At 49.4% G+C, this 144,179-nt stretch overlaps 1 protein-coding gene across 1 annotated transcript; it reads right to left on the bottom strand.

The window, feature by feature from the left end:
- Positions 1–39,824: 39,824 nt before the first annotated feature.
- Positions 39,825–141,633, bottom strand: MYRFL (myelin regulatory factor like). The gene is made up of 23 exons (XM_072741590.1): positions 141,417–141,633; positions 133,656–133,746; positions 114,891–115,268; positions 113,406–113,569; positions 106,786–106,936; positions 103,280–103,475; positions 101,213–101,289; positions 98,932–99,042; positions 97,979–98,069; positions 87,245–87,445; positions 78,968–79,076; positions 78,105–78,214; positions 60,574–60,737; positions 59,818–59,881; positions 55,197–55,282; positions 53,054–53,128; positions 52,918–52,970; positions 52,618–52,797; positions 45,848–45,935; positions 43,661–43,735; positions 40,541–40,661; positions 40,158–40,232; positions 39,825–40,028 (listed from the first exon to the last, which is right to left on the bottom strand). Exons 1-23 carry the CDS (start codon positions 141,631–141,633, stop codon positions 39,942–39,944), a joined length of 2,964 nt encoding a protein of 987 aa, XP_072597691.1. The 3' UTR covers positions 39,825–39,941.
- Positions 141,634–144,179: the final 2,546 nt, after the last annotated feature.

Below are 144,179 nucleotides of genomic sequence, written 5' to 3'. Positions count from 1 at the left end.
GTCCCCCTCCGCCACAGCGCTGCAGCCATTTCCATACTGTCAGAAAGGGCCAACAGGTCATCCAACCTCAACTTTGTTCAAATTGATTTCCTAGGGCAGCCCGGGTGGCTCAGCAGTTTAGTGTCTACTTGTGGCCCAGGGTGTGATCCTGGGGTCCTGGGATCGAGTCCCACATTGGGCTCCCTGCATGGAGCCTGCTTCTCCCTCTGCCTGTGTCTCTGCCTCTCTCTCTGGGTCTCTCATGAATAAATAAATAAAATAAAATAAAATGACCGACCAGCATTTTTCTTTGCATGTCCTTGGCCTAGGCTCTGCAGGAACTTGCACTGCTTATTATAAATATGTTTTTCTATACCCTGGGCTTGAAAACAAAAATGCGGCAGGGATGGTTTTTGAGCTTCCAGCCATCCCTTCCCTGCCGCTCCTCCACTCATTATTACTTTCCTATTTCTTTTTTCTTATTTCCATCATGATTACTCTTTAATCCCCATCACCTGTTCCCCTCATCCCTCTGCCCACCTCTCCTCTGGGGACCATCGGTTTGTTCTTTATAGTGAAGAGTCTGTTTCTTGGTTTCTCTCTCTCTCTCTCTCTCTCTCTCTCTCTCTCTCTCGGAAAAAGGCTTTAAAAGAATCAGAGGGGATTAATGTGCATGTGCTTCTGAGGAAGTGTGTAAGTGCGTGCATGGCTGTGTGTGTGGCTTGGGCGGGAATCCTTTGGTGCTCGGTACTCCAGGGCATCTGGACAGAGCCTGGAATGCAACCGCAGGCAGATGCTTGTCTTTTCTCAACAGTGATGAGGGAAGGAGGAGGAGGAGGCACATTCATGAGGAGTCGGATGGTAAAACATGGGGTGCACTCACCAGGTTTCGTAGGCCAAAGACTATATTTCGGGATGAAATAGATTGTTAGGCTGTCCAGATGTATGTGTTGTATGTATGAAGAGAAATGAAAACAGAAAACCCTCAAAGTGATTCGAAAGCCATCCCCTGTGACTTGGTATCCACAGCCACGTTGTGTAAGATTACGCAGCATCTCAAGATCTTAGGCAATCCTCTCTAGATGATGCCATATTCATGATCACCTCTTGCCTTTATTTATGTTGTTCTCTCTTCTTGCCATCTCTAAATCCTGCTTGGGACTCTCAGGCCGTTCCGGGGCCTCACGTTTTGCTGCTCATTGAGGATGGGCAACCGATTTAGAGGGAACCAATCTAAATAACTATGCTGCCCGAGGAGGTGCTGTCAGTGGAGACATCTATTGACCACAAGGCTGGCGAATTCTGGTCATTGGCTAATGGAGTAAGAGGAGAGGGTACCTGGTAGGAAATGTCCCAACCGCTGTGGGCCACAGAGCCCAGGAAAGAGCCACAATAAACGTCTACAGAAAACAGAATCACAGCTCTCAGCTCGGCAACAACTGACATTTGCATTCGGGATAATGAAAACAGAACATAAATTGTCACAAAATTTTGGTAGAAACATATTGCAGATTGAAGTGGAAGGTAGTTGAGATCAATCTCCATCTACCGTAATGTAGATGAATGGTAGCAGCATGAGCGTGTTCTTTAGAAACATGAGCCTCATTCAAGAACAAAGAGCTTCAAAGGGCAGGAATTCTTTGCTGCTGGAGAGTGAAGTGGGTGTGTATGAGAGAACCCTACCCTCAACCATGGGCTCACTATTCCCATTCAACTCCCGAAATCACACGCATGTATTACTCTGATAGAATAACATTGAAAAAACCTGAATTTTGTCCATTTCCATAACTCAGTGCATTGGGAATTCGGTAGCATGAATTCCTTTTTTTTTTTTTTTTTTTTTTTTTTTTTTGGTAGCATGAATTCCTATTCCATGTTTACAGACAAAAGATCACAGCTTCTCCCATCTTGCACGTTCCTCACTTTTAAAAAAATTATTTATTATTATTATTATTATTATTATTATTTTCCATTTCTCACCTTGGAGCCCTTTATCCCATGCCATCCAAACTCCCTGTCACTGGGGCAGTGTGAAGTCCCCGGGGCTAGACTGTCTATGAAGGTCCATTTTCCACCTTTCTGGGTTTTCTACACACACAGTCTTCACATACAGGAGCTCTGGCCGAAGGAAGAATTATTTGATGACATTGAAATAATTTGCAATGAGACAGACATTTGCAATCATTGTGAAGGGAGCATACCCCTTAAATTGCCACGGGTGAGCATCAATTTGCGTTCTGAACAAAGAGGAAAACCAGGTAGTGAAATGCGAGGCAAGTTTTGGTTTGTGAGGACAGGGGCTTAGCCCCCTGGGAGTTTACACGGTTCCCCTCTCGAAGTCATTTGTGCTTCTCTATTCTTTACGGGCACATACCTGGCTTCACACAGGTCATCAAAGATTTGTGTTTCTTCGGCTTATCCCTTAGTCATCCGCCAGATGCCTGACCTGAAACCTGAAGACTGGGGCGAGGCTGCTCCGAACAAAAGTACCAAAGCTCAGAGCCAGAGAGTTCTCTGGACACAAAGCCTTTGCAAAGAGAACCATACAATGTGGCAGGAGGCTCAGCTGCAAACCGACGCCCCTGACCCTGGCCAGAGCTGACCAGCTTCCTTACTGTCCCTGAGGACAGAGATGCTGGTAGCACTCACTTGGGCCACATAGATGACGCGATTCTAAACCCCAGGGTCTCAGGGCTCCAGGTGGGGTTGGACACACGTGCCTGGGGCAAGCCCTCCCGAGCCCAGGACAGTGAGAGCACGGCTGACCTGCATGCCAGGCACCCCCTCGCCGGGTCTGCCCCCACCCTGCCATCCAGCCCCCACCCCAGGGCCCCCCAGGCCAAGAGGACAAATAGAGAAGGAAGAAAGCTTGGTGATAACCGCCACCCAGGCCATCCCTGGAACTGTTCAGAATATCAAAAACCCGTTAAACACCCAGAACCGCAGGGAGTGTGGGGAACGTTTGCTCACACTCATCAGGATAGGATAGAAATCAGCAGGTCTGTGTTCAGTCATCAGCGCTGTGACTTCCCATTTTATAACGAGAGTGTAGCCGTCAGCTAGTAAATGTCTGCTGCATAACAAAAGCATCATCGTGGTTTGTTAATGAAGGTTGAAACCACTTGAGCTTTGTGGGCCTCTGTGGCTCTGGATTAAAAATGAGGTTAGTATGACGCGTAATAATGATGCTGACTAACCTTTATCGAGCACTTACTATGTGCCGGGCATAGTTGTGAATTAAATATTTGTCACAAAACCCAGATTCTCTCTCTCTCTCTCTCTCTCTCTCTTTTTAAGATTTTATTTATTTTTTCATGAGAGACGCAGAGAGAGGCAGAGACACAGGCAGAGGGAGAAGCAGGCTCCATGCAGGGAGCTCAATGTGGGACTCGATCCCAGGACTGTGGGATCACGCCCTGAGCCAAAGGCAGATGCTCGACCACTAAGCCCCCTGGGTGCCCCATATTCTGTCCTTTAAAGATACAGGGAAATCAAAGCACAGAGGTTACGTAACTTACTCATTTGGTAAGAGGCAGAACTTGGATTCAGAAGCCCGAGCCCCTGTGTTTGGCCATGATGTGTCTGCCATCTTCTCATATATACTGTTCTTCTCATTCTGCTGTTATTACCAATAGGAGGATGTTTCACCTTGTATTCCAGTGCATCTATCTTACTCCTCACAGATCGGTCCCTGTGTGTACCCATTAACACCTGAGCCTCCGAACATCACCCAAAAGCCCATATGTATAATTCCGATGTGAGAAAGCAGGAATCCTCTACCTATCGGTGGGTCACATATGTTGAGGGACAGCATGTCGGACGACAGAATCACCAACCAACACGTGCTAACAAGCAACGTGAGGAGCAGATTTGACACGATTCAAGGACCAGGAACACAGCCATGTCCTGTAGGACCGACTCTCTGGATGAGAGAAGCGCTGGTAGGTAATTTCAGGAGGAACAGCACGGGTGCGGGGCTGGTGTGTGCAGAGGAGCCTAAGCCACGGGGGAGGAAACACAGAGCACCGAGCGTCGGTCCTACCGGCTGCACACCCTCGGTGGGCCTGTTTTCCTCACTGAACCTGTCTCCACATCTGTAAAATGCAGATGCGCCAGTCAAGTACACCCCAGGCCCATCCAAAGAATTGAACGGGATGACGCAGGAAAGACCTGCCATCTGGAGAGGGTCCCCAGGCCACCAGCATCCACATCACACAGGGGTTCATGGACAGGCAAGTTCTCGGGCCCCTCCCCAGGCCTCCTGAATCAGAACCCGCATTGTGGTGGGATCCAGACCCCAAGGTCAGCGGTAGACACCCTAAGGTGCCAGGAGTCCTGCTCCAGGGCACTAAACAGGCACAGCCTGTTGGGCAAGCTCTGTTTACCTTTCATGTACCCCAGGGAAGCACAGCGTGGCATAATGTGGAGGACTGGGCCTTCTTAGGGTCCTGCCCGCCTGCCGCCCTGGTCCTGCGGAACTGAGCAGGTGTCACGGAGCACGTTAGTCCTGCCAGCAGTTCCTTGGCTCAGGAAAGGACCATTTGAGGGAGGCACCCACCTGACATAATCCTGGGCTATTTGTGAGGCAGGAGAACCTATAACATGCAAACCCACATGCACAAAAGTGTCTCAGCCCCGGGAAAGTTGATTACATATGAGACTGAATGTAAGCAGCGGCCAAAGTGGAGTTGAAGTGGATTTTGACCTTTCCTGTTCAGAGTCCTTGAGAGCAACAGCAGAAAGAAGCAGCTCAGAGGAGGAGGGAGTCTTCCACGGCGTTTGTCTTTTACAAGATCCCCGTTGTGTGTAAAAGACACTTAATAGGTACTTCACGAATACCTGGGAAACTGGGCTGGATGCTCTCTTGGCTTCCTGTAAAAGATTGTAAATACAATCGCGAGCCTGTTGGGACACCGGGGTTCGATAGAAGGACCATAAGGACCCCTCGATGTTTGGGCTAGTGATGGGCTTCAGGACACGCTACCCCCAAATATGGCATCTTGAATATTTTATTTTTTCCTTTTTTTCTTTTTTAACTGAAGTATCATATTTTTTTTAAATTTAAAACATTTTATTTATTAGAGAGCATGAGAGGGGGTGGGGGCAGAGGCAGAGGGAGAAGCAGACTCTCTGCTGAGCTGAGCAGGGAACCCGACACGGGCTCCATCCCAGGACCCTGAGATCATGACCTGAGCCGAAGGCAGATGCTTAACCGACTGAGCCACCCCAGTGCCCCTTTACTGAGGTATAATTGGCGTGCAACGTTGTATTAATATCGGGTGTACAACATGGTGACACAATACTCACATATATTGAGATACAATCATCACAAGAAATCTACAGAATTCTTTTCCCAGGATGAGAACTTGGCAACGTCCAAATATGTGATACACTATGGTTGACTACAGTTACGCGCTGTGCGTACATCTCTACGACTTATGTCGTTACTGGGAGTTTGTGCCTTTTGACTCTTCACCTGTTTCACCGGACCCCCTGACTCCTGCCATCTCCACTTCTATGCCTTAGAGGGAACAGGCACCGCTCATGGTCGCCGAAGTGTGGCCTCCCACAGGGCGTAAGCCTTATGGCCCAGCGCTGGCCTATCAGCTGTCTCTCAAGCCTTTGTGGTTGTCCAGGCAGCGACTTGCATTTTTAACGGCTCTCAGGCATGGAGGGCACGCCAGGACCAGGCAGGGGGGCAAAGCTCCACCGGCACCTAGCTTCAGGCTGATTGGAAGTCAGCCCCTTCGGGCTTCGAAAGACGCAGGTATCCACGTGCTGCAAGCATCAGCCGGGCCAGCCCCCGAGCCAGGTGTCCCCTTGGCAGCAGCCACCAAAACCGGAGCTCCAGGCAAGGCTACGAGCTCTTTCCTGAGCTGTCGGTGGGCCGGCGCCTGCACAGGGGGAGCACAACGACTGCATCCCTCTGCCTGCACCCCTGAGAACACCTGCGGGTGTCGGTGCGTGGGATCTGAAGCCGCCCCCAGAGCTGCAGCTCCAGGTCCCCCCACAGACCGGCTGGGTTTTTGTTTCCATCTGCTGCCCGTGTCGTGCCCAGGGGGTGGTAGCCTGTCAAGAGGGGTCTCTCCCGCCCTTACCTGTCCCCTGGGACCCAAGAACGCTAAGACCCCCCTCCCTGGCCAGCAGAGCCGGATGACCAAGGGGCATCTGCTGGCTGGCAGCCACAAAAACCAGGCCTCCAGACCTGAGCCCCAGGGCGCTGGACGCCCGCAAGAGCCCGTCCAGGAGATGCAGCTGCTCCGGGGCCCAGCATGCGGGGAGCCAGACGTAGCGCCCCCCTCCAGGGCCTCAGAACAGACGTCCTGGGCCTGCGACCAGTCAGGCAGCCCATAGGCCTCTGCCCCAAAGACTGGGCCCCTAAGTCTGTCGTCCCTTGCCGTGCCCTGTGCGCAGTGGCTGATTAACAACTCTTGGGGACGGTCCTGTGCCACCAGCAGGCATAAGCCCCCCTGGCCACCAGAGAGGCCACCAGAGAGGTGGGTGGCCCCTGGCCGCAGCCACAGAAATCGGGGCACGTGAGAAAGGCCTCCGCTCTCCTGCAAGATGCAGGGGGGCCGGGGCGAGACAGGGTGGGGCACAGCCGCTCCAGTCACCAGCCCGCGGTCCCCAAGAGCCCCGTCTGGGAGAGCCCTCGCTGGGGCAGCCTGCCAAGGGCCGTCCATCCTGCTAGGGCTGGGGAGCTCCCGGGAACCCAAGCCCCCGCCTCCGGGTCCTGGCAATCAAGGAGCATCTCCTAAGTAGCGGCCACCAAAGCCAGGTCACCAGAGGTGTGTAGATGCTCCCCTCTGTGACTCAGTGGCACCCGAGTGTGGCCGGAGGAGAACCTAAAGCCGGCGCCTATTGGCTGCAGTGGGGCACAGAGGAAGGACAAAGAGAGGACTCACGGAAAAGAAGTTTTTTTGTTTTTTTTTTTTTAAGGGGGCACGGGGGAGAAGAAAAAGTAGAAAGGGGAATTAAAAAAAAAAAGGATTGTGATTGCCAGTGTCAGTAAGGAAATGGGGGAGCAGGGAAGACACCCCACCCTGAGGAGGGGATAGTGACGGTACCCAGGGGAGAGGAGGAAAGAGGTGGCGCCTGTTGGCCTACGCAAGTTGGGGGGAAGCAGGAACACGGCATCGACCCGTTTCTGTCCCTGGGGGGTATCCCTGCAGGCCCCTGCCACCTTAGACCGACTTTTTAAAATAAGGGAACGAACTTCTTTCACATCCAGCATGGGGACCCTTCAGAGGGCTGCTTTGCCCGGCCCTGGACCGGGGAGCTCGACACGCAGCCCCTTGAAGGGGCTCAGTTTGCCGCAGTCGCACAGGTCTGTGGGGTGGGCCCCCTGCTGGTCCTCAAAGGTCAGTATTTGGGGGGCTCTTCTCTCCGGTGCTAATCTTAAAAGCTACATGATGTAGGGCATGAACCCTCCGCCCCTTGGGGAGAAGCAGCGGGCTCTGAGTTCCCACCCGGTCGTGGCTGGCGGAACCCCGCACTGAGTAGGTTTGGGCGAGGAGGGTGGCAGGGCAGCAAGGTGGGTCCTCTCCCCTAGGGCTCCTCTTCTGAAACAGGTCATAAGACCCCCGCTTGAGACGTCCCCCCTGCACTCGGAGGAGCGTTCTTATCAAGAAACATCTGAACAAACAGGCCTGGCTCAGTTTTCCCCCAGTTCACACACTTGCTCACACTCCCTGACCTACCCCATTTTTACAAGACGGTCCGCTTTCCAGCAAGCGTGAGTGGAAACACCCCGGTTCCTCTGCCCCATCAGGCCTTCGTCCTCACGCAGTCTGCAGGGTCGCGCCACAGTCATGCTAAATAAATGTGTGTGCTTCTCTCCTGTGAATCTGCTTTGTCACTTCAATGTTGAGACCCAGCCAGGAACCCCAAGCGGGTCCAGGAAAACCTTTTACTGCCTTACTCTAGCTTGACTCCCAGTTTCGGTGCATGGACACATGTCACCTTACCCCTCGTCCCACTGTCTCCATCTTCCACGCCCCGGTCACAAAGTAATCACGTCAATACCCAATTTTAATAACCTGTCCAAACAGAAATGGAACGATGCCATTTGTAAATCTATTTACCCCCCAAAAAAATTTGCATTTCATAAATGATTTAAATAGATGTCCTAAATCTGCTATATTTAAAAAACAGTCTGTTCCAGAAAGTGTGTGACTAAGACTTGAATAAGAAAAATCCCTAAAGCACATCAGAGGGGTAGTAGCCTGAGACGTAAATAGCTGTGCGTTGTCCCAAGACTTCGAGGGTCAGAGATCTTTGGATCGGGGCGGGATGTTTGTCAACTGGAGAGAGACCAGTTGGGTCTCTGTGCTGCGGGGGCACAGGGCTAGTCTCCCTTGGGGGCTCGGCTTCACTCTTGCGGCAAAGAGGGGAGCGGAAGGCAGCCTCCTGGCCGGGCGGGGTCGCAGGGGGTCAGCTGCAGGGGAACGGGGCCCACGGGGGGCAGCAGCCAGGCGGCGGGGGTGGTCAGCAGCAAGTTGTACTGGACTTGCAGGAGTTAGCTGCTGGGGTGCAGGGTGGGGTCAGCTGCCAGGGAGCGGGGATCTAAAGCACGGGGCCAGGGACGGTGGGGGGTCAGCAGCAGGAGGCCCGGGGGGTCAGCAGCATGGGGCCTGGGGGGTTAGGCAGCACAGGGCCTGGGAGGAGGTCAGCAGCATGGGGCACGAAGCCCGCGGAGGGTCAGCAGCACTGGCCTGGGGGATCAGCAGCACAGGGCCTAGGGGGGTCAGCAGAACGGGGCCTGGGGGCGGGGAGCAGCACGGGGCCTGGAGGTGGTCAGCAGCACTGGACCTGGGGGAGCGGTCAGCAGCAGGGGCATGGAGCCTGCAGGGGGTCAGCAACACAGGGCCTGGGGGATCAGCAGCACGGGGTCTGGGGGGGACAAAAGCACGGGACCCGGGGGGATCAGCAGCACGGGGCACGGAGCCCGCGGGGGGTCAGCAGCACAGGGCCTGGTTGGGGTCAGCAGCACGGGCCCTGGGGGGGGCACTAGCTCAGGGCCTGGGGTGTCAGCAGCACGGGCCCTGGGGGGGGGTCAGCAGCATGGGGTCTGGGGAGGGTCAGCAGCACGGGCCCGGGGGGGTCAGCAGCACGGGCCCGGGGGGGTCAGCAGCACAGGGCCTAGGGGGTTCAGCAGCACGGGGTCTGGGGGCGGGGTCAGCAGTACATGGATATGGGGTCAGCAGCAAGAGCTCGAGGGGGTCAGCAGCATGGGGCCTGTGGTGGGGGAGCAGCCTGGAACCTGGGGGCGGTCACCAGCACTGGGCCCGGGGTGGTCAGCAGCACGGGGCACGGATCCCGGGGGGGTCAGGTACTCGGGGCTGGTGGGGGTCAGCAGCACGGGGCGAGGTGGGGTCATCAGCACGGAGCCCGGGGGTGACAGCAGCACGAGGCACAGAGCCCAGGGCGGGGCAGCAGCATGGGGCCTGGGGGGGTGAGTTGTACAGGGATAGGGGTCAGCAGCACGGAGCCTGAGGGAGTCAGGAGCTCGGGGTCTGGGGGGGTCAGCAGCACAGGGCCTAGGGGGGTCAGCAGCACAGGGCCTAGGGGTTTCAGTAGCACGGGACCTGGGGGGGGGTCAGCAGCATGGGGCATGGAGCCCGCAGGGGGTCAACACAAAGGGCCTAAGGGTTCAGCAGAGGGGCCCAGGGGGGTGAGCAGCACAGGGCATTGGGGGGTCAGCAGGACGGGATCTGGGGGGTCTGCAGCACGGATCCTGTGGGGGATGAGCAGCACGGGGCCCGGGGGGGGACAACAGTACGGGACCCGGGGGGGTCAGCAGCATGGGGCACGGAGCCCGCGGGGGGTCAGTAGCATAGGGCCTGAGGGGGTCTGCAGCACGGGGCCTGGGGGGTCAGCAGCACAAGGCCTGGGGGGTCAGCAGCACGGGACCTGGGGGGGTCAGCAGCACGGGGCCCGGGGGGGCAATAGCCGGTATCCGGTGGGCTCAGCAGCACGGGGACCTGGGCGGTCAGCAGCACGGGACATGGGTGGGTTTAGCAGCACAGGTCCTGGAGGGGTCAGCAGCTCGGGGCCTGTGGGCGTCAGCAGTAAAGGGATAGGGTGTCAGCAGCACGGAGCCCGTGGCGGTCTTGAGCACGGGGCCTGGGGGGTCAGTAGCACAGGGTTTGCGGGGGTCAGCAGCACGGGGCCCGGGGTTCAGCAGCAAAGGGCCTGGGGGGATTCAACAGCACAGGGCCTGGGGGGATCAGCAGCACCGGGCCTGCGGGGGTGTGCAGCAGAGGGCCTAGGGGGGTCAGCAGCATGGGGCCCGGAGGTGTCAGCAGCATAGGGCCTTGGGGTCAGCAGCACGGGGCCTGGGGGATCAGCAGCACAGGGCCTAGGGGGGGTCAGCAGCACAGGCCTAGGGGTTTCAGCAGCACGGGACCTGGGGGGGTGAGCAGCATGGGGCATGGAGCCCGCAGGGGGTCAACACAAAGGGCCTAAGGTTCAGCAGCAGGGGCCCAGGGGGGTGAGCAGCACAGGGCATTGGGGGGTCAGCAGGACGGGATCTGGGGGGTCAGCAGCACGGGACCCGGGGGGGGTCAGCAGCATGGGGCACGGAGCCCATGGGGGGTCAGCAGCACAGGGCCTAAGGGGGTCAACAGCACGGGGCCCGGGGGGGTCAGCAGCATGGGACCCGGGGGGGTCAGCAGCATGGGGCATGGAGCCCGTGGGGGGTCAGCAGCACAGGGCCTGAGGGGGTCAACAGCACGGGGCCCGGGGGGGTCAGCAGCACGGGGCCCGGGGGGGTCAGCAGCACGGGGCCTACGGGGGGTCAGCAGCACGGATCCTGCGGGGGGTGAGCAGCACGGGGCCCGGGGGGGGGACAACAGTACGGGACCCAGCGGGGTCAGCAGCATGGGGCACGGAGCCCATGGGGGGTCAGTAGCATAGGGCCTGAGGGGGTCTGCAGCACGGGTCCTGGGGGGTTAGCAGCAAAGGGCCTCAGGGGGTCAGTAGCACGGGCCGTGGGGGTGGTAAGCAGCACAGGGCCTGGGGGGGGCGGTCAGCAGCACGGGCCCCGGGGGGGGTAAGTAGCACGGGGCCCCGGGGGGTCAGTAGCACGGGGCCTGGGGCGTCAGCAGCTCAGGACCTGGTGGGGGTCAGCAGCTCAGGGCCGGGGGGGCGGGGGGGACAACAGCACGGGGCCCGGGGCTGTCAGCAGCAGGGGGCGTGGGTGAGTTTAGCAGCACAGGGGGTCGGGGGTCAGCGGCACGGGGCCCGGGGGGTCAGCAGCAAAGGGCCTCAGGGGGTCAGTAGCACGGGCCGTGGGGGTGGTAAGCAGCACAGGGCCTGGGGGGGGCGGTCAGCAGCACGGGCCCCGGGGGGGGTAAGTAGCACGGGGCCCCGGGGGGTCAGTAGCACGGGGCCTGGGGCGTCAGCAGCATGGGGCACGGAGCCGCGGGGGTCAGCAGCACAAGGCCTGGGGGATCAGCAGCTCAGGACCTGGTGGGGGTCAGCAGCTCAGGGCCGGGGGGGCGGGGGGGGACAACAGCACGGGGCCCGGGGCTGTCAGCAGCAGGGGGCGTGGGTGAGTTTAGCAGCACAGGGGGTCGGGGGTCAGCGGCACGGGGCCTGGGGGGTCAGCAGCACGGGGCCCGGACCTTGCGGGGGGGTCAGCAGCAAAGGGCCTGGGGGGATCAGCAGCACCGGGCCTGCGGGGGGGTCAACAGCTCAGGGCCTGGGGGGGTGTGCAGCAGAGGGCCTAGGGGGGTCAGCAGCATAGGGCCTTGGGGTCAGCAGCACAGGGCCTAGGGGGGTCAGCAGCACAGGACCTGGGGGGAATCAGCAGCATGGGGCATGGAGCCCGCAGGGGGTCAACACAAAGGGCCTAAGGGTTCAGCAGCAGGGGCCCAGGGGGGTGAGCAGCACAGGGCATTGGGGGGTCAGCAGGACGGGATCTGGGGGGTCTGCAGCACGGATCCTGTGGGGGATGAGCAGCACGGGGCCCGGGGGGGGACAACAGTACGGGACCCGGGGGGGTCAGCAGCATGGGGCACGGAGCCCGCGGGGGGTCAGTAGCATAGGGCCTGAGGGGGTCTGCAGCACGGGGCCTGGGGGGTTAGCAGCAAAGGGCCTCAGGGGGTCAGCAGCACAGGGCCTGGGGTGGGGGTCAGCAGCACGGGCCCTGGGGGGTAAGTAGCACGGGGCCTGGGGCGTCAGCAGCATGGGGCACGGAGCCGTGGGGGTCAGCAGCACAAGGCCTGGGGGGTCAGCAGCACAGGACCTGGGGGGGTCAGCAGCACGGGGCCCGGGGGGGACAACAGCACGGGGCCCGGGGCTGTCAGCAGCAGGGGGCGTGGGTGAGTTTAGCAGCACAGGGGCAGGGGGGTCAGCGGCACGGGGCCTGGGGGGTCAGCAGCACGGGACCTAGGGGGGTCAGCAGCACGGGACCCGGGGGGGTCAGCAGCATGGGGCATGGAGCCCGCAGGGGGTCAACACACAGGGCCTGATGGGTTCAGCAGCAGCGGGCCCCGGGGGGTGAGCAGCACAGGTCATTGGGGGGTCAGCAGCACGGGATCTGGGGGGTCAGCAGCACGGGACCCGGGGTGGTCAGCAGCATGGGGCACGGAGCCCGCGGGGGGTCAGCAGCACAGGGCCTGAGGGGGTCAACAGGAGGGGGCCCGGGGGGAGGGCAGCAGCACCGGGCCTGGGGGTGTCAGCAGCACGGGTTCTGGGGGGGGTTCAGCAGCATGGGGCCTGGGGGTGGTCAGCAGCATGGGGCATGGAGCCCGCAGGGGGTCAACACACAGGGCCTAAGGGTTCAGCAGCAGCGGCCCCGGGGGGTGAGCAGCACAGGTCATTGGGGGGTCAGCAGCACGGGATCTGGGGGGTCAGTAGCACGGGACCCGGGGGGGGGCAGCAGCACCGGGCCTGGGCGTGTCAGCAGCACGGGTTCTGGGGGGGTTCAGGAGCATGGGGCCTGGGGGGGTTAGCATCATGGGACATGGGGCCTGCGGGGAGTCAGCAGCACAGGGCCTAGGGGGGTCAGAAGCACGGCTCCTGGGGGGGTCAGCAGATGGGGCCACGCAGGTGTCAGCACCACGGGACCCGGGGGTGTCAGCAGTACGGGGCCTGGGGAGGTCAGCAGCACGGGCCCGGGGGGGTCAGCAGCATGGGCCCGGGGGGGTCAGCAGCACAGGGCCTGGGGGGTTCAGCAGCACGGGGCCTGCGGGGGGTCAGCAGCACTGGGCCTGGGGGGGTCAACACCATGGGTCCTGGGAGGGTCAGCAGCACGGGCCCGGGGGTTCAGCAGCACGGGCCTGGGGGGTTCAGCATCACAGGGCTTATGGGGCGTCAGCAGCACGGGGCCCGGGGGGTCAGCAGCACGGGGCCCGGACCTTGCGGGGGGTCAGCAGCACAGGGCCCGGGGAGTCAGCAGCACGGAGCCCGTGGCGGTCTTGAGCACGGGGCCTGGGTGGTCAGTAGCACAGGGTTTGCGGGGGTCAGCAGCGCAGGGCCTGGGGTTCAGCAGCAAAGGCCCTGGGGGGATTCAACAGCACAGGGCCTGGGGGGATCAGCAGCACCAGGCCTGCGAGGGGGTCAACAGCTCAGGGCCTGGGGGGGTGTGCAGCAGAGGGCCTAGGGGGATCAGCAGCATGGGGCATGGAGCCCGCAGGGGGTCAACACAAAGGGCCTAAGGGTTCAGCAGCAGGGGCCCAGGGGGGTGAGCAGCACAGGGCATTGGGGGGTCAGCAGGACGGGATCTGGGGGTCAGCAGCACGGGACCCGGGGGGGTCAGCAGCATGGGGCACGGAGCCCGTGGGGGGTCAGCAGCACAGGGCCTGAGGGGGTCAACAGCACGGGGCCCGGGGGGGTCAGCAGCATGGGACCCGGGGGGGTCAGCAGCATGGGGCATGGAACCCGTGGGGGGTCAGCAGTACAGGGCCTGGGGGGGTCAGCAGCACGGGGCCCGGGGGGGTCAGCAGCACGGGGCCTACGGGGGGTCAGCAGCACGGATCCTGTGGGGGGTCAGCAGCACGGGGCCCAGGGGGGGACAACAGTACGGGACCCGGGGCGTCAGCAGCATGGGGCACGGAGCCCGCGGGGGGTCAGTAGCATAGGGCCTGAGGGGGTCTGCAGCACGGGGCCTGGGGGGTTAGCAGCAAAGGGCCTCAGGGGGTCAGTAGCACGGGCCGTGGGGGGGGTAAGCAGCACAGGGCCTGGGGGGGGTCAGCAGCACGGGGCCCGGGGGGGTAAGTAGCACGGGGCCCCGGGGGGTCAGTAGCACGGGGCCTAGGGCGTCAGCAGCATGGGGCACGGAGCCGCGGGGGTCAGCAGCACAAGGCCTGGGGGGTCAGCAGCACAGGACCTGGGGGGGTCAGCAGCACAGGGCCCGGGGGGGGACAACAGCACGGGGCTCGGGGCTGTCAGCAGCAGGGGGCGTGGGTGAGTTTAGCAGCACAGGGGCAGGGGGGTCAGCGGCACGGGGCCTGGGGGGTCAGCAGCACGGGACCTAGGGGGGTCAGCAGCACGGGAACTGGGGGTGGTCAGCAGCATGGGGCATGGAGCCCACAGGGGGTCAACACACAGGGCCTAAGGGTTCAGCAGCAGCGGGCCCCGGGGGGTGAGCAGCACAGGTCATTGGGGGGTCAGCAGCACGGGATCTGGGGCGGTTCAGCAGCACGGGACCCGGGGGGGGGCAGCAGCACCGGGCCTGGGGGTGTCAGCAGCACGGGTTCTGGGGGGGTTCAGCAGCATGGGGCCTGGCGGGGTTAGCATCATGGGACATGGGGCCTGCGGGGAGTCAGCAGCACAGGGCCTAGGGGGGTCAGAAGCACGGCTCCTGGGGGGGTCAGCAGCTGGGGCCACGCAGGTGTCAGCACCACGGGGCCTGGGAGTGTCAGCAGCACGGGCCCGGGGGGACCAGCAGCATGGGCCCGGGGGGGTCAGCAGCACAGGGCCTGGGGGGTTCAGCAGCACGGGGCCTGCGGGGGGTCAGCAGCACTGGGCCTGGGGGGGTCAACACCATGGGTCCTGGGAGGGTCAGCAGCACGGGACCCGGGGGTGTCAGCAGTACGGGGCCTGGGGGGGTCAGCAGCACGGGCCCGGGGGTTCAGCAGCACGGGCCTGGGGGGTTCAGCATCACAGGGCTTGTGGGGCGTCAGCAGCACGGGGCTCGGGGGGTCAGCAGCACGGGGCCCGGACCTTGCGGGGGGTCAGCAGCACAGGGCCCGGGGAGTCAGCAGCACGGAGCCCGTGGCGGTCTTGAGCACGGGGCCTGGGGGGTCAGTAGCACAGGGTTTGCGGGGGTCAGCAGCACGGGGCCTGGGGTTCAGCAGCAAAGGGCCTGGGGGGATTCAACAGCACAGGGCCTGGGGGGATCAGCAGCACAGGGCCTAGGGGGGTCAGCAGCACAGGGCCTAGGGGTTTCAGTAGCACGGGACCTGGGGGGGGGTCAGCAGCATGGGGCATGGAGCCCGCAGGGGGTCAACATAAAGGGCCTAAGGGTTCAGCAGAGGGGCCCAGGGGGGTGAGCAGCACAGGGCATTGGGGGGTCAGCAGGACGGGATCTGGGGGGTCAGCAGCACGGGACCCGGGGGGGTCAGCAGCATGGGGCATGGAGCCCATGGGGGGTCAGCAGCACAGGGCCTGAGGGGGTCAACAGCACGGGGCCCGGGGGGGTCAGCAGCATGGGACCCGGGGGGGTCAGCAGCATGGGGCATGGAGCCCGTGGGGGGTCAGCAGCACAGGGCCTGACGGGGTCAACAGCACGGGGCCCGGGGGGGAGTAAGCTGCACAGGGCCTGGGGGGGGGTCAGCAGCACGGGGCCCGGGGGGGTAAGTAGCACGGGCCTGGGGCGTCAGCAGCATGGGGCACGGAGCCGCGGGGGTCAGCAGCACAAGGCCTGGGGGGTCAGCAGCACAAGGCCTGGGGGGTCAGCAGCACAGGACCTGGGGGGGTCAGCAGCACGGGGCCCGGGGGGGACAACAGCACGGGGCCCGGGGCTGTCAGCAGCAGGGGGCGTGGGTGAGTTTAGCAGCACAGGGGCAGGGGGGTCAGCGGCATGGGGCCTGGGGGGTCAGCAGCACGGGACCTAGGGGGGTCAGCAGCACAGGACCCGGGGGGGTCAGCAGCATGGGGCATGGAGCCCGCAGGGGGTCAACACACAGGGCCTGTTGGGTTCAGCAGCAGTGGGCCCCGGGGGGTGAGCAGCACAGGTCATTGGGGGGTCAGCAGCACGGGATCTGGGGGGTCAGCAGCACGGGACCCGGGGTGGTCAGCAGCATGGGGCACGGAGCCCGCGGGGGGTCAGCAGCACAGGGCCTGAGGGGGTCAACAGCAGGGGGCCAAGGGCGGTGAGCAGCACACGACATTGGGGGGTCAGCAGTACAGGATCTGGGGGATCAGCAGCAGGGGACCCGGGGGGGTCTGCAGCATAGGGCACGGAGCCCGCGGGGGGTCAGCAACACAGGGCGGAGGGGGTCAGCAGCACGGATCCTGCGGGGGTGTCAGCAGCACGGGGCCCGGGGGGGACAACAGTACGGAACCGGGGGGTCAGCAGCATGGGGCACGGAGCCCGCATGGGGTCAGCAGCACAGGGCCTGAGAGGGGCAGCAGCACGGGACCTGGGGGGTTAGCAGCAAAGGGCCTCAGGGGGTCAGCAGCATGGGCCGTGGGGGGTGGTAAGCAGCTCAGGGCCTGGAGAGGTCAGCAGCACGGGGCCCGGGGTGGTCAGTAGCACGGGGCCCCGGGGGGTCAGTAGCACGGGGACTGGGGCGTCGGCAGCATGGGGCATGGAGCCTGTGGGGAGTCAGCAGCACAGGTCCTGAGAGGGTCAAAACCATAAGGCCTGCGGGGGGTCAGCAGCACAGGTCCTGGAGGGGTCAGCAGCACGGGGCCTGGGGGGGGCAGCAGCACAGGGCCTGGGGGTGTCAGCAGGACAGGGCCTGGGAGGGGTCAGCAGCATGGGGCCTGTGGTGGGGAGCAGCCTGGGACCTGAGGGCAGTCACCAGCACTGGGCCCGGGGTGGTCAGCAGTTGGGGCACGGATCCCGGGGGGGTCAGGTACTCGGGGCCGGCGGGGGTCAGCAGCACGTGGCCAGGTGGGGTCATCAGCATGGAACCCGGGGGTGACAGCAGCACGAGGCACAGAGCCCAAGGGGGGCAGCAGCATGGGGCCTGGGGGCGTGAGTAGTACAGGGATAGGGGTCAGCAGCACGGAGCCCGAGGGGGTCAGGAGCTAGGGGCCTGGGGGGGTCAGCAGGACAGGGCTCGGGGGGGTCAGCAGTACGGGGCCTATGGGGGAGGAGCAGCACGGGGCGTGGGAGGGTTTAGCAGCACAGGGGCTGGGGGGTCAGCGGCACGTAGCCTGGGTGGTGATCAGCACGGGGCCCGGAGGGTCAGCAGCCTGGGGCTTGGGGGTGGTCAGCAGCACGGGGCCTGGGTGGGGTCAGCAGCACGGGCCTGGGGGGTCAGCGGAACAGGGCCTGGGGAGTTCAGCAGCACGGGGTCTGGGGGGGTTCAGCAGTACATGGATATTGGGTTAGCAGCACGGAACTCGAGGGGGTCAGGAGCATGGAGCCTGGGAGGGGGGGACAAAAGCACCGGGACTGGGGGTCAGCAGCATGGGGCGTGGGTGGGTTTAGCAGCACAGGGCCTGGGGGTGGTCAGTAGCACGGGGCTGGGGGGTGTCAGCAGCATGGGGCACGGAGCCTGCGGGGAGTCAGCAACATAGGATCTGGGGGGGGTCAGCAGCACGGAGCCTGGGGGGTCAGCAGCTCGGGGCGTTGGTGGGTTTAGCAGCACAGTACCTCGGGGGGTTAGTAACACGGGGCTGGGGGGGTCAGCAGCATGGGGCATGGAGCCTGTGGGGAGTCAGCAGCACAGGGCCTGAGAGGGTCAAAACCATGAGGCCTGCGGGGGGTCAGCAGCACAGGTCCTGGAGGGGTCAGCAGCTCGGGGCCTGTGGGCGTCAGCAGTACAGGGATAGGGTGTCAGCAGCACGGAGCCCGTGGCGGTCTTGAGCACGGGGCCTGGGGGGTCAGTAGCACAGGGTTTGCGGGGGTCAGCAGCACGGGGCCCGGGGTTCAGCAACATAGGGCCTGGGGGGATTCAAAAGCACAGGGCCTGGGGGGATCAGCAGCACCGGGCCTGCGGGGGGTCAACAGCTCAGGGCCTGGGGGGGGTGTGCAGCAAAGGGCCTAGGGGGGTCAGCAGCATAGGGCCTTGGGGTCAGTAGCACGGGGCCTGGGGGGTCAGCAGCACGGACCCCGGGGGGGTCAGCAGCACGGGGCCCGTGGGGGTCAGTAGCACGGAGTCTACGGTGGGTCAGCAGCACGGATCCTGCGGGGGGTCAGCAGCACGGGGCCTGGGGGGACAACAGTACGGGACCCGGGGGTTCAGCAGCACAGCGGCTGAGGGGGTCAGCAGCACGGGGCCTGGGGGTTTAGCAGCAAAGGGCCTCAGGGGGTCAGCAGCATGGGCCGTTGGGGGGGGTGGTAAGCAGCACAGGGCCTGGGGGGGGTCAGCAGCACGGGGCCCAGGGGGGTCAGTAGCACGGGGCCCGGAACCGCGGGAGTCAGCAGCACAAGGCCTGGGGGGTCAACAGCACGGGACCTGGGAGGGTCAGCAGCACGGGGCCCGGGGGAGACAACAGCACGATATCCTGGGGGGTCAGCAGCACGGGGAGTGGGTGGGTTTAGCAGCACAGGGGCTGGGGGGGTCAGAGGCACGGGGCCTGGGTGGGGGTCAGCAGCTCGGGGCGTTGGTGGGTTTAGCAGCACAGGGCCTCGGGGGGTCAGTAACACGGGGCTGGGGGGGTCAGCAGCATGGGGCATGGAGCCTGTGTGGAGTCACCAGCACAGGTCCTGGGGGGGTCAGCAGCACGGGTGTGGGTGGGTTTAGCAGCATAGGGCCTCAGGGATCAGTAGCACGGGGCTGGGGGTGGTTAGCGGCATGGGGCACGGAGCCCGCGGGGGGTCAGCAGCACAGGTCCTGGAGGGGTCAGCAGCACGGGGTCTGTGGCAGTCTTGAGCACGGGGCCTGGGGGGTCAGTAGCACAGGGTTTGCGGGGGTCAGCAGCACGGGGCCCGGGGTTCAGCAGCATAGGGCCTGGGGGATTCAACAGCACAGGGCCTGGGGGGATCAACAGCACCGGGCCTGCGGGGGGTCAACAGCTCAGGGCCTAGGGGAGTCAGCAGCATGGGGCCGGAGGTGTCAGCAGCATAGGGCCTTGGGGTCAGCAGCACGGGGCCTGGGGTGGGTGAGCAGGACGGGGCCTGTGGGGGTCAGCAACACGGGGCCTGGGGCGGGGTCAGCAGCACGGAGCCTGGGGGTTCAGCAGTACAGGGCCTCGGGGGGGTCAACAGCACGGGGCCTGGGGGGTCAGCAGCACGGGACCTAGGGGGGTCAGCAGCACGGGACCTGGGGGTGGTCAGCAGTATGGGGTTGGAGCCCCCAGGGGGTCAACACACAGGGCCTGAGGGGTTCAGCAGCAGGGGGCCCAGGGGGGTGAGCAGCACAGGGCATAGGAGGGTCAGCGGCACGGGATCTGGGGGGTCAGCAGCATGGGACCCGTGGGGGTCAGCAGCATGGGGCACGGAGCCCACAGGGGGTCAGCAGCACAGGGCCTGAGGGGTCAACAGCATGGGGCCTGGGGGGGTCAGCAGCATGGGGCCCGGGGGATCAGCAGCACGCGGCCTACGGGGGGTCAGCAGCACGGATCCTGCAGGGGGTCAGCAGCACGGGGCCTGGGGGGTTAGCAGCAAAGGGCCTCAGGGGGTCAGCAGCACGGGCCATGGGGGGGAGTAAGCAGCACAGGGCCTGGGGGGGGTCAGCAGCACGGGGCCCCGGGGGTCAGTAGCACGAGGCCTGGGGCGTCAGCAGCATTGGGCACGAAGCCGCGGGGGGTCAGCAGCACAAGGCCTGGGGGTCAGCAGCATGGGACTTGGGGGGTCAGCAGTACGGGCCCAGGGGGGCAACAGCACGGTACCCGGGGGGGGTCAGCAGCACGGGGACCGCGGCAGTCAGCAGCACGGGGCGTGGGTGGGTTTAGCAGCACAGGGCCTCGGGGGGTCAGTAACACGGGGCTGGGGGGGTCAGCAGCATGGGGCATGGAGCCTGTGGGGAGTCAGCAGCACAGGGCCTGGGGGGGGTCAGCAACACAGGTCCTGGCGGGGTCGGCAGCACGGGGCGTGGGTGGGTTTAGCAGTACAAGGGTCGGGGATCAGTAGCACAGGGGTTGGGGGGGGTCAGCGGCATGGGGCACGGAGCCCGCGGGAGGTCAGCAGCACAGGTCCTGGAGGGGTCAGCAGCACGGGGTCTGTGGCAGTCTTGAGCACGGGGCCTGGGGGGTCAGTAGCACAGGGTTTGCGGGGGTCAGCAGCACGGGGCCCGGGGTTCAGCAGCATAGAGCCTGGGGGGATTCAACAGCACAGGGCCTAGGGGGGTCAGCAGCAGGTGGCCCCGAGGAGTTAGCAGCATAGGACCTTAGGGTCAGCAGCACGGGGCCTGGGGGGGGTCAGCAGCACAGGGCCTGGTGGGGGTCAGCAGCACGGGGCCTGGGGGGGGTCAGCAGCACGGGACCTGGGGATCAGCAGCACAGGGCCTAGGGGGGTCAACAGCACGGGGTCTGGGGAGGGGTAAGATGCACTGGACCTAGGGGGGTCAGCAGCATGGGACCTGGGGGGGGGTCAGCAGCATAGGGCATGGAGCCCGCAGGGGGTCAACACACAGGGCCTGAGGGGTTCAGCAGCAGGGGGCCCAGGTGTGTGAGCAGTACAGGGCATTGGGGGGTCAGAAGCACGTGATCTGAGGGGTCAGCAGCCCGGGACCCGGTGGGGGGTCAGCAGCATGGGGCACGGAGCCCGCGGGGGGTCAGCAGCACAGGGCCTGAGGGGGTCAAAGCACGGGGCCCGGGGGGGTCAGCAGCACAGATCCTGCAGGGGGTTAGCAGCACGGGGCCCGGGGGGGACAACAGTACGGGACCCGGGGGGGTCAGCAGCATGCAGCACGGAGCCCGCGGGGGGTCAGCAGCACAGGGCCTGAGGGGGTCAGCAGCATGGCGCCTGGGGGGTTAGCAGCAAAGGGCCTCAGGGGGTCAGCAGCAGGGGCCGTGAGCGGGAGTAAGCAGCACAGGGCCTAGGGGGTGGTCAGCAACAGGAGGCCCGGGGGGTCAGTAGCACGGGGCCTGGGCATCAGCAGCATGGGGCACCGAGCCGCGGGGGGTCAGCAGCACAAGGCCTGGGGGGTCAGCAGCACGGGACCTGGGGGGGTCAGCAGCACGGGGCCCGGGGGGGCAATAGCCGGTATCCGGTGGGGTCAGCAGCACGGGGACCTGGGCGGTCAGCAGCACGGGACATGGGTGGGTTTAGCAGCACAGGTCCTGGAGGGGTCAGCAGCTCGGGGCCTGTGGGCGTCAGCAGTAAAGGGATAGGGTGTCAGCAGCACGGAGCCCGTGGCGGTCTTGAGCACGGGGCCTGGGGGGTCAGTAGCACAGGGTTTGCGGGGGTCAGCAGCACGGGGCCCGGGGTTCAGCAGCAAAGGGCCTGGGGGGATTCAACAGCACAGGGCCTGGGGGGATCAACAGCACCGGGCCTGCGGGGGGTCAACAGCTCAGGGCCTGGGGGGGTGTGCAGCAGAGGGCCTAGGGGGGTCAGCAGCATGGGGCCCGGAGGTGTCAGCAGCATAGGGCCTTGGGGTCAGCAGCACGGGGCCTGGGGCATCAGCAGCACAGGGCCTAGGGGGGTCAGCAGCACAGGCCTAGGGGTTTCAGCAGCACGGGACCTGGGGGGGGCGGGTGAGCAGCATGGGGCATGGAGCCCGCAGGGGGTCAACACATAGGGCCTGAAGGGTTCAGCAGCAGGGGCCCAGGTGGGTGAGCAGTACAGGGCATTGGGGGGGGCAGCAGCACGTGATCTGAGGGGTCAGCAGCACGGGACCCGGGGGGGGTCAGCAGCATGGGGCACGGAGCCCGCGGGGGGTCAGCAGCACGGGGCCTGGGGGGTTCAGCGGCACGAGGCCTACGGGGGGTCAGCAGCACGGATCCTGCGGGGAGTCAGCAGCAGGGGGCCTGGGGGGGGGCAGCAGCACAGGGCCTGGGGGTGTCAGCAGCACAGGGCCTGGGGGGGTCAGCAGGACAGGGCCTGGGGGGGCCAGCGGCATGGGGCCCGGAGGTGTCAGAAGCATAAGGCCTTGGGGTCAGCAGCACGGGGCCTGGGCAGGGGTTAGCAGCACGGGGCCTGGGGGATCAGCAGCACACGGCCTAGGGGGGGTCAACAGCACGGGGCCTGGGGGGGTCAGCAGCACGGGACCTAGGGGGGTCAGCAGCACGGGACCTGGTGGGGTCAGCAGCATGGGGCACGGAGCCCGCGGGGGGTCAGCAGCACAGGGCCTGAGGGGGTCAACAGCACGGGGCCCGGGGGTGTCAGCAGCACATGGCCTACGGGGGGTGAGCAGCACGGATCCTGCGGGGGGTCAGCAGCACGGGGCCCGGGGGGGACAACACTACGGGACCCGGGGGGGTCAGCAGCATGCGGCACGGAGCCCGCGGGGGGGTCAGCAGCACAGGGCCTGAGGGGGGCAGGCAGCACGGGGCCTTGGGGGTTAGCAGCAAAGGTCCTCAGGGGGTCAGCAGCACGGGTCGTGGCGGGGAGTAAGCTGCACAGGGCCTGAGGGGGAGCAGCAGCACGGGGCCCCAGGGGTCAGTAACACGGGGCCTGGGGCATCAGCAGCATTGGGCACGGAGCCGTGGGGGGTCAGCAGCACAAGGCCTCGGAGGTCAGCAGCACGGGACATGGGGGGGTCAGCAGCATGGGGCACGGGGGGGCAACAGCACGGTACCCAGGGGGGGTCAGCAGCATGAGGACCGGGGCGGTCAGCAACACGGGGCATGGGTGGGTTTAGCAGCACAGGGGCTGGGGGGTCAGCGGCACGAGGCCTTGGGAGTCAGCAGCACGGAGCCCGTGGCGGTCTTGAGCACGGGGCCTGGGGGGTCAGTAGCACAGGGTTTGCAGGGGTCAGCAGCACGGGGCCCGGGGTTCAGCAGCAAAGGGCCTGGGGGGATTCAATAGCACAGGGCTTGGGGGGATCAGCAGCATCGGGCCTGAGGGGGGTTAACAGCTCAGGGCCTGGGGGGGTGTGCAGCAGAGGGCCTAGGGGGGTCAGCAGCATGGGGCCCGGAGGTGTCAGCAGCATAGGGCCTTGGGGTCAGCAGCACGGGGCCTGGGGGATCAGCAGCACAGGGCCTAGGGGGGGTCAGCAGCACAGGCCTAGGGGTTTCAGCAGCACGGGACCTGGGGGGGTGAGCAGCATGGGGCGTGGAGCCCGCAGGGGGTCAACACAAAGGGCCTAAGGTTCAGCAGCAGGGGCCCAGGGGGGTGAGCAGCACAGGGCATTGGGGGGTCAGCAGGACGGGATCTGGGGGGTCAGCAGCACGGGACCCGGGGGGGGTCAGCAGCATGGGGCACGGAGCCCATGGGGGGTCAGCAGCACAGGGCCTGAGGGGGTCAACAGCACGGGGCCCGGGGGGGTCAGCAGCATGGGACCCGGGGGGGTCAGCAGCATGGGGCATGGAGCCCGTGGGGGGTCAGCAGCACAGGGCCTGACGGGGTCAACAGCACGGGGCCCGGGGGGGTCAGCAGCACGGGGCCCGGGGGGGTCAGCAGCACGGGGCCTACGGGGGGTCAGCAGCACGGATCCTGCGGGGGGTGAGCAGCACGGGGCCCGGGGGGGGGACAACAGTACGGGACCCGGCGGGGTCAGCAGCATGGGGCACGGAGCCCGTGGGGGGTCAGTAGCATAGGGCCTGAGGGGGTCTGCAGCACGGGTCCTGGGGGGTTAGCAGCAAAGGGCCTCAGGGGGTCAGTAGCACGGGCCGTGGGGGTGGTAAGCAGCACAGGGCCTGGGGGGGGCGGTCAGCAGCACGGGCCCCGGGGGGGGTAAGTAGCACGGGGCCCCGGGGGGTCAGTAGCACGGGGCCTGGGGCGTCAGCAGCATGGGGCACGGAGCCGCGGGGGTCAGCAGCACAAGGCCTGGGGGATCAGCAGCTCAGGACCTGGGGGGGTCAGCAGCTCAGGGCCGGGGGGGGGGGGGACAATAGCACGGGGCCCGGGCTGTCAGCAGCAGGGGGCGTGGGTGAGTTTAGCAGCACAGGGGGTGGGGGGTCAGCGGCACGGGGCCTGGGGGGTCAGCAGCACGGGGCCCGGACCTTGCGGGGGGGTCAGCAGCAAAGGGCCTGGGGGGATCAGCAGCACCGGGCCTGCGGGGGGGTCAACAGCTCAGGGCCTGGGGGGGTGTGCAGCAGAGGGCCTAGGGGGGTCAGCAGCATAGGGCCTTGGGGTCAGCAGCACAGGGCCTAGGGGGGTCAGCAGCACAGGACCTGGGGGGAATCAGCAGCATGGGGCATGGAGCCCGCAGGGGGTCAACACAAAGGGCCTAAGGGTTCAGCAGCAGGGGCCCAGGGGGGTGAGCAGCACAGGGCATTGGGGGGTCAGCAGGACGGGATCTGGGGGGTCTGCAGCACGGATCCTGTGGGGGATGAGCAGCACGGGGCCCGGGGGGGGACAACAGTACGGGACCCGGGGGGGTCAGCAGCATGGGGCACGGAGCCCGCGGGGGGTCAGTAGCATAGGGCCTGAGGGGGTCTGCAGCACGGGGCCTGGGGGGTTAGCAGCAAAGGGCCTCAGGGGGTCAGCAGCACAGGGCCTGGGGTGGGGGTCAGCAGCACGGGCCCTGGGGGGTAAGTAGCACGGGGCCTGGGGCGTCAGCAGCATGGGGCACGGAGCCGTGGGGGTCAGCAGCACAAGGCCTGGGGGGTCAGCAGCACAGGACCTGGGGGGGTCAGCAGCACGGGGCCCGGGGGGGACAACAGCACGGGGCCCGGGGCTGTCAGCAGCAGGGGGCGTGGGTGAGTTTAGCAGCACAGGGGCAGGGGGGTCAGCGGCACGGGGCCTGGGGGGTCAGCAGCACGGGACCTAGGGGGGTCAGCAGCACGGGACCCGGGGGGGTCAGCAGCATGGGGCACGGAGCCCGCGGGGGGTCAGCAGCACAGGGCCTGAGGGGGTCAACAGCAGGGGGCCCGGGGGGAGGGCAGCAGCACCGGGCCTGGGGGTGTCAGCAGCACGGGTTCTGGGGGGGTTCAGCAGCTTGGGGCCTGGGGGTGGTCAGCAGCATGGGGCATGGAGCCCGCAGGGGGTCAACACACAGGGCCTAAGGGTTCAGCAGCAGCGGCCCCGGGGGGTGAGCAGCACAGGTCATTGGGGGGTCAGCAGCACGGGATCTGGGGGGTCAGTAGCACGGGACCCGGGGTGGTCAGCAGCATGGGGCACGGAGCCCGCGGGGGGTCAGCAGCACAGGGCCTGAGGGGGTCAACAGCAGGGGGCCCGGGGGGAGGGCAGCAGCACCGGGCCTGGGGGTGTCAGCAGCACGGGTTCTGGGGGGGTTCAGCAGCTTGGGGCCTGGGGGTGGTCAGCAGCATGGGGCATGGAGCCCGCAGGGGGTCAACACACAGGGCCTAAGGGTTCAGCAGCAGCGGCCCCGGGGGGTGAGCAGCACAGGTCATTGGGGGGTCAGCAGCACGGGATCTGGGGGGTCAGTAGCACGGGACCCGGGGGCGGGCAGCAGCACCGGGCCTGGGCGTGTCAGCAGCACGGGTTCTGGGGGGGTTCAGGAGCATGGGGCCTGGGGGGGTTAGCATCATGGGACATGGGGCCTGCGGGGAGTCAGCAGCACAGGGCCTAGGGGGGTCAGAAGCACGGCTCCTGGGGGGGTCAGCAGATGGGGCCACGCAGGTGTCAGCACCACGGGACCCGGGGGTGTCAGCAGTACGGGGCCTGGGGAGGTCAGCAGCACGGGCCTGGGGGGTTCAGCAGCACGGGGCCTGCGGGGGGTCAGCAGCACTGGGCCTGGGGGGGTCAACACCATGGGTCCTGGGAGGGTCAGCAGCACGGGACCCGGGGGTGTCAGCAGTACGGGGCCTGGAGGGGTCAGCAGCACGGGCCCGGGGGTTCAGCAGCACGGGCCTGGGGGGTTCAGCATCACAGGGCTTGTGGGGCGTCAGCAGCACGGGGCCCGGGGGGTCAGCAGCACGGGGCCCGGACCTTGCGGGGGGTCAGCAGCACAGGGCCCGGGGAGTCAGCAGCACGGAGCCCGTGGCGGTCTTGAGCACGGGGCCTGGGGGTCAGTAGCACAGGGTTTGCGGGGGTCAGCAGCACGGGGCCTGGGGTTCAGCAGCAAAGGCCCTGGGGGGATTCAACAGCACAGGGCCTGGGGGGATCAGCAGCACCAGGCCTGCGAGGGGGTCAACAGCTCAGGGCCTGGAGGGGTATGCAGCAGAGGGCCTTGGGGGATCAGCAGCATGGGGCATGGAGCCCGCAGGGGGTCAACACAAAGGGCCTAAGGGTTCAGCAGCAGGGGCCCAAGGGGGTGAGCAGCACAGGGCATTGGGGGGTCAGCAGGACGGGATCTGGGGGGTCAGCAGCACGGGACCCGGGGGGGTCAGCAGCATGGGGCACGGAGCCCGTGGGGGGTCAGCAGCACAGGGCCTGAGGGGGTCAACAGCACGGGGCCCGGGGGGGTCAGCAGCATGGGACCCGGGGGGGTCAGCAGCATGGGGCATGGAACCCGTGGGGGGTCAGCAGTACAGGGCCTGGGGTGGGTCAGCAGCACGGGGCCCGGGGGGGTCAGCAGCACGGGGCCTACGGGGGGTCAGCAGCACGGATCCTGCGGGGGGTCAGCAGCACAGGGCCCAGGGGGGGACAACAGTACGGGACCCGGGGCGTCAGCAGCATGGGGCACGGAGCCCGCGGGGGGTCAATAGCATAGGGCCTGAGGGGGTCTGCAGCACGGGGCCTGGGGGGTTAGCAGCAAAGGGCCTCAGGGGGTCAGTAGCACGGGCCGTGGGGGGGGTAAGCAGCACAGGGCCTGGGGGGGGTCAGCAGCACGGGGCCCGGGGGGGTAAGTAGCACGGGGCCCCGGGGGGTCAGTAGCACGGGGCCTAGGGCGTCAGCAGCATGGGGCACGGAGCCGCGGGGGTCAGCAGCACAAGGCCTGGGGGGTCAGCAGCACAGGACCTGGGGGGGTCAGCAGCACAGGGCCCGGGGGGGGACAACAGCACGGGGCTCGGGGCTGTCAGCAGCAGGGGGCGTGGGTGAGTTTAGCAGCACAGGGGCAGGGGGGTCAGCGGCACGGGGCCTGGGGGGTCAGCAGCACGGGACCTAGGGGGGTCAGCAGCACGGGAACTGGGGGTGGTCAGCAGCATGGGGCATGGAGCCCGCAGGGGGTCAACACACAGGGCCTAAGGGTTCAGCAGCAGCGGGCCCCGGGGGGTGAGCAGCACAGGTCATTGGGGGGTCAGCAGCACGGGATCTGGGGCGGTTCAGCAGCACGGGACCCGGGGGGGGGGCAGCAGCACCGGGCCTGGGGGTGTCAGCAGCACGGGTTCTGGGGGGGTTCAGCAGCATGGGGCCTGGCGGGGTTAGCATCATGGGACATGGGGCCTGCGGGGAGTCAGCAGCACAGGGCCTAGGGGGGTCAGAAGCACGGCTCCTGGGGGGGTCAGCAGCTGGGGCCACGCAGGTGTCAGCACCACGGGGCCTGGGAGTGTCAGCAGCACGGGCCCGGGGGGACCAGCAGCATGGGCCCGGGGGGGTCAGCAGCACAGGGCCTGGGGGGTTCAGCAGCACGGGGCCTGCGGGGGGTCAGCAGTACGGGGCCTGGGGGGGTCAGCAGCACGGGCCCGGGGGTTCAGCAGCACGGGCCTGGGGGGTTCAGCATCACAGGGCTTGTGGGGCGTCAGCAGCACGGGGCTCGGGGGGTCAGCAGCACGGGGCCCGGACCTTGCGGGGGGTCAGCAGCACAGGGCCCGGGGAGTCAGCAGCACGGAGCCCGTGGCGGTCTTGAGCACGGGGCCTGGGGGGTCAGTAGCACAGGGTTTGCGGGGGTCAGCAGCACGGGGCCTGGGGTTCAGCAGCAAAGGGCCTGGGGGGATTCAACAGCACAGGGCCTGGGGGGATCAGCAGCACAGGGCCTAGGGGGGTCAGCAGCACAGGGCCTAGGGGTTTCAGTAGCACGGGACCTGGGGGGGGGTCAGCAGCATGGGGCATGGAGCCCGCAGGGGGTCAACATAAAGGGCCTAAGGGTTCAGCAGAGGGGCCCAGGGGGGTGAGCAGCACAGGGCATTGGGGGGTCAGCAGGACGGGATCTGGGGGGTCAGCAGCACGGGACCCGGGGGGGTCAGCAGCATGGGGCATGGAGCCCATGGGGGGTCAGCAGCACAGGGCCTGACGGGGTCAACAGCACGGGGCCCAGGGTGGTCAGCAGCACGGGGCCCGGGGGGGTCAGCAGCACGGGGCCTACGGGGGGTCAGCAGCACGGATCCTGCCGGGGGTCAGCAGCACGGGGCCCGTGGGGGGACAACAGTACGGGACCCGGAGGGGTCAGCAGCATGGGGCACGGAGCCCGCGGGGGGTCAGTAGCATAGGGCCTGAGGGGGTCTGCAGCACGGGGCCTGGGGGGTTAGCAGCAAAGGGCCTCAGGGCGTCAGTAGCACGGGCCATGGGGGGGGTAAGTAGCACAGGGCCTGGGGGGGGGTCAGCAGCACGGGGCCCGGGGGGGTAAGTAGCACGGGGCCCCGGGGTGTCAGTAGCACGGGCCTGGGGCGTCAGCAGCATGGGGCACGGAGCCGCGGGGGTCAGCAGCACAAGGCCCGGGGGGTCAGCAGTACGGGGCCTGGGGAGGTCAGGAGCACGGGCCCGGGGGGGTCAGCATCATGGGCCCGGGGGGCTGAGCAGCACAGGGCCTGGGGGGTTCAGCAGCACGGGGCCTGCGGGGGGTCAGCAGCACTGGGCCTGGGGGGTCAACACCATGGGTCCTGGGAGGGTCAGCAGCACGGGACCCGGGGGTGTCAGCAGTACGGGGCCTGGGGGGGTCAGCAGCACGGGCCCGGGGGTTCAGCAGCACGGGCCTGGGGGTTTCAGCATCACAGGGCTTGTGGGGCGTCAGCAGCACCGGGCCTGGGGGCGTCAGCCGACGGGGCCCGGTGGGGTTCAACAGCACGCGGCCCGGGGGAGTCAGCAGTATTGGGCCTGGGGGGGTCAGCTGCAAGGGGCCCGGGTAGGGTCAGCAGCACAGGTCCTGGGGGGTCAGAAGCACGGGACCTGGGGGGCTCAGCAGCTCGGGCCACGAGGGGGTCAGCAGCACGGGGCCTGCGGGGAGTTAGCAGCACTGGGCCTCAGGGGGTCAGCTGCATGGGGCCCGGGGGGGGTGGTCACCAGCTCAGGCCACGAGGGGGTCAGCAGCACAGGGCCTGGGGGGGTCAGCTGCATGGGGCCCAGGGGGAGGTCAGCAGCATAGGGCCTGGGGGGGGTCAGAAGCCTGGGGCCTATGGGGCGTCAGTAGCACAAGGCCTCAGGGGCAGCTGCATTCGGTCCGGGGGGTCAGCAGTACAGGGACTGGGGAATTAGAAGCATGGCTCCTGGGGCCTCGCAGGTGTCAGCAGCACGGGGCCTGGGAGGGTCAGCAGCACGGGCCCGGGGGGGCCAGCAGTACGGGCCCGGGGGGGCCAGCAGCACAGGGCCTGGGGGGTCAACAGCTTGGGGCCTGGGGGGTCAGCAGCACAGGGCCTGGGGGGGGGGTCAGCAGCACAGGGCCTGGCAAGGTTAGCAGCTTGGGCCACTGGGGTGTCAGCAGCAGGGGGCCTGGGGGTTCAGCAGCACAGGCCTGGGGGGGGGTCAGTATCACAGGGCCTGGGGAGTCAGCAGCTCGGGGCCTGGGGGGTCAGTAGCACAGGGCCTGGGGGGGTCAGCTGCATGGGGCCCGGGGGGGGTCAGCAGCACAGGGCTTGGGAGGGGTCAGAGCTCGGGGCCTGTGGGGTCAGCTGCACAGGGCTCTGGCGGGGTCAGCTGCACAGTGCCTGCCGGGGGTCAGCAGCTCGGGGCCTGGGGGGGTCAGCTGCCTGGGGCCCGGGGGGTCAGCAGCCCGGGGTCCGGGGGGTTCAGCAGCACGGGGCCTGGGGAGTCAGCAGGTCTGGCCACGGGGGGTCAGTAGCAGTGGGCCCGGGAGGGTCAGCAGCACAGGACCCGGTGGGGTTCTGCAGCCTGGGGCCCTTGGGGGTTCAGCAGCACGGGGCCTGGGGGGGTCAGCTGCATGGGGCCTGGGGGGGTCAGCAGCTTGGGCCACGGGGGTGTCAGCAGCACAGGGCCTGGGGGGTTAGTAGCACAGGGCCTGGGTAGGATCAGCAGCACGGGGCCTGGGGGGGTCATCTGCATTGGGCCTGGGGGGTCTGCAGCACAGGGCCTGGGGGGTCAGCTGCATAGGGCCTGGGGTGGGTCAGCAGCTCGGGCCACGGGGGTGTCAGCTGCACAGGGCCCAGTAGGGTCAGCAGAACGGGGCCTGGGTCAGCAGCTCTGGCCACGGGGGTCAGTAGCAGGGGGCCCAGGAGGGTCAGCAGCCCAGGGCCTGGGGGGGTCAGCAGCATGGGGTCCAGGGGGGTCAGCGGCACAGGGCCTCGGGGGGTCAGCTGCATGGGGCCCGGGGGGTCAGCAGCACAGGGCCTGGGTGGGTCAGCAGCCTGGGGCCTGTGGCAGGTCAGTAGCACAGGGCCTGGGGGGGTCAGCTGCATGGGGCCCGGGGTGGTCAGCAGCACAGGGCCCAGGGGGGTCAGCAGCTGGGGCCACGGGGGTGTCAGCAGCACGGGGCCTGCGGGGATAAGCAACATAGGGCCTGGGGGGGTCAGAAGCACGGCTCCTGGAGGGGTCAGCAGCTGGGGCCACGGGGGTGTCAGCAGCACAGGGCCTGTGGGGGTTCAGCAACACAGGGCCTGGGGTGTTCAGCAGCACGGGGCCTGCGCGGGGTCAGTAGCATGGGGCCTCGGGGGGTCAACTGCACAGGGCACGGGGGGGTCAGCTGCATGGGGCCCGGGGGGGTCAGCAGCTGGGGCCACGGGGTTGTCAGCAGCATGGGGCCACGGGGTTGTCAGCAGCATGGGGCCTGGGGGAGGTCCGCTTCATGGGTCCCGGTGGGGTCAGCAGCACAGGGCCTGGGGGGGTCAGCAGCCTGGGGCCTGTGGGGGGTCAGCAGCACAGGGCCTGGGGGGTGTCAACTGCACGGGGCATGGGGGGGGTCAGCAGCACAGGGCCTGGGGGGTGTCAACTGCACGGGGCATGGGGGGTGGTCAGCAGCACAGGGCCTGGGGGGTCAGCAACCTGGGGCCTGTGGGGGGTCAGCAGCACAGGGCCTGGGGAGGTCAGCAACCTGGGGCCTGTGGGGGTTCAGCAGCGCAGGGCCTGGGGGGGTCAGCTGCACGGGGCCCTGGAGGGTCAGTAGTACAGGGCCCAGGAGGGTCAGCAGTACAGGGCCTTGGGGGGTCAGCAGCACCGGGCCTGGAGGGGGTAAGCACCTCGGGCCAGGGGGGTGGGGGGGCAGCAGCCTAGTGCCCGCAGGGGGTCAGCAGCCTGGGTGGGGCCCCTGTCCACACCTTCCCGCCGTGGGCTGTGGCTTCGGGTCTCCTCTCCGCCTTCCCGGGGGCGCAGCGATCTGTCGGGTAACAGCCGCCCACCGGCCCGCGTGCCGGGTTTTCGCGCATCGCTTAGTTTTCCTTCCAGAACCTCATTCACTGGGGCCGCGGGCGCACGTGGCCGCGGGCGCACCTGGCCGCGGGCGCATCTGGCGCCGCGGGGACAGGCCGTATCCCGGGGCGCAAGGAGAGGCCCGCCTGCGACCTTTAGGCTCCGCGACAGAACCCAGCCTCCTGGGACGTGCTCCCCACGAAGTGCAACTGTCAGCGCCCCCACCCCCATCCCAGCGGCATGACCCGGATCCAGGCGGACTGCTGGGAAGAGGAGGCAGAGCTGCCTTAGCGCAGGGTGGGAAGGGGCGCGGCTACTCCTGGGGGGGCGGGGGCGCCCGTCCTTCCGCGGCTGTCGGGGGGCGGCAAGCCAGCGGTGCCAGCGGCTCAGAGGCAGCCCCCCCGCCCCCCCGGGCCGCAGTGGGAGCACGATGGCACCTGTCACGCCGCAGGGACGACCCCGCTGTGCACGGCAGGACGCCCCGGGCCCGGCCCCGGGGACAGGCGACCTTTTATGCGGTTGTGCCGTGACTCCCGCAGCCCCAAGGCCGTGGCTCCGTGATGCGCGTGGTGGCCCCGGGGCCCGACGGTGATGCGCCCGGGAACGCGATGCCCGAGGCTGGGAGGCCGTGCCCTGGTGACACTGTGAGCTGCCCACCGAGCTGGATGCGCAGGGCTCGTGTGTCGCCTGGGGGGCGCTGCCTCAGGCTTTCCTGTGCCCCCTGTGACCTGGGAGCTATCACTCCTGTGGCCCAACCAGGGTCCCTAGAGGGGCTGTCCCTGAGATGCTCGGAGCTCCTGCGCTGCACCCCGACCCCAGGCCGCAGCCCCTCCCGCGGGTGCACCCCCACCTCCACCACCACAAGCTGTCCTCCTCCTGGGCCCAGCCCTGCCAGCGGGTCCCGGTGGCCCCCACTGAGCACCTGTTTGCTCAGACCCAGGCCAGCCACCCCAAGGGTCCCGGTGACCCTGATTCGGGGCAGAGAGCAACCCCGAAACCCCTTGCTCTTGCCAAATGCAAACTAATGAATAAAGCACATCTTGTCTCCTTCCGTGGGGCCTGCGTCACCACTGTTCTTCTCCGGGGGACCTGGGTCTGAGGCTCCCCGGGGGACCCGGGTCTGAGGCTCCCCGGATTCACAGAGGTTGCGCGGTCTCTCTCCGCAGCTGCCCAAGGTTCTTGGTCACACCGCGTGGGAAGAAGGAAGAGCTGGAGCCAAGTGGCGGGCAGCGAGCGAGGTGTACTGAGCTGTCGCCGGGTGATGGCACAGAACGCTGAGGACGGGGGACCCCGGGAGGCTGCCACCCGGATTCCTAAGTCAGGAGGTTTGTACAGGCTCCTTGGCGGGCTGTTAGTCTGCTTACCCCTCCCTGTGCCTGTCACCCAGTCGGGTCACCTATGCATCACGTGGGAAAGGGTGCAGGGCTCCCTGTGAGGCTGGTTTCCTCTTAGGGTGGGGGGCCCCTTGCCCCTTCTTGACCTGCCTTCCAGCTGTCCTCGCCGGTATTGACTGACCGCTGGGCCCAGGTAGTCGGCCAAGCGAAAACCGGGGGTGCTGTTGCCAAAGAAGGGGCAAGCCGTCCTGGGAAGACTCCCCACCGGCTCCCCACGCTCCCCGCCACGAGCACCTGTGGAAGTGTCCTGCAGAAGGACAAGCTCTGGGCGGCGGGCAGGGTGACCAGCAGCCCTGGGCAGACACTGCACGGGTGTCTCCAGCCACCAGGGCGGGCACCACCCCTGGCAATGACTCAGTCGCAGTCCTGAGGCCCGGCCTCCCCGCCCATTGAGTCCCCGCCAGTCCTGAGTCACTCCCTGCCCCACCCAGTGGGGTTAGCTGTTCCCACGGTTCCCCCGAGTCTCCGGGACGGAAAGGCTGGGTCCAGGGCTGAGCACAAGAAGGGGTGTCTCCTAGGGGCAGGGGCGCGCCTGCCGGGCAGAGTCCACAGGAGGCCTGGGTCAGGCGGGGCGCGGCATCCTGCCCTGGGCACCTCCCGGGCATGGCAGGCCACAGACTTTCTCATCAGGGCCCGATCCGCAGGCAGCCCCTACCTTTTTTTAATTTTATTTTTTGTTTTATTTCTCTGTTTACAACAGGAACAGCTCCCAACACCAAGCCACGCGCACCGTCCCTGCAGGAGCCCCATGGCTGGCGCGTGCCTTCCCGCTTGAAGCCTGTGCCTCTTCCCTTCCAGCCTCTTCCCCACGTGCCCGCGAAGCCCCCTCCCCACGCCTTCCCTGCACACCCCCCCCTTCCCGGCGAGGCCAGCTACTGCGCTCCTTGTCGTGGCAGTTGGTGGCTAGGTGGCCGTGTGGCGGGTGCACCGGTGCAGGAGGCCCCGGGAGGCGCGGATCAGTGGCCTGCTCCTCGTGTCCCCCGAGCCTGGCACGTGGAAGGTCCCCCCAAATGTCTCGGCGGAAGAGCGAACGGCGCTCGGGGCTGAGCATGGAAGGTCAGAGGCCGCAGAGAGGTGACGGCTCCCTCCCGAAGTGGTGGCCCTCTGGCATCTTGGCATAATCTGGAATCGCTTCCCCACTGCAGATAATTCCAAAAACTGCTCCTGAGAGCCCAGGAACGTCCACACCAACAAGGAAATGAGTCTTGGTCATTGCAGGGGAGGATAGGCCTCACTTCAGTGGAAAACCACAGCAGCCGAGTTCCTGTCCTAATGCTCCACGTTCGCACCTAATAGGAAACATTCACTAAGTGCTTTACAATTAATCTGCAATTAATGCAGATTCTCACGCGGTTGTGCTTTCTAGAAAAAAAAAAAAAAAAAACTCGAGCAGTGTAAATATAAACATGGGCAACAGGTGGCAGCTCTCGGGTCTGAAATCCTGGAGGACGCAACAGGCCGGGCGATTTTCTAGTTTCTGTCGGAAGTCCTTTCGAGGTGGTTGTGTTTGGAGGAGGGTAATAACATCCGATTATTCCAAATAATAGCGATTAAGACACACACGGTGCACAACAATCCAAATCTGCATTACGGTGCGACCTGGCCCGACCGCCGTTGGAGCTCCTTCAAGGAAGGAGGATTTCCAGCATCTTCTTTCCTCACTCCAGGCACGCCGATGGGGGCTGTGGCTCGCGGCCACCACCCGCGGCCCAGGGGGGTCACAGCCACCTGTCGCGGGCAACCCTCGGCTGTCACGCCAGCAGGACACCTGTGGGCCCGATGCTGCGCCCGGGTGACATGGGGCCGGTGCTGGAGCCAGGCCCCCGACTGTCCTGCTGGGGCTCCAGCTCTCTCTCCGGGTCCCCTGAGGCCGGACAGGCGGTGGGACAGCGGCAGCGGGTGGGCCCCGGACCCCAGGGCCAGGCACCTGGAGGCACCGGCTCGGGTCGGGGTGCCCTCCGGGGAGTGGGGCTGCCGTCGGGGCTCCCGGCGATGCCACAGGTGCCACCGACCACGCTTGTCCTCCTTGGTCAGACGCGAGACTCCGTGGCCGTGTCCTTGAAGGACAGGCCGAGTGGCCCCTGCCCTGAGCAGGGAGGCGGGTGGCACCGAGGGCCCGGGACCCAGGTCTCGGGCCCTCCGCGGGGAGCCAAGTAGCCCCCAATAATCCCACACGTTTCCAGGGCAGGTGAGTGTAGACCCCACTCCCAGGCCAGGCCCAGCCAACGCCTGTTGGGGCATCAGCACCTGAGCAGGGGTGTCCTGCCAAGGCCGAGGAGCGGGGAGGGAGAGGGAGAGGACAGTGGCCCCTCGGGGTAAGTGAGCCCGGGGCTCCCGCATGAAGCCCGAGGCCTGAGCCCACAGACACAGGGACGGGGCCTTGGGAGGTAATGAGGGGCCAGAACAGGGGAGCCTCACAGTGGCATTAGTGGCCTCTGAAAATGAGGCACTGGAGCGCTTGTCCCTGCCTCCCCCGCACCCTCTCTCCACCTGTGCGCACCCATCCAAGACCACGGTGGGGAGGGCACGGCAGCACAGAGGTGGGGCTCTGGGCTGGAGACCCCAGCACCGTGACACCGAGGCCATGGCCACCCATCTGAGGTCTGAGTGAGGTGTCCCTCGGGGGGAAGGGGTCACATGGAGGCCCAGAAGACTGCCCCCTCTCGTCCTTGCTTGGCCCCTCTGTGCCTCGTTTTCCTTATGTGAGGGGGGAGCAGAGCGGCCCCCGCCAGCCCCCAGGCCACGGTGAGAGGCCAGCCAGGGAGGCCGCCCAAGGCCTCGGTCAACCGCTGACAAAATGGCTTTTGGGCACTTCCGTGGGACATCCTCAAAGACGTGTAGCCGGGAACCTGCCTCGGAAGTGGGAATCCAGAAATCGTTTAGGCAAAGGAAGTAAAAATAAAAATGGGAAGAGAGGTAGGTTAGGGGCTCTACATTTTATTTTTCTTCCAAACACCGCAGGGTTGAGCTCATGCCTGCAGATTTTTAAGTGAATTTTTATGATTTGGTTGTCCCAAAATCTTGATGGGTTTCTTTATTAGATCTCATAAAATCATTGCAATTCTACTTGTTTAGGTTACATGATTGCCTTATGTTTTATATAGTGTTTTCTGTGACAGTTGGGGGCAGCTAATTAAATTGACATGCAAAATCCGGCGAATAATTGGCAAAGCAATTACTGTGTTTCATATACTGTGACTAAGAGCTAAATGACCCGACGTTAAACTGTATTTCTTTTTCAGGACCAAGCCGACCCTGTGGTATTCCAAGTGGCACCTGGTGCCAGCAGCTGATACTTAATAGCCCCGCTCTTACAGACTTCTTTTCTGACTTTTAAAAAATACCTAATTTTTTAAATTTTGGAGCAGGTTTAGATTTATAGAAAACCTGTGAAGCTAGTACACAGGGTTCTCATAAACTCCCCACCCTGCCCCCCCTATTGTTAACCTCCGTCACAATAAATGAACCGACGTTGATTCATTTTAATTAACTGAAAATCTGTCCTTTTTTTCAGTTTTTGTGTGTTCCCCGTGTTGGCTGCAGGCTCCCATTTGGGTACCACGGCGCCGTTAGCCGCCCCGCGTCCCTGAGCTCCTCCTGGCTTTGACGGGTTGCCAGACGTTACCTGCTGTTGATAACCCTGGGGATTTTAAGGAGTCTTGCTCAGGCATTTATTTTGTAGAATGTCACTCTGTTTGGGTTTGTCTGATGTCTTGCTCATGATTAGACTGAGCTTATAACCTTGGGGAGACAGATGTGTGGACATTCCTTAAATCTGGACATCCTCCTGCCGCGAGTCTAGACGATTCTCTGGCATAAAGTCTTCTGGCCTGAAGCTGCGGGGTCCCCAGTGGACACCTCACCGCTGGAGAAGGGCTTCAAATCCAAAGAGCATCTTCCAGCAGTTTCTTCTCCCAGTGGCCTTAGCTGATCCCAGGACACCACGGATCACTACCGGTCTGTTTGCTGTGTTGAACCCCATCTTTCTGAAGACTTCCGACATGGTCTCTGGGAACACCTCCTGGTGTTGTGTTGTGGTAGGAAAAAGACTTTCCGTTTCCTAATAGGATGTGATCTGAAAACAGCACTTAGTTGAGAGAAAGCCTCTTTGGTGATGTTACTGAACCCAATTTGGTCCCTGAACCCCCGTGTGATGCTGAGGACAAGCGCACGGATGCAAGCATGGGGTCTGTGCACCTGCGGCCCACAAGCACGCCGCTCCTGGTGGGAGAGTCACAGAGTGTGTCCCACACCAAGCACGTGGGACGCTATTACAGCATGAAATGGGAAATGAAGTCTCGAGACGCAGGTCATGCCTGGACAAGCTGATACTACCCCTGAGGCCAAGCAAGGCTGAATTTGAATCCAGGAAGTGGCAGGAATCCTGAAATACTCCCAAGAATTAACTACCTCACTTCATTTTCTTTTTATCTTTTTTTAAAAGATTTTGTTTTATTTATTTATGGGAGACATGGAGACAGAGAGAGAGAGAGAGAGAGAGAGAGAGAGGCAGAGACCCAGGCAGAGGGAGAAGCAGGCCCCATGCAGGGAGCCCAACGTGGGACTCGATCCCAGGACCGTGGGGTCACGCCCTGGGCTGAAGGCAGATGCTAAACTGGTGAGCCCCCCAGGGATCCCCCCTTATTTCATTTTCTACAAAGGCTTTGCTCTTCATAAAAGGGAGAACGATTTTCCAAATACAGAAAAAATATAAACATTGTGTAACACACACACAGATGCTCTATCCACAGCTTGGTTTTTATAGTTCACAAACATGCCTTGGTGTAAGTGTGAGTGTTCAGTGACTCAATCCCTTTATAATCCCATTGTAAGCTTTATATTGATTCTGTTACTTGCATATAACAATAATAGCTTATACTTATTTACAGCCTATCTGTGCTTTACATATTTTATCTCATTTAATTCTATCTGTCTAGACACTCACTATCCTCTCCCTTAAAAGAGGAAACTAAAGGGATCCCTGGATGGCTCAGCGGTTGAGCATCTGCCTTTGGCTCAGGTCGTGACTCCGGGGTCCCAGGATCGAGTCCCACGTCGGGCTCCCTGCGTGGAGCCTGCTTCTCCCTCTGCCTGTGTCTCTGCCTCTCTCTGTGTCTCTCATGAATAAATAAATAAAATCTTAAAAAAAAAAAAAAGAGGAAATTAAAACTTTGAGAAGTATCCTGCCTGGGGTTACACAGATAAAGTCAGGATTTGAACTCAAGACACAGGCTGTTTGGACCTAAAGTCCACTCCCACGTATTATTACTACTGATTATCACTGTCAGGGTAAAAAACCCAAATACTCTCATCTCCTCATTGACTCACAGGCCAACAGTAAGATGAGAGAAGGCCAGCCAGTCCTCAGCCTTGTCACCTGGAGCTAGAGCTGGAATGGCTCAAATCTCCAGGTCCTAAATACAGTGTATTAATAGAAAATTTGAGGTATATGAATGGCCAAGGATTGCCACTGTAAAGATAGTTTGTTACAGTTCCCAAGAGAAAGGGATATGCCACATGTTGGGGGGCACCAGGGTCAGTTGGGAAGCAGAGGAAGAGGAACGAGCTCGGGCAAGAGCCTTCACTTTTTTTTTCTTTTAAGAATTTTATTCACTTGACAGAGAGAAAGAGCCCAAGCAGGGGAAGTGGCAGTCAGAGGGAGAAGCTGACTCCCCACCAAGCAGGAAGCTGAATGCAGGGCTCCATCCCAGGACCCTGGGATCATGACCTGAGCCAAAGGCAGACGCTGAGCCAACTGAGCCACCCAGGCACCCTTTAATGTGGTTTCTATCAGAAGAAACAGGTGAGGCAGGGTGAACAGGCTTGGGATTGGCTCATTTGAATAATTCCAGCAGGCTCTGGGATATAGGAGCCATGCCCAGTTGTCTGGTACCTGGCCCTGATGTGGGTAGGGCGGGCGGGGTGTGAGAGCCTGATAAAGGAGGCGGGTTGCAGTGTGGACTCTGAATTGGTTAGTTTGTATGTGAAAAGCACTCATGGGCAAGTCGTTTGCTATCTCTAGGAATTGGCTGACCCTAGGAGGTAGAGTCCCACTAGGGTCCGCATGACCCCAAAATGTCAAAACATCAGAATACAGAAGAGAAAAGGCATGGTTGATAGCCTCCAGCTGGAGGATATCTGGCTGCTCTAAGTTGGGGAAGGCATACAAATGTACCCACAAGCCAGACAGAAGTATCCAAAAGCTAATTCAGCTGTAAGCCACGGAGATGGGTACTAATGCTCTATGAGAGAAGCCCTGCATATATAGAGGAAAAACAAAACAAAAAACAAAAACGATGGCAACGCAAGATTAAATGCAACTATCCGGGCCTAGAATATTTGGTTATCTTAAAAGACTTGTCACAAGTTAGTGCTTCACTAAGAAAACTTAGTGCCCATCAAGCCTTACAGGATATACTTGCAACTATTTCTCCTAAATCCAATTCATTAGCAAGCTATGCTCTGTACTCCAGTGTATATTGTTTTCCCTCCCTCCCTCCCTCCCTCCCTCTCTTCCACTCCTTGTCTCCCACAAACACATAGCAATAGTTTGTGTCAATGTGAGCTCAGCTATCAGACACCGCTCATCCGTCCCCCTTAACACAGCCCGTATCACACGCTCGAGAGTCTGTGTTGAGTGGATCCAAGCTGACGTGGCTGAGGTGGACCTTTTTATTTTTTCTCAAAAGCTACAGTGAGAAACACATAAGACAGATAAAGTATGACCTGCCTCTTTGACCTCATAGATTCCTTAATACCAGAAGCAGTATTTTTAAGCCCAACGGTGCTGTCGACTCCAAGAAATGTTTTTCTCCTAGTCACGGTAAAATCAAAGACCACATTATCTCAAGTTGCAGCAAACACTTTATTCTCCTCATTAATGGCTCAAAACTGCTGGGAGCCGAAGCCTGAAAAAGTCCTATGGCAAGAAACGTGAATATTTTACAAAGAGAAGAAAGAAATTGCAAGAGGTCATGCCTCTTTTGCCTGTATTTCCGAGTATTTTCCTTTGGTGAAGTCCTCAACCAAACTTGAATAAATTAGACACAGTGCCGGTAGAAGTAAAAGAAGTAATCTGTAAAGAATATCCCAGCAAAATAAGGATCCGTGGAACAGTCAGCTAAATCCTGTGAGAACAGAAGAAAAAAAGAATGATTAATATAAGAATTAGCCAAAGTAATTGATCGATTGATTGAACGTCTATTTCTTTCTCCCTGGAAAGAAAAAGGCAAAAAAAAAAAAAAAAGCAAGCTTACCGGTGCAGCTACACGGAAATGGTACATGCTATCAAAGAATGGGGCTACGGGGAGGCTCCAAATGTGCTGATAGCCCTAAATAATGAATGACAGAGAGATCCATTTCATAACCACATTTTATACTCCATTGGAAAGAACATAGCCTGAGAAAGCATCTCCTTGACTCCCCCAGGAAAGGTATCTGGGGCAACAGCTTCTGAGCAGAGTTGCTAAAACAGTCTGCGGCCTCAGAAGGACACGCAGGAGACAGCGAGCCAAGCCCCGTAATGAGGATCAGCCAGCAAGGGGAGAGCACGTGCCTCATGGCATCCCTCTGTAGGCAACAGAGGCTGAGCCACAACTCTAGACACACTTCTTCGGGACCAGGGGTTGGAAAACATTACCTGTGTCATCTCCTGGGAGACCTCTTGGAGGCTCTGTGTCCCTCTGGCTCCCCTCTGACCATGGAAACATAGATTTCCAAGGGTGAACTTGCACTGGAAGACTATCAGTGGCTCTGTTGTGCTTCAAGAGACAAAGGGCAGAAAGGGCAAAGGGAAAGCAGTTACCAGCACCACTGGGCTACACTTTGCTAAAAAGAGGTACGAATGGGACGGTAACTTGGAAACCCACTCAATTTCACGTAGGCGTCTTATGCCACAAGGCTCATGGATGCCAGCATCCCCGTTCCCACCTCCTTGTTCCAGCAAGGAACTCAGTCTCAGGAGGTTACTGTTACAGACTCAGTGTTCGTGATCCCCTCCTCTGAAGTCATATGCTAAAATCCCAACCTCCAACGTGATGTGTTGGGAGCTAGGGCCTATGGGCAGTGCTTGACGCGGAGCTCTCTTGAGTGGGATAACCACTCTTCTACCAAGGACCTCAGTGCTCTCTCGTTCCTGTGCCAGGTATCCACAGTGAGAAGATGGCCTTCTGTGACACGGGAAGCAGGCCCTCACCAGACACCAAATCTGCCAGTACCCCCGTGTGGGACTTCCCAACATCCAGAACGTTGGAAAGTAAACGTCTGTGGAGGCGCTCAGTCTATGGTGTTTCTGTTACAGAGCCTGAACCGATCAAAACAACCTCAGGTAGCATATGACGGTCTCTAAGACAATCTCATGACTGAAATCATCCCGGCAGTGGAAGTTCCTATCACCGTAGATCTTAAAATCTTTTTGGGGGCACCTGGGTGACTCAATCAGTTGAGTGTCCAACTCTTGGTTTGAGCTCAGGTTTGTGAGATCAAGCCCCGCATCATCGGGCTCCTTGCTTAGCAAGCAGTCCGCTTGAGATTCTCTCTCTCCCTCTCCCTCTGCCCCTCCTCCTGCTTATGCTCTCTCTCTAAATAAATAGATCATACCTATTTTATAAATAAATATATAAAATCATTTTTGGAGATATCCCTCTTCTTTTCATGGGCAACTGAACTTGCATCTACCTGAAGTTTCCAGGATTTCAGATCCTACAAACCCCTGATCTGAGTACATCCTGTTTGAAGCAGCAAGGTAAACAAACGGGAAGGGATTTGGGGGTGAGCCCCGTTAGAATTTACCTACCATCACGGCTCTCAGAGTGGAAGGCCTGCCCGAAAGAATGATTCTCCTCTGGAGGGCAGCCCATTAATTATCATCAAGAGGATGAGATCCATCTGTCTTTGGAAATGATCCTTTTGCACAAGTGGGACAACTTACAATCTCAGCTGAGTATGTGTGTTATTTTTAAATCACCCATATTAGAAAAATGGTTCTTAAGCTAAAAAGCCTGATGTAGTGGCTCCTAATGGTCTTTTGCCATTTCAGGGGATACCCCCATTTCAGCTTATTTCCCTCACCAAAGCTAGGAATGAATGAGGAAATGCTACTCCAGGCTACTCAGGGATGCTAGAAGATAGTCCATTTGGCTCTTGCTCTGCATGAAGCGTGATGAGTTCCGAGTCATGAAATACTCGCTGCTTGAAACAAACCTTTCCAAGGCAAGCAGTTGGGTTGAGTATCATTAACTCATCGTAGAAGCAAAGTCGATGAGAGGAGGAGTATGAAGCCTGAGTGAAACAAAGGAAGGGACAGAGCAGCAGAAATGGATGGGGGAGGAATGCCAGAGCAGGGAAGCAGAGGGGCGAGCGGAGGACAGAGGAAAAGGAGGGAGAGCGAGAAGCAAACCGGGAGAAGAGAGGAAAAGTGCAGGGGGAGAAAAAGAGAGACTATAATCAAGAGACACAAAATAAAACCCATCTATCACCCCAGTGAGTAGCTCACTGCATAATTTGAGTGAAGAGGGTCCAAGTCTTTTTTTAAAAAAATATTTTATTTATTTATTCATGATAGACAGAAAGAGAGAGAGAGAGAGAGAGAGAGAGGCAGAGACCCAGGCAGAGGGAGAAGCAGGCTCCATGCCGGGAACCCAATGTGGGACTCGATCCCTGGACTCCAGGATTGCGCCCTGGGCCAAAAGCAGGCGCCAAACCGCTGAGCCACCCAGGGATCCCCCCACCTTTTTAAAAAATATTTTATGGGTCCAAGTCTTAAAGTACTGTAATCATTTTAAATATTTGGTAAGAATAGATTAAATTAGAGCTTTGCGATCTTGAGGGAAAGGTAGTCATAATAAAAGCTGCCATTTATGAAGCGCCTACTATGTGTCAGGAAGGGGCAATGTCCTTACATCTCTCATTTCATCGGGAAGACCGGAGAGTGACAGTTTAAAGGATGGGCCGAGCTTGAAACCCAGCTCTACGGCTTGCTAGCTGTGAGTTTTGGGACAAGTGTATTGGACCTCTCCAAGTGTTCCCATCTGAAAAATATAAACTAGAAAAGAAAAACCAAACTCGGGGGGTTATTGTGAGGATTATACGATCCGCTATTAAAGTGGAGAGTGTCTGGCATATGCTCTGTGCGCAGCAAATGGTAGTTATGGGTTTCACTATTAGCAAGTGATTTCCCACAGCAGCTCTACTTCTTATGTTATTAGTTCAAACTCATTTTATAGATTAAAAAGAGCTCAGAGAGGAGAAGTGGTTTCTCCAAAAGGTTATAAGATTAGTAAGTGGCAGAGACAAAATTTGAACCTTGGTCTGCCCAACTCCAAACTCTGACTCCGTGAACTCCCCTGGGGAGGGGTTGGTGGTATCTGCATTAGCACTGCTTCCAGGAGCTCAGGAAAATGGGCAAGTTTCCCCCCTGCCCTAGGGGGTATGCTATTCCTCTTGCTCCCACCCCAATTCAAAGGGACACATTCAGGGGTATCCTGGAGCTGGTGAGTGTCAAACCCAAGGTCACCCCCATCTCACAGGTGAATGTGAAGCCTAGAAGAAGCCTTTCCATTCCACGGAGGGAGGCTGGAGGACTTGCACCATCCTTGAAGACTCTTCCCTCAAGCTGGCCCACCTCCCACCCCAGCCAGCATCAGCCGATGGGGACTGCTAACTTCCCACCCTCTTAGTGACCAAACTGTGAGGTAAGGTCAGAGCCTTGCTATTCAAATAATGACAGAAGCAGAATTGTTCTCTGCAGTTAGGCACTTACTTGATTTCCAGAGAGAATTTGACATTGGTAGGTGTGTGCTTATTAACAGGAATATTGTAACTGTAATTCCCAGGGCTAATTATGGAAAAAAAATAAAACCACAAATCAAAATACATAGGAAAGGCTTCAAAAGGCTTTTGTTACTCATTACACACAAGCTGTGAAATATTCTATAACAAACACAGGAAAACAAATTTAGCACGTAGAGTTCTGTGCTTTTCAGAGACATACCTGTCAAATTTCAAAGGGATCTCTTGTAGGTGTTAATATATAAACTGTACCACAAATATTTATGGTTTATCAGAACACACAGGTGAAATGAGGGAAAGCCAAATCCCAGGCCAAATGCATACCACTGAGTGCACAGAAAACGACTCTGGTCCCCGTTAAGGAGACATGGATTTCAGGAGAAAATGAGGCAAAGGCCTCAAACCAGCATTTTCCCTCTGGAAAGGAAAACTGAAGATAATAAATACCAGCTCCTGTACCCTGAATCGCTCCCTCATAGGCAACATTAGCAGGAAATATCATGCACTTTCAGAACTTGAATCAACTAACATTTTGATAGTCCTAATTACCATTTTGTATTGGAGAGAACTGTAGCAGGGAAGTGCTTCTGCAGGCACTCCGCCCCCCACATCCCCCCAAAAAGGGAGCTACTGGGGCAAAGGGGGACTTCCTGGGATTCATACTGTAATGAAAACTCCACCAGAAAAGCATATTGAATCTAACACAGATTCTTCGGACCTGGCCACACCTCGAATTCCATGGAGAAACAGCTTAAAACCAGATACACTGAGAGAAAAGTTAATCATTTTAGATTCTCTTGAAAAAATCCTAAAATGGGGACTCCTTGGTGGCTCAGTGGCTAAGCCTCTACCTTGGGCTCAGGTTGTGATCCTACGGAGAGCCTGCTTCTCCCTATGCCTATGTCTCTGCCTCTCTGTATCTCTCATGAATAAATATATAAAATTAAAAAAGAAAAAAGAAAAAATTCCTAAAATGAGTTGTTAAAAATGAGAAAGCAGAAGTAAAATAAATGGATCTGAATTGGGATCAGGAGAGCCTTGTTCTACTGGAAAAAGCTGAGATAAATGGAATTCACTTCCTACCAGTGCCCCCCCCCCCCCCCCCCCCCCCCCCCCCCCGCCAGCATCTGCATGCTTCACGGCAACGCAACTCAGTAGCCTCACCCCACAGGTGAGACATGGACACTCAGGGGGAATTAACACCTTGTCGAAGTTCTGGAATTGGAAACCAAATCATCCCACCCTTCTTCATCATGTCACCCTAGCACAGTAATTAACATCGGTCTCCCACTTGGTTAAACTCGCTGAAGGTCAGGTTCCTTCATGGCAGGATGGGATCAACAATCCCAACCTCACAGGGATTTGGGGAGAATCCAATGAGATAATGAATGTCAAAGCCCTAAACAAATCATAAAGTACCACACAGTTAAAGCTCAGGGCCATCAGGTTGAAAAAAGAAATAAGGCTGAGAATCCCAAGGATTTGGGATACCAGTCCACGGTACAGAACTTTCACCTTGCCTTTCACCTAGCAGTCACCCAGTAAATATTCATCGATGAAAGAAAAATAGGTCCCCACTCTTACTGCCTTCAACTTGCGTTTTGGGCCAGCTAGCTGAGGCTACTTGTAGGCTATGCTTCTAAATGCACCATGACCGGATGGCTCACCATGGACATGGCGGTTGCTGATAACTTTTGCAATATCTGGATGTTTTTTCTCCTGCCTGGAAAAGCCACGATAAGCTTTATTACTTAGCAATTAAGATAATAATATTCCCCGTTATTAAAATGTATAAACGTCAGTTCATTCATTACGTGGAGCCATCAGTAACAACGTGTTTCTTGTCTATAAAATTAACCGACAGCCCCTGTGCTCATGGAATGTGTCCTTGGAGAGTCCCCCTAAGCTTTTTGCTTTGGACGTCCCCATTAAAAACGAGAGACTGGCATCACTGGAGCCATGGTTTATTGACATTCGCTAATACCAACCATTTTATGATTCCCTCGTCTACCATGTAACAAATGTGTTTTCACTTACGGAGCAGTGTATGCACGCATTGACTTTTACCATGTAGTTTTGGCTTTCATTTCAGTCTCAGAAACCCAGAGCCCTGAGTAAATCCAGAAACAATCAGGGTAGAATGGGGAGGCTTACCCACCTGCACTGGAGGCCTCCACCACAATACCGATGATCTATTACTTGCTGGATCTCCACAATCTGAATAGAACTAATGGTTGTATCAATCTCTGAATTGAGAAGAAATAGAGAAAAGAAAGTAAACCCTTCTGCAGAGGAAAAGGGTATCGTGCTCCAGCAAAACTCCAAATTACTGAATGTGAAATGAGAGTTTCCTAGATTAATGGGCTCCATTTGCATTCAAATGGAAAAAAGAAGGGGAAGGGAGGGAAGAAGGCTTTTGTTGTTGTAGTAAATTTTAAGAAAACTAAAAATCCAGTTTCTGATAATAGATAACATCTGATAACAAACAAAAGAATTTCTTTTGGAAGTCCTACTAGATTGACATTTATTGAAAAGGGAGGGTGCAATGTGAAATGCTATCTGGCCAAGAAAGAAAGCTTTTAAAAAAACCTCAGAAAACAGAAAATAAACTAAAAGTACCACCAGAATAGGAGAAGAAGGCAGGAAATTCAAATAAATCCATGGGGATCAACCTCCACTTGTCTGGTGGTGAGCGGCCACCTCTCACGCCTGACATTGGCTAGAGAGCGTCCCTGGGGAAAGCTGACACAGCTGGTTGCTACTCTGCCTGGCTCTACGAAGCCAAAGGAGGGTCACTTAAATGTGAATTTACAGTCACTCCCCCAGTCAAGGCTGGTTAGCGCATCTCCTGCCAGGAAGGACAAGCTTCTGTCTTCTGAAGAGGGAAAACGTCTGTCAATCTTAAAGGCTTGGTGGGTCAGGATGAGAAGATACCCAGTAGACGCCCCTTTGTCTCTTCAGTTCGATGTTTCCCCACCCTTTCTCTCTCCCACCTTTCACCCATCCAATCCCTACCCCACTCCTTGCAGATCTAGTATGTTCTCACCCTCTTCCAAGAAGCCAGCTGTTTGGGGCTACCTTGTGTTCTTCAAACTCGTTGAAGCTCCAACCCCTCAGAATTTGGAAATAGGGCCTTTCAAGAGGCAATTAGGTTAAAGTGAAGCTGTTACACTGGGCCCTAATCCAATCTGACTGATGTCCCTGCCTGGAAGAAGAGGCTCCCGGGGGAAGATCTTGGAAGGACGCAGCACCGAGGCGGCCATCTGTGAGTCCAGGAGGGAGGCCTCAGAAGGAACCAGGCCTGCCAACACCCTGATTGTGGACTTCTGGCCTCCAAAACTGTGAGAAGATAAATGTTGTTGCTTGAGTTGCCCCGTCTGTGGTACCTTGTTACGGCGGCCAGGTCGGATCCGTGCGGCCCACAGCCCACTCCTTCCTGATGCCACAGCTTTACCCCTGGGCCATTTGCGGGGTGATCAGCTAGTGACCTATCTGTCGTCCCATCAAAAGCATGTCATCTCTGTTTTGTCACTTAACTTGTGTGCATTTTTGTCCTTTCTTGACAGCTCCAGAATAGGGAGCCTCTATTAAAATTCTCTGATTCCTGAGTAACTCCTGGTATAATGTGATCTGCACAGGAAAAAAGAGCTCAAAGCTCAAGGTAGGGACCCCGCTGCAGCTGAGAAGAGTCAGGTCACTGGTTAGGGGCCAGAGCTGGCTTGTGGGGAGGGAAGTCCGGGAGTGGTTTTGCCCCTGTCATAGCCAAAAAGGCATTTTAAAAAAGCAGTTTTGGAAAAAAAAAAAAAAAAGCAGTTTTGGAAGGGTAACTATTCAGATGATTGTTGATAAGGCTTTGGGGGTGGGGGGGACCATATTCTTAGAGTAAATGGCGAACGCAATTATTTAGTGGGCTACTAAACAAGTCTTTAAAAAGAATTTTAATGGTTTTGCAGTCACTTTTTTTAATTTGTCGATTTTTTCCCCAAGTACGCCTACTGTTTATCATATTCCTCCATTTGCATTACATAATATGTTTATATTTCTCAACATAGTTTGGAGCAAAACATAAAGCCAGGAACCTCAGTTAACAAGAGACATAAGTTAACACAGTGTGTGCTCCTTTCATAGGAAGAAAAGGAAGGCAAGATCAGAAACAAGTTCCTACTCAAGCTTCTATGTGCAATTTCCGGATAGAAAGCACACACAAGGGTGCACGCTACTTTGGCACCATCACTCCTAAGTAGATCTGCCCTGGTTAGTACTTCTCACACGAGGCATACAGGCTTGTTTACCTGTGCACAAAACTGACTGTGAGCTTCTAGAAGCCCGCGTGCACATTTGGGCACGGCCATGGCCCCAGACAAGGCAATGCTGGGCTCTCTGCAAGTGCTCAGCAAATATTTGGGGGAGGATGGAAGGAAGAGAGGCCAATCATATACCCTCTAGAAAACTGTTTCCTCTTGCACGCTCGAAGGGGAAATTGTCAGGGGATGGGTGCCGAGGGATGCTGGGGGGGTACACATGGAAACCGGAGCTCCTTCACCCTCGAGGCAAAGGGGAGTGAGGCAGGCTTTGAAGGAGAGGCAGGTTTCCTGAGCATCTTGATCCTTTTCATTAAAAAGAAATGGGTCTTGACCCATGAGGATTTTCTAGAAGATTGAATATATATTTCCCTTTAGATAGAAATATATGTGCTGTCTAAAAGGCCTCGAGATTTCCTGGATGCCAGCTATTCCAATAAGCACCTGTCAAGCACAGGTCCCCTGCTAGGAGTGTCGCTTATGACTGCTTCGACAGAAGGCTGTGAATTATGAGGCACAAAAAGAAGCGGAAACCAGAACTTCTCCATCCTATCTGTTTCCATCCCTTATCTTTTTTGCTACTTTCCCACTGAATTCGCAGGCACAGGGTTCATTATCAATTTTAGCAACAGAACTACAGAGTTGCCTCACTTCCACGGAAGCATGTTTTCGGGTTCCTGGAGACACAGAATCCTACGATAGGATTTAGTATCTGATGGGATAACGGTATTTTAAAAAACAGTAATAAGGTAAAGTTGAGGAGACATAATCCTGAGGATTAGAGTTATGAAAGTGGCTTTTCAAAAGCAGGATTGGAAATACATTTTAAGTCTCCTATAAAAACATCTCCAATTTGTCCCTTCTCTGAGGCAAGACTAGGCAACGCTGAAAGGCTGGTTATTGGAAAACCATAAATTCTCCTGTAGTCAAGCAGGGGTGGCTCTCATTTTACAAATGCCTTTCAGTAATATTCACTGTAAACTTAATATACACCCTCAGCGGTTTTTACTGTGATGCTGGAGATAAATTTTGCAATCAGTGGAAAAGATCTCCCAATAAACTAAATTAGAAACTTCTGGAGAGGAGAGATTTAAAATGGTGTCCAACCAAAGCATATCCTGTTGTGGTAGACTGTGTATATGGCCTTACTCATAAAATTGGGCGGTGTGGCTGAGTTCCAAGCATCTTGGATACCTTTTTCTTTCCCGATTGAACCAGACTCATGCCAAGAAAAAGTCAATGAGCCCAACCAATTGATGACTGTGTCCTTGTACATGGGGAGCCAGTTTCCTTCGGCCATTTGCTCTTCTCAGAGTTCTGATCTTCCAGACAAAATAAGCACAAATTTCCACGCCCTTTAGTTTCCTGAGATTTTAAAAAAATCTTTACCAAAATTCTTAACATCTGTAGAATTCCTTAGATTTTTCCCCCTCATAAGCTCTCCACTTCTTATATCTAACTCTGTCTGTTTACATCTTTATTGGTTCCATAGATTAAAATCTAATCCATCACACTCAGTTGGCTCCTCAGAACAGAAGCTCAATATTCCAAAACACCCACTCTCCACCTCTTACCCAAACCTTTGTGAGGAGAGGGGATAAACCTTCTGAAAGGCGTTTTACACAATCAGCTTGGGCCCAAAAGAAGAATGATGGCTTGCACTCAGCATAGCATAAAAATACTCATTTCCCTTCCCTATTTTACTCGTGGTCTTTCTCCTTAGGGAAGGAGCCAATAAGTGTGTTCTGGGGCTTGGTAAAGTGCTAGATAGCACTCTTCATCCTAGAGAGTTCTTTCAACTTGGTTTCTTTCTTAACTCTTGAATTTCTTTTTGTATTTATTATTCTTTAATTTTTAATTAGTCGTCGCTGCCTCAGAATGTCTGGTTGAAACAACTTGCCTGGCTTTCTCCACTTTCAGATTTAGGAATCCCAGTGTCCTATAGGACAAAAGGAAGGAGGGACTAGCAGCAGAAGAGAAGAGGCTTTCTTTACACCCCAGAAATACCCCACATCAGGGATAGCTCAATGGCTCTAAGGCAAACTTGGGGTAGGGAGAGGCGAAGGGGCTTTCTAGAACCATAGTGTGAATACCTTCTGCTTCCTCTAGAGCATGTACACACCATGTCCAAATAAATGGCGGCATGATGGTAGATGGGTAGGAACCCAGGACAGGAAGACAGGGGACTCAGCTTCCAGTTCCAACCTCTCTAGTAACTTACTGCAGAACCTTAAGCAGAGTCCCGGGCCTCCACTTTATCAGCTGGAAAATAGAGGTTTTCCTGACCTGGGGATACCTTGGAACCCCAAGTGATTGCACAAAGTGTTCAGTGGTATCCGTGGACTTGTAACAACTCTCCCACAGGTTTGTACTGTTCTTCAAATGTTGCTGTAGGATTAACAAAAATAACTTGACTAAAAGCTTACCTGAGTTTAGAGTAACATTCTCCCTCTAGGTATTTTCTCAGTCAAATAATTGTAAAAGAATAACAAATTAATAGTAGCTTCCAGGGGTCAATAAGTTAGGGTGCCACTGGTATGCTGCTCTCTGACATTCTATGAGACTCTAAATCCCCCAAAGTTTGCAAGTTTCCAGAAGATGAGAGTGAAGAGAACATTTAAATCCTTTCCATCTTTCTTCATCTAAAAGAGGGAAGAGGAACAACTTTCCCCGGATCTTGGGGAGCCTGGTAAGGCTGGATTTAAATTTCCCCATTAGCCAGAGAAGCTGATAATTGCATCTAGGAGGACACAGCCAGGTGCTATGGAGAAGCCCTTCCTTCTCTAGAAGTCTCTTCAGTGCCTCCCATACTGAGAGGCTGGCACCCCACGTCCCAGAGAAGACAACAATAAACCTTCCCTCGATGTAAAGAGCTGGGTGCTATAGGAATGAGTTCGCTCAAGGGTCAAGAACATTTTTGGAAATGAAGATTGGATCAGTCCATGACCTCTTCCTGTATAGGATCCATTGTTACACATCCTCATAGGTGAGACGGTCTCTTCTGAGGATTGCTCTCCGAAAAGGCCACCAAGTACACCCAAGGTGGACTCCCAAGGCAAGAAAAAGGTTTACTAGCCACAGGGATCCATGTGCTTTCATACGAGACGAAGGACTGGGGGGATTTCTGTAACAGTGCTGGACGTTTCCATATTTGAGACTACTGAGAATTTGATGGCTGAAACAGATTCCTTTCTTCACATTGAAGCTTTATCTCTGTCCTGTGCTGATGCACCTGTTCCCAAGTTCAATCAAAAGTTGCTTTCATGAGAAAAACAGTGCAAGCGTCGCCTCCTACAGGGGCAGGGAACAATTCTCTATGCCTCACCCCCTCGTTAGAAAGAATGGAGATGCCTTTTAGGTTTGTGAGGCTTAAATGGTTTATTCACGGAGTTCACGTAGGTCACTTACGGCAGTGCCTCTGTATGAGGTAATGGCTCCTTACGTGATGATGACAACGGTGATGATGACGATTTGTAAAAGTTATTTATTCACCTCTAGGGTATGGAACAATATCAAAAGGAAAAGGAAATCACATTGCTGCCCCCCAAACTTCAACCACTGACCGTATTTTCCATGTCTGTCACTTGGACTGCTCAAAATATTCTGGTTCTTCTTCTAGGCACATGTTAGGTCTGCACTTTATCAACTCGTTCTAAGTCAGATGTGACCAATGTCACCTGCTTTGGCCGATAAAGTGTAAGCAGAAGGACATGTGGTACGCCTCAGTGGCAGCTTTGAGAGCCGTGTTCTTATCACTGTTACAGAAATTGTAGAAATACATGTTGAGATGGAGTCTCCATTAGTTGGGTTCTAAATGACACCATGAGCGAGAGCCCTCTTTTGATCCACATTTGACATACAGAGTCAGAAATAAATTTTGGCCACAGTGAGCCACTGTAATTGGGGAGCTGTTGTTGCCATGGCATCTGAATACATAAGCCACCCTAACCTGTGTGTATTGCTATTATTGTCATCATTAGTCTATACGCTTGTGTGTGTGCAGAGGTTCCCCCCAAACAAAGAGTTAGGATACATTTGGATGTGTTATATATGTTTTTACAGAGATAACTATACTTTTAGCCCTTGATCAAGTCTCCATAATTTTTTTTAACATGAGAAATCTGTTACTTAAAAAATTCCGTGTGTGTGTGTGTGTGTGTGTGTGTGTGTTTCTCCCCAGGAGGAAGAAGCAGATATTCTGAAAGTGGTTGTGATTTTCACTGACTCGCAGCTTACCCTGAACTCATTAGAGTTCTAAAGCCTTTTGCATTTTGCCCTACTTGGTTTGGGCAGGAAGCCCAGATACGACATCATTTTATAAGTTCTAACTGAGCCAGAAAATCTACGCAACCCACCCAGGATTACTTGACATGTTCTACTATGACTGTCTTTGTTGGCCATGGACAAATGAGCCCTTTCCCCTTGCATCAACCACAATTTCATCCCCGGGCAGGGAACTCACGATTACAGAGACGGCAAGCTTGCACACTTGTGTTGGGGAGGATCTTGCCACCCCAAGTAGAACCACTGTCTGGAACCATGAACAGATTATGCAAGTAAATATTTGCAAAGAAAAACACCTCAGGGGCAGAGTCCCCACAGTCGCTTCTCTTTGAACATCCTTTACCTGCCCACGGCCCCGGATGGGCATCCTCCTCCCGGGACCGCCTCCGCACGCGACTTGAGGAGACTCTTCTCTTTCCCCAGATGGGGCAGCAGTAAGTCTCCCGACAGGGCAGGACCTCACAGAAAGTGATTTCTGGGACTTGAAGGGAGGCCTGTGTGGTCGCCAGGGCTGGAGGAGGTGCTGCAGAGAGTGGGGCGGAGGGGGAGGGAGACGACAAGGTTAACCTGAAAGGCTGGTTCTTCTGTTGACAATTCCCCTGAACCAGGCTGGGTTTGGGGGTGAGGAATGTGAAAGTCCTACCTGAGGGGGAGGCTGTGGGCGGCGGGGCCGGCTCCTGAGAGCTGGTGAGGTTGCTGAGGGAAGAGAGCAAACCGATTAACGAAGGAGGCCTTCAAGAGTCCTTCTCCCCCAAGGAAAAGCAGCCCAACACTCTCACCTCAGAGGGAGGTTTGGGGCACGTCGGTTTTGATCTTTTAAGCTAAGTATGTAAAGGGAGACTATCGTCAGGGCGCTGTTTAAAAAAGGAAACAGAAAACAACATGAGAAGGAAGGCTTAGGTGACAGATTTGAGCTCACATGCGTTCCCCCCCTACAGCTGGCGGCCACAGGTCCCCCCTGACGGGCCACAGGGCCACTGGGGCACCACGGAGCCGCCGGCCTGGGGCGAGCAAGCCCTCGGTGTCCCTGGGCCCAGAGGCCCTGGCTCCTCGGCGCTGGTGGACGTTTCCAGAGAGCAGCCCCCTGGGCCTGGGCTGCTGCCTCAGGAAGGCTAGGGGAGGAGGCCTGGGCCCCTGGGGGGGCCTCCCCTGAGCCCCTCTGACCTGGCCGGCCGCCTGCCTTTTCAGGCTGCAACAGCAGGCCGGGGAGAGGAGGCCACCGTGACTGCAAGGGGGGGCTGCGCCCTTTCCCTCGACCAGCAGGTCGCAGACACACAAGCAGCAGGTTTGCCCAAAGGCTCTGGGCTTTGGGAGGCCGCACTCCACAGCGCTGCGCCCCCAGACGTTCCCTGGAGCAAGGGCGCCCTGACAGTGGGCCACAGGACCGGCCAGCCTGGCCTCACACCTGCCTCCCCAGATGTGGCTCCCCACCCCATCGTGCCCTCCAAGGGCCTGGGGTGACTACTATCAAATAGACGCCAGCGAACGTGCGGCACTTCTGAATTCTACCCACAAAGAAGAAAGTCTGCAGAGTTCTCGGCTGGTTGCAGTGCTCCCCGTCCAGGCGCAGTGCTGCTGAGCCCCAGAGATGCCGTCACATGGACCCCACCTGCCACCTGCTGCCACCGGGGCTCCCGGGCCTCCCACCCTGCCCCCCGTTCCCTCAGGTGCTCGCTCTAAGTCATCTCCGGCATTCACGTCCACGCACGACCCCCAGAACTTCCAGAACCGTGCAGCAAGGGGACATCGGCTCCTCTCCTTGGGGGCAAATTCTGCTTCTGGCCCAGAGAGACCGTTTAGCAGGTGCTCGAATCCCAGTGCAGGGCAGCTCGCTGGGGAAACGGAGGAGAAGGCAGCGGGTCCCCAGGGCCTCGCACCCCAGGGGGCAGGGGGGGCAGAGACCCACGAGCCTCCAGAGCCAGGAAGGCGGTGGCCAGCAGCCACGAGCACCCTGGCCCCATCCCTCACTGGGCCTCGAGACCAGGCCCGGCAGCCCTTTCCTACACTTGCAAAGCATTTTTTGGGAGAGAGAGAGACAAACAGCCCTTCGGCCAGCCCAACAGGCTACGGACAGGGAGACCCAGAGGACCCAGGCCCCTGGAGCCCCAGGAAGGCCCTGCCCCCCAGGGAGGCCTGGCTCCCCTCGCCCTGCAGAGGCGGACGGGGGTAAGTGCCCGCTGCTTGCACAGCAAACTCTCCATCCTGACTGTGTCTGCGGGCCTCAGCTGCTTAGCACATCTGGCTGCAGTTTCAATATACTGTATACCCTGGGGTTCTCTCGTAGGCCCTTTGCTGGGAAGTCTTCACTGAGGAATCTAGAAGAATCCTAACAATCAGGCGTGTCCAGGGGAGCACAGATTGCACCAGACTGCCTTCCCTCTTACTCCTTTCCCCCAAATGGACGGGAAAGAGAACCAACAATTTGAGACAATTATTTATAACACTGAATAAAAAAAGATACACACACACACACACACACACACACACACACACACACACAAGGCCCAGTAAGCTACTAAAAAATATCAGTTGATTGAAAAAAAAAATCATCCTTCATGCCACATTTAGGTACAGAAAGCCCATGCTTTTTTTCGTTAGAATATGAGTTTATAAAGGGCCTCCTGGAGCACCCAGGTGGCTGAGTCGGTAAGCACCTGCCTCTGGCTCAGGTCAGGATCCTGAGGCCCCACATCAGGTCCCCTGCTCAGCGAGGAGACTGCTTCTCCGCCATCATCCCCCCCACCGATAATAAATAAAGTCTTAAAAAAGAAAGCAGGGGGTTCGCTTACCTCTAAGCTAAATCCAAGGTCAATGTCCAGTTAAAGGCCCCTCGTTGGGGTCAGTCCCTAGTCCATACGTGAGAAAAGGAAAATGGGAAGGAAAAAAGAGCTTGAGATAGCAGAACACTGAAGCTTTTCTTACCAAAATGCCATCACAGCGATGAGAGTTATAACCAAGGTCTGGAAAACCCAGTTAGGACACAGCCGTTTTTTTCCTGAAAAACAAACCTGTAAAAAAAAGATGGTGTTGGGAGGTGAGGTGAGCCAGCAGTGCTCACTGTGGGGAGAATCCCAGCAGGGCTGCTCAGGGTGCTGTCTTCAACCTCCGCCTCCCTCCCGCCCGGTCCCCGGAAAACCAAGTTCTCCCAAAGCCCGGCTCTCCCTTTCCTGACTCTCCAGGCTACAGTCACTGGTCCTTTCCCCCGGCTTCCTGCAGGACAAGCATCCGTGCCCTTCCTCCCGCGCTCATCTTAGTTTTATTTAGTTTCACGAGAGCAGAGGGCCTACAGACGGGATACCGCCGGAACCCACATGTCCATCGCCTTTACTGCGACACCTCTGAATATCACAAGGTCTTTGAGACGTGATGGAATAAATGATGGAATAAATCCCAGTGGGAGAATTTCAGGCATCATGACAAACCATGGGAAAGACTTTCATTGTGTGAAATCCTAAGTACTCTTTAAATCATTTTGAAGAACAGTTCTGGACCTGTGTCTTCTTGATCCTTATGCCCAGTCAACAAATATTCATTAAGCACTGCTATGTTTAACACTACGGGGAACCTAAAAATAAGTAAGGTACGGAATGAATGAGGCCAACCTCTAGGACCGGTGCATATGGGCGAAAAACCTGCATGTGAGGAACGGGCCCAGGACCAGGGAATAGACTGCCAGGTAACCGGTGATGAATCTCGCTGAAAGGATAGGAGTGGTTTGCTGCCCACCTTAACAAGGGTGTCCCTGAGGTGGGAGGTTTTCTACTAATACAACAGGGAGAGTCTTATGTTTGCTCCCCCCTGTGGGGTACAGGATAGGATCATGCTTTTGGTTGGAAGCTAATTGGAGGATGACGGTAGTTGAGAAATAGCTTAAAATCAGTCTTTATTTGGATTTCTTGGGCTGGTTCTCTGAATAAGTAAAATGTCCTTCAATGTTATATTGGGGCTCAGGGTGGGATTAGGCATGTAGCAAATATGCAAACCCTTAGGGCGCCGGAAGCCACTCTGGATACTAAGAAGTGAATGGCCCACACCATCCTGACATCGCACTGGAAGTGTTCAGAGGACGGCCTCATAATGTGCTGTACAGAGGAGGGACTCAATGAATTTGTTGAATCGACTGGAATTAAATAGCATTAGTCGCAGGATAAGAGCTTCCCCCTCCAATCTATTCCCCACAGCTGCTGGATTATTTTAAATCTCCATGCTTTTGTTTCAAATCCTTTGACCTAGTATGGGGAAATGATCTAAGACCTGGAGTTAGGCTTGAGTCAGGTCCTAAATAAGTCATCTAAATGCCATTAAACCTCATTTCCCTCATCAATAAAGTAGGAATGATAAAATAATACCCGTCAACAGAGTTATTGGATGGGTCCAACTAATAGTGCAATGGTTCTCAAATTCAGGCCCACATGAGAATTACTGTGGAATTTATTGGAATTTCTAGCAAATTCTGCTTGAAGGCCTGAAGACCTTCCCACCCCACCCCAATCACCAACATACAGCAGGGATCACCCACCTATCTCTTGAAGGGAGAGAAAGAGAAGGAAGGAAGAGGAACACTAGATTGGATGAGCACTACTCAGGAGATCTCAATCTTCTTCCAGGACAAGTGCCACCACAGGCGGCTGTGTGGAAGTTGAGCCGGCCAGGTTTCTTACCATCTGGTAAGGCCCACAGCCAGCACTTTGCTCACTGATGCACCCACCCAACCCAAGAGTAGCACACTCTGCTCACACACATATGTTTCAGTGACCCAAGGATGACGGAGGGGCTGGTGTCATGGAAGGGAAAGTAAACTTCAGAGAAATAGTCAAGACCTCCTGCAGAAACGGCACAGGGGAAGCAAAACATCCGCATTACTTGTACTCTAACAAGCCCCCCGAAGCCTCTGATAACAGGCCAGAGTATAAGAACCACTCAAGTCATGGGTTTGAAAATGCTAATAAGAGTGAACACCTGGGGCACCTGGTTGCTTAAGCATCCGAGTCTTGATCTCAGCTCAAGGGTCAATCTCAAGGTTGTGAGTTGAAGCCCCACATTGGTCTTCATGCTAAGCATGGAGCCTACTTAGTAATAATAATATTAAAAAAAGAGAGAACATGTACAAAACACTTACTATGTGCCTTCCTCTCTTCTGAGTGCTCGCTATATACTAATTTGTTTAGCCTCATGATAATCCTTGACAACCCTGTGAGGCAGGTACTGTCATCATCCCCGATTTATGGAGAAGGGAAATAATGAAGGCTAAGTTCCTTACCCAGGATCACACAGCTAGTAAGTCAGCCAGGAATGAAACCAAAAAAACCATTTGGCTCCAGAATCCCGGCTCCTAACCACCGCTATGTTGCCGCCCTCTCTCTGTGAGACAAGAGAACACTCTACAACTTAGATAGTATTGTTACTATTCCAAAGGGTTTTCATGCTCATAAGGGAACTGTTTCACAGGTGGTCCAGGATATCTGAGCCCTATCTATCCATTTGGTCCTCTCTTCTACTCTCCTCCCTAACCAACTCCCACCTCATCCTTCAATGAAGCCAGTGCCAGCCCCCGGCTCTCCCCTTGTGCCCTTCCCTCTGGAACCCCTCCTCTACCTACCCAGAGCTCACTCCTCCCAGAAGGCCCAGCCCCCTAACGTTCCTGCAGCACTCTGAGCCTTTGCAACATTCACCACATCTAGATACAACTGTTCTTTAGGTTGTCCTCTGATCTCCTGATCTTCCCGGGCTACCTAGAAATGCCTTAGAAGGCGGCATGTCTTATTCACCTTTGTCTGCCCCCTACAAGCTTATGGCAGTGACTCTAGGAGGTCTCTGAGGTTGAATGGGTGCTCTTTAGTACTTAATATAAATCCTCTAATGTCTACAGCCCAATCCCCTTCCCCACCCACATACCCAAGACACTGAACCACTCAGGGAAGGGTATCAGACGGGGCTTTCCATTCATGTGTTCGTTTCACAAGTATTTCTTGAGTACCTACTATATGCCAGTCCCTGGCGATGCAGAGTGAGGAAGGCAGACAATGGGGCCTGTTCTCATGAACCACACATTGTAGTTAATATTCTGAGATAACTGCAAAATAAAGGGATTCTCTGGGTGCCAGGTGAGAGCTACAGAGGTTGCACATGACCAAATTGCAGCAATCAGGGCCGCCGTGGACGTGGATACCATTCCCTCCTTCCCATTGCAAATTGGTGAGTACAAAGGGTACCCTTCCTACAAAATATTTTTAATAGTTTGTGCTTATTGAGCAGACTGCTGTGTGCTGGGCACTGTGGATAAGGGCTTCATCTTATTTAATCCTGTAAATAATCTGTGCAAGGCAGATACCATTTTTATCTTTATTTCTCAATGTAATTAAGCAACTTGCCCGAAGACACTTCTACATATATATTTACTCATGGGTTTATGTTTGTTGGCACACCAAGTAGCTTGTCAGCAACATAACATTTCAGCGGTTGTTAGTAGAATATTAAACTCTTTCTGAATCCTTTTAGAATAGGTCAAGGCAGTATAACATGAGTAGAGATAAATATGGCAATGGCTCAAACACCAGGTCAGCCCATAACAAGACATAGATTAAGGTCAAGAATGTCTTCTCCTGGAAAGGACCACCTGTGGAATACTGGTGGCTCACAGGGAACAAGTGGAGTCTCACAGCTGTCTTGTCTGAATTGCAGCTGGAAAGGGAATATTGCGGCTTCTCCCCCACTGACATTTCTCTGCAGTGGAGAGGGTGTTGTACTTCAATAAATGATTAACCCTCACTTTTTACTGTAAATGTTACCCAGTTTGAGGATGAAAGTTCTCTTTATTCATTAATAAAACCATCACACTTTAACCCCTGCAAGAAAGTGAATGCCTGTTTCCCCATTTGCACAAACAGTACTAAATATCAAAGGGAAAAGAGGGATTTGGGGATTAAAAGAAGTCTCTCTGGGATCTTCGGAAGCCACAGATAAGGAATTAGATTGGGTTAAGGCATCAGATCTTGCAGCCAAGGGCCATATGCATGCGGTGATTCATGAATTTCACTTGCGGGGTGGGGCGCACAGTATAAACTGGCAAGATAGTATTTCTGAAATGAATTCTGTTCTGTGCTCACTCCTCTAAACATCTTTTTGAAAAAACAGTGTCTATTAAAGGGGTGGTATAACTAAATAAAGTGTTGGGATGCCTGGCTGGCTCAGTCGGTTAAGCGTCTGCCTTCAGCTCAGGTCATGATCTCAGGGTCCAGGGATCAAGCCCTACATTGGACTCCTCAGGGAGTCTGCTTCTCCCTCTACCTGCTGCTCATGTTCTGTCTCTCTCTCTCTCTCTCTCTATCAAATAAATAAAAATAAAATAAAATACCTAAAGTGCATAAGGATAAACTAGGGAGTCTATCAACAAATAAATGAAAAGCATTCTTGATCAATTTCTCTAAAGACTTTTTCTTCTTCTTCTTCTTCTTCTTCTTCTTCTTCTTCTTCTTCTTCTTCTTTTTTTTATTTTGGTAGAGAAAACATCATCACTGTTCAATACAAATTTCAGTCTATTTACCTTGTTGGTTTTTTTGGGGACAGCCCTTCTCCTAGAGGAGGCACTAACCGCTCTGCTAAATTTGCTAAAAAAAAAAAAAAAAAAAAAAAAGAGTGAGAGAATGTTAATTACTATTCAAATGCCTCTCCAGGAGTCATAAGACAAAGGCCCAGGCTGCCACTAACACAGCAGTCTGACTTTTTTCTGTAATACAGTGGTAATTTTAAAAAGGAAAAGTCAAAGCAATTGAGCATTCCTTTTGTGGAAAAGATCCTTAGTAAGCATAAATGAATGCATTAAACCTTGCATTTATTTTTTTCTCATAATTAGACCCCAGGAAATATGCATTTACCTCCTTAAGTAATGAAAAAAACTACAAGTCTTTTCCCTGAGAACCAAACATGATTTTCTAAATTTAGAAAGGGCCACTTCTCCTCCTTAAAGGAGAAGTCATCCTTTGCTAAAACGTAACATTTCCTAAAACACCTTGCTCTTAAACAGATACTTCATGTTTTGTTTCCTTTTTTTAAAGCAGCAACAGAAAGAAAGAAAGAAAGAAAGAAAGAAAGAAAGAAAGAAAGAAAGAAAGAAAATTATCACAGAAGGCAGTGGCGTTCCAAAACATTCTATAAAGAGAATAGGAGAGTAATTACATCATCAGAGAGTAATGGTTGCTGCTGGATCAGAAAGACCACGTTCTAGGGTCCAGTTCTGGAAAGGCTCCACTCCCCCCTTCCTCCTGACCCAACACGACTCGCATGGCCCTTCGGGATGTACCTGATTGAGCTTGCTTCGCTGGCTGATGACTTGCAACTACTGAGTCGCTTTAGCCTGGCCAGCTTTCTGTTCCATATTTCTAACTCTTCTATCCTTTCTTCAAGGTTGTTGGTTAGTTTGCAGAGCTGCTTCACTGCACCCACATTTTCCATAAAGATCTGGTCCTAGAAATGAAAACAGTACATAACAGGGCATAAACCTACAGTGTGAGACCACCAGGGACCTGTCCACAGTCCATTCAAAGTCAGGTGAAACAACCACTGCAAAGGATTATACACACGTTACAGCCTCAAGTTCATTCAAGATAAAACTGGAGAGGTTTGCAACTTAAAATGATCTTGCTAAACTGCTGGCTGTGTAGTAAAACTGCTTATGTTCAATTTGCAATAAAATGGAAATATGTCCTTGTAATCCAAGAGAGAGAATGGAGCTGAAGGACATTGTCAGGTTTGGAATCTGAAGATTTATTTGGTATGGCCATTATACTATATTTAAAACTCATAAAAGGAAAATCATATCAGGCTTCTGAATGTTGATTTGTGTGTACATCACGAAATCCTTGTAAGAAATGGTTCTAGTTCTTCTTGGTAAGATGTGCTTGCTCGAGTGAAGGGGAAAGGAATGAAGACCTGGGCTTTTCTCTGAAGTCTGCCCCTTACTAGATGTGAGACTCTGTATAAAACAAAACAACCTCTCTGAGCTTCAGTATCTTCATCTATAAGCATGAAAATAATTCTTGAGATGTTAATTTCTTTTCTTTAAAAAAAAAGATTTTATTTCTTTATTTGATAGAGAGAGAGTGAGAGAGCATGAGCAGGGGGAAAGAGCAGAGGGAGGAGCAGACTCCCCGCTGAGCAGGGAGCCCAACGTGGGACTGGATCCCAGGACCCTGGGGTCATGACCTGAGCCCAAGGCAGACTTAACAAACTGAGCTTAACCAATTTAGCCACCCAGGCACCCCTGAGGTGTTAATTCCTGCTTTAACATCCCATGAACTATCAATTTCTATTTTAGCCTAACTCCCAAACAGAATTGAAAACAACACCACTTAACTCTATCTGTTCAGAGAAGGTCACTGACACACCAGAAAGAGCAAGAAAGGGAAACCACCACAGCCAGAGTGTGCCAGCCATCCCTTCTCCCACCCACGCACTTCAGTTGTCATAGAAACATGTGTGTCTCACTCAGCCATAACAAAAACACTGGAAAGCTCTCATCAACTCACATCCTGATCCCTGTGACCTCCTCTCCTCACCCCCTCTCTGTTTACAAGTTCTGAATGCCACAGAATTCTTTGGGGCTCATAGAGTCCAGTCCACTGTTGTAAAATGATGAGCTCAAGGCCAAAAGTGAAAGATTGTTTTATAGTTGGGAGATCAGACTTGGGGCTGTGTGTCCTTGAGATTCTCATGATGCAAACTGAAGCTTTACGGGTTTCAAACACTGTAAAGCAACCACACAGAAAGGAATCAAAAGCTGAACATTATAAACTTAAGGCTTAGTTTATGAAGTTTAAAGACATGCACACTGGTATGAAACACACCAGTAAAGGTAAATATATAGTCAATTTCAAAATACTCTACTACTGTAATATGATGGTATGTAAATCCTTTAACACTAGTATAAAAGTTCAAAGACAAAAGTACTAAAAATAACTATAGCTATAATAATTAGTTAATGGTACATACATAAGAAGAGGTATATTATGACATCAAAAACATAAAACATGGAGATGTAAGTAAAAGGGTAGAGTTTTTGTATATGATCAAAATTCAGTTGTTATCAGACTAAAATAAGCTATATCTGTACGATAGTTTATGTAAGCCTCAAAACTTTGTGTAACACAAAGTTAATAAACCTATGAAAGATAAAGAGAAGGGAGTCAAAGCATACCACTACAGAAAAATCAGTTCATAAAGGAACACAGCACAGGAGGAAGAAAAGAACAGGGAAACAGCCAAAAAACAATTAGTAAGATGGCATTAATAAGTCCTTACCTATCAATAATCACTATAAATATAAATGGATTAAATTCTCCAACCAAAAGACAGAGAGAGAGTGAATGAATTAAAAAAAAATTTTTTTTTGCTATATGTTGCTTCCTACAAGAGATGCACACCAGCTTTAAGGACACACACAGGCTTAAGGAATGGAAAAAGATACTGCATGCAAATAGAAATGAAAAGAGAGCATGGGTTGCTATACTTATATCAGATATACTTACGTCAGATAAAATAGAATTTAAGTCAAAAACTGTAACAAGAGGGGCACCTGGGTGGCTCGGCAGTTGAGTGTCTATTTCTGGCTCAAGTTGTGATCTGGGGTCCTGGGATTGAGTCTTGCATCAGACTCCCCACAGGGAACCTGCTTCTCCCTCTGTCTATGTCTCTGCTTCTCTGTGTGTGTCTCTCATGAAACAATAAATAAAATCTTAAAAGAAAAAAAAACTGCAACAAGAGACAAAAAAGGTCATATACTGATAAAGGGGTCAATTAATCACTGATAAAGGGGAACATTCATCAGAATATAACAATTGTAAATATATACCTCTATACTCTATATTTATATCTCTCTATCTCTCTCTTGAGAGAGACTTGAAGGAAGAAATAGAAGCTATATAATAACAGTAAAGGACTTCAGTATTCTACTTTCAATGATGGATAGCTTATCCAGACAGGAGATCAACATGGATTGATTGAACTTGAATTAGGCTTTAGACCAAATGGACCTAAAAGCTATATCAGAAATCCCACCCAACAGAGCTGAATACACAGTTTTCTCAAATGCATACAGGACATTCTCAAGGCTAGATTATATGTTAAGTCACAAAACAAGCCTTACAAATTTAAGAAGATTAAGATCATACCAAGTATCTCTCCTAACTACAATGGTATGCAACTAGAAATTCAAGAGGAAGACTTGAAAATTCACAAATATGTGAAAATTAAACAATACATGCCTGCAAAACTAATGGGTTAAAGAGGAAATCAAAAGGGAAATTAAAAACATCTTGAAACAAATAAAAATGGAAATGCAATATAAGAAAACTTATAGGATATAGCAAAAGTAGTTTCAAGAGGGAATTTTATAGCAATAAACACATTAAGAAGAATAAAGGAAGATCTCAAATAAAAAAAACTAACTTTACACCTCAAGGAACTATAAAAAGAAAAACAAACTCAGATGAAAGATAGTAGAAGGAAAGAAATAACAAAGATCAGAGTGAAATAAATTAAACAGAGATCAGAAACACTATGGAAAAGATCAACAAAACTAAGAGCTTGTTTTTTGAAAAGATAAACAAAATTGACAAACTTTAGCTAGATTAAGGGGGAAAAAAGAGAGAAGATTCAAATAAATCACATCAGAAAGGAGAAGTGACATTACAGCTGATACCAAAAACACTAAGGATCATAAGAAAATACTATGAACAATTATACTCCAACAAATTGGGTAAGTTAGAAAAAAATGGATATTCCTAGAAACATACAACCTACCAAGATTGAATCACAAAGAAATAGAAAATCTAACAGACCAAGTAAGAAAAGGAGATTGAATCAAGAATTTTGGTACTCACGTTTATTAGAGATAACTGTCTATAATTATCTCTTTTTTTTTTGTAGTATACCACATTAATAAAATCATATGATCATCTCAATAGATGTTAGAAAATAGAAAAAGTATTTGACAAAATTCAGCATCTTTTTGTGAAAAAGAAACCTCCTAATGAAATACAGATGGACTATACCTCAACATAATAAAAGCCCTATATGGTAAGTCCATATCTAACATTACACTCAATGATGGAAAGCTGAAAGTTTTTTTTCTAAGATCAAGAACAAGACAAGGAAGCTCACTGCCCTGTAATTCTATGCAACATAATACTGGAAGTCCTAGACAAAGCAATTAGACAAGAAAAAGAAATAAAAGTTATCCAAATTGGAAAGGAAGAAGTAAACTGTATCTGTTACAGATGATATGTTCTTATATAGAGAAAATCCTAAAGATTCCACCAAAAACTTAGAATTAATGAATTTACTAAAGTTGCGGGACACAAAATCAATATGCAAAAATTAGGTGCATTTCTTATACACTAACAACAAACTATTTAAAAAAGAAATAAAAATCCCATTTATAATAGCATCAAAAACAACAAATACTTAGGAATAAATTTATCCAGGAGGTGAAAGATCTGCACATTAAAAATTATAAGACATTGATGAAAAAAATTGAAGACACAAATACATGGAAAGATATCTTATATTCTTGGATCAGAACAATTAACATTGTTAGAATGTCCATACTATTCAAAGCCATCTATAGATGCAGTGTAATCCTTCTCAAAATTCCAATGGCATCTTTCACAGAAACAGAAAAAAAAAATCCTAAAATTTGTATGGAGCCACAAAACATCCCTAAATCGAAAGCAACCCTGAGAAAGAACAAAACTGGAGTCATCACACTTCCTGATTTCAACTATAATGAAGCTATAACAATCCAAATAAGACTAGCATAACAACAGACATATGGACCAATGGAATAGAACTGAGAGCCCAGAAATAAACCCACACATATATATATCTCCACTAAAATTTGACATGGGAGCCAAGAGTACTTAATGGGGAAAAGATAGTTTCTTTAACAGTGTTGAGAAAATTGGATATTCACATGCAAAAGTATGAAATTGGAGCCCTACCTTATACCACTCACAAAAATTAAATATATTAAAGACTTAAATGTAGACCTAAGACCATAAAACTCGTAGAAGAAAACAGGGAAAAAATTTCTTGACATCAGTCTTGGGAACCATTTTTTTGGATATGACACTGAAAGCACAAGCAATAAAAGCAAAAATAAACAAGTGGATGAGATGCCTGGGTGGCTCAGTGGTTGAGCATCTGCCTTCGGCTCAGGGCGCAATCCCAGTCTGGGGATCGAGTCCCACATCAGACTCCCTTTGAGGAGCGTGCTTCTCCCTCTGCATATGTCTCTGCCCCTCTCTGTGTCTCTCATGAATAAATAATAAAATCTTAAAATAAATAAACAAATAAGTGGGACTATATCAAACTAAAGAGCTTTTGTACAAAAAAAGAAAACATCAACAAAGTTAAAAGGCAATCTAAAGAGTGGAAGAAAATATTGGCAAACCATGTATCTGATAAGTGGTCAATATTCAAACTACATAAGGAACTCATACAACTCAGTAGCAAAACACAAATAATTTGATTAAAATGGGCATGAATGAATATTTTTCCAAAGAATACATACAAATGGCTAAAAGGTCCATGAAAGGATGCTCAGTATCACTAATCATTAGGGAAATGCAAATCAAAACTACAGCGAGGTATCATCACATACCTGTTAGGATGGCTATTTTTTAAAAGGCAGGAAAGAGATGACAAGTGTTGGTGAAGGTATGGGAAAGGGGAACCCTTGTACACTCTTGGTAGAAATGTTAATTGGTACAGGCACTATAGAATACAAAATGGATATACTCCCTCCCCAAAATTTCTGGGTGTATATCCGAAAGACATGAAATTACTGTCTTTAAGAGTTATGTGCACCCCTAAGCTCATTGCATAGCCAAGATATGGAAACAATCTAAGTATCCATTGATAGATGAATGGATAAAGAAAATAGGATACACACACACACAGAATATTATTCAGCTATAATAAGAAGGAAATCCTGCCATTTGTGACAGGAACTGAGAGCTATATGCTAAGTGAATTAAGTGAGACATAGAAAGACTATGATATCATTACATGTGGAAGCTAAAAAAGCCAAACTCAGAGAAACAGAGTAGGATGGTGGTTGTCAGAGGCTGAGAGATGGGGGAAATGAGGAGACGTTCATTAAAAGGTACAAACTCAATTTATTATTTTTTTTAAAGATTTTACTTATTTATTCATGAGAGACACAGAGGGAGACAGAGACCCAGGCAGAGGGAGAAGCAGGCTCCATGCAGGAGCCCGACATGGGACTCGATCCCAGGATCCCGGGGTCATGCCCTGAGCTGAAGGCAGACACTCAACCGCTGAGCCACCCAGGCGCCCCATACAAACTCAATTTAAAATGAATAAATTCTGAGGATCTAATATACTGCATCATGACTATAGTTAACAATATTGTATTATATACTTGGAAGTTGCTAAGAGAGTAGATCTTAAATGTTCTCACCACACACACACACAATAATTACGTGGGTGATGGATGTCTTAACTAACCTTATTGTACTAATCATTTTGTAATATGCATGTGTATCACATAATCATGTTGTATACCTTAAACTTATATCTCAATAAAGCCAAAAAAAAAAAAAACCCACACTTGGTAAAAGGAAGGATAGTTGGTGGGGGATTTGAAGAAAATAAGATAGGACACAAATTGAAAACTGGCAAATCTGGGTGAAGTATATACATGGGTATCACTATTATTCTAAGTTTGCGTATATTTGAGATTTTTTTATTAAAAATGTTAAAAAATGAGTAAATCAGAAAACAACCAAAAATCTTCTGACAAAAGCTCTTTAAGATTTTCTAATTCTGGTAAAATGTTCCCTTACATCTAAATTTTTTTAATAAAAATAAGGCAGAAATCATGAAGACAAGAATAACATCCTATGGTTCTAAATCCTAGTAAGTGCCATACAACCATTCACGATGTCTACACTCCGGAAAGCCTTATACTATAATTATAACTGGTCATTACATCAGTGGTCCCAAACAGATTCCCAGCCATCATCTCTGACTCCTCCCCACCCGCTCCCGACGGGGGATCCACTGTGCCACGCCCCTGCCACACGACCAGTTCAGTCTCCCAAACCTCCTGACTCTGCCCACTTTTCTCCATCCTCACTGGCACAACCATACCTAGCTTGTTTTATTTTTCTTGTCAACCAGCTTCCTCTTCTTTTTTTAATGCTCGCTTGATACATGGCTTTGTGATTTAGCCCCAACGAGAGCAGACCATGGAAGATGATACTAAAGTCCCCTTTCCAGTGCAGTAAGGTCATTCTGCAGTGTCTATCCAACAGGACTTTTAATGCTGCCTCATGAGATATGAGCAATTGGCTGCAATTGTCCAGTTACTTGTAAATAATGATGACAAGCCAGCTCTGATTTCTCCAACTCAAATTTGCTGGCACCATACATCTTCCGGGTAGATCCAAATAGGCAAGAAGATAATTCATGTGTTTTCCTATTTAAGAGGAAATAAAGGTAGAGAGGAAATTTACTACTACCTTCCTGGTTATAATTATGGCCCTGACTTTATGGATCCAATGGAAATTTACCAAAAAATAAATTTCTAGGACATTATGTTATGGGCACTGACTCTGACTTCTTCTCACACTAACCTAACCACTGAACACTGTCCTCTCACACCAGACTGAAGCCAGTATAAATATGTTCAAAAACATAACCCAAAATTTTCTGAAACTGTTCTTTTCTATGCAAGTGACAAGATCTCTGGGAGTTCACTTTAACCATGAACATGTAACTAGATGCCTGGGGAACTTTGTTTAAATACACACATCCAGGTCCCATGTAAAGGTCTGTATTCACTAGGACTCAGATGGGCATAAGTCTGGGGCATTTTGAAAAGCTTCCTCATCTAATACCCAGTGTTTTTTTTTTTTTTTACCCAGTGTTGATTAATAACTATTTTATAATTGAGCTTAATTGAGTTATTCAACCGTGCCCTGTCCAGTTAATAATAATTAACCATGTAAAATGGGACCCATTGTCTCAGCTGAAATGAGGCTTTACGATTGTGATGCAAAAATGATTAAACCAACTTGCCACCCAAAACTGCTGATGAGGTCTCTGGCGGGACAGATAGAACCTGCTTCAATCACACGAGAATCTTGTGCCCATTTATGACTTGCTTTGGGGTAAAGGTACAAATGGACAGCATGACCTATTTCCTGCAAGGACACGCACAGCAGTTTGGCGAGTGTAAGTGCACAGGAAAGCAGCAGGGAGAGTTATGAAATCAAGGCCTTCCCTGAGCTTGGACAGGCCTCTTCCTTCAGCTGCATCCTCCCATAGCTCCCTTCACTCTCCGTGCTCTAATCATATGGAACCATGTGCTGTTTGCTGAACGTATCAAGCTTTCTCTGGTTTCTGAAGCCAGCACAGCACAGGCTGCTCCCTCTACCCCAACCACCTGTCCGCCCCCACCTCCCACTTTCCTTCCACTTGGTGTCATGTTTACCCGTATGATAAACACCTAGAGACAGGGCCACGTCTTGTCCACAGTTCTCCATATAGAGCAGTAACTCGGGGCGTAAACACGAATGCATATTCTTACAAGGACGGCTATGGCATGCCCCACGGGGACCCATAGCATCCTTCTCTAGTGAAACGAAGAGAGCGGCCAACCTTCTTGTCCATTCTTTTATCTGAGGTTGCTCTCAGAAGAGCAAAAAGACTGAGGTCCAAATTCCATGTAAGGGAACATCCATGGAGTTTTGGGTGAATTAAACAAAGAAATCCTAGTGTTTAATATCCTCAGTGCAGTGGGGGGCGGGCTTGACTGTACACAGCAAACTGGTTTCCACTCTGAGTAGGTCCTTTCCCCTTTGGGAGGGTTTGGCTCAGGGAATGGATACCCCACCCCCTAGGCAAGCCTTGCAGAATGCAGTTTGCAAGCTCGGGGTCCCTCGCAGTTCTGATGATAAAGGAGCCTGCGATGAGCAGCCAGGCAGCAGAGCGGATTTCCTCTCTCTTTGGGAACTACAACTTGTCCTCTCTCTAACGACACTAATTAAGGGGAACTCAGTCTGATGGCAAAGGAATAGCTTTGAGAAGTTGAAATAGACTCTTATTTCTTTCCCAGTGAGAGTCACGGATGTGACTGTTTGTCCTCATGGATCTGATGTTGTATGGACTCATGTCTTATAATAAAATCATGGGAATAGAGTAGCCTGCAATTGAGCATCAGGAGAGTGCCTGCCAGCGGGAGGAAAACTGTCTTTAGCCAGGGGATGTGCCTGGCAATTATTTGGGCTTTGAGTAAATTCAGCTCTCAATGTTTGTCCAAGGCTTTATTTTGTTTATGGCTCAACAGGCCTTGATATGGATCTAAAAGCATAGCCTCCCTAAGCCAGAAAAGAAGACTACCGAGTTACACTTTGGTAAATAAAGCATAAAACTCCAGGTATTAAATCAGTGGCTTGGGGCAGCCCGGGGGGGGGGGGGGGGGGGGGGGGGGGGGGGCTCAGCGGTTTAGCGCCACCTTCAGCCCAGGGCGTGATCCTTGGAGACCCCGGGGTCGAGTCCCACATCAGGCTCCCTGCATGGAGCCTGCTTCTCCCTCTGCCTGTGTCTCTGCCTCTCTCTGTGTGTGTGTCTCTCATGAATAAATAAAATCTTTAAAACATAATAAATGAATCAGTTGCTTGAGTAAACAGGGCTATCTGATTTTCAAAGTATTGCCACTACCTGCTGCCACAATTTTTAAACTGCAGTTTTAGGTGTCTGGAACAAGGTCTTCTCAACATTTTATTACAAAAAATTCCAACCATGTGGAGAAACTTTAAAAACTGTACAGTAAGTGCCCGTATACCTACCACTTAAATTCCACAATTAGCTCCATCCATCCATCTTGTTTAAATGCATGCGTCAAAATAAAATACAAATTGCAACCAACCTTGAAAATTCTCTGAGCAGACAAAACTAGTTTAGTCATATAAACAAAGCTTACTTTAACTTATTTTGCGTAACTAACTTGACCTACATCATCTCTTGCTTGCGCCTCTGGAAATCATAAGCAAAACCTGAACTGTTTCCCAAGGTCAATATGAAGTAATCACTGACCACTTTCCGATCACTTAAGAAAATTCTAATGTTATAACCAATCACCATGAAGAATGAACAGTCACTGCTTTGTCTCTCTGTAAGCTGCTTCATAAACTGTCTTATTCTGTGTTTTGGTTTCAGTTTACAAACTGTCTTTTTTGTGTGTGCACAATAAACTTTTACTAATTACTACCCTGGTGATCCACAGGTTTTACTTCTGTTACTTCTGAACTATTAACACATGAAAAAAAAAAATGAGCAACAACTTTTTTTTTAGAGAAGACACAGCTACAAAAAGAAATTAACCTACAAAAAGAAAATTTCCAAGAAAACAATAAATATCATATTTCTCTCTAAAATGTCTACCAGCGGGGCACCTGGGTGGCTCAGCAGTTGAGCATCTGCCTTCGGCCCAGGGTGTGATCCCGGAGTCCAGAGATTGAGTCCTGCACTGGGCTCCCCGCAGGGAGCCTGCTTCTCCCTCTGCCTCTCTCTGTGTGCTCTCTTGAATAAATAAACAAAATCTTATAAATAAATAAATACATAAATAAATACATAAGTAAAATATCTACCAAAAGCAAGAGGATTTTCTCCCTGCTTCCAGTGTGAGGAGCTTCTAGGAAAGAAGATGGCCTACAAACAGGGGATCAGGTGTTAAAATACCCAGAGTTGATTTTAATAACAGATTAGTTCTAAAGTAATCACCTGGCTTGGAGTCAAATCAATTATGTGAGCACAACAGAGAAGGATTACCCCCTCCAGGAGACTTATTGCCACAACCAATAAATGAGTTCTGCTACGTCTCTTGATGAGAAAAGACCAGACTTTTAAACCAAACTGATGAGTAGGACATTGAAAGCCCCCATTTTGGGCAAATACAGGGAGAGACAGGCTCCCAGTCATGCGATAAAGAAATCACAGGGGGGGATGACGGCACAGCACAGAGAATATAGTCCATGGTGTTGTAACGGTGTTGTATGGGGCAGAGGGGAGCTACACTTGGGGTGAGCACAGCATGAAGTATAAACTTGCTGCATCACTATGCTGTACGCCTGAAACTACTGTAACATTGTGTGTTACTATACACGAATTTTAAATTTCTAATAATAAATTAATTAAAGAAATGCCTCCATTGAGATTCTGGTCTAGCCATAGGAACTCAAACTACTACAATATTTTTTTTACCACTCAGTTTTTCTGAATAAAAAATAGTATGCGTCCCAAACTGTGGAAGGCGCCACGATGTCCTTCGACAGATGAATGGATAAAGAAGATGTGGTCTATATACACAATGGAATATTCCTCAGCCATCAGAAGGGACAAATACCCACCATTTGTTTCAACATGGATGGAACTGAAGGGTATGATGCTGAGAGAAGTAAGTCAATCGGAGAAGGACAATCAACATATGGTTTAACTCATACGTGGAATATAAGACATAGTGAAAGGAATTATGAGGGAAAGGAGGGGAACTGAGTGGGAAAAATTAGGGAGACAAACCATGGGAGATTCCTAAGTCTGGGAAACAAAAAAAGGGTTGCAGAAGGGGAGGTGGGTGGGGGGATAGGGTCACTGGGTGTCAGGCACTGAGGGGGCTACTTGATGGGATGAGCCCTGGGTGTTATACGTTATGTTGGCAAATTGAATTTAAGTTTAAAAAATGTAAAAAAAAAAAGATACTAAGGGTATAAAATAGTAATGAGTCATTCTATTAAAAAATAAAACAAATTATCTCAAAGACATCAAGGTGGTAGCGTTTCTGAGAAAAAAATTTTACTAACAATCACTTATTAGGTTATACTCTACTGTAGACCTAAAAGTCATGTCTTAAGAAAGATTTTATTAACAAAAATCACTTATAAAAGCCAATTGCCTCGGTGGAGGAAAAGGGATAAAGGGAGAGTTTCAGCTTGCCATACTGAAGTTATTTTTCCTGAGAACTGTAAAGAATACAATAATTTGTCTGGTATAGATGTGAAAGTGACCTTATTATCTTCCAAACTTGCTGAGCCAAGTTTTGGACAAAGTCTTATCTGATGTTAAAATTTATACATTATCGGTAAGTTTTCAATCATCTAAATCAACAATATTTTGATAACTTTCATTTCCTTCTCATCTCGTCTCTTTCCTCCCCACGTCCTTATCCGTCCTCTCTGCTCACTTGACTTTTTGACACTGTGCTTGCTCCATATTCTGCTTTAGCCCAATCTTCTTGGCCGTCCCAGATCTCTTCTTCCCTCTCCTGGCCCTATATCGAGGAAATCTGCTGCTTCTGGTCTACCGCTCCTTCTCCCACGAGCACTGCAAGCCTGCAGGCTGGGCAGGTAAGGGATGCACCACGGGGATGGCACATGAAGCCCTTCCAGGGCAGCCACTCCTCAGCATCATGTCACGAGAGCTGAGGGCTCAAGGGAGCCAGGAATCCAGAATTCGTGTGGGGACCTCCTAAGTTTTAAAAATAGGCAACAATCGGAGAAGGACAAACATTATATGTGCTCATTCATTTGGGGAATATAAATAATAGTGAAAGGGAATAGAAGGGAAGGGAGAAGAAATGGGTAGGAAATATCAGGAAGGGAGACAGAACAGAAAGACTCCTAACTCTGGGAAACGAACTAGGGGTGGTGGAAGGGGAGGAGGGCGGGGGGTGGAGGTGAATGGGTGACAGGCACTGAGGGGGGCACTTGACGGGATGAGCACTGGGTGTTATTCTGTATATTGGCAAATTGAACACCAATAAAAAATAAATTTATTATTTAAAAAATAAAAAATAAATAAAAATAGGCAACAAATTTGAAAAATTTTTAAATGTCATGAGAAAAAAAAAAAGTCTTCAGGCCAGACTTGGCTGCAGGCTTCTGATCTGTGACCTGTATCCATAATCTGTTCCTTATTAATTAATATCTTCACCCACGGCTGCAGCTTCCCCTCGGGCCCCAACTGCACTCCCAACTTCCATACTCCAGTTGCTTATGGACATTTCCATCTGAATATTCCGCTGACATCTCAAACTCAAAATTGAACTCATTTTCCCACTAGAAAACCACTTTTCTGTCAAATTTTCTCATTTTTATAGAACCACTTCTCTTCCTTTCATTGAGACTCAGCAACTCAGCCATTAACTTAAACACATTCTTACCGAGAACCCACAGTGTACCAGATACTGAACTAAATAACACAGGATTGACAAGGCTCATCCTCTGACCTTGGGAGGCACACAGTCTAGTGGGAGAGACACGGAGTAGAAAGAGAACGACCACACGATGTGATAAATAGTCTAGAAGATGTGTTTTTGGAGGCCTGAGCCAATATAGACACAGGATCAATCAGAGCATCAAAGAATTCATTAATTCATTCAACTGATACTTGTTGAATTCCTAGAGCCCTCGAAGCCCTGGGGTTGAAGCCACAAAGTACTGCAGATAAAGCTTTGAGACTATAGAAGATTTTTGGGGTCATGCAATGAACCAGGGAGACTGGTAAAGAATAAGTAGGCAAATAAGATCATTCCAGCTGGGGATAGAACTCTCTAGGCTGTTGTGAAAAAGTCTGCAGGGTGTGCCCCGTGCAGAGGTCGGGGCTGAGGGGCCGGGGAGGTCTGTACAGGCCAGAGGAGGCACCTTTCTCTAATTCCAGCCAAGGTGCTACACACCCTCTCAGTGGCCCTGAATGTCACAAAACAGTGAAACCAGGTGACGCCGAGAGTCTTTTAGAGGGGGTGGCCGGGTCAAGTCTTGGCGCTGCGATCCAAATGACAAGATCATCTAGAGGGCGAGTGTTCGGGGGCAGAGGACACTCAGTGGAACAGTGCTGGGCAGAAGCAGGCTTGGTGAGCGTGAGGACAGACAGCAAAGCCGATGGCAGAGGGGTAGCGAAGCCGAGGTGCAGGTGTGCGCAGAGACGTTGTCCCCTGCAGGGGCCTCGGGGTTGGCGGGGTGGGTGTGAGTGTCTGGAAGTGAGCCAGAGAAGATCCCATCCAGATGGTGGAAGGGCGATAATAAGCCAATGAAGAGCCCAAGTGGAAAAGGGAGATTGTCCGATCAGAGGTGTTTCGTGTTGTCTGTGTTTTAGGGAGAAAACTGGGAAGCATGAGGAGAATAAAGAGGGAAGAGGATAGACAAGAGATGCCACCAAAACCAGAACAGCAGCACTCGGCGTCTCAGTGGATACCGTGTGTGAGAAAATGGAAGAATGGAAAGACCCCCCGGATGCTCCTCCTCCTCAGCCAGACCTTCAGGCCCCAGGTTAGCCACTGTCTTCTTTTGCTGGTCTCTCGGCCCTGCTTCCTTTCCACCTGCGAACCCCTGCCCAGTGGCCACACACAGGCCCCGCATCTGCCATAGCACTTGTCACGCTGCCACTCATAGCTCCATCCTTGCGTCTCGTCTCATCACCCCGCTTAGACGGTCAGCTGCTTGAAGACAGGAACCCTGCCTTACTTCTCTCTGCGTGACTTGAACAGACAATTCCTTCTAGTTGAAGGAAAAAGAGAATCAATGAGTAAGAAGTAATCACATACTGAGATATGGTAGGATGGCTTATAACATGCATTTGTAAAACACACACACACACACACACACAGAGATTATTCAAGGCCTAGTTATTCACAGAGCGAACCTCATCCTTATACAGACTCAATTATAAACATGTTTAGGGCCACTCTTACGCTTACTGGGTACATTTTTACACCCAAGTACACCTAATAATAACAATGCTCGAGAAATGTAACCACCTACCCCCAAATAATCACAGAAATAAATAAAGAGATAGATGAACAAGCCAAAGGGCGAAGCCCTAGGGTTCTTATGCAAGGTTAGACCGTGGTGTCTGCCTCCTATGGCCCCCTGGCTTTCAGGGCCAGCTCAGAGCCCTCTCATGCCACCTGCTCTTACTGAGCTTTCACTGGGGCACATAAATCATGAGAAATTTATGAGAGGAGGCAAATTTCCCCAGATAAGGGAGGTTTACCTTACAGTCATCTCTTCTGAAAGAAAAATGATTTCTTTCTTTTCTTCTCCAAATGATTGGGCCGACATCACTAGTCTCTAGCTATGGTTGGTTACAGGGACAGTCTGTAAAGATCCAGCTGGTTCTGTTTCTTATTTGGGCTTAACGTTGCAAAGCACATGTGGAAAAGACACAGCAATCATGGAGTGCAGCATCTCAACATTTTCACGCGCATTTCTAGTTTGCACTCAAGCTTCAATAAAAATTTCTTTATACCAAAGGGACATTGGGTGGAAAAGAACTGAAGAGCAGAGGGAGAAACTGTAACTGAACCTGACCTCTACCCATTGCTACAGCAAGTGAGGCCCAGGAAGTCCTAGGAAAGTCTCTAAACACAAGCAGTCCTGAATGTGGCGATCAAGGCCAACATGGTGGGCACACGAATGGGTAGGAGGCCAGGAAAGCAAGAGGCTCTCCGTACACCTTGCTTAGCGTACAATTAACATAGAGTAGAGGACAACAGGAGTCACATTAGTTGTGTCCTTAATAAGGAGGAACAAAGGAAATAGTCTGTGCAGTATTTATAAGGGGTGGAGGGATCTTCCGCAGCGTGGAGGGCTAAACCAGCAGTTGAAGTTTCTCCTCGGAAATGAGCCCAAGAGGAAAGCCAGGCCTCAGAGCACAGAGATATTCACCCCCTCATCGTGTTACAGGTTCTGTAAATGAGTGTGGCCTTGGTGATATCTCCACAGATGGAATCAGGGCAAGATCCTGTTACTGAGAGAATCACGACTTGTCCATTCTGGACTCTTGTCGGTTGTATTTAACTTACAAACTGCTGCCTTGGCGTGGGTTGCTCCTCAGATGACAAACGACTCCGGCTGCCCAGAATGGAAATACCACCCCTTATTGTCCCAGGGCTCTGGGCTTGCCTTCTTGGGAATGAATTTGGGTTGTAGCCTCTTTGGGGGTTAAGGGGATGGGCGGCGCTTAGAACTGCTGCTGCTAACAATCCTCACTATCCTCATGCAACTCAACTGGGAATGGGAAGACACTGGGCCAGCAGAGAACTAATTATTTTCCTGCAGAGTGACAATCATAAGGCCCTGGGCAGATGTGACCTACGCAGAAAACACAGAAATCTTTCCTGACTGTTCCAGGCGAGGGCCACAGTCAGAAGAGACATGGTTGCTACCACATGAGTAATCCCAAGAGCCCCACCTCGGCAGCCTAATGACACCCTGCAGGTTGCACCCTGAGCCTGACAGCTGTGCCTACATGTTTTTCTCTCACCCAGGAAGCTTCTTTCTGAAAATGCAAGAGAGTGAGTGTGACCTTGCTACGTGAATACCTCTGAGTATCATTTATCTTACATTTGAAGGAAATAATTGGAAAACTTCACGACTTGATTATTAAAAATAGATTTCTCACAATACACCTCTCAAGGGAAGTGAAAGCCCAGGTCCGAGACCAAAGATCTGCTTCTACTCGCGATGGGTCTGGGAAGCAAGAGGAAGTAACTTGACTTTTGCCCCTCCACCCCCGCGGCCCAGGGCAGAGCAGGCCATCCAGGCCTATGATCTAAATGTTTGTTGCCCAAGAGCTTATAGGAAGAAGAGCGAGCAAGGGCCCAACACGGAAAGAGACCCTCCTCCTTTCTGCTCCAAGTGTGGCTTGCTGACCAGCAAGATTGGCAAAATTGACACCACCTGAACACTGGTTGAAAATGCAGGATCTTGGGTCTCTCCTCATTCTTGCTGAATCAGAGTCTGTATTTTAGTGAGTTCCCCCAGGATTCATGTACACTTTGAAGTTTGAGAAGCACTGCCCCCGTGAACTGACAAATTACCAATCGGTCTCCATTCAGATACCGCACCCTACAACCATAATATCCCCACGTCAATCAGTTTTTTCCCTCCAGTATCAAATACATCAGTGCCATGTACAGCAAACCAGCAGCACAGTGAATCTGCCAACCTTGCAAAAGATGCAGGATTTCACAGAACTAAGGCCCATGATCTCGGAGAACTACTCAAGTCACACACAACAAAGCCCCGGTGAGCAGAGGAAGGGCAGGCTGAGACCCCTTTACCGAGTGAAGGGGAGCTCATCTACAAGGAGGGGACGGCCCCTCAAAAGAGAATGATTTGAATATCAAAGAATGAAGACAGGCCCTTGGGGAAAAGGCTGAGACTCATGAATATCTTTGTAGAAGTGACCCACTTTATGATTGTGCTGTAAAAGTGGAACACACAATTTTGTTGAAAAACTATGCTCAGAAAGAAAAATGAACACTGCATTCGATCTGTAATCATTCTAAGAATGTAATCATTCTATTACAATTACTTAAATTATGTTATGTGAGTTCCAGTTCCATTTTTTAAGACAAATCTAATCACAACTTCTTGTCCCTGTTTCACAAGACATCAGCTCCTCATTTTAGGGGCACTCCTGTTAAGCCGACGTTCCCCAGGCCAGTTTCCTTCCGACAATCAGCCTGGCTGAGCTCAACCATCACTGTTACAGATTCCTTTTTCTTTCTTTTTTCTTTTCTTTTCTTTTCTTTTCTTTCTTTTTTTTTTTTTTTTTTTTTTAGATTCCTTTTTCTTTTTCCCTTATGGGGCTTCTTTTTGGTATCCATGCCCATAATTGATACCAGTTACTCCACAGCCCGGGGAAGCTTTGCTGTTCCTGGTTGCATGTTTCAGTGCATTGCGATGCCACAGAAAAGGGATTCCCCGTGGGATCATAGCTCCGGGGGTAGATCTATTTTGTGGTTACCTTATCAACCATGAGGAAGTTCTGCAGCGTCTCTCCATTTTCACAGGTGACATCACCAACCTCTCTTACGGCTCTAGGCAGGATCTCTTGTACCTCCTGGGCGATCATTCCTAAACACAAACACTCCAACACGTTTAGTCAGGAAAAGAGCTTTCTGGAGAAAACCCTTCCAGGCCTACATCAAAATGGAATGTTGACAGCCCCCCAGGACATCTTTGCAGATAGATGCTTATTATCCCCTTTCAGCTTTTGCTTTGATCTATGATATATTTGAAGCAAAGGAGGAATTTTGAGCCCATAACTGCTATAGGATTAAAAAGAGGGGTGTCATTTTCTTCACTTTTCCTTGAGACTGGGGGCCAAGTGTTGGAAGGGGTTGAGTAAATACTTTAAAATCCCTGCATCTAGAAGTAAGTTTGGGGTGTTAGCTTGATTTCCTCTTTTCCTACAGGAGGATTTGCCATCTAAATGGTTCCTGTTTCTTTAGGATTCCTGGTTGGAGTATAAACACCACTTTGCCCCCTCTCTGACCTAGACCCACCCACTCTGCAATGTCCCTCTCTCCAGGGTCTGCCCAATGCTGCCCTCCTCACAGTTGGAGCTGCCATCTGGCCCTGAGGCCTCATCCCATGAGCACAGTGGCTCCGATGAAAAGAAGCAAGGTTTTCAAAATATTTCACCAGTACCTCAGGGTGCAGGAGTAGAGATGGGGGTGTTGAGTAAGGATGACACAGAAATTGCTCTACCCTTTCCCATGACTATGGATTTCACAGAGGAAATCAATGCCATAGCATGCAACCTCCAGCTAACGAGGGAATTAAGCTTTGAAGAGTTGACAACACAAAATTAATTTGTGTGCCTACCTGTTTGATGGGCGGTGTTTATTCCCATCGAAGATGCGAATTCTGGTCTGTAGTCATATTCGACGATCCTCATTTGGGCTATTCGTCTTAACTGTTCATTTGTGTCGACCTAATTTAATTAAAGAAGAACAGATTTCACCTGCTTAGATATTTCCTATTCAAATCAATGCCCAAAGGGACCCAGGGAAATTAGAATGTTGACAGTGGGACTGTTCTTTCTCTTGCCCAAACTATTCTAAGAGAAATTTATGTTTTTCTCCTTAGAGAAACCATAGCTTCAAGGTCCATATCAGTGACTTCAATCCACTGACAAATCAAGACAGAGTTTTTATGTCTAAATTACAGGGTGAACATTCCCTTGTTCACTACTCTTGCCTTTTTTCTCTCCTCTGAGAGGCCAATCCTCCTTCTGAGAATGGAGACTGATCACTTCGGAGAGAAACAATCAGGATCCAGGATTGCAAGGGATCATTTCCAAATGAACAGACAGTATAAACACCAAATAAACACAAATACGCCAAACGTATTTACAAACTGAAAAGGCTCAGTTCAGGTAACGGTCTTTGAGGAATGGCTATATCCTATATCATTGATTTTGGACACCTTGCTGTAGAAAATTTCCTCAAGTGGCAGGTTGCAAGCCTGTATTAGCCACCTGCTAGGCCTTCTAAGATCCATACTTTCCTCTCCTACAGATGGCCGCTCCCTCAAACCACGCTGGTCAGTGATGGTGTGCTCCTCTTTCATTGCTCTTATAGGTTATAAAAGGTATTCCCAACTTTCACTGCCAATTCCTCAAAATAATGTCACTGGGTCCCAGCAAAATGATAATAATAGGCAATAGAGTGAATTTTTCCTAAAGCCAGATGTGTTTGATTCAAGGGGTTCTCTTTTGAGTTCTTTTTAATGAATCCATGGTACTAGCAGAATCGGTTTTTAAAATGACCTTTTTCTATAAGTAAAATGATGACCCTTTTTCTTTTATGATATAGTGTTCTTTGGGAATATAACAATTACAAAACCCGTGGTCTGTTGGCAATTAAAATCATACTGCTCGGACATTCATCCATGTGTTAGAGTAACTAAAAGTGCTGTGTTTTTCTTGTTTTAGGAAAACCCCTGACATGGCCTTCAGCTCCTTCCTTGACCCACCCTGTTGGGTGAGTGGAAAGCTCCTCCAATATCATTAGAAGCTCCCCGTCCTTCACTAGTTTGGCTGACTGTGAAAGGTGGTAGCTTGACTCCTAACTGGCTAACCGGGCAAACTTTACTTCAGGTTCTTCTTGGGAATTATAATTTGGAGCTCACTGTTATTTTGATACCTGCTGTTAACAAAAGCTTGGCTTAATTCATTCATTCATTGTTTTATTCAATTAACATTTACTCATCACCTTCTATATACCATGCACTACACTGGTTTTGGCACTTTAAAAAAATGATTGCCTTTTAAAAATTTGTGCTCTACCAATTGTGAAGCCTGAAACCTAAAAGCTCCTAGGAGAGAACATAGGTAGTTTCTCTGACATCAGCCACAGCAACATTATTCTAGATGTCTCCTAAGGCAAGGGAAGCAAAAGCAAACACAAACTATTGAGACTACATCAAAATAAAAAGCTTTCGCACAGCAAAGAAAACCACGAACAAAATAAAAGGGCAACCTCCTAAATGGGAGAAGATATTTGGAAATGATATATCCGATAAGGGATTACTATCTAGAATACATAAAGAAGTTATATAACAGAATACTAGAAAACAAAGAATCTGATTAAAAATGGACAGAGGACCTGAATAGACATTTTTCCAAAGCAGACATCTGGTAGCCAACAGACACATGAAAAGATGCTCGATGTCACTAATCGACAGGGAAATGCAAACCAAACCATAATAAGTTATCACCTTACATCTGTCAGAATGGCTAGCCTCAAAAAGACAAGAGATAACAAGTACTGGCAAAAATGTGGAGAAAAAGAAATCCTTGTGTACCATTGGTGGGAATGTAAATTGGTACAGCCACGTGGAACACAATATGGAAGTTCCTCAAAAAGTTAAAAATAGAAATACCATATGATCCAATAATTCCACTATGGAGGACCCAAAGAAAATGAAGGCACTAATTCAAAAAGACATATGCACCTGTTTATCATAGCACTACGCACAAGAGCCAAGACATGGAAGCAACCCGAGCGCTCACCCGTAGAGGAAGGGACAAAGTAGACGTGCTATATTCATATAATGGAGTATTACTCGGCCATTAAAAAGTGGTGAAATCTTGCTATTTGTGACAACATGGATGGAATTAGAGGATATTATGCTAAGTGAAACAGAGGACGATAAATACCATATGGTTTTACTTATATGTGGCATCTAAAAACCAAAACAAATGAATAAACAAACAAAAAGCAAACCTATAAATAAATAGAACAAACTAATGGTTGCCAGAGGGGAGGAAGGTGGGGAATGGGCAAAATGGGTGAAAGGAAGTGGGAGATACAGGCTTCCAGTTAGGGAATGAGGAAGTCATGGGGAAAAAAGGTGCAGCATCAGGGATAGAGTTGATGGGGCTGTAATTACATTGTATGGCGACTATACTCGTGATGGACATAGCATAACATAGAACTGTTGAATCACTATGTTTCACACCCAAAACTAATGTAACTTTGCGTGTTAATGATACTCAAATGAGAAATAAATAAGCAAAACTAAAATTAAGAAAAATTTAAAAATAAAAATAAACAAATAGATAGGTTTTCCGACTGTCTTGACCTTGTATCATACTATTTCTATGGGGTTTCACATTCCAAATTTCCTAAAATTTAGACTTATTAAATGAACATTTTAAAAAAATGTTTGTTGTCTAGACAGGAAAGCAGATTCATCCCATATGATTATATTACAATGTGAGAAATGCAGAGTGATAACAGAATTATGAATAGAGAATTATGGCAGCTCCAAGGAGGTCCCTAAAATATTCTTAGGGGAGCATAAATGAGGGCTTCTAGAGATGGTGAAGCCCCACAGAAATCCTGGTTTATTTTGGTTCTCAAGCAAATTCTGCTCCTTGCACTTCTGGCCTTTGGCTCAGGGCATTTACCCTGCCTCAAAAGCTTCTCCTTCCCACTCTTACCTTCTCCTCCCCTAACTTAAACATCCCTTCCCCAGGGAAGCACTTCTTCATCTCCAGTACTAGGAAGGGTCCCTTTGCCTTATGTGCTAATGGGAGCTGTTGTTTTCCTGCGTAGCACTAATCAGAGTTATCCCCAGACTACTAGTTGTGTCACCTTTACTATGTGCCTTCCCTGTAGGACATGTAATACCCTCATGAGGGCCAAGACACATTAAGGCCATGCTTTCCTGCTTTCCATATTACCAGCTTCTAGTACATTTCCTTGCATGGCGTTGATGCTCAACTAACATTTGTTAAATAAATTAACAATCTAATAAATAAATCTAATAGGAATAAATTTAAGATAGGAGTTAGGGAAAGAGCTAAGGTAGGGAGAAGGGATGGAAAGGGGGTGACCAAGGCAGGTTTGCTAGGCAGAAAGAACATCATGAGCGAAGTCTCAAGGGACTAAGTCCCCTGAACGATGTCTGCATGACCAGGGCAGAGTTTGGCATTACTAGACTGTGAAGGTTAAGGTCAGAGCCGGGAGGATCTTGCAGGCCACACGAGGAAGGGGCAGACATGATTTCACACCGTCCTGTGCACGCAGCTAACATGGTGAGTGCCTTCATTCATGCAATAGATTTTTTTTAATTGATTGGAGAGAGAGAGAGAGAGAGTCAGAGGAGGGGCAGAGGGGGAGAGAGAGGGACAAGCCAACAACAAATTGTTCATGAACAGCTACTGTGCACCTGATGTCATCCCAGGCATTGGAGATCCAATGAGTATTTCTTACTTGGAGTTTGAATTTTTTAAAAAGTCCTGATTTTGAGGGTAAGGCCCTCAGCTAGTTCGTCTCAGGACCCCTGCAGTGCCCAGCAGAGTAACTTCATCCAAAACCTTCAACGAAAGAAGAAGGGATGAGAGAATGAAGGTAGTAAAATGGCAGGACAGTCCCTGACACTCACAGAATCGAAGACAGGGCATCGGTCAGGAGCCAGCCAGGCCCTACCCAGCTCCCCACTCCCTGCACCTTGGGAGTCCTGCAACTGCTTTGCCTACTTTTCACTCTCCCTGTGGTTCCTGCCTGAGCCCCCACGGGGGGCCTTTGCTGCCAACAGGAAGCAGAGGAGGCTGTGCCCTCACTCCGGCTGTCCAGGCTATGTGGGGGGAACGTGGCCCCTTTGACGCATCTTCCCTGAAGACGTACTGCTGCGCACGGTACTTGGGTTCTACGGTATTATTATCACTGTGCTTCAGATAGATTTTGGCTGAAGAAAATTTTGAGGGCTGGCTTGGGGATCTAAACACCTTCTATAGCAAATTTTCTGTAAGAAAAATGCTCTTCTGGGGACGCCTGGGTGGCCCAATGGTCAAGCGTCTGCCTTCGGCTTGAGTAGTGACCCCAGGGTCCTGGGATCAAGTCCCGCATCGGGCTCCTCGCAGGGAGCCTGCTTCTCCACCTCTCTCTCTGTGTCTCTCATGAATAAATAAAAATATTTAAAAAAAAAAAAAACAGAAATATAATGCTCTTCTGGTTTATAATGCCAGGTTGTAGACTTTCCAGAACTAAACATAAGCTGCATGCACTGCCCATTCCCTATGTGTACACGTGGCCTAGGGAAAGCCCTTGAGGCCAGAGCTGTGTCTTCTGGGCCTCCTCCTCCAGGAACCAAACACCGGCCAGGACTTCACACGGCACCTTGCTCATCAATGCACATTGAGCCAGAAGCTAGAAGCTGAGGTCGGGTGTCTGATTTGGTCTTGCACATCGCAGTCTTGGAAAGTTCTGCGCCTGAGTACATGTGGCCATCACTGTCTTGTTGCTTCACACCTTTGCTCCTCCAACATGAGCTCAGCAACTGCACCGCAGAGAAGGTGCTCCTGCCCCCGGGACCCCAGTTTGTTCAGGGGGGGAGATCTCGGTCTCCGTCATCCGGCCGCAGCCTAGGCAACCAGACTCCCATCAGGAGCAGCCTGGCTGACACTGGGTCACCTCAAGCTCAGGAACTTCTGCATCTGGCTCATGGCCTAGAGGGGAGACTTCGCCCCCGTGACCTTCTTGGACCCGACACTTCTGTCTTTACCACACTGCTGATGTGGTTGGGGAAATCGATCCTCGAGCAATTCATCTTGGCTGATTGCTATCCTGGCTTTTAGTTTTGAATCCTTTGCGGCCTTGTTTGCAGCCTTCATCACAGAATCTGACTGATGTGTTCAACTTTCAACCACCTCACTTTGTTTGCCTTGACCTTGCCGTTTTTCATGCTCCTTTGTTTCTCAGCACATCGTTTCCACCCTGATTTCACTGTTTCCACCGTAAGAGCTGCATTTCCTTCTACAGTCTGTAGTCACGTCGGTGAACACGGCGTCTGGGTAAGGGAGGCCGCTCCTCACCGAGGCCCACCTCATTTTCCCAGTGCTTCCATGATGCTGGCTTCAATCACACCTGCTTTGTGGTCTCTGGGTGGCAGATATGTGTCCAGATAGGCACAGAGACCTCCACCAGGCCTCTACACAGGGTGCTCATGGGCTTAATACCCACAAAACCACCTCCGTTGCCCTGAGTGAGGAGGCACAGAGCCAGGGCGAGGCGGCGACTTCTATTCATTTCCCCCCATCGCAGTACTGGGCAACATGCTTCGCCACTGTCCTGCAACAGCCCATCCGGAAGCCAGCTCTGGTGACCATGCATCCTTAAAGAACAAGAAACTGCCTCCAGTCCCATGCTTGTAATCAGGTCAACCAGGGTCCCCATCTCAGAGGGCAATGGCTATTTTTAAGAGTTGGAAAAACTGAGTCAAGGGAGGTGAAGATGAAGTTCACATGTCTCTCAACCCTGTCATCATCACCCTCATCTCCCTTGTCTGTAATAGTGAACAGAACTGATAAGTGTGATGACTCTCCTGATGGGGGCCCCCAAGTGTGGGGTTGATCCAATTGAGTAGGAAGCCGGCAGCATGAGCAGTGTGAACGGATTCACCCAAAGCAAAACAAACGATGTAGAAGTCTACTGAATCCTTCACTGGGAGCGGCCAACAGGGCGGGGAGGGAGAGGCTGTCTGCCAGGAGACAGTGGGAGGGGCCGTATTTAAAGGAGGAAGGTGAGGAGGTACGGGGACATATGGAATCTTCCCTTTTCTGGTGACTGTGCCTGGTTGTAAGAGGCCCATTGGTCAGTTATTTTGGAGTGTGTAGCCTGCCGGGCCTGTCCGTACTCAGCCTGGGGGAGAGGGGAGTGTTCTGGGCCCTTTCGGCATTCCATCACTCGAGTCTGTTTGCCTAAAAGCAGCCTCTGGGATAAGATTTCTAGAAACCCATATTTCATAAAGGTGGATAGACCTATTAAGAACAAACATATTAATATGAAATAATTTAATAAATGAATCACATAGAATTTGCATTTTTATACAGATAAATAATGATAAAGCTAAAGAATGTTTCACGTATGTGAGCCGAAAAGACACATTTAACACCAGTGAATTGAATATGAGCTTTCCCTGTTCACAGGAGAATATAGAGGCACAGAACATCCCTGTGCCAAGGTTCCTGGGCCAGTGGTTGCCAGAATCAAAACTAAAACTCTGGCCTTCCACCAGAAATTGGGCTTCTCCTTAGCCCATCGTGTGGCCACAGGCAGGAAGAGGATACAGGAATTCCACAGTGAGAGCCTGGATTGGGGTGACATTTTATTTATACGAGAAGGCTGCCTACAAGAGATTTGAGAAGTTCTAGGGAAGCTTGTTATTTTAAGACAATATGTTTTCTTCAAACCAAGACGTTTGGTAGGCGAATTCTGGGTGGTAGCCTGGTGGTAGCAGGAGGGGTTGTGGAGGACTCTCCCGACTTACCATCTTCCATTTGCATTTGGATAAGATCTAGTAGGGAATTGAACAGCCAATAGCAAAAATAAGTTTGAGTCGGTGTGATCCGAAACGCAGACACTTTATCTCTCTCTGAAAGTCAAAAGCACCATATCTAGGACTGGGATCGGGAAATGTACGTGAGAACTTTGTAGCCCCAAGAGTTCCCATCAGGCAGTAGGTCACAGCTCTCCTAACATGAACCATGGCTTTGCAATCAGTATAAAAGTCTACAATTACAGCCATTCTTTGGAATCCACTCAGCAAAAGAGGACATTCCTTGGCCCGTTTAGAAAAACCAGTGCAGATTTGCACTGGGAAAGGAATGCAGTCTGGAAAGATGGCCAATGATTTACAGATTATGTCTCCTTTGAGCTAAAAAAGACTAAGGAAAGGGGGTTCAAAAACACAATCCTGTCCCAGCCTCAAAGATGCGTGTAGGAGAAGTCAGTGAATGAGAAGACGGGGTCAGGGTAGAAGTGGTGAGTGGGAAACAAAATTAAGCGATGGGAGGGCAAGGACGGAGAACACTAGAGTGTTCTGGCTAAGGAGCCAGCATCTTTATCCCAATCTCTTAGGTCTCCAGGGCACTTGTGACTTCCCAAGATTATTCTTATCCCAATGGGTTAAAAGTAAGAAAGACTTGGTAGGACCAATCAGAGAGGCACCATTTGCACCCTCTCGAGAGGGCAGCAGGTTCGGGTGGAGCTGTGCTATCCAGGGCCGCGTTGCAGGGGCGAGCCCAAAGTGGAGAAGCACCTCCTGACATCCAGGCCTGAGTTCTGATTTCCACTCGGCAACCGTCTCTCCAGAGGTAGGAGAAGGTCTTGGCCTGAAGCCTTAGGCCATGAGATTGACCTGGTGGAGGGAAGAAGGGGAGGAGGGGCGCCTCCAACTGTGCCTCAGAGAAAGATGATGAGTGGGGAAGGCGGCGGCAGGCAGGGCTCCAGGACTCCAGGAGCGAGAGGCTGGGAGGCTCAGCAGAACTACCGGCAGGAACTGGCCTGGACCATGCTTGGAAGATGAACAGGGAGGGGGACACTAGGACGTGGGAAGGAAAGGGCAAGCCCAGCAGCTGACAATGCATGGAAGGAAGGGCAGGGGCCCGTGGACAGTGACTCGAAGGCTTCCTGCTCGTGAAGCAGACAGGCCTGTCGGCTCCGACACCCACAATTGTCACGCACTGTGTGCGTCTGGCCCCAACAGGAGACGTGGACAGGGGCCCTTTGCAAGGCGTGTCGGCGTCCAGGGGCACCCAGCACACCTGACTCAGGTGTCAGAGGGGGCGCCCAAGGCCTGCCCCGCGCTCACCTCCTGGATGTTCTGCTTTGCCCGGCTGTCTGAGGGATGCATAATGGTCCCCATCACTTTCACATTGCCGCAGACAACCAGGGCTTCATCCGGTGCATCTGTATTTATTCCCACTCGACTATGACAAACAGCAGATTCGGGAACTTGTCCTCGCTGCCATAGTGCATCACTGTCATTTTCAAACTGACCAGGGTTAGAGGCCTGGAAAAAATACGTAAGTACGTTACAACTAAAGTTAGAGCAGCTGGAGTCGATGGTTGCTTTATTCCTCAGGGCTAAGGAACACGGAATGGCATCTAAGTCTTTCAGGCGAGAGTCCTCTGTTGGATGGGACATTCCGACGTATCCAAATAACTGTGGCCCCAGCAGAGCTGGAGCTCAGCATGTCATGGTTTGGGACGTCCCAGCTCGACTGCAACTATCCGGGAATTAGAATGTGTCGCTTACGTTGAGCAGATGATAAGGCAGAAGGAATCTCAAATATGACCTTCTTTTCTGGGAAAATAAGAATAAGGATTTCACACCAGCACCTTACATTAGAAGTTATTATATGTTTATGAAAGCCCGGGTAAATAAAACTACTTTGCATTTAGCTAGCCCTTTCATAAAAGTTTCAAAACGCTTTAGTATTTATGATTTCATATGCAACGGCCAAGCAAACAACAGGACAAATGTATTTGGTTCACCCCAACCACTCCCTAAACACAGGTGACAGTGCAGGAGGAGTAACAGGAGCTACGCTCGATGTGCACTGGGCTGCACCACCGTTCTGCGCGACGGACGCGTACTGCTGTCCTCATTTTATAGATATCCAGAAGATTCTGAAAGGATAAATATATCACCCAAGGCCATGAAGCTAATAAATTCTGGAGCTGGACTTATACTTCTTTTAATGATTAAATAAAGATTCTAACTTTTCCTATTAGAAATAAGTCTGGCTGGAGGCGCCTGGGTGGCTCAGTCGGTTAAGCGTCTGCCTTTGGCTCAGGTCATGATCCCGGGGTCCTGGGATGGAGCCTCACATTGTGCTCCCTGCTCGTCGGGGAGTCTGCTTCTCCCTCTCCTGCTGCCCCTCTTCCTCCCCCCACCCCAGCCCTGCTCATGCTCACATTCTCTCTCTCAAATAAATAAATAAATGTAAAAAAAAAAAAAAAAGTAACCCTGGCTGAATGTAGTCTTCAAAGAGTATCCAAGGGAAATGATGAGACCAGACAACATTCTGGAGATTTTACTATTCAAGAAAATTCTTTGCTGAAGAATTTTTCATTCGACTGCCTTCCCTTCTCCCCACCTTCTACGACTGTTGAATATATTTCTTTAAGTAGGAATCTCTGAATCCCTCCATATACTCACAATAAAAATAATTTGTTTTTCAAATTGTGACCTATTCTTTTAAATGTGATTTTTGTGCATTTGAGGCAGGTTGTCACAAGTTCAGGCACTGATCATCTAAAAAGTCGACACTGATGGAATGTCTTCACTCTGCCTTTATGGGCCGTGTGGGAGACACTCAGGACTCAGGACCTGAATATGCATAGATTATCTCTGGAAAATAATCAAGACACCAATTACAACATTTTCTTTAAGGACAGGAACTGGGAGATGTAGAAATTGGGCTGGGAAGGAGATTCACTGCTCAACCTACATGCTCTTGGTATTGTTTGGATGTTTTTACCCTAAGGATGTGCTACCAATTTTAAAATAATAATAATTTTTAAAAAACCCACGGAGTTGGGCAGCCCCAATGGCCCAGCGGGTTAGCACCGCCTTCAGCCCGGGGTGTGATCCTGGAGACCCTGGATCGAGTACCACGTCGGGCTCCCTGCATGGAGCCTGCTTCTCCCCCTGCCTGCGTCTCTGCCTCTCTCTCTTTCTGTGTCTGTCATGAATAAACACATAACATCTTTAAAAAAAAAAACAAAACACAAAGTTTAGCTTGGGTTCAGTGAAAGAATTCTTAGGTGTCTTCAAATTTTTCATTCTCACCTGTTTGAACCCTGAGCTGCTCAGAAGACTCAACCAGTGCCATTTGATAGACAAAAGCAGTAAAAGAATAGAAAGTAACAACTTTGAACATTATTTTGAGTGAATTCACTTAAACAAAGTGCTTTGTCACAAGATCCCTAGAGCCCCCTTGGCTGTGAATAGCAAACTGGCTTTGACTCAAATCCTTTTATAGCGAGCAATCAACTAAATCCAAAGGTATACCAGATAAATGTTGATGCATTTTGCTCTATCTAAACATAATGAGCCACTTCAAGGAAATAAAAGACAGTGATGGATTTTTTTCTTAAAGAGCTTTGAGATACTTGTTATCATAAACTTGATATCATGTTGGAACAGCAGATATAAGTAGATTTTATTTTTTGGATTTTTGGATTTTTTTGAAATCTCACTTAGCTTTCATCAGATGAAAACTCAGATCCCTAAAATACATTCAGGTCATTTTGGAAAGGGCCACAGATCTGCAATTTTCTAAATATATAGACCTATGGACAGGCCGTCCTCATCAGTAATGGGAAATGCCCTTCTCTGTTATCCGCGATCTTAATGGTTCAAAGCAAACTGTAATGTACTATCTCGTTCTGGAATTATGACATTGTGTTCCCATGTGGTCCAATAGTGGTTCACTGATATCAAATCCCCAAATGAATTAGTGAATAAATAAATGAATGAATAAGTCAATAAATAAGTGAATGAATAGTGAATAAAATACTTTGACTATTTATTCCACAGCCCCACATATTTAGGGAACACCTGAACATCTCAGTCTGTGTTATGATACAAGCTGGCTGTGTGATCTCGGGGCAGTCATTTAACCTTTCTGTACCAGCTTTTTCTCTTTGAAGAATAAAGAGAATAATGACGTCTTTACCTCTCTCACAGTGTTGTGGGAATTTAATCAAATCACATATATATGAATACTTGGCAAAAATGAGGATGAATAGTCTCAAATTAGCCTTAACGCACTGCTGTGCATAGCAACTACTGTCCTACCTATAAAGGAATACTTCTTTTCACTGAGTTTTGCTTTATTGCACTTCACAGAGAGCACATTTTTTTCTATTTTTTAATTTTTTTTATAAACTGAAGGTTTGTAGCAACCCTGCATCAAGCAAGTCTGTCTGCACCATCAACTGCTGATGCCACTGCTCATTTCACGTCTCTGCCACAACTTGGTAATTCTAACAATATTTCAAATGTTTTCATTATTTTTACATTTGCTATGGTAGTCAGTGATCAATGATCTTTGATGATACTATCATACTTTGGAGAGCCACAGCATGCCCACATAAGACGGCAAAATTTCATTAATAAATGTTACGTGTATTATTCTCACTGCTCCACCAACCAGCCCTTTCCTCACCTCTCCTCCTGCCCTCATGCCTCACTATTCCTTGAGACCAATAACACTAAAATTAGTCCAATTCATAACCCTACAATGGCATCTATGTATTGAAGTGAAAAGAAGAGCTGCATGTTTCTCACTTTATTTTTTTTATTTTTATTTAAATTTTATTTATTTATGATAGGCACACAGTGAGAGAGAGAGAAGCAGAGACATAGGCAGAGGGAGAAGCAGGCTCCATGCACCGGGAGCCCGACGTGGGATTCGATCCCGGGTCTCCAGGATCGCGCCCCGGGCCAAAGGCAGGCGCCAAACCGCTGCGCCACCCAGGGATCCCTGTTTCTCACTTTAAATCAAATGCGAGAAATGAATAAGTTTAGGGAGGAAGGCATGTTGAAAGCCGAGAAAGGGCGGAAAGCTGGGCCTCTTGTGCCAGACAGCCAAGTTGTGAAAAAGACAAAAGACACTGAAAGTGCTGCTCCAGCGAACACACAGATGATAGGAAAGTGACACAGCCCTATGCGGAGAAAGTTCGAGTGGTCTAAACAGAAGACCAAACCAACTACAACGTTTCCTTAAGTCAGAGCCTTATCTGGAGCGAGAGCCTAGTTCTCCTCCATTCCATGAAGGCTGAGAGGGGTGAGGAAGCTGCAGAAGGACAGTCTGAAGCTAGCAGAGGGTGGTTCCTGAGCTTTAAGGAAAGAAGCTATATGTGTAACACAAAAGCACAAGGCGAAGAGCTAATAGAAGCTGCCCCAAGTTGTCCAGAAACTCTAGATCATTCTTGAAGGTGACTACACTAAACAACAGACGTTTTAAAGGATTTTATGTATTTGAGAGAATGAGAGCAAGAGAGAAAGAGAGAGACAGAGATCATGACCTGAGCCAAAATCCAGAGTCAGATGCTTACCAGACTGAGCCTCCCAGGTGCCCCAAAACAACAGATTTTTAATGTAGATGAAACAGCCTTCTGTTGGAAGAAGAGGACATCTAGAACTTTCATACCTAGAGAGAAGTCAGTGCCTGGCTTCAAAGCATCAAAGGACAGGCTGTGTCTAAGTTGAAGCCCATGCTCCTTGACCTTTCTGAAAAGCCTCCGGCCCTTATGAGTTTACGCTACATCTACTTTGCCCATGCTCTGTAAGTGGAACAAAACCTAGATGACAGCCTATCGGTTTACAACATGGTTTACTCAATATTTTAAGCCCACTCTTGAGACTCACCACTCAGAAAAGAAGATTCCTCTCAAAATAAAACTGCTCAGGGCACCTGGGTGGCTCGGTCAGTTAAGTATATGACTCTTGATTTTGGCTCAGGACAGGATCTCAGGGTTGTGAGACTGAGCTTCACACCCAGCGGAGAGTCTGCTTGACATTCTCTCTCTGCTTTTCCCTCTGAGTACCTGCCCCTCCCACCCCCTGGCCCACTCACTTGCTCTCTCTCTCAAATAAAACTTTAAAATAAAAAAAGTATCTTACATCTTAATATATATATATACATATATATATATACAAGCATACATATATCCTCATTGATAATGTACTGGTCACCCAAGAGCTCTGATGGAGATGTGCAATGTTGTTCTCATGCTGCTAACACAACATCCACTCTATGGCCATGGATCAAGGAGTTATTTCGACTTTCAGGTCTTCTTATTTAAGAAATGTGTTTCAGGGCAGCCCGGGTGGCTCAGCGGTTTAGCGCCGCCTTCAGCCCAGGGCCTGATCCTGGAGACCTGGGATCGAGTCTCACGTTGGGCTCCCTGCATGGGGCCTGCTTCTCCCTCTGCCTGTGTCTCTGCCTCTCTCTTTCTCTCTGTATCTCTCATGAATGAATGAATAAAATCTTAAAAAAAAAAAAAAAGAAAGAAATGTGTTTCATAAGGCTATAGCTGCCAAAGATAGTGATGTCTCTGATGGATCTGGGCAAAGTAAGTTGAAAAGCTGTAAAGGATTCACCATTCTAGATGTCATTAAGAATATTCCTGATTCACGGAAAAAGGTAGGAATATCCACATTAACAGGAATTTGGAAGAAGTTGATTCCAACCCTCCTGGATGACTGAGGAGTTCAAGGCTTTGGCAGAGGGAAGAAACTGCAGATGAGGTGGAAATAGGGGGAGAACTAGAACCAGAAGTAGAGCCTAAAGATGAGACCAAATTGTTGAAATCTTACAATAAAACTTCCATGGATGAGCAAAAAAAGTGGTTTTTTGAGATGGAATCTACTCCTCTTAAAGATTCTGTGAAGACTGTGGCAGGGACAGCAAAGGATTTGGAATATTACATAAAATTAGTTGATAAAACACTATCAGGGGTTCAGAGGATTGACTCCCAATTTTGGAAGAAGTTCTACTGTGGGTAAAATGCTAACAAACAGCATCTCACACTAAAAAAGAAACCATTTCTAAAAGGAAGAATCCACCAATGGGGCAAACTTCACTCTTGTCTTATTTTAAGATATTGCCACAGCCACCCCAACCCTCAGCAGCCACCCCCTTTTCTGCTAGCAGCCACTAACACTGACACAGGACCCTCTGCCCTCTCTGAAAGATTGTATTATTCTCTGAAAGTTCAGATTACTGCTAGCATTTTTTAGAAAAAATATATATATAATATATTAAAATATATAAATTTTTTTATTAAAAGATTTTATTTATTTATTCATGAGGGACACAGAGAGAGAGAGAGAGAGAGGCAGAGACACAGGCAGAGGGAGAAGCAGGCTCCATGCAGGGAGCCTGATGCGGGACTCGATCCCAGGACCCCAGGATCACGCCCTGAGCTGAAGGCAGGCGCTAAACCGCTGAGCCCCCTTGGGATCCCCTATATATATAGGTTTTGATGAAGGTATGTACATTGTTTCTGAAGACATAATGCTCTGATTCACTTAGTCGACTATGGTAGAGTGTAAACCTAACTTTCATGTGCACCGGGAAACCAAAATCTTCATTTGACTCACTTTACCGCGGTGGCCTGGAACTGAACCTGCACCGTCTCCAAAATACGCCTGTAATCATTTAATCTGCTCTCCTCAGCAACACACTGCACAGTTGCCCGATTCTGAGGGAGCTCCACTCACCGAATAAATGTAAATGGTGCCCTCTGCAGGTGCTCGGATTAGGACACAGCAATTAATAGTCCTTTGAGGCCACCCTGAGTTTGGAAGGGAAAGCTGGGATTTCTCTGCTTTACCATCGTTTGGGCTTCAAAAGCAGCAGCCAGAGAGCATGATAGGAAAGCCTGAGTTGAGAAAGGCAGTTCATAACAAATAAATTTTGTTCCTTTCAAAAGGGCTGTGGAAAATGGGCCTAGAGATGCTACTCAAGATGTGATCTGAAGGTCAGCAACATCGGCATCTCCTGGAAATGTCTTTCTTTTTTTTTTAAGATTTTATTTATTTATTCATGAGAGACACACAGAGAGAGGCAGATACACAGGCAGAGGGAGAAACAGGCTCCATGCAGGGAGCCCAATGTGGGATTTGATCCTGGGACCGCTGAGCCACCCAGGGATCCCCAAAGACTTGCTTTAATTCAATGCCCTATGTATTCCCACACGTGAATTCCACCCACAGGGTGGAATGGACATTTGCTCCACATACTGATTCCTTTGGGTAAGCAAAAATTCATGTGAACTCCAGAAGTCAGGTGTGTGCGTGCGTGCGTGTGTGTGTGTGTGTGTGTGTGTGTGTTGGGGAGGAAAGGGAGTGGACCCTCACATGGCTCTGCTCTTACACCCACCCCTCATCATCCTTTTTTTTTTTCTTTAAGATTTTATTTATTTATTTGAGAGAGAGAGAGAGAGAGAGAGAACAAGAGAAAGCGAGCAAGAGAGAGAGAGAACACAAGCAGTGGGAGGGGGAGGAGAAGCAGACTCCTTGCTGAGCAGGGAGCCTGACGCAGGACTCGATCCTGGGACCCCGGAATCATGACCTGAGCCCAAGGCAGACGTTCAACCAACGGAGCCACCAGGCGTCCTCACCATCCTTACAGCTGCATTATTTCGTTTGTTTTCCCTGCCCTTGTTTGTTGGTCTCTCATCTGAGGACGGGACAGTTTGCGGGGCAGTAAAGAGGCATTTCAGGGAGACATATGCTTTTTTATTCTTCTGGAAAAGAAACTGGAATAATGTATTCGTTTTCAGAACTAGGAAACCCCGGCGTGTCTTTGAAAGGCAGACAAAAGTAACCATCCCTCCTGCTTACCACGCAGCGCTCCAAACCAGGTTTAATTATGTGTTTTAGAAGGAAAGGGAAGCTGAATGAAAACCTAGTCATTAACCAGGAGAATCTGAAGGAACCCCATGGCAGAGTGCTCCCCAAAAATAGAAGACCTGGGAAATAAATGTCTTCGAAGTAAACCTTAATTTCCATGAAATTGGGCAATTTACACTACAGGAGGCTGTTTGGTTGACAAGCCAGATGAGCCGTTACTGGGTCTTGCCCACCGTTCTCTCTCTAAGGAGAAATCTGACGGGCTCGGTCTCCTGAAGCCCCCCGGAGGCCTAAACCTCGTCTAGTCCATGCCTCTCACACGCGTCCTTGTATTAATCTCTGCTGTTGGGAAGAACGATTCTTTGGCCTCAAAATGAACAGATTGAATTGAATTGAATGAATGAATGAATGAATGAAGCAAATGAACCTGCTCAATGTACTTTGCAGTTCTCCGTATAATGGAGTCTGCTCCTAAAACATGTTCAGTTGTTAGATTTTACTCTCATTATCCTGCAGCTCAAACCAACACACCCAGGACATGGCCTGAGAGGGCACACCTGGCTTTTTCGGAGGATGCGAGCTGGTCTACACTCGGTCTGACCATAGGTCTAACCATTCAAGGCTAACCATTCAATCCTATAGGTAGGGATCCCTGGGTGGCGCAGTGGTTTGGCGCCTGCCTTTGGCCCAGGGCGCGATCCTGGAGACCCGGGATCGAATCCCATATCAGGTTCCCGGTGCATGGAGCCTGCTTCTCCCTCCGCCTGTGTCTCTGCCTCTCTCTCTCTCTGTGACTATCATAAATAAATAAAAATTAAAAAAAAAATCCTATAGGTAATGTGTTCTGTGAACAAGTCAAAAACTCACGGATTCACCCAACATCACCACTTCTGAAGTTCGGTGTTTTTTTTTCCCCCCCGGTTGGTTTATTTTTTTATTTTTTATTTTTATTTTTTTAAGATTTCATTCATTCCTGAGAGACACAGAGAGAGGCAGAGACACAGGCAGAAGGAGAAGCAGGCTCCATGCAGGGAGCCCAATGAGGGACTCGACCCCAGGACCCCAGGATCATATCCTGGGCCAAAGGCAGATGCTCAACCGCTGAACCACCCAGGCGTCCCATCCTCGGTTGGCTTAAACATTAAACAATTAAATAGATTCAAAAGGACATTCATTTTCACTTCTGCATTTGGAGTTAGAACGAAATAGTATCAGTAAGATATTTCTAGTTTGGGGGCGGGGGAGGAGGATGGTTTGTACTACTACCATTCTCCTCCGTCTCATTATTACTAGAGTAAGCCTTGTACTACCCAGCACACTTCTAGAATAGGGTGTTCTCTTTCACTGAAACTTACGGCTAGAAGAAAGCAATCAAATCTGGAATACAATCACTTACTACAAATAAAAGTTTAGTGAAAAATATGACAACCAATCTATATTAAGCATAATTTAATGGTTTTTAGTATTTGTACCGAATGTGAATTGCAGAGACACTCAACTTTTCAAAGTGATCATGAGTTAAATTATCACTGAGTTTTGGGTAGGAGGAGGCACCAGTTCCCGGGTTTTGGTAACGGAGTATTAGACAGGAGAGCACTCTCTCCTGCAGCTGCTGTGTGGATTCCGCAGGAGCCAGAGGACACAGCTGCTAGCAGGAAATGGGGGAACCAGACACCAGGTAAAGTATTCAAGGTCTGCAGGTGACCAGCAGGCTACGGACTCAAGCATGAGCCTCCCAGCTCAGACCAGCCCTTGCATAACGTCTGACCTCTGCCAGCTCCAAAAAGAACAGCATTGTCTGTCTTTATTCCTCCTTAGGAAAAACCAGAAAGAATGAGTGCCCCAGGTTTGCAGACTTCACTTCAGATCTCATTCGTCAGTGCAGCAAAGCAATGCAGACGGCATCGTCAGGACCCCGTGAAACCCTGCCGGGAGATGGAGAACCCCTGCCCTTGGCCCCTGGCCGTGGAAGAGGCCCCCCCTTCCCCTGCCTTCCCTCCCTTGTTTGCCACAGGTTAGATCAAGCCCCACAGAAATGCGCAGGGACACAGGCTAGGCCTGACCTGGGACATCTAGACCCAAATGTTTTACCTTATTTCCATCGTTACTTCACTTCCATTGAAACTTTGAGATGCGGTTTAAGGATTTCCACGTAGAAGTGGCTTATTATTTTTAATTGATTAAAAGAATTTACACAGAGCACGCTTTGTTTCAGAATAGCTGAGCGCAAGAAAGGAAAGACTCGTGTCCCCAGATGGGCAGATCTTGCCCCCAGGCCCAGGAGCAACAGCCACATACGTGGGCAGGCCCTTACCGAGTGGTTTCTCCTGGCCCTTACATGTCCTCCCCGTGTCACAGCCCAGCTCCTCCCGCTGCTGGGCCCGTGGTGACCTGTTATCTGATGGCCCCGGTATTGTCCGTGGTGGCCAGCCTGGCCTCACACAGCTGCAGCTCCAGCTGCCAACAGCTCTGGGCCTTCGCGGCTGCCAAGCTTCACATCCACAGCTGTGACCGATCAGTCATTCAGCAGAATGTGCGGAACCATCGCTGTTGGTAGGCAGGGGCCCAGGGGTTCCTAGGGCACCAGTCACTCTTACTACTTTCCCCACCCCATGGGCTCTGGGAGGTTGTAACCCGAGCTCCGCTTTTGCAAACTGTGCAAGATGATGAATTTCTTGCCCTCCTGAGCCTCGGCTCCTCTGCATGTGAAGGTGATGTAAAGGTGCCACGAGGTGAAGTGACGTCGTACATGACTTATCAGGCCCAGTGCCTGGAATGGAGTTTCTCAAGTGCTTAACCAGAGCGTCTCAACGGGAGCACTGCTGACATGGTGGAAGGGGTCATTCTTTGCTGCGGGGGGCCTATCTTGTCCATTCAAGGGACCGAACCGCACCCCCAGCCTTTACCCCTAGAGGCCAGTAGCATCCCCCAGTTGTGACAACCCAAACTGCTTGCAGACATTGCCAGACGACCTTTGGGAGGGAGGGGAGCAGGGGACAAAAGTTCTCCTGGTTGGGAACCATTATGTGAAACCTAAAATGATAACACCTGCTATTACTATCCTCATCAGTTGCGAAACAGCACATGCCCAGCATGCCAGGGGAAATGCAAATTCTACCTGCGAGGAGAAAAGCAGGTGGGACCCAAGAGAGCACAGGAACCGAACCTTACCCTCACAATGATCCGTTCAGAGACGTGGGCAGACAATAGATAGAACTGGTCTCCGTTCGCAGCATACAGTCCGACCACCAACATGAAGTATCTGATTCAAAACCAGCGATCAACACACCAGGAAACAGAGACATGAGCTGGGCCATCAAACACCCCCCAACGCTTGTCAACCAATGGGGAATCCACCTAGATGGGTGTGTGCATTGAAAGATTTTCTATTCTGCTCCAAGTTGCCCCTGCTGTGGGAGGGAGAGCAGCTGATCCCCTTGGTATGGTTCTGGGCCCACCCTCCGCTTGTTCCGAGGTGAGCCGTTCTGCAGGCCTCACGACAAGTGGCCACGGGACAGGTCCCTTTGCCCAGAGCCAGCCAGGCTGCGTTCGCTGCCCCAGTAGGGCCACTGTGGATCCTTCCCACCCCACCTGCTCTTGGCCAGCTCCAACTGTCTACCCTGCAGTCATGACTTTGGTCAAAGACCTGGGCCCTCCTCCCCTCCAATCACCCCCAGTGCAGGTTTCATCGTTATTCCAATGACTGCTTCGTATGTAACACGGATGAGGCATTCCTAAGATGGAATCGTTTCCTGAAAGTCAAAATAAAACTATCCCTATGAGAGAAGCTTTGGCTTTAAGCCTCGCCACCTTCCTCTGCAAACTGGACAGATCCTCTCACCCTTACAGACAAGACTTCTCCCCTGAATCTAAAGTAAAACAATGGTTATTTTCATCATGATTATTAGCCATCATCTGAGTCCCCGAAATGGGTTCTATGCTGGGCTACGCAGTTCATCTACAGTATCTCATCTAGAAGCCCCGGACAACCCTTCTGGAGAAGGATATAAACGTTGTCCCCATTTCGCAGAATGGGAGAAGTCACACGTCAAGGCCACCCAGCCAGCTCAAGGCGGTGTGAAATTTCAGATTCAAGTCTTCCCATTATGCGTGGATGCCAGTACCTCTGGTCAGGATTTGGCTTTCCCTTCTTCCTCATGTTATTTGCCGTAGTCTCGCTGAAGTGCAACCGGCCCAGTGTAACTTTGGTGACCTGGTCGGCCGGCAGGTCGATTCTAAAACAAAAGAGCAGAAATACGGGGACACTGTGAGAGAACGTGGACTCTGGTCATGTCTAACTGGTCCTGAGATTCTCAGGGACGTTCAGTCCCCGGTCCCCATCACACCGCGGGGGACCCTCTCCCAGGCCCTGGCCTTTTAATAAACTCTCCACAACATGGTCAGGAATGGCAGCCGGGGAATCACTCTTAAAAGGTGACATATGGGGATCCCTGGGTGGCGCAGTGGTTTGGCGCCTGCCTTTGGCCCAGGGTGCGATCCTGGAGGCCAGGGATCGAATCCCACGTCGGACTCCCGGTGCATGGAGCCTGCTTCTTCCTCTGCCTATGTCTCTGCCTCTCTCTCTCTCTCTGTGTGACTATCATAAATAAATTAAAAAATTAAAAAAAAAAAAAAGAAATTAAAAAAAAAAAAAAAAAGGTGACATATGCCCACTCAGCAGAAGCTCGAGCCCAGAGTTTCTGACTCATGGGCCGTGTGCTCCCCATTCCACGTAACAGCTCTTTTAACTCCACCGTGGGGTGGGGGTGGGAGGGCGGGAAGACGTCTCATTTGTACCTCTGCTGCTGTTGCTAGAGCACTTGCCTCCCGAAAAGCAATTTCCCTAAGTTTCTCATGAATGTTTTTGCCTCCCCTTCACATATTGGCCTCCTCCTGGCCCGGCTCCTAAGGGAGACCACACCCAGGCTGCCCTGGTGAGGGAGAACCAGGTGTGCCAGGCAAGTTCAAGGCTGTGTTTGGACATGTGGCTTCAGCGTCAGGCTGAGCTCCCGCCTGGTCCCTCCAGGCAGGAGGATCATCTTCTTTCCAGCCCAGATGGGATTGACTCATGGTCAAAATACTGAGATGTCTCAACTACATCCCAGCCAGACGGTCAAAAAGCAAATCCCACTCCAAGTCAGCCCACAGCATGAACATTCCTTTTGGACAGTCATATTGCTTTGCGTCATGCCAGTCCTGTATGCTGTCTACCTTGGAACATACGAGGCAGTCTATCAACATAGCATTAAAAAATAAGAAAAAATGAGTTGTAAATAAGCACAGCATGACATTAAAAGAAAGGTCTAACCATAATCTATGTCAAGGAACCCACGTAGTTAGCAAGGATGCTATAAATGGTTATTAAAATAATGATGACTTGGGGCGCCTGAGAGACATAGGGGGTTAAGTGTCCAACTCTTGGTTTCAGCACAGGTTGTGATCTCTGGGTCCTGGGATCGAGCCCTGTGTTGGACTCCACTCTCGGCATGGAGTCTGCTTGGGATTCTCTCTCCCTTTCCCTCTGCCCCTCATGCCTGCTCTCTCTCTCTCTCTCTCATGTACAAATAAATCTTTTATTTTATTTTTTTTTTTTTTAAATTTTTTTTTTTAATTTTTTATTTATTTATGATAGTCACAGAGAGAGAGAGAGAGAGGCAGAGACACAGGCGGAGGGAGAAGCAGGCTCCATGCACCGGGAGCCCGATGTGGGATTCGATCCCGGGTCTCCAGGATCGCGCCCTGGGCCAAAGGCAGGCGCCAAACCGCTGCGCCACCCAGGGATCCCCAAATAAATCTTTTAAAAAACTAATAATGATGACTTCAAAATGGAACTTTTTACAAGAATTTGTTTGAAATTATTTCAATGCATTTTACCATCTTTGTTTTTGCTAATAAGCAGGTATTCATAATATTAATATATTACTAATGTGGTTTCTACAATGGGAGTCATTTTATTTATTTACTTTTTTTATTGAAGTATGGTCAACATACAATGTTACTGTAGTTTCAGGTGTAGACTTAATGATTCAATAACTCTCTACTTAGGCTGTGAGTGCAGGTCCCATCTGCCACCACACAGCACTGTTCCAATAACATTGACTCTATCCCCGATGCTGTACCTTTCATCCCTGTGACTTATTTATTCTATAACTGGAAGCCTGTATCTCCCACCCCCTTCACTGATTTTACTCCTGCCCCAACCCCTCCTCTCTGGCAACCATCCATTTATCCTCTGTATTTATAGGTCTGTTTCTGTTTTTCTGGTGTATTTGTTTATTTTTTTAGATTCCACATATAAGTGAGATCATATGATCAGCAGGATTTATTTTTAATAAACAAAATAAATTAGGCAATAGGTCTTTCCCCCCATACATTCACAAAGGAATTCAGAAGAGAAAATCTTACTTAACAGGATTGAAAGTCTTCTTGCTTCTATCTGCTTGCGATTGTTCAATAGCAATTATTTGATTGGTGGCTTCTACCTGTGTGGAACAATGGAAAGTAAATTAGTTACCAAATAAATAATTTTTTTAAACAGTCCATTAGTAAATAACATTTAAGTACTTTACAAGTTTTCCAAGGCATCAGGATAGGCACCGAGTAGAAGGAACAAGTCACTGAAAAGATGTATAAGACAATGGCCCCAACCTTAAGGAGTACGCTATTGGTGAGAAAAGAAACGAATACATGTAAAACTAAACAATGAAAACAGAAGGCAACAGAAGACAGTTGAGTTTTCTGGGCACTGAATATAGTGTGACTTGTAGATAATTAAAACATCAGGAGCAAAACACAGGAGCAAGGCAGCTCAAAGGATACATGCACCCATTCGTTCATTCCCTAGACCCTTGCCGAGCACCTGCTATGCACCAGACATTGCTCAAGGCATTAGAGGTGAGCGGTGGACAAAATTAACAGAAACCCCAGCCCTCGCAGAGCTAGCATTCTAGTAAGAAGAAATAACAATAAACAATGAAATTAAATAAAATACAGAAAATGGCTTTTCAGTACTTGCTACAAAACTCCTCTTGCTATGAATAAGTAGTGGCCAAGGTCTGGTGAGATCTGCCTTGTTCTATATGGCTTGTGGGTATTAGCATAATATTCTTCTGAAAAGCAGTTGGGCAACATACAACAGGAGTTTTAATGATGTTCGTGCCTTTGATGTATAAATTATTCTGGAATGTATCCTCATGCGAAGACAGGTATTAATGGATGTTTCTGAAGTTTTATTAATAATAAAGAATTGAAAATAAAAAAACTTAAAATAAGGTAGGAATATGGTACATTTATTCAATGGAAACTATGTCATCTTCAGAAACAATATTTTATAGGATCTTTAATAGTACCATACACTATTTTTGTAATACACTATTAACAATATGAGGTTAATTTTAATAATGGGAAAAATTAGACTACCAAATGGCGGATCCCAAATATGAAAGAATTTTCTCTCTTCTTTATTGTTTTCTATTCCAAAATTTTCACGATGGATTCATGTTACTTCCATAATCAGAAAAATATATTTTGTTGTTGTTGTTTGTTTGTAATCTGTGTTTGCTTTTGGTTTGGTTTGGTTTAAGAACTCAGTTTGGAGCAAGAGCAGCTGATGTGTGCAGCAGTTGAGCCCTATTTTGGGAGACTCAATGCCTGCAATTAGATTAATAATCAGAATAAAACATGCAAATAATGGATGCTCCTCCCCCTAAATGCTAGATCTGAGGTAAAAAGTTAACAAATCCTTGTTGGCCATTCAGAAGTCATCCTACCTGCATTCTAAACTCAGCTCTCTTATTTACTTATCTTGGATGAATTGTCTAAATTTACCATGACCCAGTCTCCCCTCTGGTAAACTGAAAAAGTGGGGACATTGACTAGATTAATGGTTCCGTGGCTTTTTAAAGTCAGAGACCTATTTGAGAATGAGGTGAAAACTATGAATCAAAAAGAATAAAGCATTACAGTTAGTAAAAGATGTGCAAGATTTATATAGTGAAAACTATCAAAATGTAGTTTGAAGTGATGCTCTTTCCAAGCCAGTTTCAAGCCTTAAGAAATTGGCAGCTCCCGCTTCCTATGTCTTAGAACATTTATTCTTAGAACCCATCCACCATGCTGTGAGGAAGCACAACCTATCCCACAACCTATCCACGTAAAGAAGAGCCAAGGCCTCCCAGCCACAGTCTCATTTGAGTTCCTGGCCAATGGCCAGACCCAAACTTGACAGATATATAAATAAGCTATATTTGAAATTGGATCCAGGCCCAGCTAAGCTGCCCCAGATGATGACTCCTGAAGAGATATGAACTGTCAGAGCCAATCCCTAACCAACCTGCACATCTGTGACCCAAAGAGATGATTATCATTATTTTAAGTTGCTAAGTTGGGGGGGTAGCTTGTTATGCAGCAACAGATAACTGGAACACTTAATAAATGTTGGTTTAATTAAATTGAGCTCAATAAAAGACTTACCTTAACCCCAAAAGCTTTCAAGTAAAACATTTCTATTGGCTTTAGGCCCATTTGAGTTTTGACAAATTTTGGACTTCCCCAAACTTGGATATGGATGGTTATCTGAAAATGGTTCTTCTTTTGGCAAACAAAAGCTTCATCTGCTGGCGAAAAATTAAATCCTTTGTCTGTGACAACTCGATAGCCTAAATCAGGTCTATGAAAAGAGGAATCAAAAATCTAATTTAACAAACATTTTCTACACATCTTCTTTCATTAAGTATATTAATAGTAAAAAAACATAAAATATTAATAGTATAAACATTTCAAGAAAATATATTATGGAAGGTGACCCTTGCTATATTTAATCAATTTTGTGGATTTTTTGCTGAGGAAGTGAAATGCTATTTCAAAACACAGATGGTTCTCTCACAGCATTTTATCTTCTCACAAGAAAGAAGCACAATTCTTGCCAAATGGAAACACTGTCTCCTCAGCCTGCCTTTTCCCTTTGTGCTTTCTAGAATTCTAATTGGACTCTACCATACAACAGAAAGCATAGTCTAGGAGTTGAGAAGTCACTGCATTACTCAGACCTGTGAAATATCTGGAATGAAATTCATCGTTTTCCTCCTTTAAAAAAAAAAGCCTCTAAATGTCATCAGCAACACCATACACAAATAGTCCCTCAGATGAGTGACTCTTCAGCCTACTGATGGTCAGAAGGAAAAAGGAGGCTGGTCAGAATTACCAGGAATAGCTTTAAACTAGATTCACCAGAGCCAGTGTAAGAATACTGATTGCAAACCTATTTTCACCAGAGTTTGGCCATTTCCTTTTTCCCTTCCTGATCTGGTAATGGCACTGAAAACCTACTATGCTGGTTACATCTACTGGGAACAGAAGCGGCGGGATGGCTAATCAGGCCCTTGCTTTATTTGTCCTATCAAATTATTTTCAATATCAGTGCTTTGAGTATCATGGGTTTAATTAGATCCCTTTAAATGTTAAGAAAAATAAAACACCCTACATGTGTAACATTATTGAGTAAAGAACAGAATATAGAAGGTGAAACCTTTTTGGTAAGTTTTTCCTATACATGTTGTAGATATGGAACAGGATTTTTAATTCGTCAAGATTCCTAAATGTGGGGTTTTCCCCAGGAAAGGAGCTCCTTCCCAGGACCAGAAGCAGAGAAGGGCAGATTTACTGCTCTGCTAGCTCTCTGCTGCTTCATGGGTCTGTGCTTTCTGGGATCTCAATTTGGATGGCTGCCATTATAATGAACAACATTGAGTTTCTACATTTTCCTCTAATTCCAGAGACAGAAAATATGAATGAGTCTCTTGGGAAAAAAGTGTTCATGTTCTTTGCAAGTTAAGCACCTTCCCAATGGATCAAGTCACTGGATCATTGATTACTCCCAAGTAGCTGATCCGTCAAAGGCTCCGCAATCAGAGTGCCCGCAGCAGCAAATCCAAGAACATTCACTGAGTGAAGGATTTGATAAAGACCACATGTCTTATGCCGTCTGGGAACTTCATATTGACTCATGTTTCTAGAACTAATCGAATTTACTCATCTCACGGCTAGATGAATGAAATTGTATAGATTTTACTGCAGAGGGTAATAAGAACTGTCTTGGTTGAGAAAAAAAGGAAATATCTTTTTGTGATCTTCCATGTTTCACTATCAAAGACTCCGAAGGAAGCAGGTAAGGTTTACAGCTCAGATAGGAACATTTAAGCCTGAAATTTAAAGACAGTCAGAAGCAGAAACTGAATCAACCAACAACACTTATGCAGTTGAAGATGATTCTGAATCTTAAACACCAAACTCTGGTTATAGAAATCTGTTTACCTAAAAATAGCAATTCTGTTCTTGATATCAAAAGTTATACATCAAGTCAACTAAACTGGCTTTTTAAAAGCTCTTTCAAAACAGGTTTTAAGTATCACTCAGAAGACAAAGTTTTTGATGAATGTTCAATCCCCTAACTGGATTGCTTTTAAGTAATTTAAGGAAACAATATTCTTGTGACAAATTAGACAAAATAATCTGGGACAAGCAATTTTCTGTCTCAATGATATGAGTAGTGAAATCAAGACAACATGAAGTCTAATGTAGATTAACATGGTCTTTTTCTTGCACTTAAGAGAAGTGAATTACGTCTAAGCATTCAAGATAAATCTGCCTCTATACCTTTGAGCTGATACCATCCATGTTCTCCTTTTTTTCCAGATCAGTGGAGCTTAGATTGGCTGTTCAAAACTTAAAAAAAAAAAAAAAATCTACTCAAGTAAGAAGAAGGGTAAGTTGCCTCAAAAACTTGATCACGGGTTTCACAACCTCAGTAGTCATATTTAAGATAGCACATGGAATACTCCCCCAAAATATAACCAAATGAAGGCCAAGACTCAAAACCAAGACCAGTGGACCCTTCCTTTCTTCATCTAATTGGACACAGTGGCAAAGACACAAAGTTGTGACATTTCAATGATGCAATTAGCAATTTGCTCCTTTCTGCCTCCCATTCAACACACCAACCCCCAAAGTCTGTTTAAGTCCTTAGAATTTGTTTTAAGGAAATGATTTCTTCCTTCTAAAAGTTTCTCCAACATGAAAGTCCTAGTGATAAGTTTTGCTCTTAAAGGAGCTATATTTGAATTTGGGAAATATCAGGGAAGGCCCTCAAGTTTATAGATCAAAGTTTCTCATTTCACATTATATTTATTACTTGAAAGTCCTATTCTTTAGCCATTAACATTTTTCAGATTTTTCAAGAAGGCATTTATAATCTTGAAAATTCTAGAAGATTTAGGTAGGTAAATTATACCCTAAGGAATAAAGAGAAGGTTCAGAGGATATTTAAGAGCAATAAAACATAGGTCCACATTTACTTCCTGAAACTATAATGTCATAAGATCACGATGAAACTTTTATAGTTTAAAGATATTTTGTACGGTTTCATTTCAGTCTCTAAATACAAAGCCACCACCAGCTAGGATTGTTGTCGTGTATGTTTTTGTTTTTGTTGTTGTTGTTGTTGTTGTTGTCGTCGTGTATGTTGACAATGAGCTTGACATACTGATTCACAACATAGATATTGGGGGAGGGGGAATGTCACCAGCTAGCAATTTAACGTGGCCCCCAAAACAGTATTCTGTGGAATTTTAAATCAGCTGCAGGCTTAAATGTTACTGATTCGGGAAATCCCTATTTTCCAGCTTTTAGTTTGAACTGGGTATATGATCTCAGAAAGATTCGCTCTCCCTCCATCATTTAGTGGGTAAATTATAATGAGTTGGGATTATAATGTGGATTCCAAAAAGCCAGAAGCCCATGTCCCAGCTACTCATTAGTTGGACTGCAAAACATAAGGAGTAAGACACACTTTCTCATTGACCCCCTTCTATTTGATCAGGGGTGGCATCAAAGCCCAAATACTTGGATTTAGTCTTGAGAGTTAGCACTGCCTTTCTTCCCTCACTCTCCAGTACACCACCAGGGGGTCCTGGGCCACTTACAGTTTTTCATAATGACCATTTAATAAACTGTGCCAAGGAACACTTTGGTATGGCTGCCACTTCAGAGTAGGAGAACACTGGTCCACTGGCATCACGTTCAGCCCCTCACTGTTGTAGTCTTGCACTTCACTGCTGTAACTCCTACTTGTCACTGCAAAGAAATCGGTGTTAAAAAAAAATTAAAAAAAAAAAAAAGAAATCAGTGTTAGATCCTTCTTCCAAGGCTGTTTTTCCTGGACTCACAGACAGCTGCATGGAGCGAATGAACTGGCCGCGTATGAGGAAGAGTGACCATGTGGAAAGTGATAAGTGTTGGGAGGCAGGAGACATGTGGCTAGCCTTGTTTCCTCATCTGTAACAAGAGCAGTTTGGGGTCAGTGATCTCTATGATGCCATCATGAGTACTTGGTGGAAACTCTGCCCTCAGTATCTATCTACTCTACTTCCTGCACAGCATCTCCCCTCTTCCAGTCAACATGGTTCCAGTGGAGTCCACTCCCAGCTGGAGGAGGGTACGGGGGCCCAGGCTGGACCAGTTAAAGCACAGCATTCACTACTTGCATGGATAACTGCATCAGGTAGACTCATGACCCAAGCCAATCCAAGCAGAGTGGACCTCAGCCCTTCAGGGGACACGGGTTCCAAGATGCTGACTCTTTGCTATGAGCTTTAAACCCATGAGATCACAGCCCCAAGAGCTGCTGGCACCATTTTGGTACATGAAGGAAAAGCCTGTCTGGGACCGTAGCCCACACAGCAGAAGGCAGGTTTGAGAATGAAGGGCACCCAGTTCTGATGTCGTGATTGGAGTTCTGGGATCCAATTCTAAACTCTTAGGTTACAGGAGCCAAGGAATCCTCCAGTTTTGTTTTTTGTTTGTTTTTTGCTTAAGGCACTTTGAGGTTTTGGGGATTTTGTCCTTTGTTTCTTTGTTTTTGTTCATTGCAACCACTACATCTAATCCGTTACAGGTCCCTTGTGGCACTAGCTTTCTGAACTTAGATGAGCTATTTATTCACTTAGGGTCTTACTTCCTTCAACAGCAAAAACAGAAATTAAAGCAGATGTCTTGCCCATCTTGCAACGTTATACAAGCAGAGAGACTATCATAGTACAAGTGAAAGCGCTTCCAGAAGCTAAAGCCAAGATAAAGTGACAGAAAGGGTCGAAAGTATGTAGTATTGACAATACGAAATTGCTATTTTCATATGTTAAAATAACAGCAATTTCACAGGCCCAAGCTACTATTTTTGCATAATCCTTGCAAATTGTCTTAATTTGAGTATGCCTCCAGACCGTGTGATTCACCCTTGGATAATCTTGGTGTAAATTCTATTGGTATGTTTCTGTTTCTCTTTTAATCCCCCTCCAATCACTCATGCCTGACTTCAGGAGTGAGAGGGAAATAGTGGGTGTTTGTAAGCTCAGGTGCAGGGCTGTAAGCACCAACACAGAAGTGTGACATGAGTTCCTGTGGAGCGTGCTCTGAGCCCACAGGTTGGTAAATGCTGGGTTGGCTTTCGCCCTCCCAACTTCCTTTCTTTACACTTGCACTGAGGACTTCCTCAAATGAATAAGTAACACAGCTGCTGCAGGTGGTCTTTGGTCTCAAATGTCATAGAAAATAGGTTTATGGGGGTATCTCTCTATTACATGTCACTTAAGGAAAACAACTTTTTTTTTTTTTTTTTTTTTCAGTTTTTGTAGACAACCATTTTGAAAAGATTTTGCAAAATCATGAAAACCGTTTTCCTGGCTTGGACTGTAGAAGGTCAGCAGCACAAGGACCTCTTCAGGCTGTCACTCCTCCAAAAGTTACCAGACCTAAAAACTTTTCAACACACACACACACACACAAACACCTTCCAGGGTTCTCCTGCTTAGACAAAATCCCGAGAAAGGAAGACACTATCCTCCCATCTTTTCTTCCTCTGTCCTCCAGCGGAAAAAGAGTCTAAAAGAAGTTCAAGAGCTTGGAGTCTGGAATCCGACGGGCCTGGGCCTGAGTCACAACTCCACACTCACTGGCTGTACAATCCAGGCAAATGGTTTCAGGTCTCTGGGCTTCAGGTTCTTCATCTACAAAACGGGAGTAACAGCCTCCTGGGGCTGCTGAAGGGATTCAACGGGTTACGTCCATCCATGCTCAGCGCCTGTCTATCCCCAGTAAGGGCCTAAACGGTGGCACTTTGACTTCTTACCAGTGGCACTGTCATCATCATCACGTAGCCTTGCTTCAGCTCAGGTGCCTCGGCTGTTTCTAAGAAGCCTTGGCCAATACTTCTGCTCTTGGCCTCCGTGAGAACTCAGTCGGAGGTGGAATAACTCACACCGAGTGCCTGAGTGACGATCACTAACTCGGGCCCTTCCCCACTCACTCGTGGTGGCAAGGTCAAGGATTGGGCCTTTCCTGCTTTTTCTCATTACAGCAGCAAAGGGATGGGGCACCGCTCCCACGGGACCGACGCAGCCAGGGCTTCCCCTCCAGGAGGAGCTGGATATCCGCTGGTGAGACCCTGGGCCCCAGGCCACACTGAACTTCAAGGCAAAAGCCTGAGCCTGGGGTGGCTTAGTGGTTAAGCATCTGCCTTCAGCTTGGGGCATGATCCCAGGATCCGGATGGAGTCCCACATCCGGCCCCTTACAGGGAGCTTGCTTCTGTCTCTGTCTCTCTGTGTGTGTGTCTCTCTCAATAAATAAATAAAATCTTTAAAAAAAAAAAAAAAAAGAGCCTGAGCCCAATGCTGGGACCTATCACTGTTCACACTAATAAGAACGTCTACTACTCCCGTGTGCTGTCTCCACCACCGCTGTCCCCAAGCGCACCCACACACTTGGCATAGCTTCTCATCAACTCTGCAAGGTAAGGATACTTTTGTTTTTTCAATAAACTTTCTTGACTAAGTACAATATACATAAAAAAGAATGCATTATTATGCGAGATCATTAGTATGCAATTTGATGCTTCCTAATAAAGTGAATTTTACTGGGTAACTAGCGTTGGGCCAAGAAATAGGACATGTCCAGCCCTCTAGAAGACACTCTTGTGTCCTCTTCCAGCTACTACTTTCTCCTGCCCAAGACAAATGACTATTTTGAAATCTAATGCCATAGAGGAGTTTATAGAAATGGAGTCCTATGATATATACTCTTACGTGTTGGCTTCTTTCGCCCAATATTGTGTTTATGGGATTCACTCATTATTGTTGCAAATGGCAATCATTTGTTCATCTCTATTACTGGAGGAATGTACCACAATTTATCCTGCCTTTTTTTTTTTTAAGATTGTATTTATTTATTCCTGAGAGACCCAGAGAGAGAGGCAGAGACACACGCAGAGGGAGAAGCAGGCTTCCTGCGGGGAGCCTCATGCAGGACTTGATCCCAGGACCCCAGGGTCACACCCTGAGCCAAAGGCAGATGCTCAACCACTGAGCCACCCAGGCGTTCCTTCTCCTGCCTTTGATGGCCATTTGGGTTATTTTTCAGTTCATGGATATTATAAGTAATGCTGCTATGGATATTTTTGTGTGTCTTTTAGTGGGTGTACCTGCATATTTCTGGAAGACATATTCCTAGCAGTGGAATGACGGGGACATAGGATATGCATTAGTCCATGCAGCCAAACTGATTTACCGAGTGGTTAGGAGGTCAGGATTCCTCGTGTCATTTAACAAATGTGGAAACTGGGGTTCAAACACCTGAAAAAACTTGCCCAGTGTCACAGCTGCTAAGTGGAAGAGACAGGATTCAAGCCATCCTCTTCCCTTCATGCTACATGGAGGATTTCTTGAGAACCCGTAGCAGAAGAGGAATAGAAGTGTGAAGGCAGCAAAGTGCTCAAGTCCTCACCTGTTGGAAAAACTCATAGCTTGCATTTTTAATGTCTTTCAAAAATGTTATTTTATACATTACTTTTAAGAGAATCTTAGAAATGGGTGAAATAGAAATTATGATCCTCATTTGACAATCAAGAAAAGTCAGTCTTGGGGCACCTAGGTGGCTCAGTTCGTTAAGTGGCTGACTCTTGGTTTCAGCTCAACTGGTGACCTCAGGGTCCTGAGATCCAGTCCCTCAATGAGGAGGCTTCTGCTTGTCCCTCTCCCTCTTCCTTCTGCCCAAGCCCTACCCTGCTTTCACTTGTGTGTGCTCACTCTCTCAATTTCTCCCCAAAAAATAAATCTTTAAAAAACAAAAAAAAAGAGTCAGTCTCAGAAAGTCCCCAGCTGCTGAGGAGATGAGCAGATACTTTTTCTGATTCCAAAGTGTGAACTCAGCCAGTGCACCTCTCCTGGGGGCCAAAGGCCACCACTCTGGGGCTGAAATGCCCTTCCATATTTGAGGTTCAAAACGTATGAGTCCATGAACTCTCTTATAATTGGGGTTCGGATCAGAGGGAAGCGGGAACCCTCTCATATATGGGGTCTAGACCACGTGGGGCTGGAAACAGCTAGAAGGAGCCTGCCCACCAGCTATTTTCTCTCTAAGCAAGATGTTACATCTGCCCATAGCAACCCAGTGAGTCCACATTGTGAGCCTATAAATGGGACTCTTGGAACCCTTGGACAAAGTGAACTGCTTGGGCGAAGGTCACCAGAAAAGCCTTATTGATTGATTTAGAACATCTCCCACCGAAATCCCTGCCCAATAATAACTAGCATGAGCTCCTCCTTCCTGCTCTCCTGTCTTTGTAAAAACCCTCGCCCTCCGCCACAACAAATAGGAGTTCTCTACTAGAAGACTTCGGCAGAAAATGTAAACTGTGATGAAAACACAGCATTCGGATTTTTGCCTCCCTCCACCCCCACCCCAGGAACCTGTTCATTTACATTCTGGAACCATTGTCTGGAGGCAATGCCCATCTTTCATGGGCTTTTCAGTGACCTCTGTTCGAATAAGGACTGAAACAAGGAATTCAAAATTTCCTATCTGTTGAGACATTTCGGATCCTCTTCCATGACTTTCTCTGGAGATGGTGAAAAAAAAAAAAAAAAATCAATGTCCTCTCCAAGAGGCAGGCAGCAGAAAATCATTGCAGGATGGAGCCAAACCCTGCAACGGCCAGGACGATTTGAGCAGCAATCTGGTTTGATGGGGAAAGGCTAGGAAGGTTTGGGTGGCTTGCTGGGTTCTCTCCGTGGGCCGCTGCCTCTGTGGGAGGTGAACAGATGGGTCCCTCGTCTGGCTGGGAACTTACTCAGCCTTTTGTGTTTGAGAATCACAAAGAAGCTGCAGGCTAGATGTAAGGATCCTGGAGGAGACTCAGGAAGTTCGCAGAGGAAGGTGGACTGTGAGCTCCAAATTATCCAGAAAGGAGACTTTCATTAGCATTTTGTGGCTCAAGGGTTGAATAAGGAAAACCAAGCAACTGCTGGCCAGGCTGGATCCATGCGAAAGAAAAGGAGGCAGGGAGAGGTCTGGTTCTTGCAAGGGCCGGATGCCCAGTGCGCGTGTGCCCCAGCACTCCCGGGGGTGGGGGGCGGCCTCTGTGGGCCTTGGCGGAGCTGGAGCTGGAGCTGGAGCCGAGGCCAGACATCCCTGAAAGGACAGTGGGCTGCACAAGCGCAGAGGACTGGTTCTAATCCTGTGGCCTTGAAAGACAAGGGCAGCAACTCAAGCAGGCGAGGAAGCCACCTGCATCACCTTTAAGGGTAGTAGAAACCCCTGGAGTTGGGAACAGGAGGAGGAAAGAGAGCTCCAGGATAGAAGTCTGTAAACCTCCTGCCAAGCTGATGCATGGGAATAAAAGGGATGTACCCTAAGTCTGGGCGCCCATTCACGGGGCCTGCATCTGATTATTCACACAGCAGCTGATAGAAGACGCACGGGGGCTTATCCTTTTGCCTGGTAAGTGCCGCTGCATGTATTCTCAAAGGTCAAGGTTTCGGACTCCGAAAAGTCCAATTTGTTCACAACTTGAAGAGGTCTCTAAGCTCAAAACATGATGGGTCATCGGTTATATAAGACCAAAGATAAGGTCATCTGACCCCTTGGGCATCCTATGATTCTGCTGAAGACTTGATCTTCCGGCCGAAGGAACTGGACCGATAGAATCTGAAAGATCGACTTGGAACCCGCTAACTTGGAAGTGAGTCCTAGGGGAACTCAAGTCTCTCAGTGGTTCCTGCTCCACTTTGGAGAAACTCTCCAAAGTCGGCTTCTCAGAGTACCTGCCGCGGGCCCGCAGGCCTGGGAGCCCCTGGGAGCTCGTCGGGGCCCCAGAATCTCGGACCCCGCCTCAGGCTGCAGGTTCAACATCATCTCAGGTTCAATCAAAACCGTGTTTTACCAAGATTCCTATTAAAGTTGAGAAGGGTTGCAACGCACCAAGCAACAGCACACCGGCAGGCTGCAGAACGTGCTGCCACCTTGTACGCTGCCACCCGCCTGGAGCCTGTGTCCTCCCAGACACACCGCCCTGAGATCCAGAGGATGGTCATTTGGCCTCCACCAGAGAGAGGGAGAGGGAGAGAATGTGGCATCTCTCCCCAGGAGGCCCTGCATGACCCCACCTAGCACCGCTGGTAACCGGTAACGGGGTTAGGAGGAGAGGAGGAAACCCCCGGGGACTAACCCCTGGCTGAAGGGTGAACGCGGGGACAGGCCCCAGGTCGGCTCACCTGCTCGGGCGTGCTGGGCCCACACCTGGCAGTCCCTGGGGTCCTCATGCTGGGCCCACACCTGGCAGTCCCCAGGGTCCTGGTGCTGGGCCCACACCTGGCAGTCCCCGGGGTCCTCCAGCACCTCTGTGCACTTTCTCTTCTTGGTTGGTGGAAACGAGGTTCTAAAATCAAGAACCCAAAATGAAGGTTAAGAGTTTCTGCTCTCCAGGTTGCAGCACATCAGATTCAATATTCCAGGTCTCTGCTCCTGGCCTTCTCAAGGCTGATTCTGGTTAGGGACGTGGGGGCTCAGCCGTTGGGCCTGTGGCCCAGGGCATGACCCCAGGGCACGGGATTGAGTCCTGTGTCGGGCTCCCCGCAGGGAGCCTGCTTCTCTCTCTGCCTGTGTCTCTGCCTCTCTGTGTGTCTCACGTGAACAAATAAAATATTTTTTTAAAAAGACTAATTCTGGTTGGTTACGACAGCTCAAGCCCTGCTGGTCTGCAATAGGACAAGATCCTGGCTCAGCATCCCTCCTAGTCTGAAACTTAGTTTTCCAATATCCTGTAGAGCTGAGGTTCGGCTGCTTGGAAAATAAGCTCTGACCACATTTGCGCAGGGCCCACTGAGGCAGAGAAGATATGGACCTAAGGTATAGCCCGAGAGGTGCACATTTTATGCCTGAAATTTTTTCTTCACGTGGAATTTCAGCACAATTTTTGAGGACCTTTACTCTTTTTTGCCATTCTTTAGGTTTAGAAGGAGGAAGGGAGGAGAAAAGAAGGGGAAGGAGGAGGGGGGGATGTTAATGTTCATCAGCAGGGAAGGCAGGGAAGCCGCGGAGTCTGCCCCGCTCTCAGGCCCCCTCTGTATCCGACGGTGAGGGTGAGGCTTTGGGGTCGGGCGTCTGAACCCAAGGACGGTCCTAGGTCGGCGCCGGGCCGCGTCCGATCTCTGCGCCACCAGCGCCACCTGCTGGAGAGGCCGCCGCGGCTCGCGCTTCCGAGCGGGCGGGGCCGGCGGGGCCGGCGGGGCCGGGGGGCGGGGGGGCGGGCGAGGGGACCGCGAGGGCTGCGGGCTGCGGGGGTCGGAGAGGGCTGCGGGGGGGGGGGGGAGCGGGGCCCGGGAGGGCTGCGGGCTGCGGGGGGCCGGGAGGGCTGCGGGGGTCGGAGAGGGCTGCGGGGGGGGGGGGGAGCGGGGCCCAGGAGGGCTGCGGGCTGCGGGGGGCCGGGAGGGCTGCGGGGGTCGGAGAGGGCTGCGGGGGGGGCGGGGGAGCGGGGCCCAGGAGGGCTGCGGGCTGCGGGGGGCCGGGAGGGCTGCGGGGGGCGGGGGGGAGCGGGGCCCGGGAGGGCTGCGGGGGTCGGAGAGGGCTGCGGGGGGGGGGAGCGGGGCCCGGGAGGGCTGCGGGGGGCGGGGGGCCGGAGGGCTGCGGGGGTCCGAGAGGGCTGGGGGGCTGGGGGCCGGAGGGCTGGGGCCGCTGGGAGCGTCGTGCTCACTAAGTACCGGGGCGGCTGGCGGGGGCGCTGCTGCTGGCGGGCCGGGCCGATCCCCAGGTGGGCGCACACGCCGCGGGCGGGCGGGGCCGGGCGCCGACAGGTGTCCGCGAGGCAGGTGAGGAGGCCGCGGCGCAGGGGGCCGGAGCTGCTCAGCGGCAGGTGCGCGGGGGGCGGCGCAGGCGGGGCCGCGGCGGGGCTCCTCGGGCCCGAGGGCGTCGCGGGGGCGCAGCACGCACCTGGGGGCACAGGCGGGTGACGGGCCGCTCTGACCCGTGCCCCGCGGGGCGGACGCCGCAGGGGCTGCAGGGGCCGCTCACCTTTGGCGTCGGGAGGAGAACTGGAGTCTGACGCCGAGTAGGGCGGGGTGTCCGGGAGCTGCGGCTGCCTGGGGAGGGGAGACAGACGGGGCTGGGGCCGGGGCCGGGGCCTGTCCTGCCGCCTCTGCCACCGAGGGAGGCAGCCCCGGGACAGCCCGCCCGCCCAGCCCCTGGGCCTGGTGTCAGGTGTGAAGGAGATGGGCCCCGAGCCGGACAGAACCGGGTTGGGGTCCCAGCTCCCCCACTTCCGAGCTGTGTATCCACGAACAAGGCCCCAGTCCCTCCAGGCCCCCGTTTCCTCCCCTACAATCTGGAATAGCCATCATGCCTTCCTCGTAGCGGCCTCGTGAGAGTTAAATGAGATACTGGGTATAAAACCCATCACATAGTGAGTGCCCCCAATCGGAGTGTGTGCTCAAGTACAGTTTATGTATAGTTTATTTACTGTAGTTTAATTCGCACTGTTGTTGCTTCTTAACATTCTCCAAGCACTCACACCAGAGAGACGGTTGTGCATACTCTTCCGGCTAAAGCCCTATAAAATGTCACCACTAAAGCAATGGTGTCCCATCTGCACCCTGGGAAATCCCAAAGTTCTTGGAAAAGAGCAACGTGGCTGTACAAAAGAAAAGAAAAACTAAATGTCTGGGGGGGGGGGGGGGGAATTCATAACTTTTTCTGTTTTATATATTGAGGTACAAGTAAAATTTCATTTAAGAAAAGAAATAAGTACCACCGCTAAAAAAAAGGTGTGAAATTTTCCGTTCCAATAAAACCTACAGGTTCCGTATGGCTCAGAAACTCCGTGATTCTAAGGCATTCATAAGCACCACCGCCCTCCACTTGATTCTCCTGCGAGAGCTATCCGGTCTTTCGTGGCTGATTAAGATTTTAACCTCATACAATGAAAAGTCTGTTTTTAGTGTTTAACTAGAAAAGTTAAGTTTTCTCATGTTGATACTTTATAATTTATTTGCTCTTTATGAATAAAGGAAGAGAACACCTTCCTCCAAAAATGCCACCGTCCTCCAAAAACACCACCAAAAATGAAAGTAAAGGAGTAAAGAAAGAAGCACAAACACAAAAGGACGCCAAGTACATAAACAGAGACTTTATTTTATTTTAGTGACACTGCGGGGACAAGTAGGGTGGATGGTAACTGAATTAGCAGAATGGAAAAAGCAACAACAAGACTGGAGAGGGCAAAAGGGACACAGCCAACAAGAAATTATCCAATTTTAATACAAGAAAAGCCCAAGGTATTGAAGCTACCAGAACCTCTGAATTCAGGACTAAGAGCTGAAAACAAAACCAACAGTTGAAAGTTTGATTAAGGAATGGCTGGACCCTTACATTAGCTTCCCCAATCTGTACAGCCAACTACCTCCATCACCCCAATAGAAGTTGGAAAGGCTTACTCTCTGGAGAAACAGATCCCAGGGAGATTGTAAAGCAACTGAGTTAAAAATGGAAGGATTCATTAAAAGTCTAAATGCTGAATCCTGAGACTCTTTTTCAACCTGACTTTGCAGGCATCCAAGCAGACTTCCTATGGTTAGAAACTGCAAGACTGTTCCCAAGAAAAATGGAATGTCCTCAAGGGAAAAAACAATATTTTGAAGTTACCCCCCACAAAATGGCCAGTGCCTGCTTAATCACTCTACAATGAAACTCATCCTTTGAGAATAATGGCTTGCACACAGGAACAAAAGATGAGGGACCAGACATTTCCAGAAACCCTTGATATCAAAGACAAAGAACAACTAAGATAAAGAAGGGATGCAAAAATCCCCACAAAGAGCCCTTCTGCTTCTCATATGAGTAGTAAGCTCCTACCAGATTTGACCTTTTCATAGATAAAAACTGCGAACTCTGGAAAATTAAAAAAAAAAAAAATCTGCCTAAAAATACTGGAAAGCAGACAAAACCAAGATGATTCTGGGGGGACATTGAAAACTTGGATGAAGATAATAGCATAAGGTTAGTTAGCCGTTTACAGCTTTTAGTTTTAGGGCCAGTTGAAGGCAGAACCACAGAACAGCTAAAACTCCATTAGAAACACACAAACTTTCTGACTTAAAGAGCCAGAGAATAGAATTTGGGACAAACAGCTGCTTAAAGTGAAAGAGGAATCTTGGGAAAAAGAGATTCAGAAAGGCGAACCCAAAATTCTGTGTATAATTTCTGGCCAAGAGTCTGTCTAACTCTGGAGTCATCAACAACAGTGGGCTGACTGCACACTGTCCAACCAAAAAAAACCAAAAAAAACAAAAAACAAAAAAGCAAAATGAACAAATGAAACAAAACTATAATTTGAGACAGAGTTTATAATTTGAGCTTAATGAAAGTTACTGCCTGGCAAAACAAAAGTATATATACTTTTCAGAGGAATGTAAAAAAACCCCAGACATTCACAATATCCAGAATACAATTGAGGATTACTCAACAAATGAAGAAGCAGAAAAATATGGCCTTGCCTTAAGGAAAAGAACAATTAGTGGACACCAATCCAGAGACGATCCAAATATTGGATTAATAAATAAACCTGATTTAGCAGCAGCTATTATATAAAAACAGCTGTTGTAAGTAAGCCTAATGGAGTAGACAATAATGTGTTTGTAAAAAATAAATAAATAAAAAATCTCAGCAAAGAAATAGAAACTTAAAAAGAACAAAATGGAAATTCTAGAATTGAAAAAATTAGAAATGACAATAAAAATAGAAAATGAAAAAATCATTGGGTGGTTTAGTGTAAGAACTTGAAGACAAATCAATAGACATAATCCAATCTAAAGAACAGAGAGGAAGAAATAAATATAAAAAAGAGGGAGAGAAAAAGAGATTCATGAACTGTGGTGGAGAGAATGTAACAGAAAAGTAATTAAAGATATAATGACCAAAACCTTTCCAAATTTAATAAAAAAACATAAGCTTATGGGTTCAAGAAGCTTAGCTAATCCTAAGCAAGATAGATATAGAAAACACACACACACACACACACACACACACCTAGGTCATCAAATCAGCAAAAATAAAGAGATATCTCAAAAGCAACCAGAGAAAAACAACATATTACATGTAGGGTAATAGTAATTAAAATGACCAATGACTTCTCATGAAAATCTCCATAGGTGAGAAGACAGTGCAACAATATGTTTAAAGTGCTAGCAAAAACCAAAACTGTCAATCTAGAATTTCATGTCTGATGAAGATATCTTCTAAGAATAAAAGCAAAATAAAGATACTGTCAGATTTTTTTAAAAATTTAGGAGACCATAAATATAAACATGCACAATAAGAAATATTAAAGACATTATTTAGGCTAATGGAAAATGATATCAGATGGAAACTTGAAACTTTAGGAAGGAAGGTAGAGAATAAAAAATTACATATCTGAAAGCAAATAAGTTTTTTTCTTAATTTCTTTAAATTTTTCTTAATTTCTTTAAAATACATAGGACTGTTTAAGGCAAAAATTGTGACATTATCTTGTAGCATTTATAATGTATGAAGGGGTAATACTTATGACATACTTATGACATAATACTTATGACAGCTTTTGGCTCAGGGTGTGATCCCAGGGTCTTAAAAAAGGTTAAATCTTAAAAAAAAACCTTTAAAAAAAAAAAGGTTAAATGATGCTAAGAAAAAAAAATGATGCTAAGAGGTATAGTGGAAGTCAACAGATAAAATGGAATTTTAAAATTATTCAAATAATACAAAATAGAGTAAAAAAGGAATTGCACAGAAATAAGAAATAGAAGGTATAAAAAGAAGACAAATAATATAATGGCTTAATTAAATACCTTATCAATAACTACATTAAATGTCAATGGACTAAAAACTCCAATATAAGGCAGCGATTATAAGAATGGATTTTTAAAAACCAAGACCAACGGTACATTGCCTGCAAGAAACAGTCTATAATATAATATAATAAACAAGTCTTTAAATATAAAGACTCAGATAAGGTGAAAACTAATGGAGAAAAAAAGGTGTGAGAAGTGAGAAGTGATTTCATGAATAACAGGTAAAATAGACTTCAAAATAATGAGTATTATTAAAAATAAAGAGGCTCATTCTATAATAATAACAGTCCCTTCACTAAGAAGACATAGCAGGGCAGCCCTGGTGGCCCAGCGGTTTAGCGCCGCCTTCAGCCCAGGGCGTGATCCTGGAAACCCGGGATGGAGTCCCACGTCGGGCTCCCTGCATGGAGCCTGCTTCTCCCTCTGCCTGTGTCTCTGCCTCTCTCTTAATCTGCGTCTCTCATGAATAAATAAATAAAATCTTAAAAAAAAAAAAAAGGAAGGCATAGCAATCATGATGGTTTATTGTTTACATATGTAATAACAGAACTTCAAAATACATGAAGCAGAATGACAGAAGTCAATAATTGTATGATCATAGTTGGAGATTTTAATTAACATCCCTCTCTCCTCAACTGATAGAACCAAAAAATCAGGAATGACAGAGATCATCTGAGAAATCTCTTTAACAAGAAAAGGAACCGATGTGTTTCAATACTGAGAGGAATTTCCCCTTCAGAGAATTTGTGGGAAGACTTAATGATAGATTCAAGGCAAAGAAAATCATGGAAAGAAGGCTCTGATTCAAGAAAAACAAAAAGTTCAAGAAAATGTAATCATAATAAATTATATGTGAGTACATAGTAATAATAATAATGTAAGCCCTGGATACTGACCTAACCAAAAATTTAATGTAACTGTATGATATTGAGAGGCTGGTGCTAGAAGTGGGTCTCAGATGTGGTAAAAGAAAGTTAAATCCTCCCTGAAGACGATATGAAGTTCTCAAACCATCTCAAGTAAGAACAGCAATATAAAACACCATTTAAATATAAAATGGGAGGTGGGCACTTGATGGGATGAGCACTGGGTGTTATTCTATATGTTGGCAAATTGAACACCAATAAAAAATAAATTTATAAAAAAAAGATATATATAAAGTGGGAGACATATCTAAAAGAGTTGGAGGGGATCCCTGGGTGGCGCAGCGGTTTAGTGCCTGCCTTTGGCCCAGGGCGTGATCCTGGAGACCCGGGATCGAATCCCACATCGGGCTCCCGGTGCATGGAGCCTGCTTCTTCCTCTGCCTGTGTCTCTGCCTCTCTCTCTCTCTCTGTGACTATAATACATAAATAATAAATAAAAATTAAAAAAAAATAAAAGAGTTGGAAAGTATCTGCCTCTGGGAGAGGCAAACTGAGGGAAATGGAGAAGACTGGGGCAGAGGATGGCTGGTCTTCATCATAAGCCAGATACACACAGTACCATCTGCACATGTATCACTCTCATAGGTTGACAAATTGTATTTTGTGATTGACTCTGCGATCGCACAATTGCACATTCAAGATTCTAGGCAGTTGTTTACCTTTACATTATTGGCACCACTGGAATTCAGTAATGTTAATAAAAACTAAAAATTGCAAATAAATGATCAATTTGCTTGAGAAATATGGCATGGCATATCGTATATAGGAATGCACGCACAGAGAATCCAATGTCCCTTTGTTGAGGGGCAGCAACATGTGGTGATGGTTTCAAAATGAAGATTTTGACATTTTCTTTAAAGATTTACTTATTTATTTTAGAGAGAGGGAGAGTGTACGAGGAGGGGGAGGGGCAGAGGGAGAGGGAGAGGAATCCTCAAGCAGACTCCCTGTTGAGCACAGAGCCCAACATCGGGCTTGATCCCAGGACACTGAGATCATGACCTGAGCTGAAACAGAGTCAGACACTTCACCAACTGAGCCATCCAGGCACCCCAAGATTTTGAAATCTTCAGTGCTTTCCTTGCAGTCTACTCTCCCTTCCAAAACTCACCATTGCATTCCATGTTCAATGCATTTTATAGTGTTGAGAGAAATGTTGTAGTTCTTTTCAGAGAATTTGAAGGAAGAATTAGTGATGGATACCCTTGAAACTGAGCAACTTGTTAAGACAAAGGCAATAATTAACTTTAAGAAAAACATTGTTGTTTGGGACTGTTGATGAGGCGCTAATCTCCTCATGACTCACAATTACATCAGGAGTCCCAGTCAGGCATATTAGACTGTTTTTGGTCTTCATGCTCTGAATCTGCCTATTATACCAAAGAGATTTGCACGAAGTGGACCTGGAAAGTAACAGAACCCTGGATCATTCCTTGAGTGGCCATTTCTGTTTCCATCTTCTGTAGGAAATAGCTGATAATCAAGAGATTCTTAGCTACTGATAAAAAACGAATAATTTGCCTTCTAAACCTCTTCTTCTCAGATATATAACTTGTGTCTGTGTTTGGGAGGATAAATGGATAAATATGGTCTCCTGAGGTTGAATGCCATGCCAACCAAAAGAGAGAATGCAAAACAGATTTTCTTTCCATCTGGTGCGACTTATATATATATAATATATCCATGATGGCTGCCTGCTGTGCCCAAAGCAGCTGGTATTTCATTCAGATTGTATTCAGGCTCGGCCAAGTTGTTGTTGAGTGCCTACTGTGTGTTCATGACTCTACTAGGCACTATGAAGGACATACAGTATTAAGACACGGGCTTCCTGGGCATACCCAGCTGGGACTACTCACAATTCAAACAGTCCAATCCAGGGACACCTGGGTGGCTCAGTGGTTGGGCAGCTGCCTTGGGCTCAGGTCGTGACCCCGGGATCTGGGATCGAGCCCCACATCAGGCTCCTGTGAAGAGCCTGCTTCTCCCTCTGCCTATGTCTCTCTCTCTCTTTCTCTCTCTCTCTCTGTGTCTCTCATGAATAAATAAATAAATCTTAAAAAAAAAAAAGGTCCAATCCCTAGTTTTCCTTGATGACTCCCCCAGTGCCTTCTTCACACACCAATTGTGCCGAGTAAGGCTCTATTGCACGGTGAGCTCAACTCTGCAGGTTGGTATACAGTTGGTACTTAATAAATATGAATTACTGCCTTTTTTATACTACATATGGCCATAAAAGTTATACATATGTAAATTCATATATTAAAAGATGACTTTCCTGACCATCCAATCTAAAACAATAGCCTTCCCCCACCCTTCTTCCTACTGCCTTATTTTTCTTCATCTTACTGCATGACTTTATACTATATGCCATTGCCTTTTTCTTCCCACCAGAGGGGCATGACAGCAGTAGCGTACCAAGAGTAAGGGCACGGGAGCGTCTCACCCCAGCAGCAGGCAATAAGGAAATGCACCATCTGTTGGGAATTTAAAAACAATACTTAACCCTACAAAAAAGTCAGTGTGCTTTCTTTATCACCATGCACCACCAACTCAGAGAAAAATGCCTGGGTGCCCTGCCAGGGTAGACTGCTTCCCACCGCACTGCCCTTGGTAAACTGTTAGCAGGGACTTCATCTGTTTTGTTCACTGTTGTACTCCGACACCCAACTATAAACATAGTTGTTATTGAAAATAATTTCTTCAATTTTTCATGTGTATGATTTATCCTCCCACGTGAACATTTGCATTAAGAACATATCTTAGGGGGTGCTTGGGGGGCTCAGTGGTTGGGCCCAGGGCGTGATCCTGGAGACCCGGGATCGAGTTCCACATCGGGCTCCCTGCGTGGAGCCTGCTTCTCCCTCTGCCTGTGTCTCTGCCTCTCTCTCTGTGTCTCTCATGAATAAATAAAATCTTAAAAAAAAAAAATCTTAATAGTGTGTGTGGGTGTGTCCTGCATGGTGCCCAGTGGGGAACATGTTGTAGGCAGACAATAAATACTTGATAAAGCTTAGTTAGGGTTTGTACATACCACCTGGAAGTTGGGAGGAGAAAGGGCCTTGGCAGCAATGTTGTCAATGTGTAAGATAGCCCACGAGAATAATTTCATGGTAGGACAGAGGAAGCAAGATGCCACCCCACCCCTCCAGCCCATTATTGGCAGACTGCAAGGACCCTGGGCCTCCCACCACCACTCCCCCTGCTGCTTTAGAAATAGATAAACTACTAGGAGAACCTACTCTGGTCCAAGCACTGACTTCATCCTTTGCATGTGTTATCTCATCTAATCTCAACTACCACCATGGGGAAAGAGGCTACTATTAACTCCATTCCACAGGCAATGGAACTAAGGCTTTTTTTTTTTTTTTTTATGATAGTCATACACAGAGAGAGAGGCAGAGACACAGGCAGAGGGAGAAGCAGGCTCCATGCACCGGGAGCCCAACGTGGGATTCGATCCCGGGTCTCCAGGATCGCGCCCTGGACCAAAGGCAGGCGCCAAACCGCTGCGCCACCCAGGGATCCCCTAAGGCTTGATAAGGCTACATAACTCACCCAAGATGATTCATCTGACAACTAATCAAGCCGGAATCAAGTGGTCGACCACCAGAGCTAATGCTAAAAAACAGAGGTAAAAAAACACTGTGATTTGAATACAGATTGTCTTTTTTTTTTTTTTTAAAGATTTTACACATTCATTCACAAGAGACACAGAGAGAGAGAGAGGCAGAGACATAGGCAGAGGGAGAAGCAGACTCCATGCAGGGAGCCTGATGCAGGACTCGAGCCCAGGACTGGGATCACACCCTGAGCTGAAGGCAGATGCCCAACCGCAGAGCCACCAGGTCCCCCAATACAGATTGTCCTAATCAAATTAATTACTAGGTAATTTTCCACAATTATCGTTAGAACCAAGATGCCACCAGGAATGTTTCAGCCCAGGATTCTGTTTAGCCTTTCTCCTACTGCATCCGTTTGAACCCAGAAGTCAACTGGTCAATGACTCACACAGCCTTTAACAGGCGCTTCTTACAGAACTACAGTGTGTCACCTCACCCCTTTCACAACACCACCATAAAGAGCTTGTCAGCCCCACTCCATTAGCGGCAGAACTGAAGCATGCAGTGGGTCATTGACTCCCAGTTCATTTTGCCATCTGACCCCAATAAACCAAGTCCTAAGTAAAACCCAGAATAAGCTCAACCATTTGAATGAAATAAAATACAACTTGCAGTTGATTCCACACAGACCTAATGCATCTTCAAGGTCTCCCCCGGTGAAGTCACCCATTCAAAACTGTAACACCCCAGTGCCCTCAGCTAGTTCCCTCTTACCCCACAGGAAGGACCCCAAGGCCAGCCTAACGTCCAGGATGCTATGATCCCCACTGAGCGCACTTACTCAAACCAGACCAAATTATTTGGTTTGGAACATAGGAGGTGATGGGGAAGAAAGCATATTTATGTGAACTAAAGCAAGGCTTCTCAACCATAATGTGATGTGAATGCCATGGGGATCCTATTAAAAATGTAGATTCCGATCTGGCTTTTCTGGGGTAAGATCTGAGATGCTACGTTTCTAGCTCTCAGGTCATGTGAGTGCTGCTCCCTGACCCACACTTAGAGTAAAGAAAAGAAGCAGGTGAACTTCTGGGCCTTTTTGAAGGAAACAAAATCTGTTTTAAGATTCACTAGTCTCTTCTCTGGAGTCTTCCTTCTACACACACACACACACACACACACACTTCTTGTCCTTTTTCCCTGAAACCTCCAGGACTTTTTTTTTTTTTTTAAAGATTTTATTCATCCATTCATGAGAGACACAGAGAGAGGCAGAGACATAGGCAGAGGGAGAAGCAGACTCCCTGCAGGGACCCGATGCGGGACTTGATCCCAGGACCCCAGGATCACGCCCTGAGCCAAAGGCAGACGCTCAACCACTGAGCCACCTGGGCATCCCCCCCCCCCAACTTTTTTTTAACCTCCAGGGTTTTATGCTATCCCCTAATTATCTAGCCCTCCTCCCTTCAAGCAGCTCTCCACCTAGACATTTCCCCGTGTGTCCACCACAGCTTACTTGTGTACCTAGTAAGTAATTAGCTGGCTAACCTAGGGAAATCCCAGGATTCAGCTTGCCCCTCTTGGGCAGACAGCTGCCCTGGATTCTGCCACACAAGGAAACAAAGGGTTAAGGGCAATATTCAGAAATTTTCACAGGCTGACAGGACTGCCCCTAGCTCAACATGCCAATTAGATTCAGACAGAAAGATGAGAAAGTCCTGAGCGGTATATCCCAATGCTCATGTATGGGCACCTGCGTCCCAAAGGGAGTCCATAGCCAAATAAATTTAAGAAACAGTGCATACCATTTCCCTTCTCCAGTTGCATATTAGTGTAACAAAGGCTCTGAAAAGTCCTGCAGTAAAGTTCATTTAATTTTGTTTAAGCCAGCGATTCATAAGCTTATTTACTCATCATGGAACTTTTATTTTTTCCCCACAGTATCTCCTGGGACCAATTTTGCAGAGAGCATTTAGGGGCATCTGTTTTATAGGGCCAATAATTCAATTTTTAAATATGTTTGAGATTTGAAAATCTCCCTATGTGATTCAAACTGGTTCTCATCAATTTTGCAGCCTAGCGGTCTCTTAGATCATTTAGGCAAAGAGTTGTCGCTGACATTTTTTAAAAGCATAATTCATAAGAAATATAGTAGCAGGGGAAGTCATTCAGGATTGGTAGTACACTCAGGTTTGAATCCCAGCTCTGCTCCTTATTAGCTGTGAGCCCAGGCAAAAAAAACCCTACATGTCAGTGCTGTTATGAGGAATGCAACTGACCTGCAAAAAAGAGCCTGGGATTTAGAAATATTCAACCCTTGGAGTATCTGAATAGGTTGTACAGATGTAATGATCATTGAACCAGCTGAACAGCCCCGTGGTCATGGATGGACTGGGACTGTTTCCACGTGTTCTCTTTCAGACTTTAATTGCAGCCTCACTTAACTGCATGCATCTGAATGGTTTTTATCAAGCAGTGATAAGTTATCTGATTATCAGACTTTTCTTTAATGGACAGGAACTCTGACAATCTTTGCAAAGTATGGCTCAGATCTATCCTATGTCACATCTTTTGTCAGATAATTTTAGATGCATTGAATGTATTGTCCTGAGGTTCACATTCCTCCAAAAGATGGCCTAATCTAAAGGCTGCATATAGAAAAAAGGGCCAGTATTGTAGAGCCAGGCACATTTTAATCCCAGATTTGCCACTTATTGACCTGTGGAGAATTACTTACTCTCTTTGCCCCTCTATATTTATAAAATATAGATAATATTGTGTTTATTTGGCAAATTTGTTCAGAGAATGAAATGTGTACAATTAAATATGTAATTAAATAAATGAACATGTAAAAGGTACAAAGAACATTGCCTAATACTTGGTAAATGCTCAGCAATAGTAATTCCCCCCTTTACCTCTCTTGTACCCTCAAGGTAGAGAATGAATCCAGTTGGGCAAACCAATAGTGGTAGCCCATAGGGAGATAATTCTGATCCCATAGGAAGGACCATTATTAACATGGAGACTAAGATCATATGACAAATTTCAGACTTTCCAGAGAAGAAGACAGTTCTTTGAATAAGACATTTGTTCACTTCTCTCCACCAAATAGCTAAAGTTCTTTCTGCATCTTATAAAAGTGACCCAGATAAGTACACAGAACCCTGGTACAATCAGCTGTACCTTCCCTTAAGGAGTAGTTACATAGAAGAGAAACTAGACAACTTCCACTCTTTCCACAGGAATTCACACTAGTGGTTTGGATGGAGTGAGAGGGAATATGAGGGAAGGCACAGGGGCAATTAGTGTCTGGGTTCAGCCCATACAGTGCTGGGAGCAGGAAAGCTAGCTCAGAGTGTAGGCTCACACATTTGGCAACCCACTAGCTTTGTGTGTGTTTGTGTTTAACCAGCTTGCAAAATGTTGAGCTTTCCTTCATCCAGTGGCCATTTGGCAAGCATGTTCTTGTTAGCAAAGAGCAGCAAAAGCCAGGTGCCAGAGGTATCCACAAATAGGTTTCCTCATTACTGAGATTCAGGTCTGGTTTCATTCTTTCATGGGGAAGAGGAGGGAGGGCATTTACAGGTATGCCAAAATAGGCTCAATAACAAAATGGAGATGATAGAGGAGGGTCAGTGAACTTGAAGATTATCAATAGAAATTATCTAATTTGAGCTACAGACAGAAAAGAGATTGAAAAAAAATCAACTGACACTCAGGAGCCTATATATAGTATCAAAGATCTAGCATTTGTTTTACTGGAGTATTAAAAAGAGGTAAGAAAGACTCAGTACAGGAAAATAAATGTGAAGAAAGAATAGCTGAAAACTTCCCAGATGTACTGAAGATCATGAATTTACAAATTCAAAAATAATATAATCCCAAATAAAACTAAGCCCAGGGGTTTCTGGGTGGCTCAGTCATTTGAACATCCTACTCTTGATTTCAGCTTAGGTCATGACCTCAGGGTTGTGAGATTGAGGCTCAGCTTGGGGCTTGGAGCCTGCTTAAGATTCTCACTACCCCTCCACCCTTACCCCCTCCCCTATTTGCTCTCTCTCTCTCTCAAAAATCGAAACAAAACTATGCCCATACCAAGTCACACTGTAATAAAACTGCTGCTGAAAACCAAAGATAAAAAAATCTTGCAGCTTGAGAAAAGTGACATATTATATATAAAGGAACAATGATTCAAATAACTGTCTATTTCTCATCAGAAACCATGGAGGTCAGATGACAATAGGTCAAAATTTTTTAAGTGTTAGGGAAAAAAACAACTTAACCAAGAATTCTAAATTCACAATCATTCTTGAAGACTTAACATTCCTTTCCCAGTAATAGATAAAAGTAGTCAAAAATCCTCAAGAATAGAGATGATCTAAAAAAAAAAAAAAAAAAAAGAATAGAGATGATCTGAACAACAATGCCTACAACTTGACCTGATTAGCATTTATAGAAGACCTTATTGAACAATAGCAGAATGTACATTCTTCTCAAGTGCACGTGGAAAATTTCTAAGATACATTGTATCTTGGTTCATAAAGCAAACCTTAACAAATTTAAAAGAATTAGATTCATACATAGTATGGTCTCTGTCCATAGTAGGAATAAATTAGAAATCAATAACAGAAAAAAATCTAGAGAATATCTCATATACTTGGAAATTAAGCAACACAATTCCAATAACCCATGTTAAAGTCAAAGAAGTGTGCTTAAGGAAAATTAGGAAATATTTTAAGCTAAATGAAAATTAAAATATATCAAAAACTGACAGAGGCAGCTAAAGCCATACAGAGAGGGAAATCTATAGCATCAAATGCTTAAACTAGAAAACAAAGAATGATTTCAAATCAAGAACTAAGTTTCTACCATAAGAAATTAGAAAAAGAAGAGCAAACTAAACCCAAGGCAAGCAAAAGAAGGAAATGAAGTAAAAAATTAGTGTAGCTGAAAATAAGTACAACAGAGAAAAACCAATGAAACCAAAAGCTGTTAATAAAATTTATAAGTGACTAACCAGGCTGAACAAGAAAAAAAGAGAAAAGCAGCATATTACCAATATGATGAACAGAAGAGGAAATATTATTACAGACTCCTCAGAGTCTATAAAGGGTTATTAATGAGAAATACTTTGAACTGTGTCCATAAATTTGAAATGGATTTATTCCTTGGGGCTAGGGAGGACAAGCTACCAAAACTCATGTAAGCAGAAAGAGATAAAATGAATAGTCCTGAATCTATTGGATAAACCTAATCTGTAGTTAAGATCTTCTAACATAGCAAATTACAAGCAAAGACGGTTTCATTGGTTAATTCTACCAAACATTTAAAGGAGAAATAAATCCAACTCCACACAATCTTATCCAGAGAATTTTAAAGGAAGGAACAGTTGACATATAATTTTAGGAAGCTATAATTACTCTGACATCAAAGCCAGAAAAATACAATATAAGAAAAGAAAACGTCAGGTCAATATTCTCATGATTATAGGTGCAAACCCCTCAATATAATGTTAGTAAATTGAATCTGACAATATGTATAAATATATCACAACAAATCGAAATTTATCCCAGGAATATAAGGTTAGTTCAGAATTCAAAAATTAAGCAGAGGAAGGGGCACCTGAGTGGCACAGTTGGCTAAAGCATCCAACGCTTGGCTTGATCTCAGGTCTGATCTCAGCTTTGTGAGATTAAGCCTCCTGTTGGGCTCCACACTCAACACAGAGTCTGCTTGAGTTTCTCTCTCCTTCTCCCTATGCATAGCCCCCCGCCCCACTTTCTCTCTCTCTCAAATAAATAAGTAAATCTTTTTTAAAAAAATTAAGCAGAGGAAACTAGAGCAGAAGAGAATCTCCCTAAGTTAATAAAAAGCATTGAATTATACTTAATGATTAACAAACTGAATAATGGCCTCTTAGATCAGGGACAGGGCAAAGATATCTGCTGCAACTACTTCTCTATTCAACATTATACCCAAAGTCTTACCCAGTTCAATATGGCAAGAAAAAGTATCTAAAGGCATAGAGTTGAGGCACTTGGGTTACTCAGTCAGTTGAGCAACCCATTCTTGGTTTCTGCTCAGGTCATGGTCTTGGGGTCATGGGGTCAAGCCCTGCATCAGACTCTGCACTCAGTATGGAATCTGCTTTTCCCTCTCCCTCCCCCTCTGCTCCTCCCTGTGCTCACACACATGAGCTCACTTGCTTTCTTGCTTTCTTCTTTCTCAAATAAATAAATAACATCCTAAAAATAAATAAATAAAGGCATAGATTTTGGGACATACAACTTCCCAATTCACAGGTGACATCACTGTAAACAGAAAATCCTCAAAAATCTATTTAAAAGCTGTTAGGACTAATAAATGACTTCATGAAGATTATAGGAACCAAGTTCAATATATAAATATCAATACTATTTTTATATGTTGGCAATGAATAACTGGAACCTAAAATTTGAGGGAAATAATTATTATTTACAATAGTTCAAAGAAAAACATGAAATATTTAGATATAAATCTAACAAAATATATGCAGGATTTACATGCTGAAATCTATAAAACACTGATGAAAGAATTAAAGAAGACCTAAATAAATGGAGAGATATACCATGTTGATGGATTGGAAGATTCAATTTTGTTAAGATGTCAATTCTCTGCATATGGATCTTTGGACTTAATACAATTGTAATAAAAATCCCAGCAGTACTGTACATGTGTCAACAAGCTAATTCTAATATTGATATGGGAAACCAAAGGAACTAGAATACCCAAAACAATTTTGAAAAAGACAAATCCAGGGCAGCCCTGGTGGCACAGTAGTTTAGAGCCGCCTGTAGCCCAGGGCGTGATCCTGGAGACCCTGGATCGAGTTCCACGTTGGGCTCCCTGCATGGAGCCTGCTTCTCCCTCTGCCTGTGTCTCTGCCTCTCTCTCTCTCTCTCTCTGTGTCTCTATGAATAAATAAATAAAATCTTAAAAAAAAAAACACTAGAAAAAGACAAATCTGGAGCACTTATACTATCTGATTTCAAGACATAATAAAAGCACAATAATCAATATAGTGTAGTATTGGCAAAATGATAGGCACATAACTCAATGGAACTGTATAGAGTCTAGATACAGATCTACACAAATATGGTCAATTGATTTTTTTTACTATGGTGTAAAAATAATTCACTGGAGAAAGGTTATTCAACAAATAAATCTGGAATAATTGGACATCCATACACAAATAAATTAACCTCAATCTATATCTATATCATGGATTGGAAAAACAAACATTGTTAAAATGTCTATACTACCTGATGCAATCTACACATTTAATTCAATATTTATCAAAACACCACCAGCATTTTTCACAGAGCTATAATAAACAATCCTAAAATTTATATGGAACTGCAAAAGACCCTGAACAGCAGGGTCTGAAAAAGCAATCCTGAAAAAGCAAAGCAAAAGCTGGAAGCAACACAGTTCCGGACTTCAAGCTGTATTACAAAACTGTGATCATCAAGACAAGCATGGTACTGGCACAAAAAACAGACACATAGATCCATGGAACAGAATACAGAACCCAGAAATGGACTCATAACTATATGGTCAACTCATCTTTGACAAAGCAGGAAAGAATACCCAATGGAAAAAGACAGTCTCTTCAATAAATAGTGTTGGGAAAACTGGACAGCCACATGCAGAGGAATGAAACCGGGCCACTTTCTTACACCACACACAAAAATAAATTCAAAATGGGTGAAAGACCTAAATGTGAGACAGGAAACCATCAAACTCCTAGAGGAGAACATAGGCAGCAACCTCTGTGACCTCGGCAGTAGCAACTTATTAACTAGACATGTCATGGGGGACAAGGGAAACAAAAGCAAAAATGAACCACTGGGACTTCACCAAGACAAAAAGTAGGTTCTGCACAATGAAGGACACAATCAACGAAACTAAAAGGCAGCCTATGGAATGGGAGAGGATACTTACAAATGACATATCTGATGAAAGGTTAGTATCCAAAATCTGTAATGAATTTCTCGGGCAGCCCGGGTGGATCAGCGGTTTAGTGCCACCTTCAGCCCAGGGCCTGATCCTGGAGACCCGGGATTGAGTCCCGCATCAGGCTCCCTGCATGGAGCCTGCTTCTCCCTCTGCCTGTGTCTCTGCCTCTCTCTCTCTCTCTCTGTTTCTCTCATGAATAAATGAATAAAATCTTTAAAAAAAAATATTTCTCAAACTCAGCATCCAAAAAAACAAATAATCCAGTTAAGAAATGGACAGAAGAGGGGCACATGGGTGGCTCAGTTGGTTGAGAATCTGGCTCTTGGTTTTGTTTAGGTCATGATCTCATGGGTCATAGGCTCGAGCTCAGAGTCAAGCTTAAAGATTCTCTCCCTCTGCCCCTCCCCCCACTCACGCATGTGCTCTCCCTCCCTCTAAAAGAAAATAAAAATAAATAAGTAAATCTTGAAAAAAAAAAGAAAGAAAAGAAGGAAGGAAGAAAGAGGCTGAAGACATGAATAAAAGACATTTTTCCAAAAAAGACATCCAGATGGCCAACAGACAAATAAAAAGATGCTCAACATTGCTCATCATCAGGGAAATATAAATCAAAACCACAATGAGATACCATCTCATACCTGTCAGAATGGTTGAAATTAACAAGTCAGGATACAAGATATTGGTGAGGATGTGGAGAAAGGGGAGCCCTCTTGCACTGTGGTAGGAATGCAACTGGTATAGCCATTCTTGAAAGAGGATGCAGTTTCCTCAAAAAGTCAAAAATAGAACTATAACCCAGGAATTGCACTACTAGGTATTTACCCAAAGGATACAAAGATGCACATTTGAAGGGTTACCTGCACCCCAATGTTTACAGCAGCACTATCAACAATAGCCAAACTATGGAAAGAGCCCAAATGTCCATCAACAGATGAGTGGATAAAGATGTTATATATATATATATATATATACATATATATATATATATAATGGAATATTACTCAACCATCAAAAAGAATGAAATCTTGCCATTTGCAACAACATAGATGGAGCTACAGTGTATCATGCTAAGTAAAATAAGTCAGAGAAAGACAAATACCATATGATTTCACTCATGTGGAATTTAATAAACAAAATAGATGAACATACGGGAAGGGGGAAAAAAAAGAGAGAGAGAAGCAAACCATGAGAGATTCTTTATGATAGAGAACACCTGAGGGTCGATGGAGGGAGGTACGTGGGAGATGGGCTACATGGCTGATGGGTATTAAAGAGGGCACTTGTTACGATGAGCACTGGGTGTTGTAGGTAAGTGATGAATCACTAAATTCTGCTCCTAAATCCAATATTACACTATATATTAACCAACTAGAGTTTAAATTAGAATTTGAATAAATAAATATTACCCTTAAAAAATAAGGCTCTTGATCACATCAAAACATGTGCATTAGTATTTATAGGAGCTCTTCATAATTGTCAAAAACTGGAAATAATCCAAATGTCCTTGAAGGACTTTCCTATAAAAAAAGAAACGCTAGCCCCAGCTGACTTCACTCATGAAAACTGCCAAATATTTATAGAAGAAGTAATACCAACTCTAACCATGGCCTTTTGGAAAACAGAAGAGGGAACAATTCCCAGCTCATTTAATTATTTCATTACTTTTTTTTTTAAGATTTTATTTATTTATTCATGAGAGACCCAGAGAGAGAGAGAGAGAGAGAGAGAGAGAGAGAGAGGCAGAGACACAGGCAGAGGGAGAAGCAGGCTCCAAGCAGGGAGCCCAATGTGGGCCTTGATCCCAGAACTCTGGGATCACACCCTGAGCCAAAGGCAGATGTTCAACCTCTGAGCCACCCAGGAGTCCCTAATTATTTCATTACTTTTATTTTGGTTTTTTAATATTATTTTTTAAGGATTTTATTTATTTATTTGAGAAGGAGAGAGCTAGGGAGTATAGGAGCAGGGGGAGGAGGGGGGAAGGAAAGGCAGAGAGAGAAGCAGATTCCCCACTGAGCAGGGAGTTTGATGTGGCGCTTGATCCCAGGACCTGGAGATCATGACCTGAGCAGAGGCAGCCACTTAACTGACTGAACCCCCCCAGGCACCCTATTTCATAACTTTCAAATCATCAAATGGAGAGCAGTGCTTTCTTTACTTACAAGGCCCCCAGATCGAAATCATTGCCCAGGAATTCCTCCAGCAGACTTGTATCCAGTGCCGGGTTCTCCAGAGTGTCATCGGCCCCCTGAGCTGCAAAGGCAAATTAAAAATCTTGAGATTCATGAAGATTTCAGAATGGCTAACAGCTAAAAACACTGACATACCTGCACTCAAGAGTTTTAAAGTAACTAAATTATGTAATACATTTATTGAGAGTGTGATCTTTCTTCCATTCAAATATTTCCTTATAAATCTCTTTAAATGTTACTCTCCTCCAGCAACTTTCCCAGACTGTCTAAAGCTGGTTTAGGTGCCCTTTTTATGTGCTTCTATTAATACACCGTGCTCTGCCTTATCACTATAATTGCTTGTCTTTGTATTGGTCTCCATCTGAAGTCTTTAAGAGCAGGGACCATGCCTTTCTTATAGTAACCACAAGAATCTACCGTACAAAAAAGGCAGCAATATACATTTGTGGGATGGATGGATAGATGGATGAATGGATGGATGGATGGATGGATGCATGCATGCATGCATGCATAGTTGAACAGAAGGAAGGATGGATAGTTGGCTGGTTGGTTTGTTGGCTGGATAGATTATTTCCAGTTAAGCTCATCAAGAAGTATCTTGTTTCACATTGTTGTTAGACTACCCAAAATGTAACAAAATATTTTTGTCCTTTTTTCTTGGTTTAAAAAAATGAAAAGAAACTTACTGGTTTCTTTCTGATCATAGTAAAAGTGTTAGAATTTTAAAAGAATAAAAAAGCATTTAAAAAGAATATAAAACATAGCAATATATAATAAAGAAGACAAAAGAATATTTGTTTCTAGATAACATGACTCTATACCTAGCAAACTCAGAAGAAAAAATTGGCAACAATTAGAAATGATCAGAACATTCAACAGAGTAGCTGATTAAAACTAAATATAAAAAATACTTTCTTATATATAAAAAATAACCAATCAACAGTTACAATAAATATAGTGAAGAAGATTCCAATCAAAATGATAAAAAGTGTAAAATACCTAAACAGATATTTAGGGACAATGTTTTTGAATAAGCTAAAAAAAATTCTACGAGGGGTTATAGGAAGAGATCTGAATAAATGGAAAGTCATTGATCTTAAAGACCCAGTATTATAAAACTTTTACTAGATATTATTGAGAACATCTGCCAAACCCATATATTCATTTTCTGAGAACTTTCCACTTGTGAAGATATTCTCCAGCAGCTGTATTTGTGACACAACTTCTACAGGCACCCAAATCAGAAAGCCCCAATCCATTGGTTGGCCAGGGACCAAGTCAATTATTTCTCCTAAGAATGTGAACTAGACTTTAGAGCTGGTGGTTGAGATCAAGCCATGTAATGATTAAGGCAAACTAGAGTTATAGTTTAAATATTTCCATCACATTAACCCACGTCCTTCTTGATTTTCTTATCCTTACTGAGGCCTGGTTGTTCAAGCTTCACAAGAGTGAAACTCTTGTGTATGCCCAATAAACCCTTTTGAATGCGTTTGTGTATTACCTGAAATTAAATAATCCCCAAATCAAAGTGTTCTGAGATGCTTTTTACATTTTATTTATTTATTTGAAAGCAAGAGAGTAAGAGAGAGAGCATGAGCAGGGAGAGAGGGAGAACCAGACTCCCTGCCGAGCAGGGAGCCCAGTGTGAGGTCCTGGGATCTTCACCTGAACCAAAGGCAGATGCTTAACTGGACTAAGCCTCCCAGGTGCCCCCGAAATTCTTCTGGAAATATAAATAGCCAAAGCCAAAAATCATCAGAAAATTATGATGGAGAAGGTAAATGAATACTGAGAAATACGCACAAGGACACATCAAAGGATGTGGGATTATCTGGGATATATCAAGAGATAGCACATATGCATGTAACGTATAAGGACTTTTAGTATGTGATAAACAAATTCTTTGACACCAGTGAGAAAAGATTGACTATGCAATAAAGATTTGGGGGAAAATTGATTAGATGTATGAGGAAAAAAATCTGGATTATTTTCCTTCCACCCCAAAATTCCAGATAGACCAAAGATTTTAACATAAATAAATAAAACCATAGAAAGAAAATGTGAGGGGCACCTGGGTGGCTCAGCGTTTGAGCATCTGCCTTTGGCTCAGGTCGTGATCCCAGGGTGCTCAGATCGAGTCCCACGTCGGGCTCCCCGCAGGAAGTCTGCTTCTCCCTTTGCCTGTGTCTCTGCCTCTCTCTCTCTCTCTCTGTGTCTCTCATGAATAAAGAAAAAATAGAAATAAAATGTTTTAAAAAAGAAAGAATATGTGAGCTAATATTCTTATGACCTTGGTTTTTCCAAGCCATGGCATAGAAGCCAAAAACTATAAAGCAAAAGATTGATAAATTTCACTTTCTACATTTTTTGAGAAGGAAAGAATTTTTGACATTTTATTTTCAAATAATTTCAAACGTAAAGAGAAGCTGCGGGAATTTAAAAGGACTCACTGATGCCCTTCACTCATATTCACCAATTATTAACTTTGTGGGGTTTTATTCCCCCCAGGTACAATCTAAATGTACAGCACCTCAACTCTCCACCCCCACACCAATATCCCTCATGTAATCCAGCGCCTTGTTATTTTCCCAGGGGCAAGATACCTTCACATTCGGATCACAGCACGAATTACAGGAGGGCCATTTTATGATTAGCTTTTGGCTTGCTATCTCCCTCGTTAAAATAAAATTTTAAAAATCTTGAGCACTTCCCAAATGGGGAAAATTGATGGATGCCAGAGACAGATGGAAGAGAGGGAGGAAGAAAGAGAAGAGGAGGGAAAGAGCAGAGAGATCACCAACTCTTTTCAGAGACATAAGTTAAGAGGGAGATGGATGGAAGATATTCTTAAATGTTGTGATGGTCAGAAATGACCTCATGGCCAAGCTTAGAGTTGAGTGAGACTTTGATGAAAGGATAGAATGGAGACGAGCAGGATAAGACACATTCATTTTTTTTCACTGATTCAACCAATATTTATTAAGTACAAACCAAGCACATGCCAAGCATTGTACATTGTCCTGGGGACACAAAAGGGGGGGAAAAAGATAAATTCCTTCAGGGGCCTGAATGCTAGGGGAGGGAAAGGAGGCACCAGTGGGGGTCGGGGAGGGGCAGATGTGACACAGGAGAAACAGTAAACAAACAGGATTTTTTCACATAAAAATGAAACAGACTGGTATGCTAGGCTGCAGGGGGAAAGAACACCTTTTGGTTGGGGGGCTTTCTCAGAAAGAAGCCAGCTGTGCAAAGACAAAGGGCAGGGAACAGTAAGAGCAAGAGAACGGAGGCTGTTTGAGGAACAATGTCAGGGCAGCTAAAGCACAGGTGCATGAGGGAGGGGGTAGGGAGGGGCGGTCAGAGTGATGGGAAGCCTTGGGAAAGTGATGTGATACACTGCACATTTTTAAAAGTTTGGGGGGGACAGACACTGAGGAGGGCACCTGATGGGATGAGCACTGGGTGTTATACTATAGGTTGGCAAATTGAATTTAAATTAAAAAGTTGGGGACACCTTGGTGGCTCAGGGGTGAATGTCTGCCTTCAGCTCAGGGCATAATCCTGGGGTCCTGTGATCAAGTCCCGCATTGGGCTCCCCGAAGGGAGCCTGCTTCTCCCTCTGCCTATGTCTCTGCCTCTCTCTCTCTGTCTGTCTCTCATGAATAAATAAAATCTTAAATAAATAAATAAATAAATAAATAAATAAGATAAATAAATAAATAAGATAAATAAATCTTTAAAATGTAATAAAATAAAATAAAAGCTTTGCTCCACACAGACACTTTGACAAACAGGATAGAGGTTTCTCAAAAAGTCAAAAACAGAAATACCATAGGATCCAGCAAGCCCACTTCAGGTTATTTACTCAAGGAATATAAAAACATTAATTTAAAAAGATAGATGCATCCCTGTGTTTACTGTAGCGTTCTTTACAATATCCGAGATACGGGAGCAACCTATGTGTCCACCAGTAGATGAAGCAATAAAGAAGACTCGGCCTCTATCTACGGTGGAAGATTACACGGCCGTGAAAAGGATGCGACTGTGCTGTTGGTGACAACACGGACGGACCTAGAGGGTACCATGCTAAGTGAAAGAAGTCAGACAGAGAGACAAATATCATATGACTTCACCATGTGTGGAACCAAAAAAGAAGAAGAAAGAAGAAGAAAAGAAAGAAAGAGAGAAAGAAAGAAAGAAAGAAAGAAAGAAAGAAAGAAAAAAAGAAGAAGAAGAAGAAGAGAAGAAAGAAAGAAAGAAAGAAAGAAAGAAAGAAAGAAAGAAAGAAAGAAAGAACAAAACAATAAACAAACAAAAAGAAAAAATGAAGTCTGTTCGGGTTGCTTGGTGGGAAAGGTCTATCAAGGGATAAGGACAAAAGGAAAATGAATCCGGATGCTATCACGGTTGTCCAGGGAGCCGTCAGAGGCACTCCGGATCCTTCCACGGAGCCGAGCACAAGGAGAGGCCCTTACCCTGACTCCTCAATCCTCATGGCAGCCCGCGGCGTAGACACTAAGATGTCCGGTTCACACAGAAGGCTAAGTGGTGACACAGGTTAACTAGGTGCCTGGGGTCTCACAGCTAGCAGGTGGGACGCAGGGACAGCAAGGGGGCCGCCTGACTGCTGGCCTTGCCCCTCTCCCCTTCCACGTCACCGCCCCTCGCAGGCTCGGCGCTGACGCTGACGGGACTGGCTGGCCTCTCCCACTTCTCTGGCCTTGGTCACGCTCATCGCTAAGAGAAGCAGATGGAGGGATGGAGGGAAGGATCTAATTTCCCACTGGAAGCCCCTGCTGGCATCCCATCTGCTTGATGCAGCGTGTGCGTGAGCACGTGAGCCCGCCTGCACACACTGCCCGAGGCAAAACCTGGAGGTGGCCCACAGATGCTAAGACCTGACCCATGTATGACTCGCTTTGCATCACCCACGCCGCCCCCACCAGCAGCCCCGGGCGGAAACCGGGGACGGTCCCCAGCTCCTAGGCCCTCCCCATGTGGCATATCTCCAAATACCTTCATGAACAAGGAGAGACCATCTCTGCAGTCGCCGGCTTTTCTAGAACTCCAGACTCACACCTGGGCCTTCCAGACTCGAAGGACATTGCTCAACAAGATAAATCCACAGTGTCGGGTAAGATTGTATTCAGGAGGCTTTACACGCACAGGGAGACTCTTAAATGACTGTTAAAATAAATCCCATGCTTTGGAAGAATAATCGCTCCGCTATAAATGTCCTAAACATTTATTGATTACATCCAAATCTGCAGAGATGGCGTTGTTGAGCATCCCACCCCCTGACAGCAAGGCTGGGTTTCAAGCTTTGAATCCACCCTTTTCAACATTTGTCTTTTGTGGCTGCTCAGGACAGGAGAAGCATTCCCCCCTAGGAGGGCCAGGGAACGTCCCCTTTATCACTTTTGGAAAGAAAGCCCTTCTTCACCCCAGTTCTCTGTGCCACCCCTCTAGGCACGGCGACAGCTGCCACATGGTAACCAGTCCTGCTGCCCTTGGCCTTGGGCAGACAAGAAAAAAGCTCATAGTTAGAGGATCAACCCACCGGGGAGAACCACAGACAAGTCTAAGTTGAATCCACAGGACCTGCTGATAGACATCCACACACCTGTGGGCACACTCTGTGTATGAGCAGCGTACATACAACGGACCTTCCTGACATGACTCTTGCTTCTTCCACCCACCTGCCCAGCCACCACCTCCCAGTCCTGTCTTGTTACCATCTGATGGGCTTTGTTCCCATATCACTTCCCTCAACCCAAATGCCCCCTGGCCCCTGCTTTATCAGCTCCCACATTTGTCACACAGCATCCCTGCCCGGAGTATTCACACAACAGCCAAGATGACAAAATGTGTCTGTTACAATAACTCTAGGTTTTTAAAAGATTCTAAAAAAACAACAGTGAGGATCCCCCAATGGTTGCCTTTTGGATTTAAACCTAAAGGTAGTTTCCCTCTGATACACCAGTGCTCATGAGATAATCTAGCAGGAATGTTTGTAAATGTTCCCAAGAAGGAGGAGGATGCGAAGAAGAAGGGGAGGGGAGGGGAAACCAAACACTCTCCTTCTCTTGTTTGCTAAGGATATTTTGTTGAAAATAAAGCTAGATTTCAAATCCGATGTTGGTATTTAGAGCCACAGCCAATTCAGAGTTAGATGAGTAAAGATGACATTTCCTTTTTTTTTTTTTTTTTTTTAAGATTTTATTTATTCACAAGAGACACAGAGAGAGGCAGAGACACAGGCAGAGGGAGAAGCAGACTCCGAGCAGGGAGCCTGATGCGGGACTGGATCCCAGGACCCCGGGATCACGCTCTGAGCCAAAAGCAGATGCTTAACCACTGAGCCCCCCAGGTGTCCCTAAGGATGACATTTCCAATCATTAATTCACTGTTTCATTCATTTATTCAACATTTACTTGTATTTACTTGAACACTATGTGTTCAGGAATACAATCAGAGATGAGTTCACCAGCCAGTGAGAGGGACAAGAAGATCAGCTGGAACAGTACATGGTGTTAAGCCTTAGGATGGTTGCAGGAATATACGGGACCTTTCAGTTAGGCTGGCCGGGCTGGGGTGGGGGGGGCGGTGGTGGCAGCAAGGACTTCTTGCAGATGACAGTTGAGAAGGAATATTCAAGGATAAGTAGATGGTTATTAGGAAAAAATTCTAAGAAGAGGAAAGAGCATGTGCAAATGAATTTTACAAGTCAGCAGCAGGACTCCTGTGGAAACCGGCCAGTCGAGGGGCAAGAGCCAAATGAAGAACATGTCAGAGACTGAGAACGATGCCTGCTGTGCATCCCGGTAAAAGCTGGATGCACTTCTGTCCCAACCACTGTCGCAGTCATGTGACATGTGTCTGTCTCTCTCCACTGAACTCAAAACGTCTCTAGGGGAGAGAGCGTGTCTTTTCGTACACATCCTAGAACAAGGCCTGGCACCTTGTTGGGCCTAAATTATTCAATAAAGCTTGCATCTATTGGATAAGTAGTAAAATTTGAATGAATAAGTGTGATTATGAATAGTGGAAGGTGTCTCTAGAGAAACAAGCAGACGTCAGATCATGAAGGTTTGTAGGTGTCAAGGTAAGGAATCCGTCTTGAAAGTCATGGAGACGTTGAAGCATTATTATCGGATGGATAACACGATCAGGGTTCTAGTCTTGAGAGGTCATACTGCTTACTCCTGGGAGAGCAGCTTGAAGTGGAGCAAGCCTAGAGCAAAGGAACTAGTCAAGGGTAAGGTCAGCCTCCCCTCACCACATTACTCAACGCCCCGGCTGCGCAGTCCAGGCCGAGGGCCAAGTGCTAGACACACAAAGATAAAGAAGCCTTAGTAGGTAAGGGTCTGAGTTCTCTAATCAGGTCTGGGATCAAATCTGACTCTAGATGTGTGCAACCAGCTGTGCAACCTTGGGTGAATTATCTAGCCTCTCTGTGCCTCAATTTCCTTATCTGTAACATGAGCGTAATAAGAGCATCGACCTCAGAGAGTCATTGTGAAGATTAAATGAGATAATGCACTTAAAGATACGGAGCACAGTTCCCAGCTCAGTAACGACTACCCTTTGTCAGTGTTATCAGTTTCTGTGCTCCGGAAGTTCATAGACCAGTGAGAAAGACTGACATAAACACATACCATAGCAACGTGACATGGTGGCGGCGGAAAGAGATGCACACGGGGCATTAGGTACACATTATATATGCACCTGAGTGACCCAACAGGAGCAAAAGGGTGTCAGGAAAAGCTTCCAGGAACGGGGGGGTCCAGGAGGAAAGATCCTTGCAAGGGTCCTGAAGGCCATGAAACTCTGATCTGGTGCAGGGGAGGTGGGAGCGGGAAGGTGGGAGAAAGCACGGGGCAGTGGAGCCAGCCTGTGCCAGCTTGTGCGCATCTCCTCCCGACTCCACATTTAGTGTCTTCATGTTGGCAGCTTGAAACGGGCCACGGAGGGAGGATTTACAGCATGGAAACTGGCAAACACTCCAAATTAGGAATTTGTTTTTCCCCCAAAGAGCTGGTTGGTGAACATTCACCCAGCACCCCCGCTGGACGTGAGTGGTGTTTGAGAGGAGAGGCCTACTAGACTCTGTGGCTGATTGGAAGGAACGTAGACAATCCTCTAGTCCCTGTTTTGGTGTGGTGACTGGGTGGGAGGTAGTGCTGGCGCCTGGAGATAAGAAAAATGAGAGAGGCGGGTAAGAGCCAGAGAAGGAGCTTGGAGATTTCATCTGCTTGGGCAGGTCTCATGGCATCCTGTTTTTGCACTCAGAGAGCAAAGGGAGCAGCAGCCACTGCTCCTGAGAGAAAACCCCATCTAATGACTGGGAATTCTGGGAGTCTCCCCAGGTCTCCCTGTCCAGATAGTCCTAGGCTGAAACACGAAGAATCTAATCAGTTCTTAAACCACAGTGAACATGACCCACTGTTGGAAAGATTGACCAAACTGAAAGACTGTTTCTGGACTTTAACATGATATGAATCACCTGAAATTTATGTGCTTGATAATCAAAAGATAAAATGAAAAATTAACCTTTATTCAACTTGAGTAAATAAATAGTCGGAGCACATTGTGTAACAGGCTGGCAACGCCCACACAGGTTTTCCAGAACTGTCACAGATGCAAAATTCTAGAAAGGATCGCTAAGAACTTGGCGGCTGGGCTCCGAGGAACAGCAGAAGACATCCAGGAGCCTGCCTGTGCCCACTGAGAACTAGCCGTGTGGACAAGCTGCATTTCTTTGCCTGTTCTGCTTTCTGACCAGGAGAAGGGGAGACTCTCCGTGGAAAATATGGATTTTAACTTCAACTGGACACTTAATAGAATTGTTAATTAATTCATTCAACTTTTAACAAATATTTAACGAAGTGCATATGTGCTAGCCAGTGAGGCTAGAATAGTGAGCAACGCTCAATCTTACCCTCTAGGTAGTGGAGGGACACACAATAAAAACCAGGGAGCGCCAACATAGTGTGGTAAGTCAGGCCCAAGGAGATACCTGGGGGCAGGGGGCAGGGGGCTTCCATCTAATTGGAGGGAGGCATTCAAGGATGGCAGTTGTAGCTAAGATGGAGAAAGGGAGAGGAGAGATTACATTAGGGTTCAGAGAACTTATACACAGGAGAACAACTATCCCCAAAAATGTTAACCCGGAGAAAATTCTAAAATTCAGTATAAAATGAGGCTGTTCCCATCCTTGTCAATAATCTTATGTATGGGGGATCCCTGGGTGGCACAGCAGTTTCGCGCCTGCCTTTGGCCCAGGGCGTGATCCTGGAGTCCCGGGATCGAGTCCCACGTCAGGCTCCTTGCATGGAGCCTGCTTCTCCCTCTGCCTGTGTCTCTGCCTCTCTGTCTCTCTCTCTATCATAAATAAACAAAAATAAATCTTAAAAAAAAATAATCTTATGTATGATGTGTATAAGTATGAAGAAAGCAAGCTGGCCAAGTATGCAGACGGCCTGATGGAGGTAGGCAGGGAGCAATATGTTTTGGGTCAGGCCTAAATCAGGCTGACCGGGTTGACAGCTAACTCTGACAAGATGACATTTAGCAGGTTAAGCATTCAGCTCTACGTGGACTTCTTAAATTACGAAACCTAGAGATGGGGAAACTTGGCTTAGGAGTGCCTAGGTGATGCAGACAAAGGTCTTTTAGTTAGGCCATCATGAGGAAGTATCGGGAAGACAAAGAAACTAATGTAGAATTATACTAATAACATCATTGAGTACAGAACTAGGATGGAGAGGTCCCTGTTCCTCTACACACAGATCGACCTGGTGACCACTCCTTCAGAGGAATGTTGACAAATACGATGTCCACCAGGAGATCCAACAGAGTGGGAAGGAGTCACAAGTCAAGCCACATGAGAGATGGTCAAGGAGAATAATAATAATGATAATTAATAATGATAATTCCTGGGCAGCCCAGGTGCCTCAGCAGTTTAGTGCCACCTTCAGCCCAGGGCGTGATCCTGGAGTCCCAGAATCGAGTCCCGCGTTGGGCTCCCTGCATGGAGCCTGCTTCTCCCTCTGCTTGTGTCTCTGCCTCTCTCTCTCTCTCTCTCTCTGTGTGTGTGTGTCTCTCATGAATCAATAAATAAAATCTAAATAATAATAATAATAATTCTTGGTAAATTTGTTGAGCATTTTTTATGTACTGATACTATGCTAAAAATTTTACATTTCATTTTCTCTTGGTCTTCACAATAATTTTATCCTATCAGGGAGGTGCTATTATTATCCCCATTTTTCAGAAGAGCAAATGTTCTTAGCCAGCTTCGGTAACTTATTCAGGTTGTAATAACACAATTGTTCTTGCAGGGGCTCAGGTGTTTTCTACTATACCATAATGGATGTGTCCTTGAACAACCTTGCTTTCTGCAAAATCATGTGGAAGAATGAGGGAGAGCAGGGTTGGGGTAAGCCGCCCCAAAACTAATAAAAATAATAACATTCTTAATAAAAATGT

The sequence above is a fragment of the Vulpes vulpes genome, chromosome 16, assembly GCF_048418805.1.
Source record: "Vulpes vulpes isolate BD-2025 chromosome 16, VulVul3, whole genome shotgun sequence".
Classification (NCBI taxonomy): Eukaryota; Metazoa; Chordata; class Mammalia; order Carnivora; family Canidae; genus Vulpes; species Vulpes vulpes.
Note: the sequence above shows the minus strand (reverse complement) of the source record. Positions and strands in the feature narration are given on the sequence as shown.

Excerpts from the sequence above, each read along its gene's own strand:
- MYRFL (XM_072741590.1), bottom strand. The coding sequence starts at position 141,633 with ATGAAGACACTAAATGTGGAGTCGGGAGGAGATGCGCACAAGCTGGCA. Across the intron at positions 78,215-78,967 it reads AAACACCGCCCATCAAACAG|GAATGATCGCCCAGGAGGTA; the intron begins GTAGGCACACAA and ends GTTTGTGTTTAG. Across the intron at positions 45,936-52,617 it reads CCATCCGGGGCCGTGGGCAG|AGATTGATACAACCATTAGT; the intron begins GTAAAGGATGTT and ends TTCTCAATTCAG.